The sequence below is a fragment of the Manacus vitellinus genome, unplaced genomic scaffold (genome assembly GCF_001715985.3).
Source record: "Manacus vitellinus isolate BGI_N305 unplaced genomic scaffold, ASM171598v3 scaffold_19_pilon, whole genome shotgun sequence".
Classification (NCBI taxonomy): domain Eukaryota; kingdom Metazoa; phylum Chordata; class Aves; order Passeriformes; family Pipridae; genus Manacus; species Manacus vitellinus.
In genome coordinates this window covers 5,454,981-5,566,926 of record NW_021939395.1, presented here as the reverse complement: position 1 = coordinate 5,566,926, position 111,946 = coordinate 5,454,981, and the positions used below count along the sequence as shown (strand labels likewise).

The 111,946-nt window shown below is 42.0% G+C and overlaps 3 protein-coding genes across 10 annotated transcripts; 1 reads left to right on the top strand and 2 right to left on the bottom strand.

Annotated features, from left to right (window-relative positions):
* Window positions 1-15,922: 15,922 nt before the first annotated feature.
* On the top strand, window positions 15,923-31,529 carry CD99L2 (CD99 molecule like 2). Of its 2 annotated transcripts, none has more exons than XM_029959112.1 (11): window positions 15,923-15,962; window positions 16,877-16,942; window positions 18,936-18,974; window positions 20,376-20,471; window positions 20,683-20,763; window positions 21,729-21,818; window positions 23,486-23,548; window positions 24,646-24,681; window positions 24,781-24,894; window positions 27,300-27,365; window positions 27,805-31,529. In XM_029959112.1, the coding sequence occupies exons 1-11, from the start codon at window positions 15,938-15,940 to the stop codon at window positions 27,867-27,869; spliced, it is 741 nt and encodes a 246-aa protein (XP_029814972.1). In that variant the 5' UTR covers window positions 15,923-15,937; the 3' UTR covers window positions 27,870-31,529. The 2 variants fall into 2 exon arrangements, with proteins under 2 accessions (XP_029814972.1, XP_029814971.1); XM_029959111.1 differs by having other exon boundaries at window positions 21,729-21,824.
* A 2,633-nt stretch (window positions 31,530-34,162) lies between these two features.
* Window positions 34,163-72,643, bottom strand: MTMR1 (myotubularin related protein 1). 4 transcript variants are annotated; one of them, XM_029959107.1, is made up of 17 exons: window positions 72,586-72,643; window positions 69,595-69,700; window positions 67,307-67,330; window positions 65,102-65,152; window positions 63,671-63,746; window positions 62,718-62,812; window positions 62,401-62,508; window positions 61,888-61,989; window positions 61,107-61,190; window positions 60,302-60,451; window positions 59,353-59,541; window positions 57,376-57,561; window positions 54,450-54,656; window positions 53,537-53,629; window positions 48,506-48,619; window positions 46,938-47,114; window positions 34,163-35,414 (listed from the first exon to the last, which is right to left on the bottom strand). In XM_029959107.1, the coding sequence occupies exons 5-17, from the start codon at window positions 63,714-63,716 to the stop codon at window positions 35,250-35,252; spliced, it is 1,716 nt and encodes a 571-aa protein (XP_029814967.1). In that variant the 5' UTR covers window positions 63,717-63,746; window positions 65,102-65,152; window positions 67,307-67,330; window positions 69,595-69,700; window positions 72,586-72,643; the 3' UTR covers window positions 34,163-35,249. The 4 variants fall into 4 exon arrangements, with proteins under 4 accessions (XP_029814967.1, XP_029814969.1, XP_029814968.1 ...); XM_029959109.1 differs by lacking the exon at window positions 67,307-67,330; XM_029959108.1 differs by lacking the exon at window positions 65,102-65,152 and having other exon boundaries at window positions 72,586-72,610.
* A 1,492-nt stretch (window positions 72,644-74,135) lies between these two features.
* On the bottom strand, window positions 74,136-111,789 carry MTM1 (myotubularin 1). Of its 4 annotated transcripts, XM_029959091.1 has the most exons (17): window positions 111,352-111,788; window positions 109,893-110,046; window positions 104,328-104,521; window positions 102,202-102,270; window positions 101,258-101,330; window positions 99,855-99,949; window positions 99,073-99,183; window positions 98,053-98,154; window positions 89,496-89,579; window positions 88,127-88,276; window positions 86,108-86,296; window positions 84,573-84,758; window positions 83,323-83,529; window positions 79,958-80,050; window positions 79,011-79,124; window positions 78,537-78,713; window positions 74,136-76,231 (listed from the first exon to the last, which is right to left on the bottom strand). In XM_029959091.1, the coding sequence occupies exons 4-17, from the start codon at window positions 102,259-102,261 to the stop codon at window positions 76,064-76,066; spliced, it is 1,809 nt and encodes a 602-aa protein (XP_029814951.1). In that variant the 5' UTR covers window positions 102,262-102,270; window positions 104,328-104,521; window positions 109,893-110,046; window positions 111,352-111,788; the 3' UTR covers window positions 74,136-76,063. The 4 variants fall into 4 exon arrangements, with proteins under 4 accessions (XP_029814951.1, XP_029814952.1, XP_017926233.1 ...); XM_029959092.1 differs by lacking the exon at window positions 104,328-104,521 and having other exon boundaries at window positions 74,136-76,228; window positions 111,352-111,789; XM_018070744.2 differs by lacking the exon at window positions 104,328-104,521.
* Between the last annotated feature and the right edge of the window lie 157 nt (window positions 111,790-111,946).

The window sequence follows — 111,946 nt, the reverse complement described above, 5'->3', positions numbered from 1 at the left end:
GTCCCCCCTGCTCGCCATGGGGCCGGTCCCGCACCGGTACCCTCAGGTAGGGCGGCTCCAGCCCGGCGTTATGTGTCAGTGATGATGACGAACACATCTCGGAGCGCAGCGTCTGCCTCCGGGTGACAGTGTCACAGCGGTGCTTAGAATGTGCGATGCTGCAGGTATAAAGCGCTGGAGCAGCCTGGGGCTCAGCTAATCCCAAGCAGAGGGATTCATGGAGTCATCGGGAAAGGAGTTTGGGTCTGTCTCTGTGCTCACTGAGCTGTTGGATTAGCGGATTCTCTGTGTGACCCAAATTTGTCGGGCTGCTGGTTGTATCCTCACTCTTTTTTAGTCCCACTGTTATTTCTGCAGATCAGAATAGCCTAACCCAGAAATCAGTCCCAGCTGAACAGCAACTAGGAAGATAGGGGAAAAAATACCCTTTATTTTCCGGGGGGGGGGAGGAGGGCGAGGGGGGAATTAAAATCAATGCAAAGCTCACCACAACTCTTTGTTTCCTTAAAAAAAAAAAAGGCCCTTTTAGAGGTTATTCAGAGAAAATAAGAGGCAGTTATGTAAAAGGCCTCGGGAAAGTTTTTCTAAAAAAGACCCCTGCTATTAGCCAGGAGGCACCTGGCAAACATAGACTGGTTAGAGGGTATCATCAAAGTGAATAGTGAACTGAACCCCAAACAGCTTTTGCTGTTGGACTAGATTAGGTTTTCCATGAGTCAGTCTGGAATTAGTCTCAGTTTGTGTTTGGTACTTACCTGCTCATGCACCTGGAAGGGTAACAGCGTGGTACAGAGTTGCTTATGCTGACCAGATTAGTGGCTGCATTTTTAATTGGTGGATGTCAGATTGACAGGCTGAGCTGAGACTGTGCATAAAGTCCTGATTTATGTTAAAATAGTAAAAAAATCTGCTTAGTCAACACTAAAGCTGTTTGCATTCTCTGCTCTTTGCAATGTGGGCAAACAAAAATGCTGTTCTGTTTCATTTTGGAGCTCTGGACTGCAGGGTCCAGTTCTTAAATATCCTTGGCTGTGTTTGTATCAAAGTGAATTTCACTGAAACGTCCATAAATCATTCTTGCCAGCGTGAGGCTTCACAGGTAATTGAACAACATTAAGTTCGTCTCCTCTCTGAGCTGCTTTAAATTGCCTCTCCATGGCAATCACTGTATAAGGGTAAGCGGGCTCTGGGCTTGCCACCGCTCCTGTGCAGAGCTCTGCCGACACGGGACACGCGGAACCGAGGGCCTGGTGCACGGCTTCAGTCTTTCAACGTGGTCTCTGGTTCCTCCCCCGGTGTGTCGGTATCCGGTAGTGGCTTTCCCAACTCGTGGGTGGGTGCTTGCTCCTTCCTCTGTCTCTCTCCCAAACGTGTTGGAGCAGCTTTGCAGCTCCCTGTCGGAGACTTGGGAGCCCTTCCCCACCTGAACACTCCAGTGGCCTTTCAGGTACCAGCCCAAACTCCCTGCCATCATCCTGTACCCACAGGAAAAAAACAGGTGGTGGGAAGGCAGTGGGTTTCTGAGGCAGGGCTTTGTATCCCAGCTCCTCAGTACAGCATCAGTAGATGCCTCTGTTAATAGCCTCTATTCCCTGGCTTTTCTTTTGGCTGCTTGTCCTGAAACAGTTGCTTCAGCACTGCCCAAGGTGGGTGGTGGGCAGCCCAGTCTCTTTCAAGCTTGAAGGTTTACAAATTATCAAGAACTAACGATAACAAACAACAAAATTGGTACTTAGGGTAATTCCTGTGGCTGGGGTCCGGATCCACCACTGACACAAGACTGACGTGTCTTGTCTGTGCCTGTCCAGTAAAGCAGGAACAAACTCCACTTTTTAATTGAGAAAAAAAGGGTTTGGGTTTCTCTTTGATCAAATTCCACTGCATTTCCCTTCACTCGTGACTGTGGGCTTCAGCACCAGGTAGACTATTGGGCACAGCTGTGCTGATCAGTCTGCACCTCCAAGCTCCTGTGCTCCCTCTGTTCCACAACCAGTCTGGCTGCGGGTGCAATGCTGGAAACAGGCATCGCTCACAGGGCACCAAACTGTCTCCCAGTGCCACTCAACTCTGGCTTATTCCCACAGTGTAGTTGGGGCAGAAGCATTAAAGTATTTTGAGGCCGTGGAGGAAACCAAACACCCTGCAAAGCCTCTTTGCTGCAGCCAGAGGCAAACATTCCCTATGCCAGCATGTTGCATGATGTTTTAAATGCACAGATCTGTGGCTTTTCCAGAAAAGTAGTTATGTTTGTCATCCAAGGTTAGCCTCATACTTGTGCAAAACAGTAAGACAGTAAAGCAAGGAACTTTCCACAGTTGTTTTGTTTCCCTTCTGTCCTCACTCTCGTGATAAGCCAGTAGAGAAGTTCATTGATGCGTTTTCATGGAAAGACAACAAATTAGACATCTGAGGTCAGAGTTCTTGCAGGGAGCACAAGGTTACCTTTGCAGGACAGGCAGAAGGGGCACGTGCAGGATTTTATGCTTTATGTTGTGTGAGAAAAGATTGGAGAAAAGCTTCACTTTACAAACCGGAGACAGGAGCAGTTGGGCGTGTCCTTCAAAGTTGCTGTCTCAGCAGTGACGAGCCACTCTTCGTGTGGTCACCTGTGTCTTCATAGACAGCGTCTCACAGATCACCTCTCCTCTCGAGTGTGACTACAGTATCCCACCGACAATTACAATAATTACTTAAATGTGAAAGTAATACCAGACAGTATAATTAGCTATATATAACTGTTACACAGATGGCTGCAGTCACTGCAGGCGCCTCCTCTGGGCTGGCTTGGCATGACGGTGCCCAGCTGAGAGCATGGAGAAAGCAGAAAGGAGCCATCTCTTTCCCAGGTGTTTTTTTTAGGTGTCCAGACTCTGCAGTGGGCAGCCATGGATGCAGTTGGCAGAAAAGGGGGTGCTGGTGCCAAGTGACCCTCCATCTCTGTGCCCATCGCTTGCCAGGGTCACTCACCACAGATGTACTGGGAGAATTTCAGGGAGGAATTATTTGGAGTAGAAGATAAAGGCTTGGTTTGGTGTTGTTGGCGAAGCTGAAGGAGATAGCAGCATTGTGTAAAGCTGCTAAAAATCTTTATTATAATACATTATTATGTTATTAAAGTTATAATTACTAGGTATCAGCAGCGAGTCAAAGTAATACATTTAAAGTATAATTTTTACTTTGATAGTGTCTTTAGCGCATATGACAAAGCAGGAGAAGCCAAATTGGTTTTCTTAAAAATTATCTCTGATCTTTGAACAAATATGCATTAATTAAATGTGCCATGCCCAGATATTTGTGTACATAGCTATGGAAATAATTAATTTTCATACTTCTGCTTGTATTTTGAAGTTTTTTCTTCTATCAGCCTAGTGATATTTGTGCTCAGAAATGGCCATTTAACTCTTGGGATTTTTTTCCCCTCTACAAAAATGTGATTTTTTTCCTTACATCTGTTGCAACCATTTCAGCCCTTAAAGCACATAAAACAGAAGTGTCTATTGATCTCCTGAGTTGACTGGAATAAACTTTTAGCACTGCTTGGTTTAAAAACAAATTTGTTTCTCCTTGGAAAAATATGTCTCAGAGGTTTAAGGCATTGACTTTACAATTAACTAAAGGAAAAACTGGGGTTTTATTAGAGAGTGCTTCTGAAGCCACTCTAATAACAAAACATATGTTTAATAAACTACATAACGTTGATGGCAAGGCGAAAAGCTTTGCAATAATTCCTTTGTAATCCGATTGAAATTCACGATCGGTGGAAGAGCTTGAACAGAGGAAAAATGGGAGAAGACGAACGTGGCACATCAAAACACAGAACATGAAAGGACTTTGAAAAGGAAACTTCAAAGTTGGGGATCCAGATGCTGGAGCCACTAGCTGTGATTTGGGATGTGGGCACGGGAACGTGATTTCTGAGGGAGCAGTGCTTTTGAGGAGGAAACAGAAAGTCCCGATACGAGCCTGTCAGCTGTGGCAAAGAGAGAGGAGAACACTGCCTGTACACTCACAGGGATTTCAGTGGAGCTGCTCAGGGTCAGATTTGGGTTTGATCTGAGAGCTCAGCCTGCTGGCATGATGGGGATGAAGTTAATGCTAATGCAGATTTACAAAACTGCCTTGCAGTGACTCCAAAATCCTTTTTCATTGCTTTTCAACCTTGTCTAGGAAACACAGAAACTTATTGTGGAAGGAGAACTGGGGCCACAGGCAGAAAGCTGATGCTGAGTGTGAGCTCCTCTTCCCTGAGATACCCAACCACAGGAGCAGCACCTTCAGGGAAGGAGATGGCCAAGTTTCTGTAGGGATCCAGTGCTGTCACAGCACGTATGTGTAAAACAGCCAAAACAAGCAAAACCAGAGGCCTTGGCAGGATTTTGGAGGCAGTGGCTCAGACAGGGAAGAGGGACACTGGGAACAGCATCTCTCTGCTGTTGGAAGGCTCCACAGGCTGGCACAGGGTTGGCTCCAGCAAACAAAGTGCTGGGAAAAGAGAGCTGCTCAGCATTTTGCTCGCCCTTTGAAATGCACTATTTGCCCATGCACAAAGAAGTCTGGGTAGAAAGAACTTGTCAAAGTTGGAATAATCTTACTGAAATCCCACTTCAGAAGGATGTGCTCCAGGTTGGGTGTTTAGGGGTAACCACAGCAAGGGAAGGCAAGAGGCAAAAGCTAAACATCCAGAAGATGTTTCCAGCCCCAGCTGTGAGCAGCAAAGGAGGTGCTCATGCTGCACAAGAGATGTTAGATATGTGATAAGATTTTGAACAGCACAATAACCTATGACCATAAAGCATTGTCTGCTGTCAAAAGTGTGCTTTAGGAGTAGGAGCTTGGGGAAAATCTCTGTGTCAGATTTCTGTATGATCTCCGTGTGGGATGAAAGCAAGCAGCTTGGTGGAACATGAATCTCTGTGGTGACCAACCACCTCCATTCAGGTGTCCCTGCTACTGCAGGACCTGGGACATCTTTCCAGACAATAAAATCTGAGCTAAGCTAATACCAGACTAATGTAGAGTACCTCTACCTAAATTTGGAGCAAGAACCTTCCCAGGTCCCATCCTGCCATCTGGCACATAGCCTTCCTCTTGGAGCTTTGCATAATTTCCATTACAGAGCCTGAAGAGGTAGGCAGACCCAGAATTGGTGAAACTTCCCCTTTGCCCAGCACATTTTCCCACCCTGGAAGTTCTTTTGGCTAGATAATCACAGAATCAATTAGGTTGGAAAAGACCTCTGAGATCACTGAGTCCAGCCTTTCACTGACCACAGCCCCGTGTCAATTAGACCACAGCACTAAGTGCCTCATCCAGTCTTTTCTTAAACACCTCCAGGGACTGTGAGTCCAGCAGCTCTCAGGGGGGGAGGGCAGTCCAATGTTTAACCACCCTTTCTGTGAAGCAATTCCTTCTCATTTCCGAACTAAAATCCCCATGCACCTTGATACCAGTGCAGCACTGGGCATAAGAGATTGCATGCCCCCAAACACAAAGCATCCCATTCAGTGTGATGCTTCCAGCTGGTGCAAGCCTGCCCTGAGTCCCCACTCACCCCCAGGCAAATCCCTGCTTTGTGACCCAGCCACAGCCTGGGTTCTACCCCAGGAGCTTCATCTGGGGTGGGTGTTCAGCCTGGCCCTGCTCACTGGGCACCAGCTACTGCTGCTGGTGACAGACTGTCTCACACGCTGTCAAGAGACACTGAGCCCATGCCACACAGTTTCTGTGTAATTATTTGCCAGGAAACTGGAATTTGTTATTTCCACCGGACACCACTAAGCTTTGAGCTCATCGGTCCTTTTAAAAACAGCCACAGCTCCCCAAATGTGTCTTTGGCCTCATGCAGAAAATAGAGCATTTTTAATTGAGGTTAAACATATATTTGAAAAGAAAGTGTATTCCTTCTTTCTTTTTTGTAATGATGGTCTTAACTGAGTGAACTATATAGATACTTTCACAGAGAAAATCTGAGAGCCACAACACTTGAATTAAAGTAACACTTTACAAACAGTTGGTTTGTAAGTGTTGGTGCTGTTTCCTCCACAAGTAGGGTCAGAGAGAGCAAGAGACCTGTTAGTGGATTTCTCTTTCAACTCAGGGAGCTCCTAGTTTTATGTTTAAATTATTTCATACCCCATCAATAGCACAGGGTGCTCTGATTATACAGCACTTGTTCCCTTGGGGATAGGGACACAGCCTGTGCTGGGTACAGGAGATAGCAAAAGCTGGATAAACACCCCAAACTCCACTTCTCAGGGGCTTCTCCAAAGTGCTCTATGAAAGCAAGGAACCAAACTCATGTTATTGAAAGTGAGCTTGTGCAAAAGGCTGAGGGATGTGGCACAGCTTCCCTCTCTGTGGGCGAGCCAAGAGGGGTGGTCTCACAGCTGCCAGCTGGGTGGTTAAAAATCACCACCAGTTCCTGCACCACCTGCTCAAAATTATCTCCAGCAGATCTCTGCTGCTGCCTCCTATTTGGTGGGTGCAGCCCCCCACCCTGCTCTCTCTCCGTGCTGGCTCCTTCCCATGGCAGCACTGCCTGGATCTGGGATGCTCTGGGAGCAGCGGAGCCAAATGACCCAGAACAGGGGGAGAGCAGGAGTGAGGGAGGAGGAGGAGGAGGGTGCAGACAGCGAGCAGCAGGGGCTGGAGTCTCAACTATCCCCCACCTGATCCAGATACCCTATACTTGCACGGGAAGGTGCTGTGGGAAGGCAGGGATGCAGGGACAGCACAGCCAGGCAGGAGCCCCACAGTGCAGCTGTGGTGACAGGGCAGACAGATGCCCTCAGCCAGAGGAGAAGGCTGAGCCCCCCATACTCTCCCAGAGCCTCCCTCCATCTGTCAGCATTGCCCAAGTCTTCATTCCCACTACTGCTCTGCTTCTAAGTAGCACAGTATGACAGGAGCATCACATCCCAAGTGATGAACCAGCATTTTTACTACACAATTCCCTATTTACCTACTTTTAACTACAGCATCTTCTCTTGATCTTTATCTGATGAGAACAGTCTTTTTCCATGGGGAATCAGGTGATAAGGATTTAATCTCTCGCTTCAGTTTTCTCTGGGCTCCTACATCACAGACTTTGTCATCAGTTGTTCTGCACTGGGTTATGAACAAAATGCTTTCATGACAATTTTTTGTCTGGTTGATAAACAGGCATATTTGGCCCTAGGCAAATTCATAGACATTATTTAATGTGTGAGCAGAAATCAAGTGACTAAAATGTGAACGTACATCATAATCTTTCTAGGTGGACAGCAGGCAGGAAAACACGGAAGCAGCTGTTGCAGTTTAATCCCAGCTTGCAACTCAGCCCCACGCAGTTGCTCACTCACTTTCCCCATATTGGGATGGGGAAGAAAATCAGAAAGGCAAAAGTGAGAAAACTTGTGGGTTGAGATAGACACTTCGTAGGTAAAGCAAAAGCCACATGCACAAGCAAAGCAAACAAGGTATTCATTCACCCTTTCCCAAGCACAGGCAGGTGTTCAGCCATCCCCAGGACAGCAGGGCTCTATCACATGTAATGATGACTTGGGAAGACAAACACCATCAGTCCAAGTGTACCCCACTTCCTTCTCCCCAGCTTTATATGCTGAGCACGACCCATATGTTCTGGGATATCCCTTGGGTAGCTGGGGTCAGATCTCCCAGCTGTGTCCCCTCCCAACTCCTTTGCACCCCCAACCCCTTGCTGGTAGGGTGGAGTGAGGAGCAGAAAAGGCCTTGGCTCTGCATAGAAACTGTTCAGTGATGATGAAAACAGCCCTGAGTTATCAACAGTGTTCTCAGAACAAACCCAAACCACAGTCCCATACTAGCTGCTGTGAAGAAAATTAGCTCTATCCCTGCACAAACCAGCACCCCCCCCAATTTTCAGCCCTGCACCCACGCTTATAGGAGGAAAAGGAACTTGCTGAGTTTTTTGACCTTGTCTCAGAATCACAACCCAAGTGAGTTGGGGCCAGTGTGTCCCACTCTATACCTGATAAGGCTGGGTAAAAGCTGGAAGCAGCACAGCCAGGCACAGGACATGCCAAGGCTGCCCCCAAAGTGGTGTGAGATCCTGCCTCGTGCTCCTGAGCTGTCTTTCCCAGGCAGGACTGGTTCTCAGCAGCACTGGATTGGACCATGCCTGTCTAGGGGGAAAACAGGCTGATGCCTGCTTAGCAGCAGGGTCACAGCACCCCCACATCTCCCCTTCCCTTGCTGCCAGAGCAGTAATCCAGTTATCCAGCAGACACCTGCAGAGTGCATCTGGCAGGGACAAACCTGAACCCAGGGTGACACTGTTGTTTTTTCCATCACTGAAAAAGTCACCTTTAACCACTCCCTATGCTGTGCAGTGGGGTCAGTGCTAATTTCCCCTGTGCTACTTGCAAAGTGGTTGGTGCCTGGGAATAAAAAGATTATGCTGTCCACATCCTTTCCCCTTTAAGTACAATAAATTTTTCTTCCTTAAAAAAATCCCAAACAAACAGCAAAAAAGTGAAAAGGAAAAACAACTCCCTTTCTCATCAGATGCACCTTTGAGGTATTGAGAGTTACCTGGCATATTTTCCCAGAGTCCCAAAGAGGGCCAGAGGTTTGCAGAGCTCCTGTGAGAGCTGGCACAGCCTGAGCTCCCCTTGCCCTCCTTAGTCCTTGGCTGGAATGTCTCAGTACTCAGCCCAGGCACAGAAAGCTGAGCATCATCCCATCCTCGTCACAGGTACAACTGGGCTCAAGCACTCCCCAGAAGGGGAGGAACCTTAAATATTTGTGCTCCAAACCTTTCAGCCTTTTGCTCCTGATGCAATTCATCTGGGACTAATTGAAAGCAGGTTTTGGCGGTGGCTCTGCTGTGGTAGAGCCCTCTCTGACACAAACCTCAAAAAACAGTTACCATAATAAAGTTGCTTAGAAAACATCACCCAGTCTGTGTGCAGAGATGGCAGAGTGCCCTGGAAACCTGGAAAACTTTGAGTGCTGATGCTGAAAAAAACCTGTTTCGATTGGCATCTTGTGCTTTGCCAGAGCAGGGCTACCTGCTCTCTGACCATGCTGGGATGGAAGAGATGGTGAAACGTTTGTTTCATGTGGGGTTAGAGAGAGGACAGTGCTGTGGAGCCAGAGATGGGGCAGACCTGGACAGTGGCTGCTGGTCCGGGGCATTTCAAGGGAAACCCCCATGTGAAGCCTTTCCTGGCTGTGGTTGTGATGCCCTTTGCTTTTCCCTCTGAGCTGTTGAGAGTTGCTCCTGGCACCCAGAGGTGTTTGTCTCTCTGTGGTAGGGGGACTCCTCTGGCTGGTTGCTTTTGTGGAATCTGGGGTGCATAAATGGGTCAGGGGCTTGCTGGTCTCCCTTGGAGCTGAGGGCTCCAGTCCAGCAGCCTCTCAGGGATCAGACACCTTCATCCAGCAGATCAGCTCAATGGTCTCTGCACAGAGCTTGCTGGTGAGGGTGATGTGATGCATCCATACTCCTCCTTAGGATTGTCCCCAAAGGGTGGAGTGGGAATCACATTAAAGGCGATTCAAGGGCCCTTCACTGTGCCACAAACACCGGGGCTGCAGCCCGTGCCCAACCAGCCTGCAATGACAGGATGGTCCCCCAGGCACTGGGGCTCCTCCATGGCCCTGCTGCTGTTACACCAACCCCTGTCACACTGCGTGGCAGTGGCTGACGGGACATGACCTGTGGTGCAGGCCCTGGGATGGGCACCCCCCCAGACAGATGTTGTGTGGCTGCCCACGGGCACTCAGTACGTCAGCCCAGGATTAGGGTGTCTCCAGCAGAGCCACAGTGTCTCGTGGCCAGCTGGTGCCTGCAGGCCCCCCCCCAGCTTTAGCTCCGTGACACACCGACACAGAGTTTGCTCTGTCACAGACTGGGATGTGGAGAAAGACCTCTTTGCCACGCTCCTGCAGGCTCCGAGCTGGCAGCCCCACGCTGGCTGGAAAATCAAAATCAAGTGGCAACAACTGAGCCAATAGCCTTTCTTGTCTTATCTTTTTAATAAAATGTGGAAATACAGTAATTGCCACCAGCTTGAGTGGGACTGGAAGAATCAAGTAAAAGAGAAACACTGAGATAAAGGAGTATGTTGGGATGAGAGTTCAGCATGAAGAAACACCTCTGGACTGAGGGTGCTTTCTGCCCCTTTGGGAGCCATCTGGGTGTGGGTGGAGGCTGTTGGGTTTGGTGGTGGAGGCTGTTGGGTTTGGTGGTGGAGGCTGGTGGGTTTGGTGGTGGAGGCTGGTGGGTTTTGGTTGGCGCTGTTGAGTTTCGTGTGAAGGCTGGGTTGGTGGCGAGCTGCCGTGCTCCAGAAGGACGACGATGGTGGGTAATGAGCAACCTGGTAGCAAAGGTCATCCTCCTGCAAACAGGTCTGGAGCAGGGGGTCTGCTCACGTGGCAGTATTCAGGAAGAAGAGGCCAGCACTGGTCCTTAGCCCTCAGCTTTCAGGATTTCCTAGCAGCCTCCATGGTACATACAGCGGGCTCTCTGAGCCGGTTACCAGATGCAGCTGTTGGGAAAGAGAAGTCGAGGGCGCTTCCCTCTGGGGTTTTAAATCTTGCTGTGGAGGAGTGAGAAAGGCTGTGCGAGATGGCAGCAGATGAGAAACTCCTCCCTGCTGTGTTTTTTGTCTGGTCTCTGCAGAGGGACCTGCTGGCAGCTCCTGGTGTGGCCGTGGCAGCAGAGGCTGAGCCACTGACTACTCTCCCGGGGCTGTGGGACACAGCAGGGCATGAGGGGTGGTGCTGCTTCTTCAGGTGCTTTGGAAGCAGCCTGGAGGTCTGTCCTTTCACCCCAGGTGGGGAGAAAATGTGCTCAGACCTTCGTGCAGCCTTCAGCAGGGTGCAGGGTGGATGGGCACTGCGTCCCCTGAAGGTCCAGCCCCTGGCAGGGCAGCTCCCAGCGAGGGCTCACCTGCTCACCAAGGAGGCCTTTTGGCCCGGCCCCACCTCATGGTGCTGCTGGTGTCTGCTGAGGAGCCTGCAGCCCACCAGATGCAGGCCGGTTTTGCTGGTCGCATTTTCCTCAGCAGCTCCATCACTCCTGCTGGCTGTAGAGCGTATCGTGTGCTGCCACCGAATAATTCAAATTATTCCAAGTAAGCCTTGAAATCAAATTGCAACAGACACCTGCTTTTCATCCGGCTGCCCCGGCGCACAGAACCTCGGCGTTGTGCTGTGGCTCAGAGCCCAGGGGAGGTGTATGCCCTGAGCTGCAGCCAGCAGAGCTCACACTGGGGCCACACTGCCTGTCCTGCCCCATCCCAGGTGCCCAGTCAGAGGACAGGGCAGAACTGGGATTCTTGTGGAGCTGAGATTCCCGTGGGGATCTGTCAGCAGGGAGGGCAGTGTAGGTGATGGAGCCAGCATGGGTCAGGGCAGCAGCGCCCTGGCTGTAGCAGAGGCTTTTAGGCATTTCTGTTAATAGGTTTCAAACACAACCACTGTCAGTCCCTCCACAAAGAGAAAGTCTTCATTATGCAAATTCTCATCTTAAAGCTTTATTCATGTGCTTCCTGGCAGGCTTTCCTTTAATCTCAAGAGCGAGATTGCTTAGAATTACCATATACCCTTGTTAATTGCATTAAAAAAAAAAATTCAGCAGAGGTTGTTTTTGCCATAATCAAGAGCGATTTTTGATTAGTACTTCTGGAAATCAAAATGTTTCGCTGGGAATAGAGAACAAGGACAGCAGCATTCCCTCATCCCCCACGAGAAGCAGGGGTCATCCCAGCCAGGGGCTGTGTCTCCCTGCTCTTGCCTGGCCGTGCCCCTGACTGGGATGATGTACCCCTGGCATTAGCTGTTGGTCCCACTGCTGTGGCAGATGCAGGGGCCTGAGTTTCTCCCCCACTTTGCTTCCCAGCAGAGCCCTGCCACCCCTTGCTCCTGCGGGCTGCCAACGGCTTGTTTTTGCAGGGCATGTCTCTGGGCAGCCAGTCTTCCCTGCCAGCAGCTGAGGAGCTGGAGGAAGTTCAGAGTCTGCTTTTCAAGGCAAAACTACCTTGAGGAGGATGTCTGTGCTGAGGAGGCAGCCTGGCCTGTCTCCAGAGAGCAGTGCAGCTGCAGTGAAGCTGCCCTTAGCCACGTGCCCCACCAGTGCTGCTCCCAGAGACTGTGACACCTCAGCTCTGAGGAGCACTGCTCCCCCTACACACGTGGAACTGAGCTTTGGCCTTAGCAGTCAATAAGGATTTGGGATTTGCAAGAAGCTTGGCACTTGCAAGTAAATTTCTCACACATTGGCAGTGGCTGGGGCCAGTGCCGAGACAGCAGCGGTGGAGAGCATTGGCAAGTCTGAAACTCTGCTCTCTGCTGACCAGGATCACTGCTCTGGCCAGCTGTGTTCTGCCTTCACCTGCACCAGGAGAGGTCCCTGGGGACCCCCAGTGCTGCCAGAGACACCTCAGCTGCTGCAGGGCAGACCTGTGCCCGCAGTGGAGCAGCCATTTACTCCCCACAGACCTTTGGGGCCGTATCTTTGCTGAGACAGCAGAAACTCCCCTGCGAGGATTCAGTCCAGCCCCAGTAACACAGCTCTGCACCCAAACCCCATCCCCAGCGCCCTGCCCAGAGGCCCCAGCACAGCTGTGGGTGCCCCCAGCATCAGGGAACCACCTGCGTGTGCCGACATCACAACGTGGAGCCAAAAAGGTCAGGCTGGTCACTGGAGAGACCCTTCTGGGCTACCTCAGCACGCACTTTCCTGCTTTCCTCCTGCTCTCCCACCTGCCACGTTGCTCCTCAGGTAGATGCATGAAAGTCAGGCAGTTGGAATTACTTTGCGCTGCCCTTGTACCTGCTTTGCATTCTCCCGTAATCTCCCGGGCTGTCAATCTCGCACCGTCGCAGGCTCTCAATTCCCAGGGAAGCTAAACACATATATATTGCACAAAGAGATCCGTGGGCTGGCGCTAAAAATGGAATACACCTCGCTCCGAGTGCTGCAGACGGCCTGGCAATATACTGGGTGTGAATTATGATACTGTAATTCAAGCTTTGTCAAACAGTGGGGCTTAATTAGAATATATATATAATTGTAAAAACTAAAAAGCTGACGAGTACAATTGTGCGTTTGAGCTGCCTGCTACAGAAAATAATGAGGAGAGAATACATTAAGGCACAAAACCCTTCTACCTTCAAAGAGCAGCTAGCTCTGATTAAAAATACCCCCAGCAAGGCGAGGGGACTCAGCAAGAGACAGGAGAATCTGCAGCACTGGCTCAGCCATAACTCTTACCCCTGTTCTGCAGCTTCTGCCTGGCACAGCTGCAGCCTTGGGGTCCCCCCATCTCCCCATGCTGGGATTGGGGGTTTCATATTAGGTACCATGTCCCAGCTTGGTCTCTTTGGATTGTCAGATTAAAGAACAATGTGGTAAACATCTCATTTGCCTGTTTCCCCCCAGCGTAGAGCTGCAGACCCACGGATGCTTCAGTGCCCTTGGCTGGTGGCACACAGGGCTTGAGTCACCCCCAGCTACCCTTGGGGATGTGCGTTTTCTCTGAGCAGCCAGAGAGCTGAGTTCCTCCAAGGACTCATTGCAAAGGTCGGGGAAAAAAATCCCAAACTAGCCTAGTCATTGACCCTGGTGAAGATCCCATACTGCTCCCCAGCACTGAGCAGCCAGCAGAGGATGGTTTTGCATATCAGTGGTATTATGGCCCTGTAAGGGGTTGTAGGTGGTGGAGGGATGTCCTGTGGGGGAGGTGACACGTCAGGGCACGCAGGACCCTGACTGCTGTGTGGGCACTACTGACAAACTCTGCTGCAGCTCAGCAGCCTGTCAGTGCTGGTGTGTAGGAATGTGCCCTGGCTTCTCCTGAAAAGTATAAACCCTTAATGTAAAGATACTGTGTGCTGTGTGTGGGTTCCCATCAGAGGATGGGTTTTGGGATCCCCACTCCTCCAGTGATGACAGAGCAGTGTCAGGGCTCCAGAGCAAAGGGATTTGCAAAGGACAGTGCAGGGAGAAGCAGTGCTGCCTCCCAAAGAACTGCATGCACAAGGTAAATGTGTACCAAGAGCTGGTGGGGCTTTCAGTGTCTGGCTGTGAAGTGCCAGGTTTGTTACTGCTTAATAATGGAATAAAGGAACGAGGAGAGCGTTCCCGTCTTATCTGTCGGAGCAAGCAGGGGAGTTTGTGTGCCTCTGACGGCAGTGCTCTGTTATTGATCCATAAAAGGTGTAATATGTCTCTATAACACCCTTTGCATGAAATAGAGATGTTGTCAGCTTCAATTAACTGGCAATCTATTATTAATCCTTGCCAACACCTATGGGAATCCTGGAAAAGGATGTCAGTCTGCCGTGGATGGCGGTGGGAAAGCCCTGGGTAATGGGCTGTGCCAAGCACTGCAGCTCCTTGGGAAGGTTTCACTGGGCAATTCAGTGCATTGACAGTTTTTCCAACCCTCCCTTGGGCAGCATTCACACCTCTCCCACCAGTGTGGGAAAGCCCCCGGGATGCAGCTCCAGCCCAGGACATTACATCAGCCCTGAGAGCACAGAGAGCCCTGAGCACCTTTAACCCACCTGGGCGCCCTCACATGCCAGTTGGCTCTTCAGAGAATGCTTTTGGAAGTGGCACCCTCCTTGTGTCCTGCGGAGAGAAATGCCAAGGGGAGCTGTCAGCAAACCCAGGGAGGTGTAAGTGCTTCCTAGATGGTGGATCTGGTGAGACTCCCAAAGCCAGGTGGTGGGGGGGCATTTTTATTCCCTGCAGGGCCCACAAGCCCCACGGCCCTTCAGCAGGAGAATGGGTGAGCTGCACACACCTCACAGGTGTCCACTCCCCCACTTTGTATTCGGGCTCCTCCACGGAAGGTGAAGCTCAGGGAGGATGTGCTAACACAGGGCTTGGTGCGCAGCAAGTCAGTGCCTTAATATTTACTTAATCATGGAGAGCAGAGGGAGCGAGGGAGAGGGAAGGGGTGGTTCCTGGCATACCAATGTGAGTTGGTGCTGCCACCTCATCCCTCCTGCCAGCTATCACAGCCACAGTGCGCTTCCCCCAGCCGGGTTTGTAATGCTTCTCATCCTGCCAGAGGCGCGACGTGGGCTTCCCCTTCCACCTATTTTTAAGTACAGTTTAAAACAGAAGGATGAGAACGACGGGGCCCTGTTGGTTCCTGAAAATCCAGTAAAGACTGGGGAAAAAATCTGTGCTGGGAAAGGGAGACTGCATGAAGTTGTCAGACTGACAAGCCTGGGACAGTTGGCCACAGCAGTGATGATTGTGTCGGGTCTCATCAGGGATGCTGGTGGCTCAGCAGCCTCCTGTGCAAGTGCTGGAGCTGGGCAGGTGTTTTTCAGAGCTGTGGATGGTCCTGTGTGTTCCTTACTTTGCTCCTTTGCACCGACAGACTGCTTGTTAGCCCTGTGACTTTACCCTGTCGGAGCAGGAGAGCATTGCCTGCCTCACAGTGCCAATATTTCACCGGCAATAAGGCCCAAGAGGGAAATACTTTGGGAAGGGAGGAGTGGGGCAGGGAGGGAGGCTGAGAGTGCCTGGCACAGCCCTGCTGCGCTGAGAAAGAGGCTCTTCCACATGCCCCTCTCCGTGGATTTCACACGGATTTCCCTGCATCGCCTGCTGCTGGCCGTTCCTCCGGGCTGGCAGGGGAGCATCGGCATCGTTCAGCTCGATGAGAAGCACTGCGTGGGCTGGGCCACGCGTTCCTTACACACCCCTCTCAGCAGTGCCTCATGCCGAGCCTTTGCCGGGGGGAGAAGCCCATAGCGACTTCCCAGCCGCAGACCCTGCACATACATCACCCTCAGGTTTGCTGAGTGCACGTTTAACAGACGGCAAACGAGATGAGATGTGATGTGTGAGTAAGTGGAACCAGAGCTGCAGCTGTTGCAGTACTTAGTGACCACTCTCAGTAGAAGTTTTTCACCGAAATGCTGATACCTGCTTTCTGATGGACTGATGCCTTCCCGTTGTTATTGTCCTTGTCAGTAAAGCTTTAAATTTATTCATGAAGCATGCTGGAGCTCAGGTGGCAATAGCTAAATCCATTTAGCAGTAGGAATAAGAGGAAAGCCATTTTAATGTTCTCTTGCAGTGCTGCAGTACTTAGCAAACCCAAAGGATATTAATTACTCAGCATGCTCTGAGATGTAAAAGCATGAATTTATCAAGACAAATACGTTCAGAACTAGGGTAAGTCAACAGTAATTAATGCCATGGAAAAAAAGACAGAGAAAGGAAGGATTAGCTGGCCCTGTTGCAGGAGAACATGATGTAGCACCGAGTTATCCCTTGGATATGGGACTGGAGTTGTGGTGAGGCATCTCTAACAAAAAAAATCTGCCTGTGCCTGTCAGGTATATCCCTGGGATGGGGGTTTGGTCCTGGTTCACATTTCTGAGGCAGAATGATGCAGGCAGCCTCTGAAATGCTAAGTTGTGCTTGGCAGCCTGCAGCAGCATTTTCATATGAAGCCTTTGATGTTGGAAGGCACTTGAAAAGAGGGGCATAGGGCTTTTTTGTTTTTCACTGAATTTGTCTGCGCTGTCCCAATGTTTTCATGGTGTTTAGCAAACATATAATCGTGAGCACAGCCACAGATGAGTGGCAGCTCAAGAGATGAATTGGTAGGCTCTCCTTGACAAATTTAAGCATAGCATGTGTCTTTATACTGCATCCATTAGGGCAGACAAATGGAAAATCTCAAGATGACTGCTCTGCAATTTAACAGTCACAGCATTCGAAGAGGGCCGATGTCTTCCTCATCACCAGTGTTGGGTCAGGCTTGGAAAAAAAACAGCAAAAAACTAAAGCAATTTTAGCAAACGAGTCTAGCCATGCCTTATTTAAAGGTGGTTTACTTTGTGAGTACACCCATTGCTGATTCTTTGTCTCCAGGTCATGGGGATGATGCAGATGACTTGAACCTAGAAGACGCCCTGTTTGACCTCACCACCAAGCGACGTAAGTCACGTTTATGTATTGTTTTAAAGAGGGGAAAACAGATAGATGTTAATAGATGCAATTTGTTCTTTGGTATCTGATGCAGGTGGGAGGGTGGTGAAGGATACAGCTACCTCATCATCTCTACCTGGGAGACACAGGGTCCAGGTTTGTGTTGAGACTGGGGACAGTCCTGGAGAAGCTGGTTGCTGACCTTCGCTTCCTGATTCCTGTGAGGAGCCACAGAGGCACAGTACACCTGTGTTCCGACATAGCAACGGCACTGAACACGTCCCTCTGGCTTCCTTGCCTCCATTAGTTACAAGCTGGTGAGGACAGCTCACTGTGCCCACCCAGGCAGGGCAGCACTGGGTCCTTCCCTGCTGCCATTGCAGTGCAGTGTCTGGGAAAGCAAATGGCACGTTAGGTTGCTGCTTTGCTTCACTTAAGTTCCACTGTAGCCCATCAGTCAAAGGAAACTCCCTTCCGAAAGGGGTGCCTCACTGCTGGCATGCTGAGATTCAGTATTTGGTGTTTTACACCCAAAAAAGAGAACCTAACTGCCGGCACAGCACCCGATGGGAGGAAGCTCATCTCCCTCCCTGGGACATCACACACCTCCTGCCAGTGCCGAGCCCAAGAGCATCACTCTGCACCCAGACACATCTCTGGCTCCGCTTTGCTGCCCAGACATGGAGACTCTGTGGTGGAGCTGCAAACACCAACACCCAGTACCCCTCGCTGCCCATCCCTCCCCACGTGGCTCAAGGTGACTGTCCCCAGACTTAGTGCCCGGCCAGGCGGCAGCAGGGAGTGCTCCATGAGTGAAGCTGGGCTCTGGGATCACACCCACATGTATTTAAGTGAAAGCTATAAGAGGGTTATAGCTTAAGCTCTTATGCTATACTCTAACAACATGCAGACACTTGTGCTGTGTTACATTGGAGATTATGTGGAACAGTGTCAGGATGCTCTGTGCAGCTCTCCTGTTGCATGCCGGGTTCAGCAGGAGGGGAAGAGGATAGACCATGGGGTTTCAGGCTTGGTCACAGGGCTGACTCAACTCATTTTGCAAGCCCTTTAATACAGCATGTGAGGAGACCTGGTTAGAAATGACTAATGGCCACCTCACGTGGAGGGAAAGCGGCATTCCCCAGGCTGGAGTCCCAGCAGTGAGTGGAGGGAAGAGGCAGCGCTGTCCCTGCAGCCTCCTCAGCTGCTGCATCCCACTCTGGATTCATTGTGTCAGCCCTAGAATAATAGCAAATCCAGGGTCTGGAGTTGGATCACTTCAAACCATACTGACACACTGGAAATGAAGCCCAGCAGCACCACTCCGGTCTAACAGAAATTAATGGGAATGGAGCAGCCACAGCTCTTGCTCATAATTTATTCATATACTTGGTAATGCCAGCCACTATTAATAGGTAGTGGTTTCCATATTGTCCCTTCCCCCTCAGAGGCTGGCTGTATCTTGTTTTAGCCCAGGAGCAGTCAGGGGGCTGGGATCTGGGTATCAGGGTGTCACCAAAATCCCTCCAGCTGACAGGGAACCTCCTGTACATAACACGGCACTGGAAATTACCTGTCATTGAACCCACCGACCCACCAGGGACAACAAAACACTGGCAACTCACTTCTGGTTTCCACGCTGTTCTGTACAGTGTCTGTTCTTGCTTGTTTGCTGCTGTCTCCAGGAGCCTTAATTCAGAGCAGATTGTTACCGTTCCCTCCTCTTCACCAGCTGGGGTGGGATGGTGGCTGCCCGAGGGCAGGGCTCAGCCTGACACAGCAGTGCCCTGTGGAGCACTGAGCTCTGTCCTTGTCCGTGGGCAGTCCTGCTCCCTGTGGCCATGCACTGTGCATGGGGTGCTCGTGGCTCTGGGCCCCGAGTCTACAAATGCAGACGTCGGAAAGTCATGGTGAAATCTTTGCTGGTTATTCTCAGTCTAGAGGTGACATTTTCACTGATGCCCATGATTAACATTTTTCCTCCCCATCTGTTTTGTCACAGCCACTCCCAAGGGCCCCAGAAAGCCTGCAGGTGGAACAGGTGAGACCTTCTTGCATGCTCAGCCCAGCATGGGGTTTGCTTCCCACTGGGATTTGAACGTTGTAGGCCCCCACAGGTGCCTGTGTGTGGCTGGGTGGTGCTCTCAGCAGGTGCTTTGGGACCCCTTCATTTGCCCATAGGGAAGCTGGAGCCAGTGTGTGCACATGCACTGCTCCTGTGCAGCCAAAGAAATGCAATATTGATATTTCTGTCCATGCTGAAGGCAAGTGGCAGCAGAGCATTTACAGCCAAGGCTGAATTTCGCACACTTTGCAGTATCCTAATGGAAAAGACACAAATCACTGCTCAGCTACACAAGGGCTTTTGTTCCTGGCTGCGTGGCACCTGCTAGCTTTCCTTCCAGAAGGAAGCCCAGAGGATATTTTCTTTCCTTTTTTTTTTTTTTTTTACTCCAAGATATCCCTGACCTCTATGGAAAGTCCCAGCCTGGCAACACTTCCCCATCTATGGGAGAGTGTCTGTCTGACTGTTTGTGCACATCAGATGTGCTGGCTGGCTGGCTCCCAGCAGTGCCACAGTTGAAGAAGCTCCCTTAAATTCACCCGAGTTTTGTTGCCAGCAGCTCCTCTGGCTCAGTTGTGGCCAAAGAGTGCTATTTAAATATAGCGTGGTCACAGGAGCCCGGCGTTGCTCAACCCCGCCAGAGGAGCCTGAAATAAACTGCGGCAGGGGAGCGCTCGGAAGTGAATCCGCTCACCCCTGCACGAGGATCTTGGCACAAATCTAAGCAAATTCAACTGTCTGACTCCTTGGACACCATGGTCTTTGCTAAGGAAAAGAAAAGCCGAGCGCCAGAAGCACGCGCAGGGCTTCAGCGTTTGGACTGCAGCCTGAACGAGAGGCTGTTCGATCCAGTAAACTCTCCCTGGGAAATGGACACATGCTGAGGCTTCTTCTCAGACAGTTTCTTCTTCCCCAGGGGTCCTTTTCGGATGAACGATGGCACTGAGGGGCTCCTGCAGCGGGTTTCCGTGCCCTGGCCCCGTTCCCATGCATGCCCTGTTCAGCTGGTCACTCACAGGCAGCTGCACTGGGAGCAGAGTGTGTCCAGCACCTTCCCATCTGCAGCAGCTCTCAGCAGATGCTGCACGATACTGGCAGGCTCCCCCACATTATTTTGGGGTTGCTGGGGCTGGGGGTGGGCAGCAGCCAGAGCATGGTGGCCAGGCTGGTCTGAAGGCTCTGCTGTAGCTCACAGTTAAGCAGTGGAGTGGCTGGATGCCCTTTCCAGCTCCAGGCTGATGTGGGCTCCAGTAGCCCCTGACAGTGGTGCAGCACCAGGTGCACAGCACCTGCAGAGCTTCTGGGCAGGATGTCTGCCCACAGCCTCACACCATCCCCACAGACAGCAGAGGTTTGACAGTCCCTTCTCTCCTACAGACTTAGATTTGGCTGATTTCTTTGACACGCCTCTGGAGACTACCACCAAACCAGCCAAGCCGACTTCTAAGCCCTACCCCAGGCCAGGGAATCCAGGTAATGCCCTGTGGGCTCAAGCATCCCCAGGGACCCACGGGCAGGGGTGCCCACTGTGTCAAGTAAAGCTGTGGAGAGAGCAGAGCACTGAACCAGCCCAGTGCAGCCCCTGTCTCCCTGCAGGGAGGGGGCTTTCCCTTCCCAGCACTTGCCTGAACCCATGTTTTAGAAGGGAACATAATTTTGGTCTTTTTTTTCCCCCTCTCTTCAGACAACAGCTTTTGGGACGTCATCCGCACCACCACAACCAAGCAGCCAAAAACTACGAGAGCCCCTCCTAAGCGTAATCCAGGTGAGCATCAGCCCCACAGCCCCTGCAGCTTTGCCCTGGCTCTGCTGCTGGCACAGGCAGAGGCTTTGGGATGTGCCATGACAGTGGCACTGCCCTTGTATTCCCAGCCTCTAGTCTGCTTGCTCACATGAGACACCTCGAGAAAAAAACAAATATAAAAACCCACAGAGCAGACAGGGCATCTCAGCATTACCCTGCACTTCCCTGGAGCCCTAAGTGGTTCCTGGACCATTTTTCATCCCTGTATCTTTTGGAAGGCTGTGAGCTCGCTGTCCTCCCCATCATGGCACAGCCAGGCTGGGCTCCACCAGCACACCCACCCCACAGGCTCCAGGCACCCTGTCAGCCGGGTGTTTTGCCGCCTGCTCAGGCAGAGTTTTGGCAAAAGGCACTTCCAGGCTTAAAAAAACCCCCAGTTTTGGATCAGAACAAACTCAGGTGAGCACTGGTGGGAGGGCTGAGGAGCTCAGTTGGCTCCATGCCATCCTTTTTGATGCCATTTAGCAGAGGCAATAACCTCTCTCAGAGCCAGGCTGCTCGGGGGACCAACTGGGCATTCGTAGAAGAAAATAACTCCAAGAAATCAAGTCACAGGCTGTTCCAGCCAGCACATCAGGGTGATGCAACGACCTCATTCCCCTCCACTGGCTGGGCCCTTGGAGTGCCTGTGTGGCTCTGACCTTTCCTACTGGCTTCATTTATCCAATTGCCTGGCAATCCAGCCATGGCGAGACTGTTTCTGCAGGAAGGATATGACATTTCCCACCACAGGGACATGGAATGGGATGGGTTTAGAAGATCTGCCACAAGGCTGAATAGTGGAACTGGGAGATGCTTGTGTCAGAGACCTTATCTCTTTCAACAGTGCTTTTCCCTGGCAAAGCTGAATGTTTCCTTGATTAATGAATTAATTGCAGAGCTCCTCAGCCTGAAGCCACATTGCTAACCCTGGTCTTGTTTTCTAGAAAAGGACCCTATGGATTTTGACTTGGCTGATGCCTTGGATGATAAGAACGATCCCAAGAAAGATCCTGGGAGGCCGGATCAAAGGCCAGGTGACGGTATGCTGACCTCTCCTCTCCATCCTGCTTGCCACCAGTCCTGCTATTCCCTGCAACCTGCAGGAGATCCTCCCCAGCCCCTCACTGCCAGACACCACCCCCACTGAGTGATGGGATAAAGGGATACAGGCGCTGCCTGGTCTGGGGTCCTGCCTCACCCACTGCCCTTGCCCTGCCTGCCCACACTGGGGATTTTCCGCAGGCAGCTCAGCCCTGGGGAGGGAAGGAGCCCCTGCCTCAACAGTCCCTGGCAGAGGGGGCTCTTCCTAATGACCTGCTGCCTCTCTGTCTGCAGGTTTTTTTCCCCAGGGTCTCTTTTGACCCATTAAATTGCAGTAGTTTTGTTGAGTTCCCCTGTCCCTGTACCTGACAGCTCTTTAACCAAGGGCTTGTGCTTCTGGGGTTCACAGTCATTGCCAAGGTGTAAATCTAGAGCAGGCTGAAGCCCCGGCATAACATGTGCTATGGGCTGGGAGGGTTTTTTTTCCCTCTCTGAAATACTCCAGTGAATGAATCATTTGTCTATGAGGATTGTTCCCCTGAGCACTTGAGCTGGGAAACAGACTTTGCACGGCTGGTTTATTGATGTCGGGATGGCCGTATACCCTGCTCACACGCGTAATTAACAGTCAGGTATTTTATTACATTGTATTAACTAGGTGACTTGTCTGCACTTTGGTATTCTGGGCTTGCTGAGGTTTCAGGCTCCTGCAGGAAAGGTTGAGGTGTCGAACCGCTGGAACGTGGCACTGGCTGCAAACCAGCACACGCGCTCCCCCGGCACCGCTGCTCCCTCAACTGCCTGGGACCTCTCCAGGCTCTGGCATAGTCAGGGCTTTCATTCTTTTTACACTCATTACTAAGCCCATAAATCTGTTTTTTGTGGTAAGCTGATGAATAAGGCAGTCTCTTCCAGGCCGTTAAGGCAAAGGAAACCCTTCCCAAGGCTCAGCATCAGAGAAGGAGCCTTCTGCTGGCTCGGCCTTGGGTCTCTTCTGCCATCATGCGCCTTGCTGCACACCAAGGCTCCCTCTGGGACCAGAGCCGAGGTGTTCAACAGCACCACTCATTCAGCTGCAGATTCACAGACCATGTTTCTCTGTTCTTATCCTGCATGAGTTAAACATTTCCACTTTCACCTGTACCGAGAGCTGCTACTCAGTTCTGCCCCTGAACTGCTCTGTCCCTCAAGGAAGGGTAAGGATCAGCTCCTGCCTGCAGGACCCCAGGCCCAGCTGGTGCTGCTAGGGTCTCACCAGAGGCAGGGCAAGAGCACACTGGTCCCTGGCAGCATGGCAACTGCACACACAAACCACTTTTTCCTGCCTCCTCCACTGCCAGCTGAGCCCGGGTACCAAAATGTTTCGTGAACTCTTAAATACATCAGTCATTTCAGTAAAAAAATAATACAGTAGCATTTCAACTTTGTTTTAGGGGTATTTCTTTTGAGCTAGACTTAAAGTCAGTTGTTACCTCTTCTATGACCTTAAAATAATCTGGGGTTAAACATTTTGTTAACGTCTGGTAATCGCGAGAGAAGCAGAACTGCTTATTCAGCAGTCCCGGTTCTCAGAGGGGTCTGAGCAGGCCATGACATCAACCTCCATCACAGCCACGGCTCCCACAGGTGCCAACCCTGTTTATTCCTGTTTCTTTTAAAGGGATTTCGGATGACGACCTGTTCAGCATCGTGGATGGCGGATACAGCCCGGACAAGAAGAAGGGTAAGCGGTGACCTGTGTACAGTTGTTTGCTTTAGCAGTTGCAGCTCAGGCTCAGCAATCACCAAACTGGTAATTTGGCAATAATCTACCAGACTCCTGGAAAGACCCCTGAACAGAGCAGCACTCACCTACCTCCATGGCAGGGGCAGAAAGGGTCCCAGCCATGGAGCCGAGGGGAAGAGTTTTTGGCCTCCATGGTCACACCTGGTGTTACCGGTTGGAGGTGCTTGGTTTTGATCCTGTGGCGGGTCTGCAGCTCCAGCTGCCACCAGGGCAGGTGGGGCCTGTATCTCCCCTATCACCTCGAGGGCAGGTGCCCACCCCAGTGCTATGAGAGGGCACACACCTTCATTTGCCTTCCACCACACAACCACCACTGTCTGGAACAAGGGGGAAAACCAGCAGCCGTCAGATAAGCCCGTGTGCTCGCGAGGATCCACAGTATTAAATATTAAAAGCAGCCGTGTAAAGAGCTGAATGCCACAAGCCCAATCAACATTTAATGAATCCCTGTGCCAAGGACAGGACGCATCAGAGGCATTAATACAACACTGACCTGCTTCCATAAATTCAGGATGTAAGTGACTCTGCAAGGACCGTAGCTTCCAGTGGGAGCAGCTTCTCCTCCCACCCCGTTTCTCCAGGGAAGGTGAAATACACTGAAAGCCAAGTGAGGGTTCCCTGACACGATGGAGCTCAGCCAGTCACCTCCCTGTGATGGCACCAGTGTGCTGTGTAATGCTCTGACAGTCTTTCAGGTGTTCTCCTTACACTGAGAGCAGCGGAGCTGCAAAGGGCAGGGATGAGGGTAACTATCATGCAGGCAGAGGTGTGTCCTGCAGAGGCTCCCCCAAAGCTCCCCCCAGGCACACACAGAGAGAGAGGAGCAGCTTCAGACCCCTCTTGAGCAGCAACAACAAGCTGCCCTGGGCAGCCTGGTAGAGCCATGGGGCAGCAGAGATGCTGCACCCCACAGGGGTATCTGCTCAGCCCCAGGGCTGCACTGCCACCCCTCTGCTGTGTGCCCTCCCCCTCCCAGCACGGCAGCAGGGGGAGCAGAGGGGTGCAGGGCCACTGATGGGCTTGTGTCTCTGCAGGTGCTGAGGGCAACACCGACGACAGCTACAGTGGAGGTAGGTGCTGCCATGGATGCGGGGGCAGCAGTGGGATGCTGGGATGGGTGGTGTGCATGCCCCTACTGCACAGCACCCCCCTCTCTCTGTGCCCCACAGTGGCAGAGACAGGAACTATCGCCGGCATTGCCAGCGGCCTGGCCATGGCGCTCATCGGGGCCGTCTCCAGCTACATCTCCTACCAGCAGAAGAAGTTCTGCTTCAGCATCCAGCGTAAGTCCCTCCCTGAGCACCCTGGGGGCACAGAGCAAGCACACTCCTATTTTCCCCCTGAACCCCACTGCTATTTTCCAGCCTGGAGATGGGGTTTCAGGCACCCAGTGCCCCCAGGCTGGCAGAACAAAGCTCCAAGCACAGGTTGTTGAGTCCCCCCTTACACCACATCAGGCTTTCCACAAGCAGGTACCCACCAGCAGTGACAGCCCCAGGACCCCCTGCCACCCCAGGGGCTGTGCATGGCCCCTCACACCCTCAACAGACAGTCACAGTCCAAGACCAATGTATCAACACCAAACATGGTAAATATGAAAAAAAAACCCCACCCCAAAATAAACCAAAAAAATCCTCCAAAATCTCAGAGGCAGTAAAAACTCACCAGGCAGCAGGGGAGGAAGCAGAGGGAGTGTCTGCAGCTGTGGCAGCCCGGGAGAGAGTTCAGCCCACCACACCCTCAGCAGGTGTGTTGCAGTCCCTGCACTTAAGGGCAAATTAAGCAGCAAAACTTCCTGTTCACAGAAAACACCATCTGCACGAGGTGCCCTGCAAAGCTGCTCAGTGCAAGCTCTGCAGGAGTGGCCTGACAGCCTCAGCCCATAGCACCCACCTGGTTCCTGCAGCCCCTTATAGGAGAGGGGTTGCAAAAGCTGGGAGAAGCTCCCTTCTAAATTAATCAGTTGAAATCTCCTGTGAGTCCCCTTTGCTCTAGGGAAAGGGTGTTTGGGGTTGGAAATTTCTGCTGGAATCGTGCTATTTTCCCAGTTGTGCCTGAAACAAACAGCATTTTGGTAAATTAGATCAGCAGGAAAAGTCAAATGAATGTGATGGAATGAAACACCCCTTATATATTCCCCCCACTTAAATGTTATTTTGGCAAGAATAAATAATAAGAAAAAAAAAGGAGTAAAGGCTTTGATGAGGGGGAAGCTGAGAGACACAAAGCCCCAGAAAGGCGGCAGGAAATTAAAGTTAATTATAAAGGAGGATTAATTTAAGCCATCAGACATGGCATGCTGGGCTAATGTCAGGCCTTAGACGCATTGCAATGCATGACAGAAATCTAAGAGCCGTCAGCCGCTGCAAAAGTGGCTTTTTATTGAAAAACATAAATTGCATTTGGTGTTATCCCAGCAAAACACATGTCAGGGCGGAGGCAGTGGTGGTGTGCAGTGACCACTCTCTTGGCACAGGAGGAACAGGCTGGGCTGTTTCTCTTGCCCAGCTGTCCTGCAGGGCCGAGGCTGCGGCTCCGCTCCTCGGCTTTGAGTCGCTTCTGAGGAGCATTTGCTGATTCCTCTGAAGGACATTTACAGTGCTCCCTAGAATTCTTCATCCCACCTTTTTATCCTACACCTCACCTGCCGTGTACCCGGCTGTGCCCCTGGGCTATGGCACTGCTTTGGCTTGGCCCCGGCACCGTTCTGTGCCTCCCTCCTGCATTGGCAGATACCAGTGAACCCCATCCAGACCTGGTGGTGAGGCACAGCCAGTCTCTGCCACACCTCACGCTGCATTTAGATGTGCAAACAAGTTCAGATGCCTAAAAAATGTGTGCTGCATGGCCTGATTGCCTTAAGCTTCCTTCTCAAACAGCTCGATCCCCTCCCCTTCTCTGGTCCCTCCCTAACGGATGCTACAGTTAGCACAGCACTCCCACCTCTGCCTCTCCCCTCACTCATCCTTCAGAGGGAGCTGCAGAGGATGCCTGAGGTCCATGGCACACCCCAGACTGTCTGAATTCACCTGCAGCTCTGAGCTGGACCTCAGGGAGCAGTGCCACCCCCTTCCCCTTGCCCACCCTTGTACAGCCACCCCTGTACCCAGCAGAGCTCAGCCTCGCTCCTTAGCCTGGGCTCCACTTGTTGCAAACCTTGGGAACTTCTTTGCATTTAAATAAGGGACTTATTCGGGATTTGACACCCCACTGGGATCCTGCTTCATCACCACAGCCCTGCTCTGAACTGCTGCTGGAAGCTCTGCATAACTTAGCTTTTAATGAGGCTGTGCCACATCTCTGTGCCGAGGCGCAGCTCCTGCTGCACAGCAGTCCCGGCCGGGAAACCTTCCTCCTCCCCCCCACACTCCGGGCTGAGCGCCTCAGCACAGGAATTAGCTGTGCTGCCTCGCGTGATAAAGATGAAGCAAGAGCCTCAGACAAAAGAGCCACTGCTGGGAGCTGTGTCTGCCAGGAGAGTCTGTGGGCACTTTGAAACCCAGCGAGTCTCTCAGCACTGATTGTGGGTTACTGAGGCTTCTGCTCTGCTGTCACTGCAGAGGAGGTTGCAAAAAGGCATCTTGGCTTTTACAGCACACAGGCCCATCACCAGAGTTTTTAAGGCATCAAAGAAAATAATTTTTACTTCATACCCTTCCCATCTCACTCTGTTCATTATACTTCTCAGAGGGACTTAACGCGGAGTATGTGAAAGGAGAAAACATGGAAGCTGTTGTGAGCGAGGAGCCCCAAGGTGAGAGCCTTGCGTCCCTTACCCCTGCCTGCATCTGGCCACAAAAGCTGCTTTACCCAGGGACTTCTTTAAAGTCCCTGGTGCTGCATGGAGTTGCTGTGTCCCTTTGATGAGGGCACTGCTTAGGTGGTGCTGCAGTTTTTTGTGAAACACCCACCGCAGCGATTTTCCCCCTTTATTGCACACAAAGGAAAGCCACGGTAAAAGCCCAAGGAGCTCATGCTGCAAACGATGGCAGTTAATATTTAGCTTTCATGTATCCAGCCATCGAGTGTCTTGCACAAGAGAAGCGTGATCCTTCTTTCAGTGACAGACAATCAAGGCTGCTGCAAAGGCTTTTCCAATGTCACATACAATCAGCAAGTGCCGGGCGCCCGTTGCTTGCGCCCTGGTTCCATCATGTGCTATTGTACTCATGGTTTTTTTTCTTTCTCCCTAGTTAAATATTCAGTCCTGGAAACGCAGTCAGCAGAACCACCAAAACAAGACAGTGCGAAGATATAAAGCGTGACCCAGAGCTAGAACATACTCAGCAGCAATGGAGATCTTAACATGCTTGTAATTTAGCTTTTTATTTAATTTGACTCCAAAGCTATTTAATGTGTACTTAGGCTTGAACTGGCTTCTTATTGCTCTAGGCTTTAGGGTTAGACTGGTAGCATGTGTTTACTTTTTGTAAAGAGGTTTATGTTTACATCGAAGTAATATTGTAGGATTGGTGTGCAGCTGTATGGAAACCCACAGAAGGTACTTCAGCCGTGGTCAATGAGGAGCTTACAGGTATGAGGACAGTGAAGTGCCTGTAAATAGCAATCCAAAGCCAAACCATGCAAAGCCCTCTGCAAAGCACCTCCAGCCAACTTCTGCCATCAGCTCTGGGCACATCACTTCCAACGGCGGGGTTGAAAGCTGCACATTTCCTGAGGGTGGATTGCAGTCCTTAGTGTAGCTACACCTAAAAATGAAGTGCCTATGGTAGGTCCTCACGTGGGGCCTCGGGCTGAGCCCTGCTCCGAAGTCAGGAGTTCAGGATGCTTCACCACCACCACACAGCGCTGGGCTCCTCAACCAAATCAGAGGACCTGCTTTTCATGCCAAGTCACAAATACAGGTAAAAGCAGTGTGTGCAGTGTTCACTTTCAGCACATGCCATTTGAATGCTCTGCTGTGCTACAGATCAGAACGGAGCAGAAATGATACAGTTTGTCTTTGTGACATGAGATACCTTCAGTTGTCACCACAATGAAAGCTGTGTGTGTTTGGATGCTTTCAAGGACAGGTTCAGATCTCAGTCACACTAGAACAAATGACAGATTTAACCGAAAAGAAAATAAACAAAGGAGGTATCTGTTAAGACCTGTAACGCTCAGTACCAGAACAGAAGCCAGGCTTAAAAAGATGCAGTCCCCCCCCACCTTCTCCTTTTATCAGCAACTATTGAGAGTGCTCCCAGGCACCCAGAGGCAGAAAAAGGATTTAAGCTTCACCCTTTGTGTCACTGACTAACCTTTAAAAAAAGGCAGAATCTCCTGAGGACAGGTCCTCCATCACTGTCCTGCTTGTCTGGGAAGCACTGGGCTGTGCTCAGCAGGACACTGGGCTGCCCCAGGACAGAGTGCACACACAGCCCTCTGTGGGGCTGCCCCAGGACAGAGTGCACACACAGCCCTCTGCGGCGCTGCCAAAGGGCCGCCGGGCCCGACCTTCACTAGCTTGCAAGAATTTCTGTTTAGATTTCTAATCTCTTCCCAACCCTTTTTTATTGTTGCTAAAATGTGGATACTGCCACTTTCCAATACATTTGTCCAAATCAATGATTACTTAAAAAAAGCATGCTCTCAAGTGAATGAAATTTCACTTTACATAGTGTAAGAGGTACTCGTTATTTATATGTAAACTTAAAATGTGAGCATTTTGTATTGGTTTGCAAACCCCATATTTTGTGAATACATATTAAAAAAAAAACCTTTTTAGTTTGATGTACAAATTCACAGCTTTCAGGTAGACCTGGCTTCCAGAAGGCCTTGCCAGGAGGGGAATCAGCCCAGGAGTATCGCTGCCTAACAGTTCCATTTGGAAGGAAATTGCCTAGTAATTTGGTTAAGTATTTTGCAATAGCTGCACAATTCTTTATGCTCTTTTTAACACTTGCATTTTTAAAGCCTTACACTAGCTCTAGCAGAACAGCTACAGTGGTTTATAAGGTGCCTCGTGACTATCCAGAACACTTAGGCTAAAACAATACTACTACAAACTATTGCTGCTTTGTTTTATGGATGTGTTTGGAATAGGAAAGAAAAATATTTAATTATTGGCTGCTCACATAACAGAAGCAGAAGAAACAGAGATGGGATGCACTCTGTGCTTACTCCCAGAGAAAGGTTTTCATGGAGGAAGTGTGGTCTGCAGGATTTGGATCATCACATGCAGGCGCTCTGATGCCAGCCCAGCTGAGTTTGTGAATCTCCAGTCCCAAGCACCAGCACCTGTTTTTTTTCTTACCCAAACACACCTGAAAGCTGTAGCATGAAATGTGTTTTCTGGAAGTTATTGTAGATGAAGTGTTACAGCATGGCATTGATGATCACCAGAAGCCGCTTTCCCAGCTTAGATCCAGCGACCACTATTCCGTTCTTCCCTTTGCCCATGTCCATGTTCCTGTAGATGCAGGTCAGGGGTTTTCCCCTGCTCTCCCTGTTTGACCAGAGGAGAGTGCAACAGAGTCCAGTGTGGCTCAAAGAACACAGCCCCTCTTGCTCCTTTGGGAATCTCTTACATCAGGACATAGAGGAAACACGAGTCTAATTCAAAATACTGCAGTTCTGCAGTTTAAAGTAAAAAAAAAAAAAAGGCAGCAAGGGGTTTCACTGAAAAACCCAACCCAGTTTTTGGGACTCAGAAGTTGCTCCTATGCCCAAGGCTTTTCTCTGACTTTGGTGTAATGTCTGGGTATGTGGAAATCCACAAATGCACAGTGAAAGAGAACACTCGCAAAATTTCCAGTAACGGGATTCAAGATCTCTTTCTCTAGGATTTCAAATAGGAAAATATTGGCAAATGCTGCAGTAAGGAAATTAAACTTGGTCTCTTCAAAACTGGACAAAAGTCAAAGTCTTAGTGTGAAATGTCAGCAAAGGCTCAAATTATTGCTGTCCCCTTCTCCATCTGAACTGCCAGACCAGTCTCTGAGAAACGGATTTTATACATCATCCATATTTTAGGCATTATAGCAACTGAGAGGCTTCCTGTGTATTTTCCTAGTAGTGATCTGAGTTCTGGAACAGCTGACCCAGCACTGACTTCTAGTTTCATTTAATTAATATTCTCTTTAAATCTGAATATGGAATTTTTAAAAATCCTGCATTTAAGTTCTGTATATATGGTATGAACTTTATAAAGAAAGGCCACAAAACACTGGAAAACTGGGATTTTTTTCATGAGTCCAAAACCTATATATACAGATGTCCTGAGAGTTTCTGTACTACCTGTGCTTTTTTAATGACCTCTCTTCAGCTTAACTAAAGCTATTTTTAATGGTAATAAAATGATTCAGAAAAGGTTTGTCAATGACAGAGAAAAGAGAGAACTGAAAGAATTCAGCTGGCTCTTTTTCTGTTGTTTATTCTCTCAATTACTTGCATTTTCCTTTGGCAGTACTGTAGTACTTTCTTTGTTTTAGATTCCTCAGTTGAGAATACTCTGACATGAATTTCAGATTTTTGGCACTATAAACTCAGTCATTTTCATGCAACCCCACTAACTAACCCTTACAAGTGCTCTATTGTCATCCTTAACTACTCATTTGTTGTGATAAAAGTGGAATTAGTCCACAATACCATTTCAGATTCTGAAAAAATAGGATGAGTCGACAGGCTGAGGCTTTAAAAATTGCTTCTGCAACAGATGAGGTTCAGGAACAAAGGAAGTTCAGAAACAACGGGATTGTGAAATTAGAGAATTCTTTTCTTTTGAGTGAAGTTCTCACTTAAAGGCAGGCAGATTGTTTGCTGCTGCAGAAGCAACCTGTTCCAAATAGAGGTTGAATGTTACGCTCTCAGAAAAAATGATTCCTTTTGTTAATGTGCATGTAAGGGATATGGGGGGAAAATCAGAATTTGACTACCTTTGGAAAACACCAAATAAACCAAGTTGACTAGTAAGACATTTTAAGCTTGATTTTTTTCTCTTTTTTTTTTTTTCATGGTGCAAGTAAACTGCAAGTGGTGGGCTATATCCTTACAGCACATCACCTCTTCTGTGACTACCCCAAAGATGTAAAAAAACCCCAAACTGAACTTTTTGATAAAACCAAATATCATTATGAAAACTGTAATGTAATGGTAAAAATGAAGTATTTGCACACGTGCACGCACACGTGTGCTCCCCTTAAGGTCACCCAGCAGCTCTACCTGAGGCAGTGCCCTGTGCCCCTGGCTGCACTCAGCATGGCTGAGTTTGGTCCTTTTTGGCTGGGTTTTGGCCCTCTTTGCTGCCCTAGGTTTCCTGCAAAATCCAGGAAAGTTTTCTTTGGATTTTCACACCCACTAGATGAATCTCCCACGCAGTGCAAACTAAGCTTTTGACCTTTGTATAGTGATGCAATGCTCAGTCTCACAGTCAAAAAGGGTGGTTTATATTTCAAACTAGCTACTTCTGACTCGTGCTTCTTGTGGAGATAAAACTCTTTCTTCCCAATTGCACAAGATCTGGCAGGTAGAAGCTCTCTATGATACCCACTTACTTCAGCAGATGTGATCTCTTTGCAAGTGGACATTCCTTTTTGTTTTCTACCATAAATGCTTCACTTGGGGAATAATCTGAATTGCCCCTTTCACTATGTCCTCTGCTGTGGGGCTTAATGCACATGAATGAGAGTTGTTGTCTCATTTCCAGCTTATAGAGAACCAGCTGTTCTCGGTGTTACTACAATACAGCATATGAATTAGTACAGCTTTTCTTGGAAAATGAAAGCAATGAAACACTTCTTGTTTAAAGCTTTAACTCCTTGAGAAGGCTGCCTCTGCAGGGAACAGAACCAGGCAGATAGGAGTGTTTACCAGATTTAAAAGCCTTCTTCCATTTTAATGAAACAACAAAATATTACTTTTATCTACAAAGGAGAAAGAAATGCAAATTCAGCTCTGAAACAACTATAATGGCAAAGTGTCTGATGCTGACGATTCACTTGACTTACTCTACCAGCAAAAAATGTGTCAGCTGGTTACCAAGGCTTCATCCCACTCTGGGACACTGGATGTGGGTTGTTCCCCCTCTCACATTGTCAATGACATCACTGACAACAGGAAAATCCTACAGGCCAAACACAACTGCTTGCTGTCTTTGCACATTCCCTTTATATCCAGCAGAGTCAAAACCAAAAATCAAAGCAAAAAGTTCCAGCTTTTGAACCAGAAGTTGATAGTTCTGTCCAAAGTGCATCAGACAGGGAACAGGGTTCTGCTCTCTCCTTAACTAATTCCATACCACCTTATTGAGCAATAAAAAAGTAATGACAGAATTAGTTGTTAAAGCAACAGGAAAAAAATCTGATTATCAGGAAGCAGACTGAGTATGGTGACAGTGACCTCTTCAATTAACTAGCACATATGAGCTGTAGAATACCTTCGAGTATTTCCATGTGAAGTACGTACAAACCCATCCATTGTGCTGACACAGGACACCAGGACCCTCCCCCAGTGCTCTCATGCAGATCAGAGACTCGCTGAGCTGTGTTGAAACTGGTGGATGTGCAGCCAGTCAGCTGAAATAACTGGTGTTCTTCTGTGCAAAACCAAATTCTGAGTTTAGCTCTAGGAATCCAAGCTTTAAAAATCTCAGAATGCCCAAGCAAATCCAGTCATCACTTTTGCAATAATTACAGAGAAAATGTTGTGATTATTAGCACCAATAAAGAGAAAAACTTCAAAAGATTTTCTTTAGCACTGCATTTTAGAGATAATGTGCTTTACTTTAATATACAGTTAAAATGTCAAGGAAATCCAAAGTATGGAAGAGTTTAATTCAATACCATCTCAACATATTTTGGCAATGTAAAATTCACTGCTGGCACACTGTTCAGCAGAACCATTTTTACAGGAAAACATCTTTCACGTCTTTATAAAAAGCCTGAGGTTCAAGAGATGCAACATTGCAAGCCTTCTCAAACTCTGTTCTTGTATGTGAATATCTATTATAAAAAGCATTCACTACAGTAAAAAGGACATATTGAAATACCCTGCACTGCACAGTAAACGTTTAAGACTGGATACAGCACTTCAGCCTTTCCAAGCTGAAGTCAGGAAAGTGCTCAGCAGCTCACCTTGCTCATTAACTACGTGCTGTGTGGAGTTACTGCAGAGAATGAGACAGAAAAGCGCCGACGGTATTAGGAACAAATGTGCAGCAACAAATGAGTACTCACAGTCACTGAAACCCACAATCAGCATAGGGAGTCAACTGGCTCTTAAGAATGGGGCTTAGTTCCCACGAGCAGAACTCAGAGCAATACAAGCATGAGTCAAAAAGCAGAGCTGCAATATTTAAGTGTCCTAAGGAGAAGAACCACATTTTCATTGAAACACGGCAAGGAAAACAATCCAGGGAAAATTTGCAGCATGCACCATTTCTGGGCCTTCCAGGAAGGCCACTGAATAATTTTTAAAAGGTGGAATGTTACAGTAATCAAATCTCTCTGATATGAGTATTTTTGGGGGGGAGATGAAAGAAAGTTGGGAATGTATATATTACACGAAAACACAGTTAAATTATTCATTTACGGAAGAAATGCTAGTAGGAACTTAAAAAACAAAAAGCCAAGAGGCTTTATTTCAAGAAAACCAATTATTATCATATTACTCAAAAACTTTGTCAAACAAAGTCATTGCAAGTTAAGGTCCTCAAAAGATTTTGGACAGGCAGGATCCATTTTCTGAACACACAGCTTAAACCCACGGGAGGATGCATATGTTTAACATCACATACACATGGGCATAAATGCACACAGCTTTGCGTTTCGTGTGTACACTCTGAAACAAAACACACTTAACAATGTGGAGCTATACAGACTATACAATTTACACAGCTGGGTGTCATTCCAACCCCAAATATTACCATTTGCTAGAAAACAAACTTTTACTTTGTACAAGACCTTGACATGAGTAAGTTTACCCCTCGCCCAGGAGGCTGAAACTGAACAATAAGCTAAACAGTCAAAAGACTTTATTTCAACTTGTACAAAAGGCATTAAAAAACCTAAAATACATGCTTTACCAAATATATTACATCATACAAGTCAGTGTGGTGTACTCGATAAATCCAGCTTAACTGCATCCACTTTTAATGGCATATTTAGTCAAAATGTAAAACTGACTACACTGGAAAACATTTATTTTAAAATCAATTTCCAAGTGCATCACCCTAAAAAAAATAAATCGCTCTAGCAAAAAAAAATATATATATATTACTGAGTGAAATAAGGAGCTCCCATTCAGAAAAACGTTCTGTGTAAGCATCATGTGGCGTTTCATCTGATTCTCTCAACCAGGCATGGTACCCTACGCAGTGTGAGAGGCATTTTTCTGTCTGCTTGGCAGATGGATTCCTTTTTAGGATGGTTAAATTGTTAGTTGCTCAAAACAAAGTTTAATTTCACAATTGGTGATTTAGCTAGAATGTCAAAACACATGTGGGAACTGCCAACAAGAAAATACATCACATCTATTGAAGCTCTTTTTGGCCTCATTGTGATAATATCAGACACAGAATAAGGCATGTAGATCATAGCAATTACAAGTCACTCACAATCCTTTTGTGATGGGAAAAGCATTTCACCCTCCTCTCTGTATTACCTGATGCTGCTTTTTTTCACATGGCTTTTGTTCCACATCACACAGAGGTGTGCACTGGCGTGGCAGAATGGGAGGGAGATGAACCTCTGTCAGAGGAGGAAGAAATGGAACGTGTAGCAGCTTCCCGCTGCAAATCTTCAACCTTCTTCTGAAGCTCTGCCCGGATGGCCAGGAGCTCTTTCAGATTTTGGTGGATTGGAACCTGCCAGGTAAAGAAAGAAAAGACTTACTTTGACTCTTGTAGTGAGTTATCTTCTCCAGCAATGCTGCTGCTGTTGCCTTAAAGTAACACAAGGAATCCAACATCTTTCAGTATATCAGTATCTAGGAAAAGTGTTTCTTTAGTCATTTGAAATGAAGCATTTCAGGAAACTGTCCCCTTTTAACAACACAGCAGGAAATCTATTCAGAAGAGTGAAACATATTCCAATAAATGTACCTGTATCCCTTATCAATACCACTGTCAGCTGAACTTAAAATGCCTTTCCTGGGAACTATTTCCCCTGCCCCAGGGGGCAGGACTTATATAAAGAGAGTAGAGTTCACAAAGCTGGCTCCATATGGAGCATCTTGTTACTCTTCTAACCAGGCATCTTTCCAAGAGCCTGACCCCTTCCAGTGAGAAAAGTGCAGCAGCCAAGTGAATGGTGCTTGTGCTGGACCTCCCAGAGTCACACTCCAATAAACCTTTCACAGAAGAAGTGGGTTGTGCAGGTTTCTGCCTCTGCTTCTGACAGTACGCAACAGACACCAGAGATGCACCACTTGTACCAGGGTTCTCACCATTTTTCATGTTCATCTGAAACGTTCAACTATATCATGGCCAAAGGAAGATTCAAGCCACACCAGGTTTTGCAGCTGGATTTTTTATCTCAGACAAGCAAAGAGAGACCTCCCCCTCTTCCAAATTCCACAGAAAGGCAAAAAAAGTTTGACTGTAAATTGCTTTTAATTTATTTTATCCTATATAAACTCTAATTGTTTATAACTTTTGGAAAGAGTAAGATGGGAAAAGAATTTAATGGGGCTGATGCAACAATCACGGGGAAATGCAGCACTGGGAAACCTATGGATTGCTGGATGTTGTCACTGGGCTGCTGGAATGCCAGGCTCCAGGGAACTGCATTCACCCACTATTGCTTCCTACTGCTTAGAGGTGATTACAGGGCTGGGATGAACACCTGAGTGTGCCATTTTCACATGGTGCTATGTGAAGGAGTTAGCAAACACCAGAAAGGGTTTCTCTTCTTGCCATCAACTACAACTGAGTCACAAGTTATGTTTTTCTGAATTCTGGCTTTTTAAAGGAAGCACAGCAAAATCCATGGACTGACATATTTTCAGAACCTAACACTCATGTTTCTGACACAGGAAAATACCATTTAATTTCCAACTTTAGTTCTAACTTAAAACAATAAAATAGTGCCAGCAGTCTTTTTAGGTCAACAATTTTTTGGCCATACACTTTTTTCTTGTTTGTGGCTTAGCCCATGAACAGAAACTTCAGTGTATTCAAAAAGTGCTGCTCCCAGTACCCTGGGAGTCATCAATTCATACAGCATGTCATCCCCAGCAATTTTAAAAGCATAACTTTTTGAGTCTTCAGCAGAACAATCGCTGCACACCACCAGGTTCCCAGTGACCCTTAAGCCCTGCCTACACTGTGCAATGAATTCCCTCTCTTGCAATTTTATCCTGCATCCACCATACACACTCTTCAGCAAGTGAGGCCACAAATCTACAGAAGAGCCTCCCTCACTAATCAGACACAAAGCACACCCTCCAGAAAGCCAATCTCATTTCTGTGAGGCAGTCTACAGAAAGTATATACACTTAGAAACATGGCAGAACTGAATCTGGTGATGAAGTTTGTCCAAGGTGCTCTAACACATACTATGGAAAATTCAAATTTCAGTGCAGATTGAGACTTTCAGGAATTAGCAACCCCTGCATTTATTTTTTTTCCCCTGAATAAAAGATCCTTTCCTCACGGACTCCCACTTCACAGTTCTTTATGAAGACATTTCCCCGAAACACTTAGGTCCCTAGCACAGTGATTTACCATTGGCATCATTAGTCACACAAGCCCTGGGTCACGGCAGATCTGTACACCTGATTTCTGCACAGCTTAATCACGACTCAGCAGACCAGGCCAATTTCTCTCAGACAGCTTTCACACGGGCATTGGCTGCTGTGTTCCACTGCACAGGGCTCAAGCCCTCACAAAGAGCAGTTCCACACAACCAGCTTTCGGGGAACCTGCCACAAATCCTTTCAGGATACACTACACAAAAGCTGCTGCACAATCTGGCACGCTCTGTAAAGTGCTTCAAGGAGGAAAAGCGTGGCTGCACATCTCAATCCTCCTTCTGCATTCCCAGAACCTCACTGAACAGACACACGCTCCAACTTTGACGCAAGTGCTGTTGTCCCCACAGGTCCGCCTTGAAGAGCAGAACTGCCTTTAAATAAATTAGCTAAATAATAATAATGACATTTAAAAAGTCTGTGTCTAGTCAAGTCACACACAAAACTCTTCAACATTGAGACTGCAAAATTATGCTCTCAAAAAATGAGGAGGTGTCAGAATGAAGATGACTTCTCCAAACTCAATTCAGCCTTACCATACATCATTGGCTAAATAAACATTAAAATACTGCCTTCCCCCTTGTATTCCTCATTTACTCAGTGCACAGTTTGATGCTACTTAATTAATGAGCAGTTATTCAATATTTAGCTTTCTTTGCAATGTCTGACCCCATCTTTTATTTATTCTTCTGAACTTAAGATGTTTAAGTTTCCTCTTCTGTACTTTCATCTCACGTCAAGAAACAAATTTATTTCTACAGCACTCTAATGAGGTATGGGAGTACTAACACTCCACTTGTACACACAAGGATCTGAAGCTGGCACCTCCCTGATTTTGTGTACCTTGGATCTCCAATTGGTTTAACAGAGAACTTGGGAATTCTGCAATTGGGCCAAGTGGGTAGCAAGCAGGACACCCAGTAAATAAGGAGCACACACAGAATGACTGCTCCAGGTGAGCTCCCTTACAACAGAGGAATCCTGGGGGAAAGGCAGGGAGAAACTTCATTTCTCTGGAGCAGCATCACGCTCTCTCTCCCACGGGACAACTCTTCCTTTGTCTGCAGGCATGTCCCCTCCAGCCTACTTTCCCAGACTGTATTCCATGGGTTGAACAGAAAGCAAACACCTTCAGCACTTGGAGCATTATTTAGTCCTACATCCTATTCCTAGTTAGTGATAACTCTCTCACAGATTCTCTCTCTCAGTCCTTTTATTTACTCTCAGTCCTTGAGAATTCACTGAGATTGTTATAGCCTCAGACCTCTAAATTGGATGAATTTCTTCCAGGATATGAGCAGGAGTGTTTCTGAAACACAATCTCTCTTACTAAAATCCCATGTTTGCTCTAGAGATGGAATATTTACAGAAAAACAGCCCTTCGCCCCAACAGAAGTTCACAATATCATATTTTCATATGGGAAAACATTTTTCTTAGTCACATTCCCACAAGCAACTGAGCCTTCTTGGATGAAGTTTTACAAAACAATTCAGTCAGACACACATACTTGGTGACTCAATACAAATCATTAAAGCCCAGCAAAGCTGTAAGCAAGGCAGAGAAGGGTCTTATAATTGGAAAAAAATTATTGGCCATGTTTTAATAAGGGTGTGTTAGATGTAAACATTGCAAGACAGTTCTACATAAATACCACCATGCCATTTCATAGAGTAGTGTAAACACGAGGGGTTTTCTATTTCAAGTCTTTCCCAGGAAAGATTCTTTTTGGTTGCCAGTAACACAGCATCATGTAGGTGCACACTGATGTAAAACAGTTCCAAAAATAGGTTTCACACACTGAACTCCCAACACATACTTTAATTTCATGAAGTAAGAAGTCAGATTCAGTCTAGAAAAGTCTTGAGCATTTTCAAGCAGCAATGACTGATGTTTTTAGTGATAAAGGTTCATGCTAAAATTACATACTCATGGGGTAAGGAAAAGGTGGTAGAGGCAGCTGAAGTATTACAGAAGTTCTTATAGTAAGACTTGAAAATCAGCCTGGCATGGGGAGCTGGCTTTTCCCCCAGATGTCTTCAATGCTGCTACTGTAATACCCGTTTATAAAAAAAACCCAACAAATTCAAAGGGGAAAAGATAGAGTGAAAACAGAGGAAAATGCCCAAACAAAACCCCTAACCCTCAACATCAAGTTAGGCAGTTGGGGGGGGGGTTGTTTGTTTTTGTTTTTTAATTAAACCATTCAGAGAACCAAACAGAACTGGAATTATGACGCTTTCTGGAAGCCTCCTTCCATCTCGGAAGGAGGAGTAAAAGTAAAAGGATGAAGCTTTGTCAAATGAATTTTGTCACAAAACCCATTAAAATAATAATAACAAAAGAACTTTAGTTCATTTCCACATTTCCTAAAGATGTATCCCCAGGCAGACCTGTTGCTGTCAGTGTCTCCTCTTATATCACTCCATGCAAATTCTTACAGATAACTATCTCCATTTTTGTCACCCCACACCATTCTATATCAGCATGTCATTTCTCTCTCAAACAAAGCCTTCTTCAGAAGAAAAGGGGTCCAACAACCTTTACAATAACACCTGTAATGGCTTGCTGTGAACGAGGCTCTCCTTTACTTTGCCACTGTTAAGAATAAAAGGAAGTGGAAGAGTGACAGATTCTGTAAGGAACAAGAAGTTTGAAGAAAATCGTTTATTAAAAGATCTTGTTACCACCTTAACCCTAGAAGTGTGTCCTTGCACAGCACAAGTAGTGTCTCCAAGGCAAGCTTTTATTACAGTCTTGTTAAGAAATCACGTAATTGATTTGCCTGACATGAATTTGTTGGGAGGCTGACAGCACCTGTACTGTTTTCTACTTTCTCATCCTGCCTCTCAAATTAGGAGTGGAAGCTCAAAAGATGACTCTGGACCCATCACCCAGACGCATTCAAGTTATTTGTGCTGCTCCACTCCACACATTTCAGTAGAGTGTGCAGCCCTTCCTTTGTCACACCAGCATCCCCACAGTGATGCTGCCAGGCAACAAACACCTGGCTGCTACAGCCAGCTCCATTATTCCTGTCCATAAGCCAGGGAAAAGCACAGACCTACTTCTGCTGCACGAGAGGAGCCTACACAGATGAAACCTAACCCTGCAGCACATCTGTGGTTTGCCTGGGCTGGAAAATTGCCTGGCCATTGCTCTTGAGGGTGCTTTTCTTGTGCTATTCAAATTATTACCTCAGTGTGCTGAAAAACAATAAATTTCATTTCCGTGATTTAACAAAACATTCCTGTAAAATTAAAGTAGAAACATAAAGGTGAAGCACTACATTAATTTTAACAGATTTTGGTGGGTTAACAGGTTAACCTCATAAAAAAATTCTGAACTATTTATAAGAAATAGAAATAGATTTCTTTAATCACATAAAAATTACAAAAAACAGATTAGAAGTTTATCATTCCAAAACAAAACTCACACTAGTATCTAAGATCCATGGTATTGCCAGCTGCCCTTTATCCCCAGGGTACTCCTCTGTGGTACTTGCAGTCTCTTTCCCTGTAAGACTTGAGATAATTCTCCCACTGCTAATCATACTTGCAATTCTTGAAACCATGTCCCCAAACAGTAAGAAGCAGCAAAATGCTGCAAAACTGAGCGAGCCAAGTAACATTCTTCACTCGGAAAGAACAGATTGTAGGTTTCTGCAAATTAACCAGTTAAAATGGGTGGGGTTTTACTTTCCTGATTACCTACCTTGTTGTCTCTTTCATTCCAAAGCAGATACTTTTCCTACACTTTAAATATAAGGTACCTACTGCCTATAATGAGCTGAAAAATATTGACGAACACTGCTAAAAACATTCTTTATTGCTTAAAATAGCATTGACACGAAACTATTTTTTAAACTGAATTACCCACATACTTCAAAATCAGAACCTGGTGTAGTGTAACTCTCAGCACACATCATTTCACAGTTATAACAATTTATTCCTGCTTGGGAAAGATAAAGTTGGGTTTTTTTAAAATTATCTCCACACAGAAACTATAATTATGCTATACAATCTACATGCTACATCCCATATAAAAACTACCTAGACGTAAGACAGCTCCATTCCCTCAAAAATTCAAACCTTCCTCTTCACAGAATTACTACAGTTCACTTTCAGTATTGATTTTCAGGTTTTCATTCCCAAGGAATCCTTCAGGATCCTCAAGTGCTTTTGGACAGCAAAATTTGTCAACACAAGGATACGTGTAAGAGAAATTATAATAGCTACTCACTTATAGCACTGCCAAGTCTTAATTGGATGGATATCTAGTGTGTATTACTGTACTAGCTCAAGGACAGTCATTCAAATGAAAATTGTTCAACAGTGAATGCATTTTGTCTTGTTCAGCGAGCACACTTTATCTATTTTAGCAACACGGAAGAAAGGCTGCAGAGGAAAATGGTTATTTTAAATTCATTGCTTGACTTAGGACTGTCAGTTTTCCAAAAACCTACTCTGTGCATTGGAAAGACAACAATATCTTTCACTTGAGCTTTTTTGCTCATCTTCATGAAGAGCTGGAACTCTGACAGTCTTGCTTTTAAAGCCTAGTTAACAGGATACTCGCAGCAAAAGGTAGTCTCAAGTGATGAAGACACTGGTTTCCAATAATAATCAATACTTCCACACTTATTGTAGAGGTGTGCTCCTGAGAAACCAAGCAAAACCCCCTAGCCTTCTGGAAAAGCAAGGAGAAGCAAACAGAAATTATTAGGAATCCTACCAGGTGGGAATTGGAACAGAGATTTTTGCAAACAACTGCTAGATTCAACCAGAGTTGGGAAACTGTACACGCTACAAGCTGATGCCATTGCTTGTTAAAACCTACAGCCCATTTAGATTTAGACATCTGATAGATGAGAGCAATTATTTGAGTGCTTGCCCTTCAAAATATGTTAGAAACTCACAAAAATGAAGATAATTTGCACAGTACTAGTTTCTCTCATTCTGTGCATGTTCTGATGCTGTGCTCATTACAGGATACCGATTTTTTTTTCCTTAAATAACTACAGAGTCTTTCAGCACCCAGGATAGGCAGTTAGTCTCTATTTTATTCCATATAAATTGAATGCTGGGAGTTTTATCTGCAGAAATCTTGATACCCCGTTAGAGAGAAACTACCGGGCACTGCATGAAACTTTTGCCTCATCTCACAAGAAACTCTTTGCTAACTGCAGGAATGAAATCTCCTTTGCTAGGCAACACTCTACAAGGTGGCTCCTTCTGACATCTCCCACCCCATTCTTCAATGCAAAAAGATGGACTCAAGGTCAGCAATGCCAAGCAGTTCCAGAGCCACACAATGGCTTTGTCCTGCCACAAAATGGTGTTAAAATCAAATGTATGAACTTTTAAAAATATTACAACCAATGTCAACATACTCAGAAAGCAACACACTAAGCAATGTGATAAATAATATCAACATCCCACATGCCAGACAGTAAGTTCCATGCAGTAAGTTATATGTTATCCTATTATATGCAGGATAAAGCATGTCAGTAATTATGTTTTCAAGTTTATTCTCAGCAATTTTCCCAGTGACATTAAGCACGTTATTTGTTCTTTTCAGTATACAATATTTTGTGTTTATTGACAGTGAAGTTCAGCTGACATCTGATCACAACTGTTCCACACATCCAACCCTTCTGCAATTCTATACATAGCATAAAATAAAAGCAGCAATTGTAAGCTATTTATATGCTTTATAGTAATTTCTGTATATACTGAACAAGCAGTTTTACTTATTCCTACCTTTTCCTTTCATTTCTGTGAGTGAGTTTTGCTAATCTACCAACAGACTTTCCCTGGATTTTAACAGAAGCTCCAGGACTGCCTTCAGCAGATGATTCAGTAGTTGAACTGAATTTCTAGGTTATAGATGGTGTTAGCCTTTTACTTTGGATGACAGTCCACACACAAAGAAAAGAATGAATTTGAAAAAATGATAGGGATTCCTGTGATACTATCACTAACACTGTGGCCAAATTTACAGAACAGAGCTTGAAGGAAAATGATCAGGCATAGAAGAATAAAAAACCCTACATAAAACCAAAATGAAACTAAGCCCTGACCTACAAGGGTTAAAATGCCACTTCCCAGAAGGCATAAAAACAACTAAACACATCCTAATGGACTATGCAAAATTTGGTGACTAAAATACAATTCTCTTCCTTGCCTCTCACATAGCAAGACACAGCTTGAATTAAAAGGACCAGAACTTTTACTCATGCTCTGCATATATGAATGATAAGGGTATACTACTTCAAAAACACTGCTGCTTCAGAAGTCATACTCAGGAATATAATTGCTGTGCTCTCCTCACCTTCCAGAGTTGCCCAAGCAGATACCTAATGACATCTGGCAGCCAGAGCTCCTGAAACCAGTGTCAAGAAGAGGTCAGAATGACTACATGGAAAAGGAAAGGGAAATATATATCAACTGAAAAAATTCAAAAGCATCATATTATGTTATGTATTCCAGACTAGTAGGGTCATCTGAAAGCCCAGGAGTAGGTACCCAGAGAGCCCACACCTCTGTATGAGAGAATGGAAGAACTTATCTTCCAGATGTCATACACAAACATGCATTTCTCCAACTGAAGGGAAGGACAAATCTGAAAAAAGTTTTCTCAGTCAATGAACTCAAGTAAGATAGAATTTAAATCTATCTAATTTTCTCGGGACAAGAAGTCAATAATGATGTAACACCTCCAAACTCAAAACACAGAGCATTTTATTTCACTTAAGAATTAAAATGACCTTGCTGAAGCACAATTTAGCAAAAGGGGAGTCTACAAGAAATATCCACATTTAACCTAGAATCTTCCACAGTGTTCACTTCTCAGACTCTTGAGCTTTGAACCCTATGGAAAGAGGCTGTGTGTCACCTAAGTGCACAGGATCTACTGCAGTGCAAAATAAACAGGGTTCTTGATGCAATTAAACACTGCCAAAACCACCATCTCAGGCTTCCACAAAACTCAGATTGAACTAAAGATATATCATTCTAAGTAATCTTTTCTTTACAGAACATAAGAATAATCCTAAACTCTGTATGTCCTAGTGCAATTAAGAGTATGCTCAGACCTTACCACGCTGGTAAAGGTCTGATGAGACACAGATATTTGAAGACAGAGTACAATAATGCAAAAATTAATGGTTATATCAAGTTGGCATTCAGTAATTCTAAAATTAAAAAAATGAAAGGTCATATATGCTCATTTCCAATAGAAAAGGCAATGAAGTGCAATGATTAACTTCTCTCAGTCCATTTAAAGATTTGAGCTCACTAATCAAGCTGAAATTAGAAAACCTAAAATATTGCCTCAAACGAAAACCTGCCCCTCTGCTCTTATGAGTTTTCTCTCCCCTAACACAAAGTTGGTCGAAAACAGGTATGAAAGATCCATTTCTGATTATATTAAAGGATTATTATTCATCTTCCTTTAAATTCACCTATTGGGTATTTCTCCTTTTTGGTGAGCTCCTAGAAAACAATAAACATTTCCTAATTTCCTGAAGATGTTTTTTCAGCTGATGAAACAGCACGTGAGGTTGCCTTGAGCTATTTATTCATCAGAGAGCTCTTCATTAACATTAAATTTATTTTCCCTTATATTTAGTTGAAAACCAAGAGAACACATTAAAAGGTATTCAACAAAATCACCTTTTATCAGTATGCAGGGATGCCCATTCTTTTAATAAATTCACTGATTAAGAAATTCTTTCACTGAAGATAAGTGAAGACCTGCTGGGCGTCACAAGGGTCATTGTCTTTTTTTCTGTCATGGAATGGGTGAGTCTGAATGTTACTGAATCAGTTAACAGGGTGTGACATCAGACAATGGAAACACAAAGGAAAGCACACAGTATATTGTGATTAAAGACAGCTTATTTACTTGCTTGTATGAGTTTGTGCTTTGATAATTAGACTGCAATTCTGCATCAAAAAGATTGTTATTTCTGCAGCGAATTTATCCAAGTAGATGGGAAACACTTCCAAATATTTGTCATAAATAACATATAAATTCAGGCCAGGGACAAGAGGAAAGGGATGATATATCTCCACAAGACAAAGCTTATGTGGTAGAACTAAAAAGTTGAAACAGTTGTATAAGTACTTCAAGAAAAACACATGGTAGTGAAGCTAAGGCAGTTACCAGGACCATCACATTTTATTACCTTCAGCTGCTGATCTGAGGGACCTGCTCTCACAGACCAGTGAAGACCAGTTGGTCCCACGTGCCAAAGTGCCTGCAGAGTGCTCTCCGACAGGACAGTGAGCAGGGCTTGTCACTAAGCAGATGACAGCTCTGATATTTTCTTATGTCATCTCTTCCCCACCCTCCCCTCTTCCAGACCAGGACTAGCTTTCATGTGTGTTTACAAAGACTGCTTGCTCTCAGGGCCTACAGAGCTCAATCAAATACAAGTAATAAACTGACACTGCTGCAGTCAGTTACACTAAAATGCACATAAACCACCCAAAATGGTGTTCGGCAAACAGGCTAAAGGAAAGATGTTATTTTGCTAAAAAGCAGTTGACAATTTTACTTTAAAAATGGTAAAACTTAAAATACGCGACCTTTCAAAGTTTTAACAAGTTAAGAGAAACAAAGCAGCTCAGAGGAAACACCTCAGTGAGAAGGGAACTAATCCAGACTTTTCCAGGACCTTACAAGGTACTTCTCAGATACTTGGACTTCTACCAGTGTACTGTCCTTGAAATCTACCTTGGAACACCATCTTTTACAACAGCCTCTGACTGGTGGATGTCTAATAAATCTGAAACTCACATCTCATTCTAACACTCCAAGATGAAAGCAGCTTTCAGGCAGTCATTTAATACAGGTAATTTATCATAATATGCTGGGGGGTACCTCGGAATGTTACCTTAATAAAGAGATGGTGTAGCACTCTCAGATATATTATGGCTGTGACAAAATCTGAATGTTCTTCTTTCAGACTTCTAAGCATGAGAGCATATGGAGTATTTGTCTGACGAGATTGAGAGATTTATCTGAATAGCAGACGTTACTTACAAGAACAAAAACTGGATGAATCGAGGAGCATGTATAGTGAGTGTTTAATCTTTAGTATGCCAGCTTGAAATCGTAAAGGTCAATTGAAAACAAGCATCTATGTGGTGCTAAGTTTAGAAAGCCTGCAAAATGAGCCATTATATACTCCAATTCTTTCAGAAACTGCTGCTATATTTTATGTCATTGTTGGTAAAGGGCAAAACATGATTAAAAACAAAGGTACACAAAACTCTACAAGAAGGTTAAGGGCAATAAAAGTATTAAAAAGGGTTACAAAGTATCACAGAAGTGGTATAAAAATAATCTTCTGACATCAAAGACTGTTAATCTGTTACCTTTCACAAGCCAATACAGTAATACTGTAACTCCCTATTCTACTGGTGACTTGAAAGAAAACATCCTTTTTCCAAGTCTGAACACATCCTGCATCTTCTTTGACACAATCACCTTTTTCCCTATCAGCTGAAATACGTGCAACAGAGGAGCACTTTTGAAATTAAATGCTGCATTCAACACTACAAAAAACAGTAATTTCTCTTAATCTCTGTGATCTTCACTAAAACACAAAAGACACGTGAAAGCTCATACCTGAGGCCGCATCCTCGGGTTCCACCTGACGTAGTAGTTCACCCACAGTTCCAAATGGTTCAGGCTGGCAACAGGATACAGGACGTGGTTTTCATAGTTCACATAGAAAGGGTTTGTGAACTCCTCTAACTGGCTGTTTATGTAGGACCACAGTGACACAGTCTTAGTGCTCACCTCCTGATGGAAAAAAAAAACAGTAAAAAAATTAATTACGTGGATTACAAAACCTTGAAGTATGATGTTAATGTCTATGTATCAGTAATTCTGCCTGTGAAATTTACCTTATCTACTAGAAAATTGCAAGGTGACTGAGAACACTTCCTGAAGCTGATCATTAAACAGCCTTAAAACTTTAGCAAAACATTTGAACACTTATGCGGGTCCAAGGCTGACAGAGAAAGGAGATTTATATTATTTTCAGAGACACTAAGTCCAGATGAGCAAAAGCAACTTGTACTGCTTATAATTTACAGCAATGTTTACAGCTACTTAAAGATATGGCTACACACTCACCAACTAAACAAACAAAAAAACATAAACTGGTTTTGACAAGAAAAATCAGTGATCAGTTGTTTAGAAGATCCAAAACAGCACCTGTGAAAAATAATTACTCAATTTTCCCAGTCATACTACTTGCTCCTACCAATTGATACTATGCTTTAAATTGCCTATTTTACCTTTATTTGCACTTCTGAAAGTTGTATTACCCTAAATTTAACCAGCATAATAATGGTTAGATCAAAGATTGTAAACCTGAACTTGTATCAGATTCATCTTGCAATTTTACACTCCTTCAGCACTGTAAAGCATGTGTTTCTACTACCGCTGTGCCTTAAATTGCATTTCTTTATTGAGAATTACATCTGACTATTCATTTATGAAAGAAAGCTGCCTGGAAACACTGCATTTGCTGAGAACGTGTTATTCAGCTCCATCTTGTGGAATTTACATGCAACTTTTCCCCTACAGAAGCAGCAGAGACAAACCACAAGAAAACAGCAAAGCTGAATGTAGTACAGAATTGCAACTTGCTTTAGAAAACATGAAGTATTAAAATATTAAAACAACAAAGCCAGAAGTAAGCAAAAGTGTACTTGGAATATTAACAAGATTTTAAATTTTTTCCCCACAAACCTATAGTATTTCAATGAGTTCATTTCATTTCACTTAGGTAATTTCTGTAGTCTTCAACCATAACTTCTATGTCCTAAAGTGACCTGTAAAGTCAGCATTGAGTTCCTCTGGAAACAGTGAAATAAATGCTAATATAATTTGATAATTACTATTATTTATAATTGTGTATGTTGGCTAAAAACTTACTAAACTTACTAAAACCCTCAACCCCCTGAACAGATAATAACTAAAGAAACATAAGTGCCACCTCATTTAATAGCAGGGCATTCAGTACATATTTCTCATACCATGAAAATTTCATGTGCAAATTGTCTTTTAAGACTATGTGACAAATGTATCCCAAACGCACAGCTCAAATGTTCTTAGCTCTTGTATTCTAAGCATTCTTTTATAAAATCAGCAAACTAAGAATGCGCATAACACTAATTATTTACCTCTTTTAATCTCTCTTTTTCACAGTTGCATAAGAAAGTACCAAAGAGACAACTGTAAAGGTGATCCAGAATGGTGATCAAAAATAACTCGTTGAATTCAAAGGCTGCAGGAAACTGAAATAAAAAAATTGGCAAAATTACTTTAAACTTTATTTTAAGCAGTGTAGAAAGGAAGAAACTCAGACATAAGAAATAACCAAGAGATTCAAGTAAGTTTTTTTTCTTATTATTTAAAGATTATTTCAAGGAAAACTAAGGAATTTCAGTAACTCTCACTGCAATACATTCCACCTATGTACTTCTTTATAAATACTTCTCAGAGACAAACTTTACATTCGTTACCCAAGTATACTAGAGTACAAGCATTAGCTAATGTGAAACTGGTGATACAAAGCAATCCATTTTAGGATGCTCTAACAGTATTCTGTTCTCACTCCAGAGAGATACTCTTAAATACATACTTTTTATCTCGTTACAAGACAAAAGAACATTTTTTGGGAAGAAAAAAAGAAACAACAAGATGATGGTATTTAAGAGTTATTTCCTTTTCTAACATGGCATGAATTAGATAATAAAGACTGCTGCAGATACATTGTGTTTAACATATATTTAAAATTTGTCTTTAACTTTCTACCCAAGTAAGTTACTTTTCTCCATTTCACCCCTTGAGTTTACTACCAGCCATATACAATAAGCCTTTAATCCCTCTTCTTTTGTACTGGAAAGTAAATCCTGTACATCTGAAATGAAAGACCCGTTATTCCCCTGAGCACCATTAGGTATTTTATTCACAAGCAGAGGTTACCTGATACATTCTAGGAAAAAGAGCTAGAAATCTGAAAACACTCAAAATGTTCCTTTTAATCTGTAGCGCTCTTAAGAATCATAAAGGAAGAAATCACTGCAAACTGCATGGGCTGTTAACCATTCAGATAGAAGAAGTCCTCCTGCAATCAAATTTTATAATAGGACTACACGTGGCTTGATGTGTCAAAATAACTTTGTGTTCAGTATGACAAGGGTTGCAAACACAGATATGGAATGATAGACATTTAGAAGAATAAAAAATTGAGAAGACTAAAGGAAAACTTAAGAAGTAGCATTTCCCTCATTAACATGAAAGAGAATGTTATGAGAGACTAATTTTCAGGACAAATGAAACAAAATTTTTTCATTCCCACTAAAGGACTAAATCTTTATAGAAGTCTAAGAGGCAGGCTACAGATTCATGAGGCAGAATTTCTTGCTATATAGAGAAATGCAGAGGACTGGTTTCTGTTATTTGACACTGAAGAATACTGAACACCTTGGCAAGTGACTCAAGAGCTACTTTAAATAAAAGAAGACAATAAGTATAACTAGGAGTAATAACACAGCAGCTGGGACTGTGGGTGAACTAGCTGATCCAGAAATTCCTCTTCAGTGTCATCTGTGATTTATGAAAGGCAAATGTTTATTCATGTTGAAAGTAAAGAGCTGAATAACACACAATGGGTGTGCTTGTATTAAACCCAGAAAGATCTAAGTTTTAAACAATGTTCTATTAAAAGAAGATTTATGTAAGTCAAACACTGTAAAAACATTCTCTTTCCAAGCTAATATATACCAACTTTTGACTGAAAATTTTGAGTAAGGGAATTATCAACATCATTACTCAGAAAGTGAATGGGAACCTTCCTCCTGACTCTGTTACAGATTGCACACTGTTCACCAGCACAGCTCACACTGGGGGTTCTCTCAGAAATCACGGGTTGTTTTCACCTCCCAACCACTTGTTTTCAGAAAACATAGAGGAACTTAAGATTATCAAATTCTCTTTTCCAGTCATGTTCCAAAGTTATTACTTACAGCACTTCCCTCTCTCTAGGAAATCGTGCTGGAACTTAATTAGAAAACAAGGATGTTACCAAAACAGCTATGATTTTAAATAAGCATGAACGGAACTTGACAAGCAGGTGTGCCAAACCAAGTCAGGAGAAAATCGAGTGGGGTCTGAGACCCCAATCTGCTGTGTCCAGCCCAAAGCAGCAATCAGATACAGAGAGCAAAAATAATTTGCAAAGCATCAAAATGATATTTGGAAAAAACTTTGAAGACAAAGCCTCTCCTAAAGGGACCCTCTTTAACTGAAAGCATTTAATGAGCCTTGTCACATCAGGGTTCTGTGCTGTGACAGGTCCATACTAATCAGATGGATGCCGACATGGCCACTATTCCAATCCAGTGAAGCATATGCAAAATTCCATACATCAGTGGTTGCACTCCAACTAATTTTTTAATAAGTGATAGCACTTTATTGAAGGCCTGTCTTTGGATACAAGAGTTGTACTGTTGGAGCTGATGTATCAAGACTGTAAAGCTTCTATTACTGCTGCTGAAAAATCACTGACCTAAAAATGCCTTCCTCTGTAGTTCCAAGCCCATTAGTGTCTGTTTGAAGATTCAGGTGGAAAAATTCCCCAAATGAAAATTTACTCTTGTCAAATCCACTAATTGTGAGAAAACACACGGGTCATTAAAATCTGCCACTTGATGCTGCTGGAGTTGTTAGGGGTTTTTTTAAAGGAGGTACTTAAAAAAAGGAATTCTCTCATTAAGTCTTATGATGCCAAGTGGCATTTGATTCAGAGACATGCAAAATAAACTTGCTTTTTAATCAATGAACTCGTTCTGTGCTACACTTACATTTCACATTGAAGCACTTTGCAGAATGGACTGGATACTGAACACAGAGGGCACTGCTGAATCCAGTGAAAAATGCATCTAATGCACCTCCAGGAACAGCTGACACCCAGTTACAAACAGGATGAAACTGTCTGCCAACTTTAAACAGACCTTTCCTCCTGTGAGGGTTCTGTGCATGAAAGGTAGAAAGTTACTACTGATGCTGCAGTGCTACATGCAAATTTTACAGTTCTGTTTCATTTTTAACAGGGCATCAGTATTTCATCAGCTCACATGTGGCCTTTCCAATTTGACATCTGCTATTCAAAATCACCAGAATTTACTAACAGAGGAGGGAAATCACTTCACCATATGTTTTTTTATTAAAATCTGATGTCAATGTACTTCTCTCAAGTTCTCTGTTATTGTATTTGTGTGTCACGAAGACCATAAAACCAAGGGAAAATATAAGGCTGTCAAGGATTAAATTTCATTGTCTGAAGCTGTCTGGAAATTTGTATCTTAGTGGGAAGTTAGAGATTCTCTCACTACATTAAGTCGACTGTTTTAAGAATGTAACTCTTAGAACCCAAAAGGGCAAATTTGCTTGCTTTGAGCCCGTGCCCAAATCCGAGCCTTTACACCCTCATGCAGCCATTAACACTTATTTGGGCTTTGGAACATTTCACATATGTTTACCATGAACTCTGAAGCATGAAACTACCACTGTTTTATGAGCAAGTGATCTATCTACACAAGGATAAAATAGAATCCTGCTTTTCAAAGTCCGTGTCAAGGTAATCACAGTCTTCACATCTCTTCTCTAGGTGTTCAAGTCAACTAAAAAATAGAAATAAGTAGGCAGGAACTGTTCAAGAACCATGTTATCTATCTTTCCCTGTGTAACATTAATGATTTTTCAATGCCACTGGTGTCCATGAATTTCAGAACAGTTTCTGGATTCAGGTTTTGAACAGATGTGGTATTGGCAAAATGTTTCACAGATTCTCCCCCTGCCCCCATCCCTTTCTGTTTTTTAAACTAGAGGGAACTAAACTGTTTATAGCAAGAAATAAGAGGCAGCAAGGGAGATCACAAAAATAGAAGAGGCTGCTCTCAATTAAGGAACTCCCCAGAGGACTTTTGTTCCTACCAGGTGTTTAGAACTGCTTTTCTCTGCTATTGTTATTAGCTTTCCTCTGAAAGAGGGACAGAATTTTACATTTATTTTCTCTAGCCATACTAAGCAGCACATTAATGCTGAAACACAGATATACAGAAAGAGAAAGTTTACAAGACACCCTGGACAAAGGCCCAGTGTACCAGCAGGGAACTTTCATAAAGCACCAAAGATGACTGGTTTGAATACAAGTTTTGGAAACTGTGGTGTAAGGTTTTAAGAACCATGTTCAGAACAAGAAGACTAACGTAACATACCTGGAAGTGCTAGGATCATACAGAACCAGACTGTTACCCTTCTATCTTCAGAACAAATCACATACTATGCTAACAGCTTTTACCATAACAGCACAGACCTATGTTAGCCTCTAGGAGGAAAAAAAAAGGAAAAAAAAAAAGAAAAGAGAAAAGGGGAAAGGAAAAAAAAAGGAAAAAAAAAGGAGTCAAGCACCAAGCACTCCTAATTCACTTGGAAATAAAGCCTTCATGTGGACAATCTACTTCAGTAACCCCATTAAAGAACAGCAATACAGAAGCTCAGAAAAATCTTAGGTTTTTCCTTATGGAGGTAAAAGTAAGAAAAATGATGGCTAAATCCATTTGATAATTTAACTTTTCAGAACAAAAATGAGAAGCTCAGTATTTTGGTATCTTAAGTATCACTAATTTCAAACATCTCCCCTGGTCCAGAGGTGGAAGTAAGAAAACTTACCAGAGAATAGGTTTGTGTGTTAGAAATGCTGTCCTGTCTGCATAACAATGAAAACATCTACACTTGAGATATATACAGAAGAACTCTCTCCTGCCCGCAGTTCACAATCAGCCTGGATTTTTGCTCTTTCTTAAGGACAATATAAATCCATATGAACATTTACTCCACCAGTAAACATGCAATGCAAATCATTTGTATCATTTATCAATAACCCTCATTCATGTAATCAAGGAATCCTCCAAAAGCCTATTTTAAACAAAAAGAATTGCTGGTATTTTGGTCTCAAGACAACACTTCTACTCTATCTCCTCGTACCTCACTTTTGAGCAGAAATTTTCCCTCTGTGTGCACAGTGCAGCCACAGCACAACCAACTTCGGTAAACACGCTACTGCAAAGGAATGTGTTCTCCTACATGAATTACATTGGCAAGATAAAGACTGAAACCTCATAGAAATATCCTCTTAAGCATCTTACCTGCTTTGTCATCTGCCAAACACAGTCAATGAACTGAAGGAAAATCGGAGATCTGTCAGCATCTGCATGATCATCATCTCCGTGTCCTACTCGCTGAAAGTCAAAGCACACTTCATTTCAGTCTGGGCTGTTTACAGTGCCCTCCCAGCACTGTAAAGTTCAGCAACTCTTAAATATGTTCCAGTAGTGAACAAGACAAGCAAACCTTCCATAACACTAACCTGTATTTTCCAACTACTAAAAACACATCCCAATATTCACTTACGGACATGCATCTGCTGTTGAGCAGAGCTGGAGAGACCCTTGATCAACAAAGCTGTGCCTGTTGTTACCCCATCTTCCACTGCACAGCCATTGATTTCTACCAGTGGGTAAAACTGGTAGACATTTACTTAAACTGTACTGAAACAGTGATTATTCCATATCCACCTGCCATAACCACATGTCATTTCTCCTAAACCATCTTAGAGTCAGAGCCCACAGAATGTCACAACAATTTATTCTAATTCCCCACTAGCCCATGTGTTAAAATAAACACTTCAACCTTAAATCAGAGTAATGGTTCCAGCAATTTTACCTTCTAGACACCTTAACTGTTTTCCTTGTTTCTCCATTCATAAGCTGGCTGGAGATGAAGCAATGTGTTACAATCCCTCTTCCTCATACAAAAGCCATGTGACTTTTTTTAATCATCATGTTCAAGCCACTTCATTTTCATTTACTTTATTATTATACCTCACACAGAGATTTTCCATTAAAAATGATCAGGTCACAATGCTCTGACACATTCAGACCAGTAAAAGAAGGACACCAGAGATAATAACCAAAATGCAGCAGAGCACAGTGAGAAAACATGCTATTCAAAATAGAAGCACCGAAGGTGACAAATTTCACGCTAAACGTTCCAGCTTACCATTGCAAATCGGTGTCCAAAACTTATCCATTCTTTCTCTACAAGAACTTCAAACCCCTTGATGGTTCTGTAGTAGCTGTCCAGCATTAGCATGGCCAGTGCAGTGAGCTGTGCAGTTCGGTCCCAGCCGTCGCTGCAGTGAACCACCACAGAGGTTTTACCAGATTCGATTTTATCTGCAATTCTCACTGCTCCGGCAAGAAGCATCTTCAACAAACAAAATTCAAGAAACAAGCATATTAAATGCTAACCAAAACTCTGAAAAAAAAGGTATAGTTTTATACTTTTCAAGCCATTATGTTTTTAAAATTTCATATTAGTTACATAATCACCCTAATGACATTGCTTTAAATTAGAGGTTTCCAAATGGCGTCATGCATACTCCTAGAGGTACAAAAGCTGTGTGCACTCTGTTGTCCAGGAGAGAGTTCTTACCAGCAGCTCTCCCTTATTAGCAGCACATAACAAAGGAGCTTGGGAATCCCTTCTCTAAAATAGTTGATATTCTGTATTATGATGAAAAGACAAAAATACTGTAATCTATTCCAAAGGCTGAAAGTTCAGTGTTTTCAAAGTCCTTTTCACATTAATCAATCGCTCTTTCTTCCTCTGTTTTCAGTTCAACTGAAACTGAGTTTAGAGAAAGGGACAAACCATCCAGCTAATCTGAATCAAAACACAACCCAAACAAACCAGAAACCCCTGGCTGGGAGTCTGTTCTGTTTTGTTGGTGCATGGAGTATATGTCATATTCAGCCCCTGAACAGACCATCAATAGCCTGGATTTAGGAGCATGCCTGAGAGCAAAGGACAGAGATGGCACAGGACTGAGATCACCTGTGTGAACTTGTTATTCTTCTCCCCACTAAAAAACCTGCCACTCTTGTTCTCTGATGCCACCCTCTAGGCTTTTTTTAAACTTAAATAAACTCTCTCTTGTGAAGATTTGTCTCTGACATGACCCATTCACAGCACCGAAAAATATGTGGGAAAAAAACCCAACCACCAAAAATAGGACCACAGGAGAAATTCCTATTCTGCATTCCAACATCAGAAAATGGAATCTTGCTAAATACTTGCACTTTTCCCTTCACAGGCATGCAAAACCATCTTCTGGGAAGTAGGAAACCAGCATCTGCTGGAGAAGATGTGCACAAAAACAGCCTTCAAACTATTTCAAGAAGCAAGCTTTACAGACAATTTTCATTGATTGTATCTTTCACTGAGCATATCTTTTATGGTAAAACTGAAGGATGCCAGGATGAAAATACCGAGAAACAATACCGAAGTGCCTATATGGCCTGAACAAGTTAATTGCTGATTACTTCAGTTACTAAGCTCTACTGAACTAAAAAAGTGCAAATATTGAAAGTAATTTGGTCTTCAATACAAGCAAAAAACTAATAATAATCTATATAACATACAGGTATGCAATAACTTGCTCTAAATTGTCCTAAAGAGAACACAGGTACCTCTGAAGGAGTACAGCTGGAAATAAAGGACAGAACAGACACAGGCAATAAGCAGAGGAGACAGAAAACAGAGTTACTATTAGTTAAGCAAATATGTGTAGAGTAGGTGAAGCACTTTATTCAACTTTGGACAAAAGCCTTTAGAAAACAGCTTCCCCTACAAACTATTATTGTCCTTTATAGATGTTTCAAAACTTAGTAACCATTTCACTTAGGGCTCCTAATGAATAACTGGCTTTGGATTGGTTTAGAAAATGAGAATTGATTTAAAAATAATTAAGGTCTACCCTGAAAGACAGAAAATATCCTGGAGGGCATAAGGAAACACCCTGGGTGTGCAAAAAGCACCAAGTAACTCTACTCCTGTTACTACTGCCTTCACACACAGAGACTGTTCCTGGTGCCTCCCCAGACACTCCTCAACCATCTTTGAAGTGCTGTCAGTGCCTGAGGGTAGGAAATTGAATTTCCAGTAATGTACTGCATTAAACTGGGACACAGTCACACTGGTCTGAGCCTAGAGAACAGTAGATGTGTTAAGAGTAAAGCTGTGGATTTGTTAATGCTATTACAAGCCAAAGGCAAGGAAGGCAAGGAATTCTTGGATAAAAGCCCAGGGAAATACTATCAAGACTGTTCATGCAGGAATGGTAGCTTTTAAGAAATCAAGCTGCAGTTTGTGGTGTTTGAAATAGCTGAAATTCAAGAGAACAAGAAAATTAAATGCTTCCCAAAATATTATTAAATTTGACTCTTAATTTTCTGTTTGCTCCCTCTACTGGCTCACCTGCAGCTGTCAGCAGGCACTACTTAACAGTGCAAAACTAATGAACAATCCCAAACATGTTTTGCATGAGTGACATTTGAGCCAGCTGCTAATAAAATAAATTGCAATCCATCCATATTCATCATAAACAGGGGGAGTGAATGTGGTAATGAAATAATCTACTCTAAAATAATTTCAAAGGTTAGTGAAACTGAGTGTGGTAGTGATTTATTTAAGTATTATGTTAAATGATAGAGTAGATGATAACTCGATAGAGCACTGACTATAAACAGCCCAAGGAAATGTAGGTGCCCATCACAAGAACAGTAACATTGCACTGAAGGAGGGAAGGAGGGAAAGACTGCGGAATCCACAGTCAAGACCTTTTGGCCGTTGCTCAAATATAATCTGAAATTCCCAGGGCATTCTTCCAAAGAACAGGGATAACCCTGAACCGCTCACAAACATTCCTTCTCAAGAAAATAAAACACTGTCCAACAGTAAATATGACACTGTGCTATCAGGAATTAACTCGTTATCTACCAATACATAAAACTGGAAATACAAAGTCATTATGGAATGCTTAAAATGCTGCACTCAAAATGACCATTTAGTAACATTTTCAGAAATGCAAGTTAAAAAGATGGTTCAACAAAGCAATTGATTTTTTACATCAAAAGCATCTTACCCTTATATATTCCAGCCAATGTGTGGAGTCCAGGTTTGATAACCACCGAGTGTCATCAATGGTAGGATAAACGATTTCTTTAAGTTTCCGCAGGGATTCTCTCATTACATGGATATTGTGAATTTCCAGGAAGACCAGCTCTGCATTTGGGTAGGCACTTTCACTTTCGTATCCTCCGCCTTTTGCCTGTCATTCAAAAAGTAAAAACAGACAAAGAAAAGAACATGTACAGGACTTCAGTATAAGGTTGAGAGAGTTACTTTGGTCAGGTTTTAGCATTTGCTGAGATATTTTAGCCCTAACAAAAACATATAAGCAGACTTTTGGCTTTTGTTTTTCTAAGAAAAACCAGAGTACTTTTTCCTTTAGGTCAAAGAAATTCTAATTGCAATAGGTTAGAATGATAAGACATCCATATACCTTCCTGTCATGGTTTGAGATAGCCCCAAAATCCAATTCCCTAGCTCCATCCCCCCTCGCACATCTCAACCTAATGTGAGATGGGTTTTTCCAGACAAAACACACCAGACTCAAAGTGGGGGAAAGGGAAAATATTACAATGACTGTACAAATAAATACCATATCACATTATACACATGATCACAACTATCTCTACCATGACATATAGTATTTACAGTGGATCAGATCTCTTCTCCCCTCCAAATAAAAGTCCAGGAGGGAAAGAAGGACAGATCCCTTCCAGTCCTTAAGCAGCAGCATCTTCTGAGGCAGCAGTCTGTCTGTCTTCTCCACATGCAGCAGCTGATAGCTGGCTTTCTGCCAGCATCCACGAGGGAGGTATTCAAGCCTCTCTCGGCCCCATCGCCTCCAACCGAGGGGTCTTCTGTGGGCTTCGTAACCCCAGACAAGGTTGCTATCACCACGTCATATCACGAAGACACAGGGGGGTCTTCGTGACGGTCTGCGTATCTCAGGAGGACTCAGGGGGGGGGCCTTTTTTTTTTTTTTTTTTCCCTTTTGGGCAGGGAGGGGGGCCCCTTTCTGTGCCCTGCTCTCAGGCTGCCACCGTGGCAGCAGTGCAAGGGGGGAGTCAAGGTCAACTCCCCCCGCATTCCATCTGGCCGTCCCGGTCCAGCTCCGGGACGCTCTGAGCTTCTCAGCTCCTCTCTCTCTGGTGCTGCATGTCTAAAACTCTTCTCCTTAATAGGAGTCCATCTCCCTCTTTCCTCAGAGGGATCTCAAAGGAGTTTTGGGGGGTTGGTACAGTCTTACCCCCAGAACTCTGTCTCTCAGGCTGCTGGTTCTCTTTTTCCCGGTTCTCCTTCCAGGAGTCCTTTCTCTGGTGCTGCATGTTGCTTCTGCTGCTCCTTCAGTTCAGGTGTTATCTGCTCTGGCTCTCTGCCACCGTTTCTCTGGTCAGTGCCGGCTGCTGCTCTGCGCCCATGGAGAAAACATCTCCCGGCATAACTACAGGCACCTAGCCCAGCTTTATGCTGTTCCAGGTCCCTGCAGTCCCCCCCCAGCCAGGGGTTGGGAGGCCCCAGAGGGCCCAAGGGGCTCAGAGCCCCTTCCTCGTGGCTCACAACATGGCCACCTCTCCTCAACAACCAAACTACAACTCATCTCTTCCGGTGAGCTTGTGGGATGTTGACATTTTTGCAGGAGTGCCCATTGGACAGAACTTCAAAACTTCCAGGGGTTTCCACCCCTTGGGGTCTACCACTTTTCTTAGCCTCTAGGGGAAACACAAGGTCCAAACCACGACACTTCCCCTCTTTACTAATGAAACCTCTGGTCTTCTGTGAGCTTTACTGCATAATTTCTCAGCTATATCTTCATGCTGCCTGCCAGCCTTTCCAAAATGCTACAAGTAACTTACCTTCCTTCCCCTGCCCTCTTCAGGGACCCTTTCTTATCAGTTTTCAGCATCATGTTCTCCACATCCTCATCTCTTACTCAATCTCCAGTCTTGTAATAAAGATAGAACTACTAATGCTGGTTATGCTCCCAACCTACCTTGTTTGTATCTGCAACACTGTTCTGTCTGGCATCAAAGATGATAAGTTTATGAGACTGAGCATTGGCATCCATTATTGTCTGCAAGTATTTTTCATCTTCTTTGCAGCGCTTATCATTTGGGCCTACTGATGGCTGACTGCATCGTGTTATTGTTGCTTGGCTCTCAGGATGAATCCAGGATAACACCTGGAATAAAAGAAAACTATTTCAGTTTACCACATTACTATAAAAGCAGCAGGCCAAGAGTGGAATTAGACAATTCACACTCACCACATGGCATTATTTCCTGGCAAATCAACAAATGCAGATTTAAGGACAGGCTGATGCAAAATCATATTGACAGCACACTAGCACTGACTGCTCATTCCAAAGTTGAGCTTGAAATACCAAGTGGTTCCAAACATCTTAGCTTTTATTTCCAATAGCAACTAAGCCTGCTACTGCATCTTATTAATTAGGAAAAAAAAAAAAAACAACAGAGGAAGAAAAAACACTTCCATGTGGAAGTCTGTGGACCTGCTGCCTTGCTAAGCAGATCTACAGCATTAAATATGTTGGATGGTGATGTTTTTAAGGGGTTCTTATGCTACCTGCACATCTTGTCTATTCTCAAGCAAAGCACTATGGCTGTAACACATTCTACTCCAAATCAGAACCACGCTAATATGTGCCTTAGCACCAGACACCACTGTGGCCTAGAAGTGTTAACTCCAAACAAAAACCTTACTACAGAGCACAATAATCGTGCAATTAAACTCACAGTTGAGTTGCTCTCTTCAGCTCTAAACCCATTGAGCCTAATTCTTCTTTCTTTGCTTCCCCCTGTCCCCCTCCAGGAAGGAAGCTATCCCACTGTTAACTTATAAAGTCTAAAAGAACTCTGATAATTTCATATAAGCTACCAATTATTAAAGCACTTATATCTCCTTGTAGAAGTTTCACTTACTGGAACTCTGCCTTTTGCTCTAAATGCTGCCACTTTTGAGAGGTCATCGTCCTTTACACTGGTTGGCACAACAAGAACAGCAGGATATGTATCACAAAGCTCATAGGTGCTGTTAATTTTGGATATTTTCCAACTCTCATTGGGCAATCCCTGTATGAAAGCAAAACGGTTTTGTATTTTTCAGGTTAGACCTTTACATATCTGAGGTTAGGGGCAATGAAAATTTTCATATGCTATGTACTTTTTAAAAATAGGCATGCCCACATTTTTCTTCTGAATAAGCTATAAATTTAGGTCTTCATACTGAATCATAAACCAGTACACTGAAAGCCTTTCCTACTTATATCTTTAAAACTGATGTGCAAAATAACCATTTGATTAGGCTGCACACTCAGGTAAAAAGTGATCATAAAGCGAAATAAAAACACTTTTGCAACTGGGAAAATACAGATTTACACTGAAGAACTACAGTTACTCTTCTGCTTAATACTGCTTATTCAAACTGAATTTTTTATAAAGCCTGTATTTGTAGAAACAGCACTTGGAAAATGAGGATTTAAGAACCATGTTAAGTTAGAACAATCTGCTCAAGTACTCAGCACCTGTTATCTCCATCAACTTTAGCAGGTGCTCAACACACTCAAAGTCAGGCCACTTGTATTTTATTATCTATACATGAGATGTAGACAGTTTCTGTATGTAGCGAGAGCTGAAAATGTTGAGATTTCTGTAATTTTTTTTTATTGCTTAAATGGCTCTAGGGGAGATGCAGGAAAAAAATACACCAAGTACTTCTATAACTTACCTGCCTCTTATATTCTGCCATTGGATCATACACTTTCCAGCCATTAACAGCAAACTTTTCTTTATAGCTGAATGCAAAAAGAGGCTAAAGACAACAAAGCAAAGTTATAAATTGCTGCCTGATGGGCTGTATGCACAATAAGCTCCAAACCAGTGAACATTCCAATATTTCAAATCTAACACTTCTAAACCTCTTAAACATTTCAGTCAAGACTGGACAACAGTGAGGTAGGTAAGAAGATGAAAAACAGTTTCCTGGATCAAGTACAAGCCTAAAATTAACAAAATCAAGATAGGAAACAGAGAGAGTTGAAGTTATTTGGCTCTGATGGCAGAACACATCAGTGGCAATGCCAGGATGAGGAAATTGTTTTCCTGCCTCCCAAGCAGTTCCTTATCCACACAAGCAAATGAAATAGAATTCTGCACCTAACTAATAATAAGACTAATTGTACCTATTTGTTGTTTCAGACAGAAGTTCTAGACTGAATTATCTACTGCAGAAAATAAAGAGTTAATACATATGTATTTTTAATCAGCAACAATAGGCAAATCTAGATCTCAGGGGCTATGTACAAATTAACTAACTTCACCACGAGCAGAACACAGCATAATGTTTTATGAATTAATGCATAAAGGAAACAGGGTCAGAGCATCCTGCCCACTCTGCAGCAGATTTTATGAATCAACATTTCAAAGTTTGCTATACAGGCCTTGCATTTCCTCCCCTACACTTTCCACCAAGAGGCCAGTGACAGCCTCCTCTCCATCTTAAGACTCACCAGCCCGTTAGAAACAGGAAATGCTCGTGTTACAATGTTCTCAAAGATCTCCAATCTGTTCTGCTCTTCCTGTTTACAGGCCAGCCGCAAATTTCTCATATCCTGTCAACAGTAAGTTACACTATTTTAGTCTGTGATGGATAAATAAATAAAAAAGGCAGTTGTAAGAAATTTGATTGAAGGAAGGTATATATGCAGGACTAAGTCACTGATATCACCTAACCCACATTGGAACAGAATTCTGTAAGCATTTATGTTAGATAAGGACTGTCATTACAGTTGCTAGGTATAAAAATAGCCACTTTTCCTTTGAATTCACTCTTGAGACAAAAGGCAGAAGTGTCTAAGACTGCAAGTATCCTAAGAGGAATTGAAATATATTATCTAAATGAAGCAGGGTTCAAATATAGGGAACTGATCAGACAGAAAACCAGTACATGGGCTGGTATATTCTTTCTACAGAAAAATGAAATGAAAATACTTTAATATTAATAAGTCTCTACCATGCCTTACCTTGCAAACTATTTCTATACCACACGAGTATTCTCCATGGCTCTGTACTCCAATTTTTTCAACCCTACTTATGACTCCGAGGGGAACATCGACAACAAAAGGTGGATCCTGAAATTTGTATATGAAATAAATTAATTTTATTACATTAGGAAGAACACAAATTTATATTATTCATGTATGTTTCACTACAACCATTCCTGTTTAACAGACTGCTGGGAAACATCATTCTTCACTTACATTGAACATGTCACTTTCTGAAATCTACTTCAGCAACATTCCTACCTAAAACAACAGGCAGATGGACAGTGAAGTCTTACCCTCTCAACACTTTTGATAAACATTCTGAAGTCCGTCACTGTGAGTGTCCCACTGACTGCTCCCATGAATGGACAGATGTACATAACGTCCTTAGCTGGAAAACAGACCAATTAAAGCTTTGTTTTACAATTACAGACATTTGTTCCAAAAGAATCTATTTCTATTTGTAAATAGCAAGGTTTTGGCAGCTCCGTAGGATTCTGATGCTTGACCTCTATAGGGAAGCCTGCAGTTCCTTCAGAGGCTGTCAGGACTGAAAGAGTTGTCTTTATCTCAGCAATCAAACTCCTCAGTCCCACTGCTGCTCAGCACCTACCTGGGGCTGGGCTCAGCCAGCAGGGCTGCAGGGAGGGCAGGCAGGCAACCAGCACCCTGCAGGCATTCTCTGGTCCCTGCCCTGAGCTGTCAAGCACCCCCACCAACCCTAGGGAGGGCATCCAAAGGGGCAGTTACTGATCCATACAAAACCAACCTCCAAATAATTCAGTTATATGCCCATGTCTTAATTTTCACTTTTATTTGTTAGTCTTGTTTTCTAGACAAGTACTACACTGCCCATGCACAGCTTGCTGTCACAGGCCAAAATGAAATAAATCTCATCAGGAAATGGAAACTAAAGTTTTCCATAACTTCATCTTCCTTGCTATCAAGAGTTTGAATCTACCAAGTATCCTTGGCATCCCCAAGCAGAAATACAACCCATACACCTCTATGGAACAGACTATCCCTTGAAAAAAAGATTTATCTATATAGAGCAAGTCATCCTCTGGAACTGACTTCTCCTTCCTACATTTGAATTTAAAAGACAAAGAAAAGAAATCCACATCTAATCAGCTAATCTAAAGTGGCATTAAACTAAATAAGAGAAGTCAAAAGGAAATAATATTCTGTTCTTAAATAGATAAACTAGCAATTTAATAGTATTCAGTGTAGCACTCAGTAGTACTCTTACCGATAACTTTGATTGATTCTCCAGGAAAAAGTGGAGCCTCTTCCATCTGTGCCAGTTTGTTTCCATCCCGCAGTGCCTGGCAGAAACCCAAAGTCATGAGTAAATCTCACTTTCCATCTGTGCCACATCGATACATTTTGATGCAAAGTGCTTTTACTATCAGATTACTGGAACACAAGAAGTGGGTCTTTTTCTACAAGGCACAACTGTACTAAACAGTATCACAGTTTAAAAAAAAAAGGAACAAACACGAAACTTGGTATTATAAATATTGCACAGACATGCACGTTAGTAACATATTAGTAACAAAGCATTTATGCAACAATCAGTTTCACATGCTAGCTACATATAGCATACAAAAATATGAACAATAAGATCAGCCTAAATTTGTAATTAATAATTTGTTAGTCTATTGCTAAATGCAGGTATTATTTTGGGTATTTTATCTACTTGAGAACATTTTAAAGCTCTTTTTTAATTTTTTTTTAATGTTGTTTATTTAATATTTGAGTATTTTCATCTGAAAGAATTATATGGTAGAAACTATTTATTTAACATTTTAACTTTGTGGTTTTGATAGCAAAAAGTCTGTGCACCCTATGATGCTCTATTTCAATCAACACCCTACTGAGAGTGCCACAGATTATGGAATAGGTTCATTATAGCAATTTTGGATCCAGAAGGTCAGATTAAGAATTAATAACAAAATATAGCAATTAGCAATTTTAAAATAAGGGTTAGTTCCATAAATTTTCTTTTAGGTAAATGGCTTCATTCCTGAATTATACAAGATTAATCCTTCGGGTCCTTTGTTGGCAGTTAAGATTTAAAATGTACGAAGGATTTTAATTAAGAATAAAAGGGTTTGTGGGACTTTTAAGGACCATGTGAGAAAGTCATCTCTCTCAGGTCAAAATTAGGAGATATTAAGGTTTCTATTTTCTACATCCTCAATGAGGAATAAATATAATGGGCTATGTTACAGCAAACAAGTAACTCTCCCTTTGTCTTGCAGCTCTGACCCACATACACAGAAATGGCAGGATCTGTCTGCTTCCAAACTACCCCAAGCTCTTGTTTAGAATAATTTCTAAAGATAGGTCAAATGATCTCTGGCTTTAGACTTCCTTGGAAACTAAAAGAATTTTACATTCAGCACCCAGCCATAAAAAATAATGTGTAGAGAATTAGCCAGTGCTTACAAATTGAGGATGGATGTGTTCTGTGAGATGGGGCTTACCTGCAGTATTACAGTTTAGACTACATGACTTTACCTGAAAACTCACTCTAGAACATAACCATTTACACACTAAATGTCTTTTTAGGGATTCTCTTGCATGAGAAATATAAGATTTGTATGCACTGTATGAGTACTAATATATAGTACCTTGCTACACAGTTAATGAATGAAATACAAGTAAAACTTGCCACCTGATCAGGTTCTGCTTCAGAATGATAGCCATTGTGTCCATCCTGAATCTCCTGCTTTGCATGAGGCAGCAGTAGGGCAAGAGAGAAGTAACAGCAAAAAAAATGCAGACAACAGGTGAAAGGACAGAATCTTCTCTTTTTTTTTGTTTCCCTTTTTTCAATTTCCTTAAAAAGACAGCACATACTTTAACTCCAGTTTAGTTTTTCAAAATCTTCCACTCTGGGCACACAACTTTCCACAGAAAGGAATCCAAGCTATTAGCACCATCCTTTAATTGTTATTTGGCACAACACAAAATGAAAAATTCACTCCCTTTTTCACAAAAGACTCAGTGTTGGTAGATAAGAACATGAAAGTACATACTGTCTTTTTAAGACAAACAACCTTACAGTGAAGAAAATTAATTTCAAGTATGCCACATGCTTATCAATAGAAGAAATTGAGTACAGCTTGCAATGGTAGCATTATGGGAAATCTCATGCAACCTTTCACAGAAAAAATAGGTCGACATCAAATAGATCTATCTAGACACTTTAAAAATGCTTTACTGTGTAAAACGTGTTTTAATTGAACTCTCAGCTTTATGGTTTTACATGTTTTTCCAGTAACTTCTATGGTGTTACTTGAAACTTTACAAAAGTTAAAATTACTCCTCCTAGCAAAATATGCAAACAATTCACATTTTCATATTAATTTATTTTTGCATCATTTGGCAGCAAATCTTGAATATTAATTAAATTTCTTTAATAAACATAAGGTCCCTATGCACGCCAGAGAGAAGCACAAATGTCATCAGGTCAGATGAAGGAATTGTTTTAATACGTTCAGCCAAAAATGCTCTTCTGTCTTCTTTTTTTATTAACTGGGGAGAAGTTGTGCTCATGACAGTCTGTTATTCCCAGTTCACATGCAAAGAACTTCTCACTTGGTCAGACTGTAAAATCAGCCTCAGTCTAAATTTACAAATGTTTGCTAAAGTCAAGTTTTCTTTTTACAGTATTTTTACAGAAGCCCTCAAGAAAGAACAACTTAGAAGAAGGACTTCAGATATGTTCAGATAATTTGAACTCTACATGAGTTTAAAAAGTTGTAATTAATTAAAAAACTCTTTCAAATTATAGAGGACTACTAACATTTAGTTATGGGTGAAATTCTATTAAATAGCAATTACTTAAATTTAAGGTCATAATTATATTGTTTCTGAAATCAAAGTAGATATTGTGATTTCTGGAAAAAAACCAATAGGACAAGGAGCAAATACATCAAAAGATTTTAAATAAATGAAAGACAGAGAAGCACAGCAGATCATTCAAAGATCAAAGCCTTTACAAAGAACTATGAACCACTGAACAAACCCAATTTTTGTTACTCAAGTCACAGCTATCTATTCAAAAGAAAAAGGAAATCAACTTGTGGATTTGTATGATTGGACTAAACACATAATTTTCAAATATGTAAACAACAGATGAGAAAAAGAAATCATTCAGACTTCATGTCTTGGTTTCAGACTGAACAAGAGGCCTTTGTTTGAATAAAAGTGCTCCACACATTTGATGAACAATGTCAGAACACTCCTCAGATCATTTCTCACTCCATAAGTGATACTGAGAAAGAGGAGCAAGAAAACAAGGCATGCCCTTTTTATATCTTCAGTGAACAATGGGCAAGACCTAGTCTCAAAATTACCATTAAAAAGATGCAGGTCATTGCACTAGTGCCTAACTCCAAACCTAACTTTCAATCCTCTACAGCTTGGTAACACACATACAAAGGCAAACATGAATTTGGAACTTATTTAAATAGGACAGACACAGACGTAACGCTTTTACCACTGGTATTCTTTAGCATAGACATGTTAGAGCTGCTAACACAGTACTCTGCAGTCCAAAGCATGTAAACCTCAGTTTCAAGCATCCATTTTGTAAAATTAATGTAATAAAACTGAAGTTAGTATTGCACATTCATAACATAATTTTAAAATACTGCTCTCTTACACATTGACTTTTATTGCTCACGAAAACATTGTAACGTGTATAAAGCACTTCTATGACGAAGAAGCTGTTGCACTGCATAGCAAAATGGTCTGACTGGTTCATAAAACCCATTAATGGTGTAAAGAGGAACGCTTGACACACCAAGCTCTCACACAGCACAAAAGACAAACAGGTAGGAGGCCGTTTACTGCTCGCCGAAGGTAATCTTACCCGTATAACCGGCCTCCTGTACACCTGTTAGTTAAAATATAAAATGTTATCCAGTGAAACACACAGATCTGATTTGCTAAATATCTTATTTCATCAGATTTTCAAGAGAACTCTACTCTCAAACATTATAGACAGATTTTGAAAGAACAAAACGATGCAGAACCAGTAACTCTCATTTGCAGGATTGTTTTGGTCTAAAAAAAAAAATCTCAGACACTTCATTTCAGTGATGCAACAAATGCCAAGCTCTTTGGAAACATTCATTCCTAATCACCCTTTTATGCAGCTACAATGTACTATTGTGAGAGGAGCAGAAAGAGCCTGGTAATCCTTCTAGGTAGAAGACAATAAGCCTGCATTAACAGCCATGAAGTATAACCACTGTACCTTGTGGAAAGGTACAGTGGTTATACTCCATGAAAGCAGAAAGCAAAAGAACTTCCTGACCAGTTCCAGAAGCAAACACTCAAATCTGGCCCAAACTGAAGGTTCTGAGTTGTAAAACAGTCTCTAAATGCAGCAATTCAAGGTAACCAAAGGTAATGAAGACCAAGGAAGGTGACTAGTGTGCATCAAAAGGAAAATACATCTCAAAGGAAATCTGAGTTATATATGGGCATTGACTTTTTATATGTGAATTCCACAGTAATAAGGAATAAACCCAACCTGTTACTGGTACTGACTAAGCAACTATTGGTACCACTGAACTTCTGCAGAAGCTAAGTGCTAAAGAAACCCTCTCCTAAAGCACAGACACTGCTTCACAAGATACTGGTCCTGAACATAACTAAAGACATTCCAGGATAAAGAATTCAATGAAGTTATATACAAATATGGGATTTCAAACCACAGGAATGCAATGATGCCAAATACAATTTATCCACAAAAAAAATCTGAATTTAAACCATCAGGTTTATATTCTTTTCTTTCATTCCTAGGAAACAGAGAATGAAGTAGAATTTTAATTAGGCCTTAAAAGATTTACTCCTGTTAAAAAATATCCAAGATGAGTTTGGTACAGAGAAGGAGGTTACTGAGAATTAAAAAGTGCTCTTTATTCGAGAGGAATGCATTCTAACTCAGAGATAAACTGAACACCAAGCTTACACACTTGGATTTTATTAAAATGAAGTCCTTAATCCACAGGGCAAATACAACATCAACAGCTGCAATGCAAAGTTTCCCAGGGTGTTTTATCAAAGATGTTAGCCTTGACCTGGAGCAAGCATTTGCAATTCATCAGTCATAGCATGCAGGAGCTGTGCTCCATAAGCTGCTGACTGTGCCAAGAGTCTGAAACTCTGTGAGGTAAACTTTGAAGCAGGCTATAGTCCAAGACATTTTGTGGACTTATCTTCAGGCTTGGGCTGAATCTCACCTGCTGTCACTGAATCCAAAATATGCTGTTTCCAGATAACAAACTTTGTAATCACAGAGCATATCAGAATTAAAATCCAGCTAAACCAAAAAAACCTAAACGTAAAAAAAGATAAAATCTTCCTCTGGTCATTCTGCAAGAAGACCATAAAACTGTTTCAAATCTATGAAGGAAAAGGGATCTAGAAAGCAGCAGCTTGGGCTTCTTAAAGAGAATTGAAACACCAGAGACACCTGCAGAGAGAAGAAAAACTGCCCCTGCTCCACTGCTGACAGTTCAGTTGACTGGCTGCATGGGGAGAATGGCCAGTGAGCGTGAAAGAACAGGGGCACAAAAGCATAATGGAACTGTCAGGTAAACCACACTGCAGTCATTACTTCAGTGACAACAAAGTTGCTGGGAGGGAATGAAAAAGGTGACTTGTTTGTTTGTTTGATGTTAAATTCTCTGTCTCTGGTGAAACCCCATGAAAAATGATAGTCATTTATGTTCTCTGCACAGCAGCAAAGACATGCATTTATTTTTTGTGAAATCTGGAGAGCTCAATTCTGTACTCAGAATGACACATACTAGAAACCATTTCAACCTGTAACTGTTAATCTACTCTACCAATTTTATTATATAGTAATCAAAAGAAAACTCACTTTTGGCATATTAGGCAAAACACTGACTGTTTAATTTTCTTTTCACCTCTCTGTTAACTATTATAGACTTCAATGCCACTATTCCAAATGTGGAGGAAAACACAAAGCAGATTCAAAGGACTCCTACGCATAATGAGATGTTTCTAGTTCTGAAACATTCAGTGATCACTCAGGTACTTACCACCTGCTAATCAAGACAGCAAGGGCTTTCCTGATCATTCACTTTTTTATCTTAAACAAATCAATGTATTCCTCAAGCCACTTACCCTGTAGTCTCTGGACACACCTTCTGATGGGACAGACCCTGAAATCTGACTCGAAATGGTCGCAGCTATCAGCTGTTTACACCATTCCACGTGGGATCCAGTCGGGCTACAAAACCAGAAATTTTAAATTATTTAGCAGTAATTAAAAATGTATATTGAAAACAGCATAGCAACTGAGCACATCCAGAAAGCAACACTGTAAGTGATCACTAACATCATAAAAATTAGCTTGCTCTGTGGGCAGAATGCAACTATTTTGCTGATCAAATTAGGAAGAAGATTTTTATTATATCGAATCAGAGATGCAGAGCTGTCAGTAGGTTAAAAATGAGGTTAGGATCCTATGAACTTATAAAAATATTATGTTCCGTATCCAGTGTAATTTTTTTCACCATTCACAAACTTTTTTCTTAAAGCCATTCATAGAATGAGTTTGGTCAAGTAACAGGAAACTCCTTATTAATATTTCCTGTCCTTATTAATATTTCCTGATTATTCTGCAAATCCTCAGAATTAAATTACTCTATGCTAGTATTAAAGAATTTAAACTATGCTAGTGTTGTATTCTATATTAATGTTAAATGTTGAAAATATATGTTTTCTAAAGGGTAACTTCTAGTTAGCTGTGTTTTTTTCCAATTCATAAAATAATCTCTGAATAATCTTCAGGGCAGGCCTTTCCACGTCACAACAAGGAATTCTGCAGTGTAGGGTGTTTGTAAGAACCCTAAAGCATCTGAACAGCATAACTGCACTAAATCCCAGACGGTGCAATTTGAGAACAGTCACCTGAACCAGTGCTGCTCTCAAGTAAAGCAGAACTGAGAGTGAGAAGCAATGACAGTTTGAAGTGCACTGGGTCTGTTCAAACATGACAATATCTGATGAAAAACTGGCAATGGCAGAGGGAACTGTTCCCTGAGTGCCACTGAAGCCTCAGTTGACACCTTAGATAACTGCCATTTTTCTTCAAACCATTTAGCTGGGCTCTTCTACAGATTGAATGCTTATTCAGAAGCCAAATACAGCAAGGGAATGTTAATTATCTTTTTTTTAATTCATCCATAAAATAGCTTTGGATTCTGTAAGTATCTCGTGACACTGAAGTGAATATACATACACACCCAGCACCCAACAGGTGCTGACATTAAGAGGGTGGGGTAACAGCCTTAGATGACCAATTATTACTTAACTAGAGGTCTTTCCTTGCATTGACTCTGCCAGGTGACAACAACTTCACACCTGAAATGAAAGCTCTTCCAAAACTTTCCTGGTAAATTTTAGTAGCTTTCTTCCCACCTGCACATTCTATACAGCACTAGATCTCACAATGTTGTTTTGCAACTAAAACAGATCTATGACAGTCCTGCTTTGAACAACGAAGATAACTCTCAGGTTAGTGCTGAACTGGAGCCCAGATTCACTTAGAGAAACTTTTCACTTAAGTTTTTCAATTAAGAGTGCAAGGGCTAAATCCTACAGTAATCCTTTTCTGATCTCATTTATTTCTCTTTCTCTCACATCTCTTTAGGGCTTGCCTATGTTTGTTTTCAAATAAGCATTTACTTATTAATTAAGAAAAGGATTAATTTCTCTATGGCTTATCTTCACCAGGGATCACTACATCAACAGAGTTAAAATAGTAGCAGGAAAACGAATGTGCATGCAGGACCATCCCCTAGGACCAGTGTCAGGAAGTGTCAGTGTGCCAGAGATCACACCGCTGCCTTCCCACCATCGGCCAAGTGGGGCACACACCAGGACTGCCTTTCTATTCTGTCTCATCTGCAGTCACTCACATTAGCGTGGCCTGTTACTGACACACTGGCAAATAAATAAGCCATATGACCAATGGACATTATAACTTCCCCAGGGTAGAACAGGATTAGGAAAAGAAAGCTGACAGTTAAGATAAGAAAGTACACTAATAAGGAATACAAAAGTGCATGTTTTGGTGATAGAAAATAGACATTTGATTTCCACCTTCACTAGATGAACAATGTAAAACTCCAGGTTTCTCCTAACAGAGACATAAGAGAATACAGAGACTGGAACCTGGCGCTGATTTCTAAATAAAGTTTGCTTATTTATTTTTCATCGCGGTGAGGTTTCTGTTAGTTTCAACTCCTTGTTTAAGGATTTTAGGCTCAGCACTTAAGGCTGCCTTCAGCTGGAAACTTCTAAATGAAGGAATGACTGCCAGCAGCTGCTGGAGGAGACGCGGTCCCATCTGGCGCCCAGCTCCTGGCACCGTCCCGGTGAGATCCCGCGGGCAGCAGGGCACCGGGGACACACCGCACACACCTACGGACACACGGACAGCGGGACACATCGCACACACCTACGGACACACGGACAGCGGGACACACGGCACACACCTGTGGACACACGGACAGGGTACACACCGCACATACCTGCAGGCACACAGCCAGGGGGACACACGGCACACACCTGCGGACACACGGACAGCACCGGGACACACGCACAGCACAACCGGGAACATTGGACATAAAAACCCGGGGGGGCTGGGGAGGGAGGGTTGGTTCGCAGCACACCGACACACAGCGCACAGCGGGGTCGCACACAGCGGTGCCGGGGACAGTCACACCTCTGCAGACCGAGCACATGCACAGCACCCTCGGGAACAGGCTCCGAGCCGCCGCCGGTGTCGCTCCTCCCCGCTGGCTGCACGGACGCCTGCCCCCGCCGGGCGAGCGCGCGCGGCCGCCCGAGCCCTCCCCGCGCGGAGGCGGCACTGCCGGGCACAGGCAACCGCAAGAGGAAACTTGACAACAGCCGGTTCCCGCCGCGGACCGTGGGTAGCAAAGCCGCCCCAGATTGCAGCTCCGCCGAGGCCCGCCCCCGAGGCCGGGGGGCCGCGGCTCGGCCGAGGCCTCGGCCGCGAGGGCTTCCCGCCGCCTCCCGCCGGCGCCACGGGGAGCGCAGGCCCCGCCGCCCCCTGTCCCGCCGCCCGCCGGTCGGCCCGCTCACCTGTCCAGGGTCTCGGTGCTGGGCTGCCCGCGACCCGCGCCCCGCCGCCGCCGCGCCCCCCGCCGCACGGCATCGCCGGCTGGCCCGCCGCGCGCCCTCCACCGCCGGCCCGGCCCGCCGACACCGCCCCGCTCCATGGCCCCGGATGCGGGCGGGCTCCAGCCCTGCCGGGCCCGGCCCGGCCCCGCCGCCTGCAGCCCCGGCCCGGTGGGGCCCCCGGCGGCGCCGAGCCGCTGTCACTGCGGAGCCGTCTTTTCCCAGAGGGCCCCGCGCCGCGAGGGGGGCGGCGGGGCCGGGGCCGGGCGGGAGGGAGGCCGGGACGGGAGAGTGGGATGGATGGGATGGGATGGACACCTGGGCCCGCCGCCCCCTCCGGCCCCCCGCGACGGAACACCCGAGCTCACGGACGGCGCGCCCAGTGAAAGGGCTGTCGGGACAGAGGGTTCAACACTGACATCTTTATTTTCCCCGCCCCGCACGTACACGGCAGACAGAGGATGTTCACTCCTCTCCCCCCGCCCCAACGCCGCCCGACACGCAAGGCCCGGCTCCGGAGCGGTCCCGCGGTATCCAGGGAGGGCGGGCGGCACGGTTACTGAGGAAATAGTAGTACTGAGGAGATCCTGCTCGGTTATAAAACACGTTTTCTCATGCACGACAGGATGCTTGCTGCGAGACAACACCTGAACTCAAGGCAGAGGTTAACAATACATCAGGAGGTAGCACACAAGTCATGTCTTGGGTACAGCCATAACAGTGATGCTGGGGGGGGGTAAGGCATGAGCAAATAAACAAGGCATTCGACAAACCACCTTTCTAATTAAGTAACTGAAGCCCAGCAAAAAAAACTAGGTTATTTCCTCAGGTTCATGGAAGTAAGAACACATAAAAAAACCCCTAAACTAGCATTCCAAGACGGGCATTTCTTATGGGATACTGGGCATTCATTGCTGGTGATGTGGACATCCCAGCTCTGCTTTTTCACCCCTCCTGGAAAAGGCACTCGGCACCTTCACCTCTCCTTCACCACCTCAGCAGCTTCCCCAGATGTGTTCCTGGCAGGGAGCTGTTCCTGCAGCATGCACAGAGCAGGAGGTGCTGTACAGACACAGCCTGTGTGCAGAACAACAGCCCAGATCACCCCGTTACAGGGAGAGGAGAGAGGTATTAACATTGACCACTTTGTCTGCCTACATTCACAAGTAGTATCTTCCAATATGAATTGGATTAAAACCACCCTTATATTGGTCTAATATGTAAAAACAGAATTAAAACAAGTATCTTATCTGCTGACTTGAGAAAAATCCAAGCCCACACAGAGCCTTGTTAGAGAGCTTCAAAGATAAATTCAGCTGAACAGTAATATGAAAAATGGTATATATGTAATGAAGTAAGTGCAAAAAGATCTTTTCCATTATATTACACTTTCCCAAATGCAATAGGTTACCATGTAGTGTTTAAACAGTAAAAACTATTACATTTTCAGAAATTCTTCACACCACTCAGAGATGTCACCAATATGTTCAACTCAAATACAGAAACTTTAAATATTCTAATAAAAATAGCTTTTTTTTTAATAAACCATGAGTAAGTAGAAGGCAAATATACCAGAGTATGCATAGCTTTTAAAATGTAAAGTACATCATGAACAATTGAGTATCCTTCCTCATTTACCTGACGTAATTCATCTTTTTACCTTAACAAGTCAAGATTTTGGGACAACATTGCTATTTTGGATACACATACTGGAGAACACAGACGGGAGAGTGAAATTTAGAGGACAAAATAAGTCGTATAATCCTGTGTATTTAGAACATACATGTTGTACGCTCTGAACTTCCCTGAAAAACATAGTGCAACTCAGTGCATATAATGAATTAAATCAAGAGGCGGTATACTTTTATTCCTTTGAAAAAATACTGTTTTAAAAATATTCACTGTCCTCTAAACTTTGACTTATTTTATGGAACTATAGCTTTAAATTTAGTTTTCATATGCAAAATATTTACACTTTATAAACCTGCAGAACTTCTAATAAACTATATTATATATACTTACACAAAACTTAATTTATATATAATCCTATTATATCTTGCAGATCAAAACTCACCACATGTACAATAATTTACACTGACAGAAGCCTCAAGCATCAAAATATCTCCTTAAAAATAACAATATTAGAGTCCTCTGCAGATTCTGAACTGCAGTATTTCCTGGATTGCCTGAACATCATTAAACTTATGAGAATATGCAAAATTTTAATTAAATATCAAGAGCAAAGTTTGTACTGTCATAAGAAATGCTTGCAGCTATTTAAAAAATACCTGAAATGAACAAATTAAAGGTTTAAAAAAAGCCTGTGAAAGGAAGGCTTGAAACTAGAGCTCACAGGAAGGTTCAACGTAAGTGCACTCACTATATGCAAATCTTGGATACCAAAGCCCCTTAAATACTTAAGAATAAAATTTGCTGCACAGAAGTTAATTTAAACAGTAAACTATAAATGTACAAGTTTTCAAAATTATTTATAACTGAGAATTTTTCCCTACTTTGGTATAAAAGCTCCTTTAAACAGGCACATTTACTTTAACAAGACGAACAGAAGCTTTAATACTATGGCTATTGGTGGATATTTAAGTAATGTCTCTGTGGGTCTGTTTTTAATTATATAAACCGTCTTTAGAAACATTTTATTCTGGATTAATCCAAAGAACCAATATTGCCCACAGTGATGATTTGCAATATACTTTAGATCTGAACAATTAGCCAAAACAGGACTTCTCTGAATCCAGTACAACTGGCATTTGTTTTTCTTTTTTTAAATAAAATCAATTTACAATTAGAAAGGTTTTTTTTTTATTTTGATATCTACTGAGCTATTTGAACTTTTTAATCAGAAGCATAGCAGTGAAATGCCTTCCATATTTCTATTTCAAAAAAGGAAAATTTGGAATTCTATGATAACCAGAAAGTTTCAGCACTTCTCTCTGAAATCTTATAATAGAAGTTATTTTTCACCTCGTGAATTCATATGTATTCCTAACAGGAATACACACATACCTAATTTTACACAATGTGAATATTCCTATTGCCATTAATATGTTTATTCACGACATGTATTCAAGACTGAGCATGAATTTCCTTATAGGAACATGACCTACAATGTAATAAATTAAAGCATTCTTATGAAAACAATAAATCAATTTAATTTCCATTGTACCAGACTTTCCAAAGTAACTCTTAAAAAGCCCTCCATAACTATGAGTTGATTAATAATGTTCCCAGTCCACAGGTTCTGAAAGGCACGTAATCAAAGAGTTGGTTTTGTTTGTTCTGAAGTCCTCCTCAAATAAAGACAGTCTAAAATACTTTGTGTTAGGACAGTCTAACGTAAGGCATTAGAATATTCCTCCTTTTGCTATAGATCTATGTGAAGCACCACTTGCTATTACAGTATAGAAAGAAGCCAACACTTTCTTCAGAAATGTGTTTGTACTTGGGACATCATTTGTGAGGGAGATGTTGATGAGGCTGATGAATTGGGTATCTTAGAATTATTTGTGATCTGTAGCTCTTCAAGTCTCCTGATATAATCGTCTCGTAACGCAAGGAGCTCCATGTAACGCTGCTCCACGGGGTTTGGCTGCTAGAAAGAGATCCATGTTAGTCTTATCACTTCAGTCCAACTACTTCTACACAGTCAGGATGCTGCAGTATCCGTGGTTTCCTAGCACATGTAGCAGGTTCCAGCTAAACAGAAATACTCATTTCTGTAACCCAAGAGCCCACTGCCTTCCACTTGTCTCCCTCAAAGAAAACCTTTGCACAAAACAGTTTGTCCGAGCTCAGTAAAATCAGCCACCACTTCCTGGAGCATATAGATTTTATTTTCTTGTTATCTAACGTTGTGTGCAAAGTAGCTATTCATATACCTTGTCCAAAGCTTTTTTCTTGACTATTACAAGGTTTTAGATTCCAGAGGCTAGATGTCTCACCATCTTCCCTAAAAAACAGTGTTTAGCCAGATTAGATTATGAAGACATGAAATCCATATCTTCAGATTAAATAACTTCTCTCACTAATGAGATTTACTTGAGTTTTAATAGTAAATTTGCAACTTAGTGTAAATAAACAAGTGAAATAAAAAAAACTTTATTAGTGAATTCTGTAAGTAAACTTAAATATGTTTAAAATCAACTGCCCTGGCTTTCAGGAGATTACTCTGGGAGAGCATTTTAACTGCTTCCACTTTATTAGACAGAGTAATGGAACAAATGGAAAAGAAGTATTGCCAATCTCTAAGGCAGATACAGAGCCTAAAGTTACCTTCAGCTGTATATACCTGTCCAGAAGTCGCTGCTGTTTCACAGTTAATTGCCTGTAACTCAAAGCTACCAGCAGTGCAGTCTCAGAAGCAAATGGAAATGCCTCCCAAAACCAGCTGAACCTGCACTCTGAGGGGCACCACTCACTGCCCACCCATATGAGGATCATGATGAATGCCGAGGCAACTGGGGAAGTTGGATCAATGCTGAATGCAGGTACTAAGATCATCGGTGATGTAGGGATAACGATTTTGTTAGTGACAGACCAGACTCTTCATTAGACTGAGGTCTGATGCAGAACATGCTTTGAAGTGATGGCACTTACAAAGGTACTCAAAAAAATGATTCATGCCATGTGTTCACAATTCAGCTGCTTAAGTGAAGATGAAGCATAAATTTCAGGAGCAGAAAAAAAACCCCTTGCATTTTGTATAAAAAAAATGGTGAAAATTAGGGACCAGTAGTAGCAGCATGGAATATTGTCACATGGGTTTGCATTTCTACTAAGAAACTCCTGCCAAAAACCTCTCCTGAATAATGACAAAGTGCATTTTTAAGTAGATCTACAGCTAATTTGCATATCTTATAATCTGTCACTTTCTAAAATAAATCTGTGGATTCACCTTTTGCAAAACACCCTCATCTTTCACAGTCAGCAAAAAAAGCTTTAAAACAAGAACTTCAAATGAAAATACTTGTAAAAAGCCCTAGCAAACTGCCTGGCTTCCCTGCAGCTTCTAAAGTGCTGTAAATAATGCAGGAGATCAGCTGTGGAAAAGGAAGTGCATTGCTTCAAAACTCCTGACTCATTCCAGGGGCTGGAGTGTGAAGACTGCTTCTGTCAAAGAAATTGTCCCTCTATCTTGTCCTACCCAAACCTCCACAACTTGTTAAGGAAAGATAAGTTAGCCTCTGTGCACTATCTTTACATGCCACATTGCTGAGATTTCGAGCAAGACTGTAACAAACATCCACTGTCCATAAACTAAACATTGAAAGCACAGAACTCAACTATGTGTAACTTGATAAAAGCTTTTCTGGGCTTCCAATCTGAGCCACTTGTATAATTTTCAATAACAGCCTTCCTTCACAGTGTAAACAAAGTTGGATCATCAAAGTTAAATAAAAAAATTACATCTTACCATCAATAGAAGCCATCAATACAGACAGTTTTGAAAGAGAAAGGACTGAAAAGGTCATTTAATTTCTAAAGAACTTCATACCCTCTCTCAGAAAAAGGAGAAAGACTAAGCAAGTGCAACTAAGCATGTTTGTGATGCTAATGCACTCACTCTTCAGGGATCAGCAAGCCCTATTTCTAAGCATTGTCATTCAGCATTTAGTAGCATCAAAAAAATGTTCCCGCAGCTGTCTCCAAGAAAAGGGGCTAGAAAGAAGTCGAGGATGACTTGCTACTAAACACTGAAATAAAGTTCAGTGTTCTGAGGAGTTCAAATAAGAGAGAAATGAGTAATTACTTTCACCTTTTTTCTCCATCTTTACAAATATAATATTAAAAACCCGAACAGATTACAGGTACTATCCTACGAGTCAGTTATAACACAAAATCTTTCATATTTCCGAAGTCTAAAAGCATTTTTTGTCCATTATAGAGAATTTACTTACTTGTTGCCGAATTCTTGGGTTCCACCTGATGTAGTAACTGACCCAGAGCTCTAAGTGACGCATACTGGCTACTGGATAGAGTGCTCGGTTTAGCTCTTTACTATAAAAAGGATTGGTGTACTTAGATTTTTCACTGTTTATCAAAGACCATAACGATAACGTTTTCTCAGTCACTTTCTAAAACGAAATTGAAATGAGAACAGTAAATATTTGCAAAAAAGATCAGGAAATCCATCACAGAAGCCATGGTTACATTCTAAAATTAATACACTTCTGGTTTACTTCGAAGTGCAAGTTACTGTATTAGAAAGATTCCAAAATCAATGCTTGACAAGTATTTCAGTGACTGCACACAACTACTGTTTAAGAAGAATAAAGCCAAGGGCTATAACCAAATACAATACAACCAAAACTTTCTGTAATCACCTAGAGTCAGGACAGCAATGCAATTAAACAAGCAGTGGTTTTACTAACCTCTTTTTCTCTGACAGACTCGCTGTTATACAAGAAAGTACCAAAGCGGCAGCTGTACAAGTGATCCAGGATTGTAATCAGGAACTGCTCATTGAATTCAAAGGCTGTAGGAAACTAAAACCAGAAAAGACAAATTCATTCTTTACACGGAAAAAGCAGAGAGATACGCACATGCCCTGGTTAAAAGGCTAAAGGTAGAGTTTAGAAGCCTGGTACACGTACAAATAATTTTTAAGGTAATACTTTCATGTACTGCATAGTAGACTAAGTGTTCAGATGACACAAGGTGTTCAACTTTCTCAAACTAGCCACTAAAAGAAACTCTTCTCAAAATTCTGTGCCTTTAATTTATAAAAAGAATAGAAGACAGATACATTTTTATGTTTTATGTCTATAGTACACTCATAGTGCAGCACCATACAGGAAAAAAAAGGTTTACATCCTAATCCTTGCCCTTAAACAGACCAAGTTCGCTGCTTTGTCTCATTACCTATTGAACATACAATATTTAAATCACAGCACTCAGAAGATCCCAAGCTTCCTTTTCAAGCTTTGACAAAACATGTCCCTGCAGTTCAAGGGACAGCTTCACAGAATGGTGAAATGAAACAACAGACTCCATTAAGCCAGTTGGATGCAATTCCTGTAAAAGCATTCTGCTGGGTACAAAACATCCCTCAGTATGTTTCCAAGAAATGTCCAGGACACATCAGCTGTGCCTGCACAGCCAATGCCATGTCAAGCAATGTAACTACAAGCTTGTATATCACTTTCAGAAACGGGGTAGAGAGATGGCACAGTTTAAAAGTAAATAGACGCTTTTTGACTACAGGTCAGAGCAGAGGGGTACACTGTCCTCTTCAAATACATTTCTAAAAACAAAGATCTATGGGTTTGATTCAGAAGGTAATAGTGTGAAGAGATTACTGAAGAATAACACAACATACCTGTTTAGACATCTGCCACACACAATCAATAAACTGGAGGAAGATGGGTGATCTGTCTGCATCAGCATGATTTTTATCACCATGGCCTATTCTCTGAAATGAAGTAATACAGTCTCCTGTTAACCAAAACAGGCATTTTATGGCAACAGACATTATTTCTTCTTTTGTACTAGAGCATTCTTTTGTAACAGAGCAACCTGGTCTTATAATTTACAAATGAGCTACTGCACTAAGGAGGAGAGATTCAGATATAGAGAAATACTGCAAAGCTGCTCCAAACATGTCTGAAAAAATTCCAAAGTGATAACTGGTCCTGTTACAAAAACCTGTTAGTTATTGGACAAGCAGAACTGTTGAAGCATGCATTACTTAGTAAATAATCAAAACATATTTTGAACTATATTTACATAGTAAGTCTGTCAAAAGTTGAGTTACATACTTTGTCTTCTTTTGTATTTTAAGCCACTGGAGAACCCAGATCAAACTACCCACACAAAATTCCCTGTTCCCCCTTCACACTTGAGCCTTAAGTAGTCAGCAAACATAAGGGAGCTCAAAGAAATGTTCATGTTCTTGACACAAAATTAATACAGATTTTTGAAGTTTGGGTGAACCACTTATTCTGAGGAGCCTGAAATAACAATCAAAGGAATTCTTCCCACAGACAGAAAAAAAATTTACATTTGGTAAAAGCTGTTTACTTCCTTTTAGCATCTGATAGCTGAGAACAGTTAAGATTCAGGGAATAGAGATTCTATTAACTCCACAATTCTGTTTGAATGTACTTGCCTGGAGGAGACAGGCAAGTTTTAGTACGTTGAACTAAGATGTTGTCTATCTGCCTGTAAGATCACCAGCTTAATGTCTTAAGGACATGAAAAATCATAAAACCCTTACACTACTCTGTACAATGGCTTGCAAGATAGTTTAAAATAATAGAACTGAGTGGCAGGAAATAGAGGGAGATGAGAGATTGCAGCTGAACTCAGTCAACAGTAGCAAATTACTCGAAAAGCACTATAGGGAAGACAAACAAATTGGCCTCCTTGCTCTTCAGTTTTCATGGTTTGAAATGCTTGCTATCTTTTAACAGTCATATATGTGTTCAGTAAGGAGTAAAAGTCTGTCTACTTTCACTAACATTAGCAGTTTTAGGATGTCTGAGTATTTTTCATCTATAATTATGTCTTGTATTTGCCATATTAGAATGAAATTCCACATAACAAGCAATTTTATCAACTGCATACTGCACTAAGTTCACTACACATAGAAAAGTTGGTGTAGGGAATTCCTTTTCAACAGGGAAACTTCTTGCACACATCATTAGATAAAAAATATGGAGAGGAACTTAAGTATTCTACTATTTGGTGATTTGATATTAAATAATGCAAATTGCAACCCTGGTTCCATGAAAATGTGAAGCTTTCTCTACCCCAGACAATATAAGTAACATCCTAGTCCTCAACTCCTCACTTGAGGGAAAACACAACGGTAGTTTCAGAGGTGATGTTCAGGAAATGCTTTAACTGCACTGAGTGTCTAGCCCTCACTATTCAAATTCACAGCTCAACCAAATAATTACCAAACTAAACCAGGGTATGTATGATCAAATATTTTTTGCTTGCATTATCAGGTTTTTTTCACAGAGTCTTTCATGTTGGAAAAGACCTTTAAGATCATCAAGTCCAGCCATTAACCCAGCACTGACAACTCCACCACTAATCCATGTCCCCCACAGGTTTTTAAATCCCTCTAGGGATCCTAACTCCATCACTTCTACAGAACACTTCAGTAAAGACCTACCTTCACTATAAGCATAACAATCCATCACATTAGAATTTACAGTGCTCTCAGATTACAGCAGGTGGCTAAAGAAGAGTGGCTTCAACCATTTGCAAAGATTGCTACTTGAGTGAACAAATTGGGAAAATAAAATAGCAGTTTAAGCAAAAGCAGCTACTTAAATCATCCTTATTGCTGCTGCACTGTCAGACATAAACCAATGGACTGAGCAAGTCACCTGGAAGGGATGTGAAGTCTTGCTTCACTATTAGCAGAAAAACATTATCCATTAAAGAGAGAACACAGTCCTTTGACTACCCAACTAAAATGAGTGGTTTAACAAAAAGAATCACAGATTATTTGAATTTATTCATAATGGTGAAGGACATACATCTTTCTTTTTAAGCTTTGTGTTAAACTATAATGCATGCACTAGGCTACAAGTCTCCTAGTTATACTATCTAATTTTATCTGCATCCTAACTTTTTTTTAAAATATAAAATAAAATGTGAGAATAAAAAGTCAAGCCAATGGCTTCACATTTTCCTGTGGCTGTACCAAGACAGAATACTTAAAGGTTTATATATAGAACATATCCTTACTGAAAGACCACAAGTTAAGTACACAAAAAGATGGACTACATCAGGTATCACTCTCAACAGCCAAAATGCAAATCTTCTAAGCCTCAAAGCACCTTTAGAACACCAGATCAAAAACTGCCACAGCCTACAAGCACACATAAATGAAGGGATTCATGCTGAGTAGCTAAACGTGAACCTTCTACTGAAGGTTTGGAAACTTCTTACTGTGAATTACAGGGTTCAGCATCAACAAGTAACACTGCTGTAATGTTTGCAGGAACAGCACATTTTCCCTGGCAACCTGTTCTGCTTCTCCAGGTTGCTCATACAGGTTTCCTGGTTAAATGGGTAGCTGTCAAATTTAGTAGAAGTTCCACTTGGACTTTGAAAAGTTTTCTAACACAAACAGTATAAACATGTGGATATTAAGGACTTGCTATGGCCAATTTCTACTTAACCTTCTAAGCATCCAGAAGACAACTGAAAAGAACAAGAGCCAGCATTACTGGTGACAGCCTCTTGAGAGGTATAATGACAAGTTTAGAACATTTTGGTAAGCAGCATTCAAAATATCACAATATACACTGGCCAGACTCATTCATCTGCTTTTTGTGACATTCAAAACAGTCCAAAGGGAGAGTGACTGAGAACCTCACGTCCCAGCTTTCTCTGATCTTTGGCAGAAAAGTTTCAGAGGATGTAATTTTTCTGCCTTCTTATTTTCCTTGCTCAATAACCACAGTAAGCCTAGCAATTCTGTGGTTTTAAAAAGGATGTAAAGGACAAAATATGAATTTTCAGAGAAAGAATAGCAAGAAAACCATTGACCAAACTGGTCCAAAAACAAAAGCTCTACTCAGTTTACCTGGAAATGTTTTAAATCCAAATTCCAAAAAAGCGAAATGAATTATCAAACCTTTACATAAACCAAGTATCTTAACGTTGAAACCTTTTTAAAAATTTAACACCGCACGGTCCTCTCGATTATCTTTTCATTCTTACCGATGCAAACTTGTGTCCAAAGCTTATCCACTCCTTTTGCACCAGGACTTCAAAGCCTTCAATGGTTCTGTAGTAGCTGTCCAGCATCAGCATGGCCAGGGAGGTGAGCTGTGCCGTGCGGTCCCAGCCGTCGCTGCAGTGAACCAGCACAGAGCTCCGGCCCGACGACACCTTGTCTGCCACCTGGATTGCCCCTGTCAGCACAAGCTGGCAGGGAGGAACACACACCAAGCAACACACATTGACTTCTGCTGAAATGATAATGCTGCACTGATTTATTTGCATCTACAGTGCCTAAATTAATAGTGTTTCCGTTCAAAGACCTAAAAAGCGCGGTGTAGTTAATTGGAAAAGAATTTTCTAGGAGATCAAGAAAATTTCTTGTATAAAAATAGAGAAACGGATTGGTTCCCTAATCCCTTAGTAAGATCAAATTCATCTCACAGCAAATTCTTAAAAAACGGGGCAGAAAACAGTAACCTTGATAAACCAAAGAACATAAGCTTCTTTTTTAAAGAAAGAGAGGATTTACCCTAGGATATACTCTCTAAAAATTCTGTATTATTTCATTTGGCTTCTTTCTTTGAACTAAATTACTGAATTATCTCAGTTGTTGGAAAAAGGAACTCGGACCCTTCCAATATGCTTATTTTCCAAATATTAAAATAAATTGAAAATTTTATTAAATAGGATTTATTACATAATACTCTAAATACTTTTGCACAGCTGTACTTGAAGCAAAAGGTTCAGAGGTCAACTAATAAGAAAATTGGTGAATTACCAGTTTAAGTATTTTACTTGTGCTACAAGATGGAAATTACAAAATTTACAACTAAATTTACAAGACTTATTTACAAAATTGTAATTCACAAAATAAAGTCACATACATACTGACAACTAAAGTACTTACTAATCTTTCACAATGACAGTTATCTGTAGTCCTGTATTGCCAGAAACCAAAATCAATCAGTTTGCACACACCTAAAGACAGTTAGTCTAAGAATTCATTCCTCTATTAAAGACATTTAACTTGAGGCAGACAAACACTGAATACTGTTGCTTAGTAATGATATCTCATAATATACTCTCAGATTAGTTGGCAAAAAAGTCAACACTCACTGATGCTGGTTTTTTTAGTCCAAGTAGTTCAATGAGTTTCATATCAGGACTATCTCAAAGCTCAGCAAAGAAAGCAAGTCTGATACAACAGATCTGGACAAACTCCTTTCAAACAATCAAGGAACAGTTACCTTTATATGTTCTAACCAGTGGGTAGATTCCAGACTGGACAACCAGTGTGATTCTTCCACATTAGGATAAACAATGTCCTTCAGCTTCTTCAAAGATTCCCGCATGACGTGAATATTGTGAATGTCCAAGAAGAAAAGTTCTGCATTGGGATATGCATCTTCACCTTCATATCCTCCCCCAGTTGCCTACAAACAGGAGATCTGAAATTAACTTTAGTCATATGCACACTGTTATAGCAGCCTTTCAACAGAGCAAGAAGGGAATGAATGTTATTTATACTTTATTTTGTAGTTGGGCAATATATAATTTCAGTTGTTTGTTCCAAACTTTCTGTGAATAAATTTTTCCTGACTTCAAATTTAAATCTCCCCTGGCACAACTTGAGGCCATTTCCTCTTGCCCTATCACTTGTTATTTGGGAGAACAGACCAACCCCCATCTCACTACATCCTCTTTTCAGGTAGTTGTAGAGAGTGATAAGGTCCCCCTGAGCCTCCTTTTCTCCAGCATAAACACCCCCAGCTCCCTCAGCCTCAGAGAGCTGCAAAATTGCAGCATTTCTTGCAGACAGCAAAAACATGCCATGAATTGGGATAAATAAATTTTGCCTTTATAAGCCATTCCAGCCACCAACTGCACATCAGAGAACAGCCTAAAGCACAGTATAGCCTTTCCCCATGAGTACCACCTACATTGCTGTACAGCAGCACAGTATCTCTACTCTATGCTTCCCATCTCCTTTCTCAACTGTGGTGTTAGTCTCAGAGCTGCCAGGCTCTGCACTGAAAGAAGAAATGATAGTATTTTTCTCTTCCCTTTGAGTATTATGAAGTCCTGGTGAGGAATGATTGTAATTTTAGCATTACGGCTGCTGCAACTCCTATTGACTGTGTGGTTTTGACCTATGTACAAGGAACACAGGAATGCATGAGTGGCAAAGCCCAAGATTTTGCTTATGCTAATCTTCACAGTTGTTCACAAAAACTTTTTCCAGTGGTGATCAACACTGACTTGCACTTTTTAGATCGTTGTCCCTCGGACCCAGAAATGCACTGTGTTTCTTCTACTGCTCTGATTGAGCATTTTGTATTTAGACATGTCAGGAGTTAATTAAAACACATGGGTGAAATACACAGAACTTTAAAAAATACTGCAAACTGTGCTTCATGCTTCAATACACATCTGTGTATCAAGTTTGTCCATAATACATTAACTTAATTCTTTCCCCAGTTCTCACAGTGCAGAGGGGAGTCATGCCTGATTTCAGTCCCATGCTAAGATCTGTGCTTGACTGATGACACAGTAAAGCATATCTGGAAATCCACATATGGTCCTGAAACCCTGCTTTCTTTAGGCACTCATGTCCTTTCACAGCCTTAAGCCTCAGTATTTGATTATGTACATATGTATTTGACTATGTAAATTTACCTACATTAAGATTATACTACTCCCCAAAACCTTCTCACAGAAAGCTTCAAACTAAGTGTCCTCCCCACTCCCTTCAAAAATTAGGGTATCAAAAGTATCCGTTTACCTTGTTTGCGACTGCGTTGACATTGGGCCTGGCGTCGTAGATGGTCAGTTTGGAGATCTGCCCGTTGGCCTCCCTGATGATATCAAGATATCTTTCATCATCTTTATTCCGCTTGCCACTCATTCCAACCAGGGGCTGACTGCAGCGCATAATCACAGCTTGAGTCTCGGGGTGAATCCACGAGAGGACCTGCTCACGTGGCACACACGCATCAGAAAAGCAGCATTTTATAAAAAAAACATAACTTAAAATTTAAAGCTTTAAAACAGGTAACATGGACATTAACACCTTTTATTTTGTCAAAATACAATCCCTAGACACCTCACCTGCTTTTACTGTAGTCTCATAAAATTTAATAATATTCTTTGAGTTCATTCTCTTACATATTTAATGCTTACTGAAATCATACTTACCTATATAATCCTGTGTATTTTACTATTTTCCTACAAGTCTTAGGTTACACAAATAATTCCGAAAAGCAAACTAGAAACAAACACAGCAGTATCTGCTGAAACTAAGATATAATTCAGAAGAATGAACTCATTGTAGAAAGAGTGACTAAAATGCTCCGATTCTACAAGAACAACTTTTCCCCTTTTTTTTTTTTTGGATAAGGAAGGGAAGTTAAACCTTTCTGCAGTATCTTGAATGTTTTCTGTTCTCTTTAAAGCACATTTTGTTCCTCAGCCCTCTTTACAAAGAGGAGGCACTGGAGCAAAGCACATGCTGCCTTTGTTGTTGTTCTGAGCCGGAGAGGACTTGCCACAAAAGAGAGACAGAGAACTGCCTGGGGAACAGATGCTGTGCCAGAGATTAAAGATAAGCAAGAAACCCAAGAAGCAAGCAAAAAAATGCAAATTCATTGTTGGAAAATATTAAGAAAGAGCATTCGCACCCAGTCTGAAAGTTGTGGGTTACAGAGTAAAAGAACATCAGAGTTCAAAAAAAAACCTAAAACAATCCTCAGAAAGTGTTCAGCCCTGAAATACACTCTGAGCTGTAGATCAGAAACAAGACCTGCCAGTGTGTGTGCAGGTGAGCATGAGTGGCTATTTCCTGACAAGAATAAAATTACTATTTAAAATTACTATTTTAACAAAATTACTACTCCCAAGGAAATTACTCTCACTGTACAGGCATATGAAAAACCCTGTCATGAATTTTGAGATGACAGGGATGATACAGGTAAGTTATAAGAACTATATGAACACTCTATACGTTACATATATATATTCTATACATGTTACATGTTATACAGATATATGTGTGTGTATCTATATAGTAAATTTACAATTATAGGCCTAGTCTGTCAGTAGATACCATATCTAATAAATATTTATCATATGAGCTGTGCATCTGTTTGAAACTAACTGAGATTCAAGGCAGCTTTCCAATACTGGCTAAAAATACAGCACATCTTCCACGTTTGCCAAATGCAAATATTAGTTAAAACAAGTATTGGGATAGAAATTACTATTTTCTATAGTGCTGTAAAGAGCTGACACATAAAAATTCTCTTACCTCAAAGAATTTTCATTACAGAAATATACTTAAGTCAAATGGGTTTTTCTTAAATTGCACAAACTGAAAAGCCCAAGAATTCACTAGAGAAACCATGCATGAGGTCTTATTTTAGGACTGACCATTGGAACTATGTTTAAATGCCATGTGGTTTGCTGACAGGATAACATTATGGGCATCCAGCAATAGTCAACCAACCAGTGCAGATGGCTCATCCTTCATTAAGAAAAGGGAAACTGCACTGCTGGCTGTTGTTACCAGAAAAGTCAAGTTTAAACAAATGAAGCTGGAATGGGTGATTGTTGTGGAGGAAAAACGGAAGCGTGGCTTGGCCAAGACACCAGTTGCAAGGAGTGAGAACCACCAGCCAATCATAACTATTTTGCTGTAAGCATTTCCAAAAAAAGCATCCTGTTTGTCATGTTCAGCAGAAAGTTGTACGGATGTGTACTTAAAACGAGCTGCACCTTAAGGTAAGTTCCATCACATAACACTCACCGGGATTCTGTTTCGGGACCTAAAGGCAGCAACTTTCTTGAGATCCTCATCTGTTGCGTTATATGGCACGACCAAGAGTGCTGGGTACGTGTCACACAGCCCATAATGTTCGTTAATAAAAGTCACTCGCCACCGTTCGTTAGGCAGTCCCTGAAACGTTAACACACGGTTTTGCTGCTTGTCTTTGGCTGCACAAATAGTTAATTCTGCTCTTGAATTTTACATGACATTACGGCCACATGGTGGCAACAATCTACCAATTTAACCTAACTGAAGTACTGTTTCAAAACAATAGAAGAAAAAGATTACAGGAACACACAAACCAGATCACTGCAGATGGATCTGCAGCCTTAAACAGTTGCACAGCCATCTCATACCCTTACGGACAGAGTTCGAGTCTTACAGTAAATTACAAAACAATGACTGAAACTGGGAGATGTATTTCTTAAACTGTGAGATCGAGGAAAGAAAATTAGCTTCTCTCCTTCCTTAAAGCTCTGCCTTTCCACTTTCTCTGCTGTGGTCCTAAGCAGTTGTGGGAGGAAGTCCCATAATAACCTTTCTTCCCTGTAGACCAATACTACCTTCAGGTTAAAAATAAGATTCAGGGTAACTTTCTGATTGAGAAAGAGCAACTCCTAGTTGCAGTCTGACCAGTAAGGCATTTCCAGGAAACTGAGAAATACTGATAGGCCCTCCACACACACAGCATGGGGATTTGTGTGGGTGTTTGTATTTTCACTTTTTTGGGTCTTAGGTTTGAACCATGAATCAAAAAAAAACAAACTACAGAGGAAAAAAAAATAAGGAAGTTCTTATTGTTTGCTATTTAATCTTTTTAAATTTTGTATTTAAAGCAAAAAATAAATTATCTAAAAGACATTTTAAAAATTAAATATATCATCCTCTTTCATTGACATTTTTCCAAAATCACCTATTCTATCAGTAGAATACTGATAGACATTGATAATTTCTGTAAAGTAACACTGTTTCTAAAACAAGCTGCTTTCCCCCCCCCTTTACTTCAGGAAGAAGGAGACCAAATCAAATCTATGTTTAGGACACTGTAGTTACATATTTGGCACATTCTCCCCACCCCTTGTGGCCTTAGCAGGGGCACATTGTAAGAAGCATCAATAACTTCCTTCAAAGAGCAAAGACTACCTTCCTGTGACATTCTTGTTTTCTTAAAGGTTCCAGTGTTTTATTTCTTCTCTTTCATTTTTTTGAAGTTGCATTTCCATCCTCCCCAATTCTCAGCTCCCCCCCCAAATAACAAAAACTGGTAAGAGCAATGCACAAACACTAACTCCTCTGTGCAAGTTGTCAGATGTGAAAGCACCAGGCAATGGTAACTTTAATAACTCACTTGTCTCCTGTACTCGGACATCGGGTTGTACACCATCCATCCATTTTCAGAAAACTTTTCTTCATTTACAAAGGCAAAAAAAAGCTGTAAGATGTAAGAGAAGCTGATTACACCAAACTTGGACTGGAATTGGCAAATATGAGGGCTCATCATCAGTTGTACCCTAATCCCCACCACAAGACAGGACTCACTGCTCCATGCCAGCCCCACTCTCTCCATTTAAATCTGGTATGTCCAAGACTGTAAAGCAAAGAGTAAGAAGTAACAGAAGATGCAGATCTGCTACTGAAATAATGAAAATATGACAATAGTTAGGAGGTGAAAAAATAATAAAAACTATAAAGCTTAAACAGTTGGATCTTTTTTACTGGTAGGAGGTTTAAATGTTTTAGAATGGTTTGTTTCCTGTATTTCACATTATCACGAAGTAAACTACCATCTTCTCACCAAAATTCCTCCAATAGGCACAGCTGCAGTTACTACACACAACACTAAATGCTAAATTCAAAGTGTAAAAAGGTTGCAGTTGCTATTCATTTCCATTAGGAAGCAGCTGCCTTTCTGCATCCCCTCCCCATCTGATCCTCACTAAGAGAAATTCTATTTACTGTGAAACTCCATGAAAATTTAAAAGTTGCCACTGAAAATTATGTGGTTACACTATCTACTTTTCTCTTGCTTTATTGCTCACTCTCATGACTCATTTATACAACACAGCATCCTCAACCAGCATTCCAACAAGTTCCTCATACCTTTTAGCTTCCTCCTTCTTTCAACCAATTCCAAGTGGGCTGTATTACCTAACTAACCCTTTTTTTTTTTACTTGGTTTGTTTTTACAGTTTATGATGAAAGCAAAAATAATGTTTATTTTAAGAATCTCCTTCACTGAGAAAATTGATTTTGGTGACCTACAAATTCTTCAGATGCCAAAAGGAGCATGAAACAAAGTTGCTTCAAAAAAATAAAAAAAAAAATAGAGAAGAGAATGTGTTGTCCTGAGCTAACTGAGCAACAGCAGCCAGAGCAGAAAGTACTCTAGAGGCCATTATAGTTCATCTGTAACAAAAGAGCTGAAAGCTTCCTAGCTATTCAAGAGCATTAAAAGATTGGGTGTTAAACCAAACATCCCATCTGCATAATTTTCACAGGTGCAGACTGGAGCTGAGTAGAAATGCAGAAAGCACAGCAAGCAAGAAAAAAATATGTGGTCTAAGGTGCCATGAATGATTATGGCTACAGAGGTACAGCAATGCTTCACACGGGCACCACAGCCCCAGGGGGACAAGGTTTTAGATCTTCTGAAAGCAACCCCTAATGGCCCCAGGCAATTCTGTTCAGCCCAATAGGTTACACTGGTTTAAACACCTCTAATCAAAACACAAAACTGAATCCCTCAAAAATGAGTTTTTTTCCTCGTGTATTTCAAATAAACAAGTATTTTAAAAGGATGTTACTGCTCGCACAAGATACTTTATCTCACTGGTTTTATAAACTGGAATTTTAAATTAAGTCACTATTTTAGAGCAAGTGCACTCACTTGCAGGTTTGCAGAAGTAAGAAATGCATCCCCAGTTTTTGTTTTCAGAATTTCTTTGCCATTTTTAAAGGGGTAGGCTTGCAGTGCAAGTAAACATTACAAACTCTTCTAAGTAAACTGGTATCAAGTGGTATGGAGGGAGAGATGAAGAAAAGGTAGACATACACCATATCAGAAAAAAAAGTTCACTTAGAAGTACATGCAAGTATCAAAAGTTAAGCAGCAAAACTGAAAATGGTTATTTTAATTGCAAAGTAGGAATACAGCAAAACAAGAATATCACTATCTGAAGCCATAGATCCAACTGATTTGCTTAACTATTAATAAACAGCTACACACAAGAGCCATCCCCTCCTCCCAAAGGAATTTGCTAGATCCCAAAGAGCAACTATGCTAAGAATTCACTAGGGAACCAGAGACAAAGGAGAAACTTATAACAGTAGGAAATAGAAACACTGGAATCCTAACAGATCACTTAAAAAATGTTTCAAAGGCAGGAATAAGTTATTTAAGTTCCTACTTACTGCAAGTTTCCTCATGAGAACTTAAAAATTACCCAGCTAAAGCCATGATAAATCAAGTAAAACACATGAGTTTATTACAGGGCACCATGATAGCTGTTATGCAGAACAATTCTTTACTGACAAAAATAAAAAATGTTGTTGCTCCAAAATAAAAACAAATGGCAGTTACACTGCTCGTCACCCACAAAAATATTCACAATACATCAAGTGGAAAACTGTATTTTGTTTCCACCTTTTAAAAACCAGGGTTAAATTTACTATGCATGAGGAGGGGAAGGATTGAATCTTTTCTGAAAGAACAATGTCCTACTGTGTACAGCATGATTCATTCAAAATGCTTGGCTACAGCAGCTTTACCACATCTGCTACAAAAGATTTCACTCACACAGACCACAACTATTTAGGTGGACAATTATGCTTCATCAGTTCTGTTGACATTCTGGGTAGTGCAGATTCTTCCTATATTGCTCAATAAAAAAAATTCACTAGTAGAATGGATGAACCAGCAAAACTCTGAAATCTAATGACTCACAGAACACTACAATGAATGCAAAGGTGTATGGAGCAAAATCTGGACTGGGATTTTTATGTGAGCATTCAGATACTCTGCATACGTTTATACTCAATTCATATATTTCTATTTAATTTCAAACTACAGTTTAACTTGAGTGTAACAAGTGATCCATATTTATAACCATTTTAATACCAAGAATCATGCACTTTAGCAAACATAAGATCTATGCTTCGATTCAATTGTATTTTATGAGCTGTGTCAGTACAAGCCATTTTAGCATGTATTTGGACATCACTTTTATCTTTTAGAAACAAAATGTGATAATGAGCAATATTAAGTAATTTCTATTGAATGATGCTTTTCGTTGAATGGGATATTTTCTTATTCTAATGCACCAAACTGACAAACCCCATTATAGCAAAGAAGTCAAGGTAGTAAATACATATTTAGATCCCAGAACGGTTTGTTATAGTTCAGGCAAGTTTCACATCTGCACTAATGACCCATATATTTCCACTTTTGTCCTAAATAACCCAAGATTATGGATTAAATGCAGTATGCTTGTAGGTGTATGTCTTGATTAACTTAACTCTGCTGAAGCTTTTACCTCACAGGGCACACAATCTGAAGGCAATTCTACAGCACAGCAGGCAAATGGGACAGAAAGAAATTACAGGAAGAAAAACTTATGCCATTGACAATATAATATGCATAGGTTCTCTTATCACTTGATGTAAGATTTGAGAGGTGCCATCTTAGTCAAATTACAAGGCTTAGCTTTTTGTGGATACAGGTTCCTACACATAAGAGCCCCTCATACACACATAGCTCTCGTGTAGGGATGAGAGCAGGGAGGTCACTTCACTGCCCACAGGCATTTAGAACAGACCAGCTGGGTGTGTATTTATATCCTTCAGAGTGTGGAGGGCAGAGGAAGGTCAGAGAAAGGAACTACATGACCAGCTATCAGAATCACACGTCCCCACAAAGCAGAAAAGCCTTGCCAGCCTCTCTCAGAGCATCATTATTCACACAGGTAAGTCTTTCAAATACCAGAATAAAAAAAAGTTGGCCAGTTCTACACCTTCTTCACAGATCTTCCCTTCCCTTCACAGCTATGGTACGTCCTTGCTAAACCCTCCTTCTCCTTAAACAATACTTTAGGTACTCTGAGTCTCCACCCTGACCTCCACTCATTTCTTTCTTCCCTCCACACACAAAGTTCCATTCCTTCTCTCACTGTTAATCCTGCCTCTCCAACTAAAAGCTGTTCGCCACAGCTCCTACTGCACCAAGTCTGTTTTCCAAGGAATTAAGTCAACTGCAGCTTCATCAGATGTGTCCAGATTTGATTTACAAAAATTATTGTAAATTAAACAAAAAAAAAAAAAACAAAAAACACTACACACAAAAGATATTCAGGCTCAGAACAATACTGCAGTAAAATAAAAGTGTTTCAGTGCGGTTTTTTTTAGATCATGAACAGGTTTTTCTAAATCAAGAACATATAATCATAAAGCCGAACTGTTGTTTGTACAGGTGTACCTGAGCCAACTCTACATTCATTTTTTTATCTCACATCTTGGGTTCAAAGCAGGATAGCTTTCAGTCACTTCCAATGTACTGACCACATCTATTCTAAGTTTGATGGAGATTAATGCTACATGTCTGATGCCAGTCCATCAATTCCAATTAGCCTATCAACTAATTATAAATCAGTTTCAAATTCTTTTGCCAAGGGAAACAAAGAAGAAATCAAGGAAAGAGTTAAAGAGGTAAGAAATAATAAAAAAAAGGATAGTAAATGAGCACTCAGAACACTTACAGGGTGCAAGGCCTGTGACTTTTCAATACCTGCAGTTGGCAAAAACAACCAAGACTCATCATACATCTCATCGTTGCAAAAGCAAATTAAAGCCTCTGCACAGAAGGAAGGTAGGGATTTCATTGCAGATCTACAGTCAAAAGCAAACAACTACTGCTTCACGTGAAGCAGAAGACTACTACTTCACTTCAAAAAAAAGCCTTTAAATCTTGTAACATTTTTGGTAAACTACTTTTTATGCTCCACTGTACAAATAATTGTTTACTTCCTCGCAGGTGCTAACCCACAATTTCAACACGTGCAGTCTCTTTTTCAGGTCTCCTACAGACAAAGTACTTGTCTTCAACATTCAATTTATCCTTATCATTTTGTACACAAAAATAATTTGTGATACACTGGTTGCTCACAATACAACATAGTTCTGTGAGATAAAGGAGAAAGCAGCTGCAGTCTGACAGTATAGTTTGGCAAGCAGTCTATTTACCAGTATAAATATTATATAAATATCAGTATAAATACAGTAGCTAAATGTTTACTCTTTATGGAATCACAGTAGATAAATACTTGTAAATGAATATACAAGGTATACACAATTTATTAAATATTTGACCAATCTTTGTGTGTATTTAAAAATAAAGGTATCGTTATCCTCGCCTTTAATATGCCATTACTACAACTCAGCCAGATACATCTTACCTGTTCATCTAAAAACTCAGATCAGGCATTGCAGTTTATGTAACTAACTTTTGATCATTTGAGGTCCGAGTCAGACAGCATGACTACCAGTGTCTCATCAAAACTGGCATTCCCACAGAGCTATCACGCTTAGAAATAAACACACAGCATGCAGATATTATGGTGGCAAATAATCTCATAAAAATGATGATGTGTAGTTTCAAGATAAGCTCAGGAAGTGAAGCAGCTGCTATGTAGAAACTGAACTACAGAGATTAAATATATCTCATCTTTTGTGATGCACCAGGAGGTTTGGCTAATTTTGGTTTTATTTTTTTCAAACTTTTTTAAAAACACTTTCAGCAACAGTTTTCTTTCAATTAGTTCAAGTTTGCAAATGCAACAGAGGATTAGGAACAGCAGCTGTTTGTTCCCTACCAACTAAGCTGTCAGTCAGATGAGCTATCAGATTTTACTTAATGTTACTGATTCAAGTTGACCTGAACCCAACCTGTACTCAAACTGGAGACAAACAAGAATTAGCTGCTGGAAGTAAGCACAAAGGACAATGCTGAGGCACTGAGGAACAGTTGTGAACAGACTTGTGCTTTATCACAGGCTCTCAAAGTGCTGTTGGGATGGTGATGGAGACCAATCCTGAAAACAGTAAGTACACTCCACTCCATCTTTTGGCCTGTATTTACCATCCATTTGTCTGAGAATGGTACAGCGTGAAGAAAACAGAGGCATCTCTGCAAGTTCCTGTTTAGGATCAGCTCTAAGGATATGGTTCCACTACAGCTGAAGATCAATCACACAGAAATCTGACATAAAATATAAAAATACAGATAAAAATCAGGACAATAAAGCTTTAGACCTTTGCTGTACAACCATCAGTGCTGCTGAAAAAGCTGAAGATCAAGGATGCAGTTCCACAAGGAGGTCTGAGCAAAACTAACATTTAACATTACTAAAAACAGAACAATCCCCTCTTTTCTCTCCTGCCTGCTCCCTGTTCCACTCACATGCCCTCTCTTGCACTGTTTCCAATGCATAATGATTTCACAACAGGTCTCCTCAACTTATTAAAAGTGGCACAAGACTAACCAGAATACAGAATATTTTGTGCTGGATAACTGAGCTACATTGGCTTACTTAGTGATTATACAAATACTGGTTTGGTATTAGAGGAATAATGAACCACATGGCTGGAAAGCAGAGAGAAGGAGACCAGAGAAAAGCAAGAGCTCAGCATTTGAGTAGCAGAGGGTCACCATCTTCATCCAGCTATCATGTGGAGCCACAACACATTCTTTACAGAACATCTCCCTGACTGAGCTGGCTACGTGGCCAGAGTGTTAGAGTACACCCAAAGGGAAAGGCAGGCACTGCACAGCCCATTCAGATACACTGCCACATTCAGACAGTGAAACCTTGTTCTAAACCAGCCACTGAGAAGGGCAGTGCCATCATTTCTCTTCATTCACATCCACCCATAGATGCCCTGACCCCACTCTCACATTGGTCTAATAAGACAGGAAATAACTTAGCGTAAAGCTTTTATTTTTATCTTTTTGTTTAACTTTAGTTCCTTTCAGTTCCCTATCTGGCTTATCATGTAGCCTCAAATTCATGCAAGAAAAACCACAGCAGGGATGAAAAGCAGGCAGAAATGCCCACTTTTGGCAGGATCAATTTAAACTGCTTGTCAAAACAGAGTGAATGAATGCCAAAAGAATCACACCCTTGCTTACCTCACGGTAAAGTTAAGGGCTCATCCACACTGTGCCATTAGAAAATAAACACAGGTGCAACTTCAGATGTCACACAGGAACACTTTATTTCACTCCAAAGTAATCATAATTTCTAATGGGTATACCCTGCTTCAGACATAGCTGAGACAAAGTACAGCCATGCTCCACACTGTCACTATCTTCCCAACTTCGGTGTCTTACTGAATCCAAAGGCAAAATTGCTACTGCCTCGACCAAGACTTTTGTTATTGAGTGCAACTTTTACTGGCAAGTTACACTCATGCAGGCAATATAAGGATGAGCTTTACTTGGTTCAAAAGGTCCAGCAAATAAAGCAGGAAGTGGACTACTCCCCACATTAGTCACTGCCATCACTAGAGATGATCATCGGGTCGTTTTGGGTGACAAAACCTAATACAAGTCCACATTTCATCAATATATTATTCAAGCCCTAGAGTTGGATTGGACACCATTAAAAAAATAATTCCACAAGGCACTCAGTCCTAAGTCAGTTACAACTTGATTTATCCATTTTCACTACATGCAAGTCCACAACTCCTCAATGTAAGGAAAAAAATTCTTCACCATGAGCATGTGGATGAGACTGCCCAGAGACATGGCAGAATCTGCCTCACAGGAAATATTCCAGAACTGGCTTGGATAACTCAATCTACAGTCCTACTTGAAACAGAAGCCAGGACCTAATGATATTTCTACATATAGCTTCCTCTTTTCCATCATACTTTCTAAGTTCATATATCCTGTCATGCATTCAATCATTCTCCATTGCAAGATATTTTCCTCATGCTTTCATTTCACAGTTTGCACACAGAACACAAAATTTCTGCAAAGAAGTTTTAAAGAATTAAATGTTTACAGGGTCTAGCCCACTGACTCACATGTATCTTCGTAAAAGGAAATAAGATTCTTGCTGCAGCCTCATATACTCAAACAATTCTCAGAACACAGTTCTTAAAAATTCAGAGCAGAACCCTCCAATATTTTGTGAATGGAGCTCTTATACAACTATCCTAAATAAAGGTACACCAATAAAGTGTAAACTAAGTATTACAAAGGACAAAATACAGCATTTACTAAAGAGATGTCAAATTATTCACACCAAGTACAATACACAGATTTTGTCAAAGAAATAGAAGATAATGGTTAGCTTGCATTATTGTCACTCAATTCCTTCCATAAGACTTCCATAGCTCTTTTAACCTGAAATAAATCTGTGTAAATTCATTACTGGATTAGCTGCCTGTTATATTTTTCATAAGTTTCTTCAATAAAACAGGTGTTGTCTTACCATGTCTTTTTGTCCTGAAGTAAAACTCTTGGTGATCCACATTTATCATTGCTTTGGAGATTGTCTGATAGTTTAACATTTTCAAGAAATAAAGTAAGGCATGTACTATTATATTCCCTAATTAGAGAGGATAACTTGCAGTTTCTAAGCAATGAAATCTGTGTGGAGCAGAGGTGCTCAGCAGTTTACCTGAAGTACAGCATATAGCATCCATAATTTTACAAAATATATAGATAGAACTGTTGTAAATATACAAAATGGAAGCATTAATTTTTTTTAGTTTATGCTGATAGCAGATTCTATGGTTATTCTTTTTAAGCAGCTGTAATGTAGCCATTAGTAGGTCAAACAGTTAAAGTTAATTGGCAAGAACTCTGCATTAAGAGACAACTCAGTAGTATAAATGATGTAACTTACCAAGTTATGAGACTGGGGAAAAGCATATTTTGTGAGGACTTCGAATATATCTCTTCTGCTGTGCCCTTCTTGTTTTAATGCAAACCGTAAATTCCTCATATCCTAAAACAAAGCCATTATCTTTTAGGTGAACCAAAGCAGAAAGATGCTTCTCTCTGTACAAATGCTATATTATACACTAAACATGATTTAGAATCTGCTTGCAACACACCTCAAACCCTTGTGAACGTTCAGTTTTATTTCTTATCCCATAAAACAGAATAGAGCTTAAGAACTGTACAAATAAAGCAGTACCACACTCTGTGTGGTGCAAACGCCACTTGGGCATGAAGCCATCAGAAAGGGCCGTATCTGATTCATTAAAAAGCCTCCCAAGCTATTGAATGTTTGTAGGATGGGAATTATGCTATGTTTTCAAAATGAAAATTTGTCAATATTCTGTGTAGAATACATCTCTGGTTATTTTGTCACCACTAGTGTCAAAAATAAGCTCTCTGCACATTAACTGCTAAGAATCAAATGTGCAAACACACTCGATTAATGAGTCCAATAAAGGACCCTGAATTAACCACTGGGAACTCCCCTATGACCATATTTTTTTATGGCAACAATTTTTTGTGAAACTAACAAAATAGAAATGGTTGTTAGACAAACTTCTCGCTGGCTTTACAGCTTACAAAGGCCCTATTTGAGGTGTTTTTCAGAGATAACAGAATTATTTTAAAAATTCCTAGAACAAAGGAAATAATGAAGCAATGCAGGAACAGTGTCCTAAAGCAAGACTAGTGTGCAAAAGCTCTTGTCAATTAGTGGTTCAAAAAGCAAGACCAAACCTCCTTGCATGCAGAGAGGACAGTTACACAGCCCTTTATACAAAAGGTATTTCCCTGTCCAGTTCCAAAAAGCTCTTTTTAAATTCAGCTGTAAGGAACATGTACTTTTTCCTTCCTATAAATAGGTAGGCAATTAGAAAAGGAACCTCTAGATTTCGTTTCCTATTTAATTACTGGAAAGTCTTACTTTACAGGTTATATCTAATCCATAAGAGTTTTCTCCCCTGCTGGAAGCTCCTCCCATTTTTTCAATCCTTGAAATTACGCCCAATGGAACGTTCAATACCACAACTGGATCCTGCAAGGAAAGTTTTGAGTAAGGAAAAGATTAATCTGAAAAGAAGACTCAAGCAAAATGTTCTTATGCATTCCAGAATAGAAAGCAGATATGAAATTCATACAGGAAGCAAAAGCATGTTTCTGCCTCTGAGTCTTCCCTCCCAACATATTATGAAGTCTGTACTGTCACCCTACAGCCTTGAGCACCATCCAATTTAACATGCAACAGAAATATTTCATGCCTAATACAGGATACAGAGAAAATAGGTGGCAACATCCTAAAAGATGCCTTCTGTTATATTCTATTGATTGCCCTATATAGGGAACAGCTATGAAGAAAGGTCCAACAGGCAAAACATAAAGGTATCAGTTCAGTGTGACTAAACCAATTTTACCAGGTAAAAATTACCCTTTTACAACACATTTAACATTCAAGAACTTCTGTTTTTATACAGATTTCTCAGTGGCACAAAGGCAATTACTGTTTAGCCATTACACATTTAAGATGTGGTTACCACAAACATTATGGACCATTTCAAGCAAAAAGCCTCCCATGCAATTCCACAAGCGTATGTGTGCCAAAACTAAAACAAATTAACTGGCCACAAAATAAATCAAAGGCAGTGGGGGTGAACGGAAGGGACTTCAAGCCAACCCATCCCATGGAAGTAATTGTGGCATATTACTCACATTTTCCACACTTCTTAGGTACAGCCTGTAGTTTGTGATGTACACTCTTCCTTTAACCGGGCCATTAAATGGACACATATAAATAACATCCTTGTCTGTAAGAAATGCAGCACTTCTTAAAGATTGTGAGAAGACAAAATGAGACCTAAAGACAGCATCAGTTAAGTAGCAGTAAAATAAAAAGAGAGCTGTACTCATAAGAGCCACTCAGAGATGAATGAATTTAAAAAGTAATAAATTTGAGTTTTATCCACTAGAATTATTAAAAAAATATGAACGACTCATATAGTAAACTTGTCCAAATTAAGTGCACAGATTTCAGTAGCCTTCCCTGCTTACATCTGTGTTCTCTTTCTCAGCAGTACATGGGAGAGGGTGGGACACAAAACAGTGAGTCCTGCTATTACTGTACCACTCTATTCACTATCCCAGAAGAAATACACTGTTGATGCCATTACATCTTTCTGTAAACAATTCTGCTTTCAAGTAGTAGTTCAAATTGTGAGGTGTTTAGGGAATTCAGCATGCTGAAGAGAAACATTACGTTTCAATTTGAGGAATCAAATCCACTCATTTCTTTAGCCCAAGCTACTTATCTGTCTTCCACAACAAGCACCCTCCTTCCAGTGTCATGCCCTGAAGCACAGACAGTTTTTATAAGGATCATATCATACATCCATCTTAGTCCCACACCCTCTCCCTCATGCCTTCCTCATTAAAAACAAAACTGCTTCCTCTGAATCACCACTTTGCTTTCACCTCAGCCAATCTTGTTTACAAACCTACCTAACGAATCCTCGTCGGGGGGAGGAGAAGCTCCACAAATAAAAGACAGACCTCAACAAAAAGTCCACTTCAGGAAGATCCTCCATCAAGTAAGAAAACTGAACAAAATACTTTAATCTCCCTTATGCTACAACATCACTGTATGTACAGGCCAACAAGGGCAGAGTAGCCCTGTTCCTGTCCTATTGTGTCAAGGACACACAAGACAGTACTTAGGGAAGTCACAGTTTGGGCTCAGGTTCCACACTACTGTACAAGGTATCACTACATGGTGGGTGGCATGTGGAATTCTGACTTTGGAAAGCTTGGAGGAGCTCTCATCACTAGATATGCACAACTCAGTCTGTAAATACAGTTATGACACAACTTGGCTTGCAATTTCCTTCTATCAGAGGATCTGCTATGGGTGGAAATCAAGATGTTAAAGGTTGAAAAAGTCATTTGTGATATGTGATAAAAAGTCCCTCTCACAATTACTTGGAAAAATTCAGGACATTTCAGCATGACTTACTTTGGCCCCCAGCCCAAAGCAGGCCAAACTACAAAACAATCCAGTAAGATACATGTATTTGCCAGAGTGCTGAACACACGGCATCAGGCAGCTCTAGAGCTTATACCTGTAACTCTGGTCTCTCCTGGTAGACGAGGTATTTCTTCATTTTGCTCCCAGTTAGTTCCATCTTTTAGAGTCTAGAGAAGAGAGGCACAACAGCACACCATATTTTATTTACAATTTCTTCAGGTTTCAGATTAAAAAAAATCCTTAAAAGTAATTCCTGCATGGGAAAGAACAGGTTTTGCCACAGTAGGAACTGACAGACTGAACCAAAACAGGAACATACCACTATCTTATACTGCAGCTATTAAACATTTAAAGGTTGAACGGATCTGAAACATAAGCATGTTTTAGTCTTTCTCCTAAAAGAACAGTCAATTATATTTGCATTAAATTGGAATTAAATTTCTATACTGTAAGTTCTCTGCAGATTTTGTGCATTTAATTTTCTAAGTAGACCAGACTTGGAAGACCAAATCAACTGAAATTACTAAAGCAATGTACTCACAACTATCACACACAATCTACTCTTTTGTGACTTTCCCACGTTCAGTAGGTTCTGTTTTCTTGCACCCAGGTTACATTTTCTTCAGCTGCACAGCATCAAAAAGCAGAGGGGGATGACATTTAGATTGTCTTAATGTATTTTTCACTGCAGATGAACATTTTAAAACTGAGCCAAACAAACATAACAAGGTTTAACTTTGCAATTGCAATACAGAATCTTTCTAGGGCAAAAAGGGCCAAAAAGTTTCGAGGATAAAAGTACATTAGAACTGATTTGAAGGAGGCTCTCATTAGCTGTGACAGCAAATACTTCACCCACCCGTTCCAAAAGATATTTAAATCAACTCAGTTAACTGCATTAGAATTTTAGCAATAAAAATAAGTAGATACATTCAAGAGTTCATATATATACTCATTTTTCTAACCAAATATGCAAGACAACGATCTCTCAGAACTCTGATGTAAAAAAAATAAAAATATGAAGAAAGTTACACTCACCCTTTTACCTGAACTCTCCAAGGAGTTTGAATTATATTTAGGTGTTGACGATGAGGCCATACCAGGTATCTGACAAGTAAGCACAAATTGGAGACTTAAACTTCCTCCTGGACTACATACTATTTACAGGAGAAATTTTTAGATTTTGGAGGTCTACAGGTAGACATCAAGAACTTACAAGAATGTTTTGCAAGTTACTGGTAATTAAAAACACTACACAATGCCTCATAATTGAGGGTCACTCTTTAAAAGCATCTAAATCTAACAAATTCATTACTAGCTTTGCAATTGGTTCTTATTATAAGAAATATTCTGACTCAAGCTCTAGACTGGAATTCAGTTGTTGGAATACTATTATTAGTTCAGTCAACAGACATTAGAGTACTTGTTTCAAGTGACTGGAAACACATATTATGAAATGCAACCTACCTGGAGTATTATTGCACAGCTCTTGAAGTCACAAGCATGTCCATACACTTAAGTGTTTCAAGTTTAAAAAACAACAACAACAAAAAAACCCCAGCAGGAGTTCCACAGTACTTCTCCACTTAAAAACAATCCCCCATTTCCTAACTGGAGCTTCAGTTAGCACACCAGAAGAGGGAGTGTCCAGCCTTCTGGTCTGAACAACTTTCACATACTTGAAGGAAAAGGATTTTATTTATTTTTTAAATGGTATTAATAAAAGACAGAATCTCACGACACAGGATGAACACCTTAATTTCCCAACAGTGCACAAGGGGTCTCCAGAAGTAACACTGGGAATACACTCATACTTCCCTTTCACTCGTCACACATCCTTCATCAACTGATCTGACATCCCACAGCAATCTTGAAGGGGTTCTGTTTGTTTGGGAGGGGGAAAGGCACTACAGACTACACAATCTTTGTTCCTATTCCATAAATGTAACATTGTAGTCTTAAATAAGCACTTTTTCTCCCCTCTCAACACCAGAAAGTTTGCCCAGATCTCTCTGCACCTTGACAAGTCAGCCCATGCTCCTGTGTAGCAGTGGGCTGACAGTGACACTGCAACAGTCCTACACAAGTGACAGTGACAGACCTGACTGCAAGAGGCAAAGTGCTTTGACAGTACTATAACAGCACAGGAATGTGTCTGTGCAGGATTAAAGTGGGAAACCACAACCTGAAGTTCTACAGGTTTGCTGCCCAAGCCTTCCATATCTCATAAAGAACACAGGAAACTTGACGCTGTGTTTAGACTTGTAATATTCAGTGATACAGCTTATCAGTAAAAAAATCAGATCCCTCCACAAAAAAATATTTAACAAAGGAACACACATTTAGTTTAAAAAATGAAGAAAAACACTTTTGAATGCCACAGAGCCTGTGTGTCCCTTCTGGGTCTCCAGCTATCTCAGTTTTCTCCAAACACTGAAACAGTGGTCCCGAACTAATGTTAGTGCAATGTGAACAGTTTAAATGAAAAGCTATTAGAAATCAAAATTAAATCACTGCCCTTTCAATCTGCCCTTTACAGAAATACTACTGCAACACTGGAGTCTAATGTTTCAACAATAAAATTTAAAGGAAAGATACTTTCACAGTTTTTCCTTCCTTGCAGTATCTTAAATACCACAAAACTTAAGGTAGATTTAACTTTTGCTATATTACTATGCTAACTTATGAACATCCAATATTTGTTCAGATGACTTCCCCTAATTGATAGAAATTAAAGGTTCTATAAAGGTAAAAGGCATATACTTACTTAGAATCCTGTTTTAAAAATTTTTCCACATGAAGTGGTTTTTATTTGTATTTTAAGTGAGAAGTGCCAGGTGAGACAGACAGAGGCACAGCAGCACAGCAGTTTTTCTATGTCAGCAGAGACTAAGTGGTTTTAACTGGAGCTCACATAAATTTAAATTAAGGTTGCACTAACCACGAGAGACAAGAGTGCACAAACAAGCCCTAGAAAAGTGACTTTTAGAAGGTGTGACAACCCTGAATAGATCTGCACAGCAAAATGGAAATTCTGACTGCAGCAGGTACTGGCACACCCGAGCTGGCTGTTCATTTTGCAACTACAGCTACTCCCCCAGCGAAGCCACGGGAAGGACCTCAGCAGAGGTCACACAAGCCCACCCAGGCTCCTGGACACTCACCTCGGAGCCAAAGCACTGCCGAAGCTCTGCAGAACAAAAGCTCGTCTGGACGTTCCTTATCCCTTCCAATCGCGAGTTACTCCTGCTGCTCACACAGGGAACAGCACCAAGTGTTTCAAAAGCCTTTCCGTTTCCTCCTTTGCTTTCTGTATTATTTCCTCCCCCTACTGCACACTCACTGAGCTTTGGCTGAACTGTAGAATTAAATGAGGTGAGTTGAGATTCGGAAATAATCCAGAACACTGATTACAATTTACACTGAGATGTAGAAAATTTGAAAGAAACAGGCACAGACCCTTTCAGGTTCTCAGAAAAATTTCTCTTTGAGGAACCTGACATCACAGAGGTCAGAGCTCCCCTCCATGCTGCCATCCCACCAGGCCACTTCAAGCAAACAAGGTGTGTGTAGCTCTTGCAGCAATTTGTGTTTCTGTGTATGCAAGTTTACTTTGAGTAAAATTGCCCCAACTCTTCAAGAGACTCATTTCTTTCAACATACTTTACAGTGAGAATGAATTCACTATCTGACTTCAATTTCTATAGAACACTTCATTATAGAACTACAACCAACTACTCTGTTTCATTTTCAACACTTTAATGATGCAAATTTGAGTTATTCAGAGCTAATCAAGTTGAATAAATATGTAATGAAGATAAGGTATTATCTGTCAGGGTATTTTTTAAATCCAAACATTTTCACTAAAATTAATGCAGGTTATTTCATCAGTATGTAAGTGGAAGGATTCTTCTAATGCTGCAAAAATTTTACTTTGAAATCCAATCACACCTAAAACCCCCAAATACTAATAAGCAGATTTATAACCACCCACATTTCCAGAAGTAAACTATGGCCAAGTAACACTAACTCCTCCTTTTGCACCATAAGGCAAAAGTCAGGCAGAGAAAACAGGGTGCAAGGAGGTTGTAGTCTCCGTCCTCTGAGGTTTCTAAGACACTGCTGAATAGAGCTTTGACCAACTGGGTCTGATCCTCCTTTGAGCAAGGGCTTGAACAAGGCCTCCTGAAGTCCCTTTCAACCTGGATTACATTATGCTTGTGTGACCTTCAGACAACAGACAAGACTAAGTTCTCATCAAAAGCACCCATCAAACAAGGACAAACCCTTAAGGAAGTGGACTCCTCTATGTCAAGAGAAAATAAGTTTCCAGAAAGATGTAAAATGAACATGAAATATTTCCCTTTATAATATTATTTCTTTTTCTGTCAAATTGTAGAAGCAGCTTCTGGCAGCCTCTCAAAGTAATATTGCCATGAACAACTTAAAAAACATAGTCCACCATAGCCTTAAAATAGCTACAACTTTCTCATTATCACAGAGCAGCAGCAGTCCTTCCACACAAGGAAAAAAATCTTGCAAGTAGTTTTCCACTGCAAACACGTTTTATTTCCCAATATCACCCATATGTACTTCTACACTTGCACAGAAATTGAAAACCATATAAAGCTCACGCTTGTCAGCAGCTGAACAGAAGTACAATTACTCTGCAAATTTAAAACAAATCAGACAACTTTGTTTACGAGATTCTGCAGTTACAAACAGTTGAACATTCTTCCCTGAATCTAGAATAGCAAGGAGACAAAGCAATTTTACTGGATTTAACTTGAACTAATAAACAGAGCTTTGTTAAAATTACCAGAACTTAATATAGTAACACTATCGAGAAACGTGGGCTCCAATGATCTTACAATAACAATTAAACTGCTTGGGATCTCTGTGTTCATTAAAGATGATATTTATACTTGTGCTTCCTAGGATTCATGGGAATGGAGGCACAATGTTTGAAAGGGTAGGCACTGAGGGCCAGATTTTAAGAAGACAATTCTTTGGATCCTACTTGCTTTTTGTGAATAAATGCCAACAGACACAAGCATACGTTCACGCAAAAAACCTAAATAAGCTTTAAAACACACAAACAAGCTTTTGAAGGTTGAGACATTTGAAACAACCAGCTCCTTTAAGGTTCTTCACTGCCAACAGGTTAGAGAATGTGTGCAGTGCAACCTGGAAAGACCACCAAGACTCTTATTACGACATGTTACGATTGACAACAATCTGGTGAAACCAGTTCTCATTGTTTATGACCTAAGAATAAATTAAAGCTCATTTGACATTTTGCTCAGCCTTTTAAGGCTTCATCTTCACACCAGAGTCACAGGAAAAAAATTTTAACTATTGCCTGAGCCATGTTTCTATCAACCTAAAATCTTTACATGTATAAAGTAGTTTGCAACCGAACAACATAATCTGCATCTGCCAAAGGATTACTACCACAAACATCTGCACTCAAGTAAACTGCATCAAGTAAATTGTGAGCACCCCTTTCCAGATATTTAATATTTTACCTTCCATCACTGGATTAAAACTTCAAAGAAAATCACTTTCAAATTCGTACCTATATCAATCATTTGGAGCAACAGCAATTTTGACAACGCTCAATGAAAAATGGAAGTTTTTCACACTGTATAGTCTATAATGTTCAGTATGTTAATGTGGAAAGATTGAGGAAATTAAATTGCAAAATACCATACATTGAAGACATTTACAGAATATACTGAGAGGTAAATATGATGCAGAAACATTCGTGATTCATATTATTATAGTTGAAATTTTTGTGTGTTTATATATTTATAAAATATACAGGCATCTAGATAAGCATAAGAATTATTTGCTTTTATAAGAGTCAGATTTATGCAAAAAAACGAACAACAAAAAGTTCAACAGAACATCTTCTAGAATCATTTAGATTTCTGTCACAGATTCATAACCACAGCACACAAAGTTCTCACAATCCTGCTCCAGGTAATGGTTTGTGCAAGAATGAATAAAGTCTGTGCATCTCCCAGGCCTCTCCTAAATAGTTACAAAACTTACTATGTCCTTTCATTTGCTGTCACAGTAATTCAGAAAATAAATGAAGCACTTTCAAAAATTACAACTGGACAATTATATGACACCCAAAAGCGATCAGTGCATGGGGTTAATCAATGAAGATCTCCAAGGCATCTGCCAATCTAGACAGAAATGAAGTTATTTTCACAGCTAGACCAAATAAGCAATTATTTCAATTAGAAGAAAAATAGTATTACACTAGTAATACTGTGCATGAGTACAGGGATACAAAACCAAGTCTCAATAAAAAACTACAGCTATGAAGGCAGTTTTCCAGACATCAGCTGTCCCTAACCAAACAGCACCAATCAACCAAAATAAAACACAGAGAGACCAAAGTGCCACAACCAACTAACCAAGTCCATAGATATAAATACATCTCTTTCGAGCTCATTTAACCAGTTATATTTTAGCACAGAAGAACTATACTCAGAAACAAAAATAAGGCAACAGAAGTACACTGGGCTTCCTGTCCCTAAGAAAGATGCACTCCAGAATCCCTCATGTAGCCAATTCTCTACTAGACTGTGAAGAGCAGCTGTACAACTGAACAGGGACTGCTGAATTTGTTTGTGAAGAGCCAGAAACGCTCCATCTCCCAGAAAAAGCATTCTCTTGTTCCCTAATGTGCCCTGCATTTGACAGGGCAAGTCATTGTCCCCAAAGGATTCAACACTAACAAATGCAAACAAACAACAGTTCACAACAGCCAAGTGACTGTTAATTCACCAAACAAATTAGAAGTGCACCAGTTGCCTGCCCACTCCTATTTCACAGGCTCACTATACCAGGGAGTTCTGAAGATATTAGCAGGAAGTCCTCACACTAACAAAAAGCAGTATCCTAACAATGGAATTCTACAAATGGCACCAAGCAGCAACAGCTTGGCAGAAAGTTTGGCCCAAAAAAAAATCTCAGTACCACCAGATCCTCATGCACTTCTGTGTACACCTTCCTTAAGAAAAATTCTTGTAGCTTGTACGTTGGAGCCAGGTATTGAATAAATAATAGCTGGAGGGAGTAAAAAAAGTCCTCAGCTCTGCCTTGATTGATATTTCTCCTGCCTCCATTTGAAGGTTTTTGTTTTACTCTCTTAACTTCTCATGGAATTTAACTCCCACCCTATTTTCAAAGTAAATCACAACTTCCAACAAGACCTACCATAAAGGTTTGTAATGTTACTTTTTTCTAATTATCAACCCAACTGCTTCCTCCTTTCAAATTATCTTGAAAATATAGCTTAGGGTGATATCCCTAGCTTTTATCCTGGCAAGCTTTCTTGTAAGAGAGTTAAAAGTCCTCTCACAAAGACAGATGATACAGTAAGACACATGGCATCATGGACACTAAATAACTTATCTGCTGATGGACTCTGATCCGTTAGATAATTTTCACGCTTTATATCACCATTACAAAGAAAAGCAGCACCTGTTTCAGTGGTAATACATATAATTATTTGCTAAGGCCTGTTTTCCAGCAATTTTTGGAGGTCTATTTCTTGCAATTTATGGTAACAATTATTTCTGTCCACTTGTACTCACCTATTGCTAATCTTGTATTTGTTTTATGTGTATTACCTTTCTCTTGCCACGATTCTTTTTTCCCAGACTGCTTCTTAATATTCAATCTGGTAGCTGAGTTCTTAAATGAAAGTTCAGTCTTGTGAGTGGATCAAAGAAAGCAGTGGTTTTCTCTCTTACAGTTAAACCTACCTAGATTAGGTGCCATGACAGAAATAAGTGGGTTTTTTAAGGAACCATTTGTCAGATTACCTCTAGAATCAACATTACATCTGTAGGAAACCTCTGCCTGAAGGCTGATCTGTGGCTTTCTAAACCCACCCAGTCTATTTTCACTGCTCTGCATCCCCTGCAGGGAATGCATACCTCCCACATTGTCAGAAGCTGATGCAGTTGACAGGAAAGCCTATGGGATAGCAAACACAGCTTCCAAGTTTTCTATTAAGAAAGCTTTCAGTTGTTCTCTGCTCATTCTTCTTGAAAGATATCCCCTTAGGCCACTGTAGTTCTACTGCTAAAGATTTAACTGATGATTCCGCAAGAGAAATGGAAATTGTATCTGTTACACAGATACTAACAGTACTAGAATGACACTAACAGTTCAAATTGCATCCCCTTCTCAGACCCTTCTCCAACTTTCCTTTGAGAACATATACAACCAATGCATCAGACTCATCCTCTGTCATCTGCTGTTTACTTCCTTCTTCCACTACATGAATACACATAATGCCACAGAGAAAGTACCATTCTGAGCTGGTCTGTGCTTAAAAGAGTAGACTAAATAGACTGTGACCCTATAGACTATGATGAAGTCACCCACAAACCACTGTTTGCTTCCATGCCTAAGAAAGGGGAGACTGGGACTACCCTGATGAAGTCATTCATGGGGCAGCACCACACTTCTGGGTGTGCTCTCTTTCAACCAACAGGCAGAGAGAGTTTGATACTTCCCACACCTGCCTGTGTATGTTACACATTGAGGGGTCCAGTCTCATCCCAGTTTCTGGCACACAGCCTTTCCACTCACTACATGCAACAACACAGCCAAGATGTTGCACATTAATTAGATTTTGTTGAAAAACACACACCTCATCTTATACAAAGGTGTAATGCAGTCTACTTAAAGACACTTACCTTTTTGTTCTTTTGCTCAGAAGCCTCCAGATTTAATAAGTCATTTCAGTTGTATAAAATATAGATACACCTGCTTCAGTGAGATGGGAGGAAAACAGTGTGGTCATTCCTTCAACTTTCCAACAACTTTTGACTTTTGTGCTGTAGCTGGCCCCTGACAGGAAGGGAACAGGTAGGAAAACATTGTTAACACTGCCAGAAAATTTCAATTGATACTACTTTTATAAAACTTCAGAAAGGAAGCAAAACCCCAGAACAGTTCTATTAAAACATTCTGGAGAAAGGAAACAAACAGTACTAGTTCTTTTTATGTTTTACCTTGTGTCAGGAGGCTTGGCATCAAGTAATTGGAATTGAGAACATTTTCTTCTAAACCTATAAGATCTGGTTTTGAAATGTTTTAAAATCAGTCTTATGCAGACCTTTAACCATGCTTATGTTCCCCATACATATTTGGACATCTTGCTGCACACAGTCAAGCATTTCCTCTCTCAAGCCTTCCCAAAGAACACTGCTATTTGTTTCTTTTCCCAAATACATTCAGGAATGATTCTCATATGAAAGTTGCTATGTAACTTGGTCAAGGCAGAAGGAAGAGACCACGAAACAAAGCTTATTTCTAACCAGTTCAAGGTCTTAGAGAAACTAGTATGTTGTCTCCTTTAAAAGAACACATACAACATTTACAGTTTTAGAGATTTACAGTTACATCTCATTAAATCAGTCTCGCACTTTAAATTAAGTACTGTTAGTTAACACTGTAACTCTACCTACAGGAATACATTAGCACCTGAGTTTGCTCAGCCTCAATGATGCTATAAGTCTCTCTCTTCAGCAAGTGCATCTTTTTCAAGTTTCCTTCTGACCAATCACAGAACGATAAATAAAAGTGCAAAAAGGGAAAATTCTGCGTTTTATTGAAAACAGCTCTGTAACATCTCCTGTGACATCTGCCACACAATGAAGTCACATGCAGTGCCAGAAGTTCCTGTGTTAAGGCTCATTACCAGCTTTGTTAATAACTCTACAGCCTAACTTTTTTTAACCACCTAAACCACAAATTAACGTTAAAAAGAAAACTACAGCAGGAAGGAGTTTCTGGCTTTCTGTCACACTATTCCTGTACCGTGACATACCTTGTCCTTCAAATCTGGCTAATGATAAACAAATGTATGCCCACTAGCAAGCAGTGAGCACAACACTGCCCAGAACAGGTGCTGTGCCATAGAGCCAAGGTATTCTTTAAATATGCACAGTTTTGCTTAATGTCTATTGTGACAAGTCAATATATAGGGTAACTTCAAAACATTTAACATCTACACATATTTAATACTGAATTTACTGCTTTCTATAGTACCAATAAAAATGGAGGTTTCTGTGCAATGTCCTTATTTATGCTCTTAATAAACGTACATCTGAAAAAATACAGATAAACTAAACCAAACAAACCAGAACTCACCAACTACACAAAACAGAAAACATGCTTTTTGACTGCCACAGCACAAAACCCAGCAAGCAGAAACAGCCTGTCGTGTTCAAGAGTAATTTCTTGCTTTAAATCAACTAAAAAGTTTGCTCTGCGACGGAAGGTTTCAGCTTTTCAGCCGTGAACACCGAAAGAAGTCACATGCCTCGAACGAAATTTAAACCAGTCAGAAATGAACGCTACAGAGGCTTGAAGGTCTGAAAGAGAACCAAGAGCACTCGGGGTATTTTCACGTCGCTGGGGAGGACTTCTTTTAGCAGGAAAGGCAGAAATCTTGCTCCCGGACTGATGCTGCACGTCGGGGCGTGAGGCAGGAGAGGCCGGAGCTGAGCGGCCCCGAACAGCCCGGGCAGCCGAGCCCGGCCAGCCGCCGGGCCCACGGGCACCGACCGGGGCTCTCACCGGCACTCCCCGGCTCCACACCAACCCTCACTGGGCTCTCATGGGTCCCACCGACACTCACCGGCTCCACACCAACCCTCACAGAGCTCTCACAGGTCCCACACCGACACTCACCGGCTCCACACCAACCCTCACTGCACTCTCGCGCGTCCCACACCGACACTCA

Excerpts from the sequence above, each read along its gene's own strand:
- MTM1 (XM_029959091.1), bottom strand. The coding sequence starts at position 102,261 with ATGGCCTCATCGTCAACACCTAAATATAATTCAAACTCCTTGGAGAGT. Across the intron at positions 83,530-84,572 it reads ACTGGTTAGAACATATAAAG|CTTGTGCTGACAGGGGCAAT; the intron begins GTAACTGTTCCT and ends CCTCCCTGCCAG. Across the intron at positions 80,051-83,322 it reads TTGGACACAAGTTTGCATCG|AGAATAGGCCATGGTGATAA; the intron begins GTAAGAATGAAA and ends ACTTCATTTCAG.
- MTMR1 (XM_029959107.1), bottom strand. The coding sequence starts at position 63,716 with ATGGAAGAGGCTCCACTTTTTCCTGGAGAATCAATCAAAGTTATCG. Across the intron at positions 61,990-62,400 it reads GTATAGAAATAGTTTGCAAG|GATATGAGAAATTTGCGGCT; the intron begins GTAAGGCATGGT and ends TACTGTTGACAG. Across the intron at positions 48,620-53,536 it reads TTTGGCAGATGACAAAGCAG|TTTCCTGCAGCCTTTGAATT; the intron begins GTAAGATGCTTA and ends TTTTTATTTCAG.
- CD99L2 (XM_029959111.1), top strand. The coding sequence starts at position 15,938 with ATGCCTTCCCGTTGTTATTGTCCTT. Across the intron at positions 15,963-16,876 it reads TTCCCGTTGTTATTGTCCTT|GTCATGGGGATGATGCAGAT; the intron begins GTCAGTAAAGCT and ends CTTTGTCTCCAG. Across the intron at positions 27,366-27,804 it reads TGTGAGCGAGGAGCCCCAAG|TTAAATATTCAGTCCTGGAA; the intron begins GTGAGAGCCTTG and ends CTTTCTCCCTAG.